We start from the raw sequence: 139,618 nt of genomic DNA, 5'->3' as shown, positions 1-139,618 counted from the left end.
CAGTGATCACGGAGCCGGGGAGCGGGATGGGCGGCAAGATGTTTGACGCAGCCGCAGCTGTGACCGCGCTTCTAGGCAGGAACCCAAAGTCACCTCGACAAGGTGTCAAACACGTTTGTCCACGTCCTCATCACCTGACATGTATTAACGAGAAATGGAAACCCATAAAATGCCAATATCCTTGGTGGATACACCGTCCAAATTGCAAAGTCACAGTTTGACAACTGGCCATCCCGGTTCCCTGGGATTCATTCTTGGAGAAACTTAAAAACCACTCCTCTGTCCTCAAGAAGTGCTTTCTACTTTTCCGATCTTTGGCTCAGGGATACAGCATGTTCAAGTGAACTTCAATGTCTGCACAGATTTGACTGTCTTTCTCCAGGTTCGCTTGTCCATTCTAAAGAGGCCTGAGCTAAGTCCATCCTCCGTAAGATCTATTCCCTCCAGTGACTACTCATTGAGCCTGCAATTAAAAGTCAACTGAACAAGGCTGTCTGTCCTCAGCTAAAAAGTTCACCCACCCTTCACTGCTTTCTTAATCTCCTCTCCTGGCTAATTGCAACAGACTAACACCTCCCTCTACCAAACTCCCCGACTATGTCAGTTTGTATCCCCAAAGAGAAAGTAAGGTCCATAAAATAGGAGACAACTCCATAGTTGTTGCCGACGAAATGAATCACAGAGCTGCTGTGGTGCAAAATGTCTCCCGAGATTCGGGTTCCTTTATTTTTTATACCATCTACACAAAGGAGTAACTCTTGCCAAGCACAGAGATTAAACATTTTTTAGGTTGACGCATGTGCACTACATCTAATGCTTCCTTATCTTAATTACATTCAGACTCTCCTGTTCCCAGGCCTGTTCTTTTTGAGGAACTAATAAACATTCTTGTCTGCAAGCAATGTTTCCCCTGGGAACGGGCAGAGTTCCTTGGCAGGAATTTCTGTTTGAAGACAAGTCCGGCCACTTCTGTGAAATGTCCCGCGTGCAGGCACATCCACAGCTTCTATGCTAAGTTTCCTTCACATAGTTACCTCTGAATTCCTAGCATATAGTAATGTCAATAAATAGAAATATGATTGTGGCTTCTTTCCTTTAAAACATTTCTGGTTATTTAAATGACCCTTGGAAGAGAGGTGTTTGCGGTCCAGTATCTTGATCCACAATACTCTGGAGGCCTTTTTCGGAATGGCTGTTCACTGATCCATTCAAAACACAACTTCTCATTCCAGGAGTAGCTGTGATTCTCTGCCAGGAGTTTGTGGTCACTCTCATGCCAGAACAGCTTTAAACTAATCCTTACTTTGGATTTGTTATTTTTCCCCTCTTCCAAAAATATTGACATTCCTTACTTTCTTGCCTTGAGGATTTTTTTTCCTAGTTCAACCTTTAGTAAACCAGGCTTCTCGGGATGGGCTTGGTCTTACATATGATCAGCCATCCAACTCCCAGTGTGAGAGGAATCGGGCTCACCTCCTGCCCTCCTGTCAGGGCAACTAAAACTCAGTTCAGGAGCCAACAGGCACCCTAGGGCTTCTAAGGCTCGCTTATCTCGCAGAATCCCTGCTTTCTGCTTTGTCTTGGCTTCTGAGGATTTCCCCTCACTTTCTTGACAATTAGCTGCATTGCTTGAAAGATGAGGAAGGAAGGTTTTATTTCTTAATCAGCATTTCAAGGAACTTGTGTAATGAAGGTTTTCACGAGATTCTAGAACACTCCATTGCCGAGACAGAAAACACACTAGATATTTTCTAAATTTAGATATCATGTACATTTTTCTTTGTTTTTGTTTTCTTAACTGCTAACATACATTTTTTAATTAAAAAAAATAACGCCCCAAATAGGATAGAACATTGAAGGGGCATACAAAATTAAAGGACAAAGACAGAAAAATGATAAATACTGTACAAAATTAATATAATACATACACTATGGATCAGATCAGCAATTCTCAGTAAGAGCTAATTGAAACAAGATCATGAGGTAAAACGTCTCTCCTGTCAGGAGATGGCCAACAGAAAATAGAATAAATACAACAAACAAAAATTCTAAGTCTGGTGAGGTACAGAAGGCTACCAGCTAAATGTGTCTTCTTCTGGAAAAGAGGGAGGCTCACCAGCTCTTTACTGTGGAGCCTGAACCCAAGTGAGGGTGGTAAAGTGAGCTCTGTAAGTACCCAATTAACAAAGTGAGTGATGAATAAAGAGACGTGAGCTTTGATGACAGAGATGATACTACTATTCACTTGTCCTGTAAAGTATGTCTTCACGTTCAGTGATCAAACCTCAGCATCCTCAGGGATTGAGATTATAGGAAAATGCACAGCCCTGGCCCAGACCTCCTCTTTGAGCTCGTGACATTGCACTTAGATGTCTCAAGGGCACCTCAAACTCCACCTGCAAAGAGCTGACTTCACGGTTCTCCTCCAATAGCAGTCTTGCCCAGGGCCCCTGGTCGGGGGACAAGGTCTCCCTCCCTATCCCAGCTCAGGCCCATCACTCACAGATGTGACTGGACCCCTCGTTCAGGGCCCAGATTTCCTCAGTCATGGAGTCCCACAACCCAAACCTGTCCTACCAGGTACTCAATGGCACTCACTCAGCACTGACACTGTGTTGGGGACCACGCTGCACACTGCACACACGTAATCTCACTGGATCTCCACAGCAGTCTTGGGAAGTCGGTACATCACTGCTTTAATTGATTAGATAAGTTGTTTCACTTCCTTGAGTGCATCATCCAAAGTGACACGGCTACTGAGCCACAAACCTGAGACTGAAAACCACTTGAAAACTGAATACTGCTACACCTCGCAGCCACCCTACTCTGACTCATCACATCACCTCCTGCCGAGACTTCTAAGTGTTTCTAAGCATTCTACAAGACAAAAGTGATCTACGAGAGCACCCCACTCCCCTACTTAAAATCTGTCAATGACGGTCCACTGCCCTTAGGAGAAAGTCCCACCGGCCTGAGCACAGCCCAACGGCCCGGCATCCGCGTTCCCTGCGCGGCCTCACCGCCTCACACACCACGCAGCCCTACACGTGCCGTGTCCAGGACAGGGATGCTGACTCTGTACAACCCGGGGCTCATCTCAATCGAACAATGATCACCCTCTTCAGTGGTCACCCTCTTCATTGCTGACTCTCAGAAAAATATTTTCTCAGTATGAATCAATATCTTTTTCCTTACAACTTCCCATCAGTGATAATGAGCTCCCCCCAAAAGAGAGAAGACCTAATCCTCAGACTCCTTGTCTGTAGTGTGAATAACAAGGAAATATGTGATGTTTTAAGAGAAATAATATTCATGTGAGGCTGAGGGACAATTCCCAACATACAGTAAGCACTCAGTATGTGCTTACTTAATATTAATAAGAATATATTGCATTCCAGCAACCTTAAATCAATGTTTTATGGCTTTCTCCAACAGACTGACAAACTGTTGGACGAACCCCTTTGAGCAGATCAGCACAAGTGTACTGGGAGAGGTAAGTGCTGACTCCAGTTACAGCTGCAGCCAACCAGCACTACGGGACGGGGGCAGTTTGCTCAAACTCTTACATGTTGCTTGAGCATTTAGTTGTCGTTATTGAATAAAGACAGGTGTTCTTTAGTCAAAGCTCCTGAAACATAAATCTTCAAAGACTGATGCAAATTAGGTTTAAAGAACAACACTCTCACTCGAAATTATTTGAAAATTATAGTCTTAGCGCCTCTGCACATCAAAAGGCCATGTTCTTAATGTATCTTACTAAATACACCAAAAGGTATGTTTAAAAGAAATTAAGATAAAGCCATCCTGAATAAGCTCTCAGTATCAACTGCACAAAGCCTCAACCAAGGGTCTCATTTCTCACTTCCAGATAGGTGTTCAGGTAGCTTAACGTGAGTCTTGGTTTCTTATAACATGGGGGTCAGAAGAGTTGTGGATAGATTTATGTAGCAAATATAAACCTAGAGTATTTGCTGTGTGGGAATCCTAGAAATAAATTGATATATAGTCCCACCCTTAAGAAGCTCAGCCTTTCCATTTACAACAGCATTAAAAATTAAATGAGAGATACATTTAACAAAAATTTACAAGATTTGTACATTGAATATTTTCAAGTATCTCTGAAATAAAATTTACAAGATCTACATATATGGAAGACATCTCATGTTCATGGAATGGTAGACAATATTGTTAAAAATGTTAAGACTCCCCAAAGTGATCTACAAATTCTGTGGAATCCCTATCAAAATTCCAGCGGACTTCTTTGCAAAAATTGAAAAACTTATCCCAAAATTCATATGGAAGTGCAAGGGGACCAGGACAGCCAAAACAATCTTGAAAAAGTAGAGCAAAGATGGAGGACTCACTTTAAAGGGTACTAAAATCTATAGTACTCAAGTCAGTATGGTACTGACATATTTTGGATTAATAAATCTATGAGAGACTAAAAAAACCCAGGGGGAAAAAACTTACATTTACATTCAGTTTTCCACAAGGGTGCCAACAAGACTTCATTGAAAGTATAGTCTATTCAACAAATGGTGCAGTGACACCTGGGTATCTGCAGGGAAAAGAATGAATCTGGAATCTGGACCCCCATATTTTATATAACAAATAAATTTAATTCAAAATGGATCACAGACAGAAACGTAAAAACTAAATGTATAAACTTTTTTAAAGAAGACACAGTATAAATCTTTGAGGTCCTAGGATAGGCTTTGGTTTCCTAGATACAATACCAAGAGCACAAGTGATAGAAGAAAAAAGCAGATAAACTGGACTTCACCTAAATTAAACCTTTTTCTTACAAAGGACATCATCAAGAAAGTGAAATGACAGTGGTAGGGGGTATCTCAAGTGATTGAGTGCGTGCTTAACAAAAAAAATAAAATAAATCAATACATCTAATTACCTCCCCTATAAAGAATTTTTTTTTTAATGTTTAAAAATCTAAAGTGAAAGGACAATCTGCAGAATAGGAGAAAAATTTTGCAAAGCATGTATCTAATAAGAGAGTTGTATCCAGGTTATATAACAAATGCTTACAACTGATCAATACAAGAAAATAGACCCAATTTTTAAATTTGCCAAGGATTTAAATAGATATAGAAATGGCCAATAATCATATGAAAAGATGCTCATCATCACTAGCCAAATCAAAATGAAAATGAGATCTCTTTTTACACCCACAAGGATGGTTATAATCAAAACATGGACAATAATAAGTGTCGTTCAGGAGGCAGAGAAACCTCATATGCAGCCAGTGGAAAGGGACAATGGTGTAGCTTCTTTGGAGAATTATGGTGTTTCCTCAAAAGGTTAGCGTTATATGGTTCAGCAATTCCACTCCTACATATAGATTTATCCCTCAGTATCCTCGGGGGTTGGTTCAGGAAAACCCCACCCTGGATAACATAATCCAAGGAAGTTCGAGTCCCTTTACAGCCATCTGGATCCATGAAGTGGAAACTACAGATATGGCGGGCCAACTGTACAGCCAACAGAATGAAAATATATTCTCACAAAAACTTGCACATCAACATTCAAGGCAGTATCATTCAGAGTAGCCAAAGGTTACAAACAATATCCATCCATCAATGAACGGATAAACAAAATTACCAAGAATATTCCCACAAACATTTGATCATTGAATATTTGACAAAGGAGGTGAGAACATACAATGGAGTAAAGACAGCCTCTTCAGCAAATGGTGTAGGGAAAACTGGACAGCTGCATGTACATCAATGAAGTTAGACTACTCCCTCACAGCATACACAAAAATAAATTCAAAATGGCTTAAAGACTTAAACATGTTGACAAGATAGTATAAAACCCTTAGAAGAAAACATAGGCAAAACATCTGGCATACATCTCAGCAATGTTCTCCTAGAGCAGTCTACTCAAGCAATAGAAATACAAGCAAAAATATACAAGTGGGAAATAATTAAACTTACAAGCTTTTTCACAGCAAAGGAAACAGTAAGCAAAACAAAAAGAAAACCTATGGAATGGGAGAAAATATTTGCAATAAATGAGACTGACAAGGGCTTAATTCGCAGAATATGTAAACAGGTTTACACGTAATAAGAAAGAAAAACAAACAATTCAATTCAAAAATGGGCAGAAGTCCTAAAGAAACATTTCTCCAATGAAGACATACAATTGGCCAATAGGCACATGAAAAAGTGCTGAATATAATTATCAGAGAAATGCAAATCAAAACTGCAATCAAGTATCACCTCTCACCAGTCAGAATAGCCACCATTCAGAAGTTCACAAACAATAAATGCTGGAGAGGCTGTGGAGAATATGGAACCCTCCTACACTGTAGTGGGAATGCAGTTTGGTGGAGCCATTGTGGAAAACAGTTTAGAGGTTCCTCAAAAGACAAAAAATTGACCTCCCATATGACCCAGCAATCCCACTCCTAGGCACATATCCAGAAGGAACCCTAATTCAAAAAGACACCTACACCCCAATGTTCACAGCAGCACTATTTACAATAGCAAGACATGGAAACAACCTAAATGTCCACTGACAGATGAATGGATAAAGAGGTTTTAGTATAATTGTAAAATAGACTACTATTCACCCATAAAAATATAATAAAATAATGCCATTTGCAGCAACATGAATGGACCTGGAGAATGTCATTCTAATTGAAGTAAGCCAGAAAGAGAAAGAAAAATATCATATGAGATCGCTCACATGTGGAATCTAAAAAAAACCAAAAACCAAAAAACAAAAAAGAAAGAAACAAAAAGATAAAGTTATATACAGAACCGAAACAGACACAGAGACATAGAAACCAAACTATGGTTACCAGAGGGGAGAGGGTGTGGGAAGGAATAATTTGGGATTTCAAGATTTGCAGATACTGACTATGTATAGAATAAACAGCAAGTTTATTCTGTATAGCACAGGAGAATATATTTAATATCTTATAGTAACTTATGTTTAAAAAGAATATGAAAATGAATACAGGTATGTTCCTATTTAACTGAATTGTTGTGCTGTACCCAAGAAACTGACACAACATTATAAACTGACTAGACTTCAATCAAAATACTTTTAAATAGACCAATAAGGAAAAAAAAGAAAAAGGATATTATCAAACCAAAAGAATAAAGTACTGATTCAGGCTACAATATGGATGAACCTTGAAACTTTATGCTAAAATAAGCCAGACACAAAAGGACAAATAGTGCCCTTTTAGATGAACTGTATCTAAGCGTTTACTGTACTACTCCTGTAAATTTTCCGGAGGTTTGAAGTCTATCAATATCAAAATAAAATGTATTATTCATTAAAAACATAAAAGGATTCTTTAAAGGAGGGCTTTAATTATTAAAGGCAGAAGTGCAAGTAAAGCTCCTGGAACAACACTTTGCACGTCCACCGACAGTCACTGCTTTCACTGCCACTCAGAGGGTGGTGCCAGCGCTGATGAAGGCTGCCTCCACTCGCTCCCCTGCAGAGAGGTGTGAGAGCCTGGGCTCTGACAGGCAGGGCGACGGTGACCCTGGGTCAGACACAGCCATGCCCCAGACTCTGCGATAACCAACTTTCTTATACAAACTGCTCCATGTAACATAAACACGCTACAGAGATGTAACTTACAACACAGGGAATATAGCCAATATTTTACAATAACTATAAATGGAGCATAACATTAAAAATTGTGCATCTATTGTACACCAGAAACTTATATCATATTGTAAATCAGCTATACCTTTATAAAAAAATTAAAAAATAATTTAAAAATGTTATCTCTTTAGTAGGCAATTTGGTTTTTAAGTAAATACTAAACAGCTTAGAATGTATAAAAGCATTAAAGTGTGATGTATGTTTACATATTTATTTACTTTCAGCCTCCTGCTAAAAGAGAAATTAAACAATTTTTTTAAACACAGCTTAAAAACCATAACAACAAATAGACAAAGTGAGAGTGAAGAGAAAATTGAGATTCAATAATTAAATGAAACCAGGGGGAGGTAAAGTCATAAAAATGGATGCCATTAAGCCAGGGTAAGTGTTAAAGTCCTACTAGAAATTCAGCTGTAAGATTCTTGGCAGCTGATGTGAAGGAAAAGCTCAGCTGGGCTAACGAGCTAAGTCATAAATCTAAGTGTGATAAGTGTCGCTTTAGTGATCTAAGTTCTGCCGGGCTAAATCTGAAGTTTAGTGTTAGTTTACTGGGCTAACAAGCTAACTCGTAAATCCAATCTCAACAAGTGTCAGTAACGTGATCTGTTCCAAATTGATAAGCTCCAGTGTACTGATTCCTTGCTTTTTGTTGTTTAAGCCTTATTAGCTAATAGCCCCATACTTGTAATTAAACCTATAAAACCTCATGTGCACATCTTGGAGGTGCTCAGAGCTTCGGAGCAGAAGCCCCTCTGTGCCCGCCGGCATAATAAATCTGAGTACTCCAACCCTCCGAGTGGTGCTTGTTTCTTGGCTGGCCTGTGGTTTCTGTAACATTAAAGCAAAAAGAAAAAGATGATGGGGCGGGCGGGAGAGCTCAGCGTGTTCTTAGCGTGCACGGGGTGCCGGATTCAAGCCCCAGGGCATCCACTAACAGATAAATATACCTAATTACCTACCCCCCCCAAAAGAGATCCAAAGAAAATAAAAAGAGAAATTTCTTTCCTAAAAAAACCTGATATTAAATTTAGATTAAATATTTTAAGAAAAATAGAAAAAGATGAGTGACACAAGCGATAATGCCCGAGAGATAAATCCGCGGTGGCTGCTGGAAGGTCCCCATATCCCACGTGCAAAAATCTGAAACAAACTTCTCACCACTCAGAGTCATCCTCAGCCCACCCCACCCCTCCCCCTGTTAAATGCAGGAGCACAGGCAGGGCCCTGCCTTTGCTCTCTCTGTGTCATCACAGTGAGACAGGATGGAAGGGGGCAGAGCACAGCCATTCAAGGAAGGCCACAGCAATTAACATCAAAATGGTGAAGGATTCAACCTCCAATAGGCCTTGAGGCTCAGGATGAACAGTTTTAACTTCTAGCAGAGCTTGAGCTTCATTATACACCCATTGTAATAGTAACATGGTGAATAACACGCCCCCAGGCACCATGGCAATCCCAAGGCTAGCCACAAAAGGTCAAAGGGTGGGAAATGGCCAACTCCCTGGGAATCCCAGCCCCTTACCCTTAGGCTGGTCCTTCTACTTATTAGCATATGAAACCACCAAGCCCAAGAAAACAAGCAACACAGCGCCGCCTCGCGGTCAACCCTCTCTCTCCCTCTTCGGAGAAAGCCCACACTCTGTGGAGTGTGTACCTACTTTTAATCTGAGCAACCAACCCCCACACCTCGTGGCGATTCTCTTGCCTTTCAATGTACCTCTCTGAGTAAATCTACCTTTACTCAACAGTTGTTTGCTCTTGAATCATTTCTTACACGAAGCCAAAGACCAACATCTGGAGGGACAAATCCCAGGGGCTCAACTAATGCGTGGGACACAGCCCTTCTCATGCCCCACATCTGTTTTCTTGTATCAACAGGACTGGGTTGTGAAGGGAGTTCTTAGGCCCCAGCTAAGGGACAGAAGCAGCCCTGGCATCGGCCCGGTTCTCTGTGGTTCTCTGTTGTGCTGACTCCCCAGCCACAGAGCGTTCTCCCTAGGCCTGTCCCCACAAAACCCTTCTCTCCAAAATACAAGAACATCATGTCACATTCCTCTTGTCCAACCAGGAAATGTTCAGCCCACTTTTTCCTTCCCCAGTAAAAACCTAACTGTTCTCCCTCCCATCCCACCTCTTCTTTCTTTGTGAGAACTCTGCTCTCCACACAGACCATCCTGAACGCAGGTGCCTTGCTGGCTGGGACCGAGATGTTTCAGTCTCACAGCCTGCATCCTTTCACTTTACCCTTGCTACCTTAAGCCTTTCCTGAATCTCCCACCACTCTGATTCTGAACTTCACAAAGTGCTGAGGTTACAGTCACTATGTTCATACCTCCCAGGTTTTAGCTAGTTTTCCTTCACAATATCTTCACTAAGGAGCTGCATCAAGAAGTTTAAAGAGGCTATTCTTACATCTGAGCTGAGGAGCCTGCATAAAATTTAAATGGCTTTGAAGAGAGAGTTAACCAAGGACAGAGTTGTCGCAGGTCCTAGTCAAAAGTGTCATGAGGCAAAATGTTCTTCAAAGGCTCAGAGTGGCTTCTGAACAAGGAGTCGGCAGGGAGGAGATGCCAGGCAGTGTGTGGAGTGAGTGACACTGGGTACACATCCCCAGCTGGGGAAGAATTGGATTTTGTTCTAGTTTTCCAAAAAATTTCTTACTACCATTTTCCCTTATTGTCACATACCATTTCCTACGAATTAAGAAAATCAATGTCAGTCATTTGGGTCACTTGGGAGAAGCTACGCGATGCCATTCACAGGGCTGGGACATGACAGCCACACCAGTCTAGGTTTAAAGGCCAGTGGGGGTAATTTCCGAGGTATACAAGGGCATGCAGCAAACTCCCCAGCTTCAATGACCTCATCTCAAAGGTGGGGCCAATACAACTACCAAGCAATGCACGTGATGATTATGGCCAACATCTGTCTACAAGGTTATGTGCCCGTGACAGCTGTCGCTTAATGGTGAATGAGTACGATCAGCGAGGCTCAGTCTTCCTGGCCACACGCGCCCTGCCTTCCTGCCTTGGTGCAGCAGCAGGGCTTGTTTAGCTGAGATGAACGCCCCCAGAGCAGCCCCGACGGGAAAGCTCCCATCTCTGCACAGCGAGGTGTGTTCCTTTCCTTCTCAAAGCTGATCACAGTTTGCTGTCGTCTGTTTTTATGTTTATCCCTTTAGTACCTGCCTCCCCTCCTGGGTTTTGCTCAAAAAGCACAGGGCCAGGTATGTCTTGCTGCCTGCTGGATATTCTGGGCTGGGAGACAGGTGAGCCCACACCTGCTGAACGGAGAGGCCAGAAGGCCCAGGGGCCCATGCTGAACCGAGGACCCTGCACCCAAAATTATGGTCTGAGTTTGGGCAAATTACACAGTCTTATTTACCCTGTGATTCCTCATCTGTCCAAGAAAATAACTGCCCATGGCACATACAGTTACAAGGATTAAAGGAAATCACCAAATTCACAACATATTCAAGGGGCTACCAGTGCGTCCTCAACAGACACATGCTGCCTTTACGGCTCTGACACACGCTAAGTGGGGCGGACGGACGCAGTGAACACTGCTAAGTGCCAGTGTGTTAAGTGCTTCATGTGTGTTATAATATTGTTTACAGCTTGCAAGAAACTCAGGAAGAAATGAATATTATCATGCCCATTTCACAGATTCACCAACAGGTTAAGGGAAGTTACACTCTAGTCCAAGGCCCTTTGGTGAGGAAATGGCTATTTAAGCCTGAATCTGAGCCCAGGCCTAGGCTACGTCTCTCTCCAATCCACCTGACCACTTGCCTATGAAAGCCACCTGTCCAAAACACAAGTTTGCACAGGCCAGCTCTTAAATGCAATGTGTGCCACTGTTTGTCACTGTTGGTTAATTACCATAAACTGCTCTCCGAAACCGCTACAGAAAAGACAGGTAAACCCACATCCCTGCCCACAAAGAAAAGGAGTTCTGTCTTGCCTTCTCCTGTAGTGTGCAGAACACCTTCCCTACACCACCAAATCTTTTTTATATGCTTCATCCGTGTTTATGTTTGCACACGGCATATTAAACTAGAAGGTAACTGCAGTAATTCCATCTCGGTTGCTTTCCAAGGTTGCAGATTATCCTTAATCAGTCCGTGAACGAAAATACTACAATGTGTATGAAAATACTGCAACCATGTCAGTAAACAAAGAATGCTGAAACCAAGTCAACAGCGGCTGCCGCCACCCCCCAGCGAGGACAGGCCTGCAGCCCAGCCTCTGCAGCCACTCACAATGGTGCCCTCTGAGGGGACTCAGAATAAGAAAGGACAGGATACTGGCCCTAGATAGCTAGGTGCTTGTCAAATGAATGAATTCAGTGAGCCCAAATGTTTGCTTCCTCCCATAAATATAAAAGCACTAAATTCTTTAACTTGAGATATCTGGTTTTCTTTAGATAACAAGCAATCTTTTATTGTTCCAACTACCTGGTCTTTGTTGTAAAGCTCCTATATATCTTAGCTCCTCCCCTAAGTCTTTGGAACAGTCCCTCAGAGAAATCTGAGAGGCTGTCATCCCCGCTGGAGTCCTCTCACCGAATAAAACTTAACTCTTAACTTTTATGCTGAAAATTTATTTCAGTCGACACAACTTACAACAAACCCAGGAAGAAGTGAATTTTATCATGCCCATTTTACTGATTCACCAACAGGCTAAGTGAGGTTGCATTCTATTCCAAATTCCTATGGTGTGGAAATGTCGATTTACACCTGAAGCTGGGGTGCCCATGCCTGTGCTCCTTCTCTCTCCCATCTACCTCATCACTTCTCTGTGAAATCCACCTGTCCAATACACAAGTTTGCAGCCGGCCAGCTCTTAAATGCAATGTGTGCCACCATTTGTCAATGCTGGTTAATTACTATAAACTGCTCTCAGAAGCCGTTACAGAAAAAACAGGTGGACCCAATTCCCTGCCCACAAAGAAGAGGAATTCTGCCTTGCCTTCACCTGTAATGTGCAGAAACCCTTCCCTACACCACTAAATTCAAACGTATGCTTATCCGTGTTTATGTTTGCACAGGACTCATTAAAGAACAAGGTGTCTGCAATAATTCCATCTCGGTTCCTTTCCAAATATACAGATTAGCCCAAATCAGATCCAGAACAGACACAACTCATCAAATGCGCAATGAAACACACTGGATTAAGAACAAAATGCTTGTCCTAGTCCAGAAAACTACAGGTCCCTCTTTCTTCCTGTCATTATACAAACCCACCAGAACTCAATAATTTGCTGTCTGCTCATCTGGCAACCAAACTCAGAGAAGAGTCAACTCAGCAGAGCGCCCTACTGGGGAGAACACCCCGCAGCAGCACTGCGAGCTTCTTGCCCTCCCGCATGCTCTGCTGACCCTTAGTGTCCTCCGTGACCAGGCCAAAAGAGCTGTTCCCAACAGCTGCAAAGTCCCACACATTAAATAAAAGCATTTTATTTTAGACGATATGTTACATATATACCCATCTCTGAAAGCAGCTTTTCCAGAAGCTCAAATCTTCAACATTAATCTGCAAAGGCAATCCGGGTCCCCAAGGGAAAGCAAGTCTTAAGACGATGCTAAGGCCTCCAAAGTCCTCTCCAGAACCATCAATCAAACTGCCTGCATGTCTGCAGCTGCAGGCGGCTACATGTCTGTTTTTAAAGCACCCCCCTCCTGCCTTCGTTTGCTACAATGTCCCTCTACGCCCTCCCATCTCAGGGTAAGAGCAGCCGCTGCAGAACCTTGCAGGGCAGCACTGACAGTACTGGACGCAGAGGATTAGAGCTAAACTAAGCCTTCTGATGACACGAGCTTGTCACTCTGTCACTTTACAAATGAAGATATATATAGAGAGGTGGGGTGATCTTGCTCAAAGTCACACAGCTAATAATTGGCAAAGTGTATAACTCTGCTCCTCCCTTCAGCGTGACGCCCCATCTGGGATGCTCACAGGGTTCTCTCGTGCCTGCCTGACCAGTCCTTTCCGGTCACTGATAACCCACCACAGGGTCTGTCCGCAGGCTGCCTTTTCAACATCTTTTCCCTCCAGTTTCTCAGGAAAAAGGCTGCTCCGGCCACTGTATGACTTCCGGCTCACCGAACCCTCCGTGCTCAGGCCAGTCATGCCTGTGTATCCGGCACCCTGCTCAGAGGCTCTTCCGTCCCTGCAGGTGGATTTTTCCACTCTCTGCAGGACACCCCCTCAAGGGAGCCTTCCTCTCGCCCTCAGCATGGCAGGTGTCCCAGGCCACATCCCGAGCTGCCCCATTAAGAATGCTTGTGCCCAGTTCTGCTAGTCAGACCAGCAGCTTCAGAGCCCAGGTTTATGCCCGGGTCACCAGGCAGAACTACTGCCCATCTCCCAGCCCCTACCCAGCAGGTCACCAGGAAGTCACAGTAGGTGCCCCACCCAATCCAGAAGGCTGTTCACTTGCCAGCACTGATGATGACTGCTTTCCAACCTTTGGTCAGTTTCACACAAAATAGCAGCTTTCACTTTAGAAGCGGGGGGGTTTCCCTTCTGCTGTCCATCCTTACCGGAAACATCAAGGGAAACCAAATCGCCTTTTCTCAAATCTATTCTGATGACACATTTCCACCCACAATACTCACATACTCAAGAAGTTTGGGTCCACGTGGTTTTGTTTCCCTTACGCTAAGTGGCTCAAAAGACTTTGGGATTCTTTCTCTTTGGAGGGTATTTGTTTCTACTCAGTTTATCGGCTTTAATCTGTTTTTGTCTCTCTCGTCAGGGTCCGTGGCAGTTGCCACTTCTCTCTCCCTACAGCAGCCTCCCTCCCAACTTCTAATCTAGGAAATCAGCTGTGATGAGGGGCCCGGGGGAAGTCACAGAAGATGGATCTAAGGCACAGAGAGGCGACATAATTTGCCAGAGAAGATCAGTTTCAACCCCCAACAGTGTCACGTCCCTCTGTTTAACTCTTATGCTAAACTACTTAACTTTTAATAGATTATGGTTATAAACAGATGAGGTATCAAAATACATACAAGGACACACGTCAACTCTAAGATTTTCATTAACTCCACTATTTTGCTTCTATTTATTTTATTTGTATTAAAAGAATTAAGAACCTCTGCAGTCAATATAGCAAAATGTTAATGGGTTTTAAATCCAGAATATAGAGGCATAAGTGTATTACTCACACTTTTTTGTATATTCACAAGGTAAAATGATTTGAAGGTCTCTCTCCCCTGCCCCCTACCCACTACTGGCTCTCACCTGAACTCCCAGACCACACATCTAACAGCCTTTCATTTTACCCACAGCTGAACTCATCAGTTTTCCCGCAGAACTCCCTCTGCAGCTTCCCCTCCTCAGAGCACAGCAGGACCATCATTTACCATACTAATCCACCCAAAAACCCTGGCCTTACTCCATCCTACCCACACAGACATCATTCATCCTTTCATTTTACCATCTAACATGACTTCAATCTGTTGGCTTTTTCCCACTGACCGTCCCACTTCTCAGGTGGAAGCCACAAATACTTCCCACATGGAATCATGAGTCTCCCAGTGGCCCCCCAGCCACTTTTCCCTACTTGACACAAATGGGATTCTGTCACTCCCATGCTTTTAAGACTCTTTTCAAACCCACTGTTCTTAGAAGAAACTCCAAGTTCTTCACCTGGTGAAGGTCTTTGCCATGAAACTATCAGCTCAGGGAGGGGAGGACCCGCCCTCTCCCCTCAGCCCCACCCTCTGGCAGAGCATCACCTCTGGAGGACCTGCTGAGCTACACAAGCCTGTATTCTAACCCTGGTCTTGAGTTCTTAGCAAACTGCTTCACTTATCCGTACAAATCCAAGGTAGATTAGAAAGATGTTAGATATTTAACTAGACTTTTGATTTGGGGATTTTGCACTAGCAACCTGCAAGTACATGTTCTAATACTTCTGTCTTCTTAAAACCACACCCAGATTTCAGTGGTATCTGTGGAATGCTTTCAGAATAAAAGGAACTGTACTTTCACAGACTTTATGTTTTATAATATGAACAACCTGGACAGGGTCACGAATAGAACCGCCTAAAAAGTGACAGAAGACGGGTTAGAGGCATAAAGCAACAGGTCTCAAGGACAGTAAGAGCAAAGTTGTTTCTCCAAATCCACCCTAAAAAGTGAAAGAACAGAAAATTCTGAATTTTGAAAGTAAAAGACTATCATATAAAAAATAAAATAATCCTCTTCATCAGGGTTTCAAGATCTGACTGCAGAATTTTTAGCAGGCCATACTGAATCCTAGCACAGAAAAATCAGATGGACTAGTGGTGAGTAAGTTCCAGGAAAATGGCAGTAAACCTCCACTTGTAAGAGGACACACAACCACTTGTCGAAGGTGATTGTCAACCACATTCTGGAGAAATTCAGAAGATTCAGGTTCCACTTCCAGATGGTGATGACAAGGAAGAACCGCTTGGATGCACGCTTCTAACTGAGTCACCGGCATTCTAACACTGCAGGGGGAAAAGGAGGCCCTCAGTCAAGAGCAGAGGTGTTCCTATCGTGTTTCGCAGGGCGCGCCTCGGGCACTCAGCGCCCTGCAGCAGCCCGGCCCCAGGCGAGGACACGCAGCGTGGCCCACCAAAGCAGGAAGGGCACTGTGCTTGAGAAAACCCACCCCTGATGTGGGCAAGAGGGGCTGGTGGGGTTGAGTGAACCTATAAATGCCCACAGAAACACACCTGCATTCATTCAAGTGATACAACCAAAAGTAGCAGGCTATTTTGCAAAATTTCAATTGTCAGTGGAAATTTTACCATTCCTTTCTGCTTGTCCCCTGCACTCTGAGACAGGCTCAGGCTCTCTCACACCTGCAGGTCTGATGCAATAGTTGTGAAGTCATTTTACTTTGCTGCGATTGTCCTCGCTTCCCGTATCACTCTGTCTGTCCTCTCTTAACACAGTCAGATGTCTCTCCCTGAGTTCCTTGCTCCTGCTCCTCAGATCCTGAGATAAAGGACAAGTGAAGACACATGACCAGAAAAGGCACTGTGGACTTGAACAAAGTCCTCAGTGACCCCCTAGGGGAGTGCTGCCTACCTGTCAACTTCAGTTCTCAAGGTTCTGCCCAGGGTGACATCCAGCCAGGAGAGTGGCCCAGGCCAATTAAAAGCTGTGTGGCTTGGGTGCGGGGACAGGTGCAGGAGCTGTTTCTGGAGCCGGGCCCCTCCACACCTCTGCTCCCCTCTCTCCCTAGGCCCAGCTGCCAAGCCCCCAGCCTCCCTGATCTTCTGCATTTCTCTTCTACTCTACTCCAAACAATTTTCCTCTTCCTTTTTTCCCAAATTATCCCCAGCTGGAGTGATTTTTCAATCACAGTATCTGAAAAAATTTCCTGCAGCCGAAAAAGAGGTCTCCAGAGGGCAATGCCCATACGCTGTTTCCTGAATAGAGCCCCAGGCTGGGGGGACCCTCACCAACACTCCTGGGGGCATTAGGCATGTTGCGGGGTCAACCACCCTCAACAAGAGTTTGCTGAGACCCCAAGGCCCGCACAGCATCCCTGCTCACAAAAATGTAGTCAGCCCACTTATCAGTTATTAAGAAGCAAAAATACAAAATTGCTTATGTTTCTTACTAAAATTATTTATGAGATGGAAAAAGAAATTGCAATAGGAAAGAAGAAATCTGACTCCGTGTTGGATCTGTTCCTTTGGCTTTAATCCTTTGCCCTGTTTTCTAGGCTCAGACTAGTTAGCTCTACACCTTTTTTGAAAGAATGTTGACTTTAGCCTGAAATATACAGGAGAGCCTATTCTCTGGGCTCTGATCTTTAAGGATGTTAGCTCTTCTGCACTTATGTAGAGAGTTTCAAGTTGCAAAATAAAGAATAACCTAATTTTTGTTGAAGGTTTTAAAGGGGCACCATGATTTCACCCACATGGACAGCTGCAAGGACAAAGGACACCAAGGACAAACAATTCGTACAGCAAGAAGTTTGCAACAACCAACCACACCCCCTCCCCTTTGCAGTATAAAAGGAGCACGAATTCTGACTTGGGGAAGAGGGTTCTCCAGGAAATCAGTCTGACATCTTCTGGGTCTGCCAGCTTTTCAGATAAAGTCACTATTCCTTGCCCCAACACCTCATCTCCCAGTTTATTGGCCTGTCATGTGGCAAGTAGAATGAGTTTGGACTCGGTAACAAAATACATTGGAGTTAGTATGTCTCCACTTCTTCCTCATTTCCAATATGTAGCATGCACATCATTTATGATCTAGTGAAAATAATTCATCAAAGACAACAATAACAAGAAACTCACCTAGCTATCAACACTGAAGTCACAACCTATTAATTTTACATGCCATTTAACAACAAAACCAAAAAACTTAATATAAAGCCTTGATTCCATGGAAATAAAATTATTTCTAGTCCTACAAAACTTTTTCTTTTCTATTTTCTTTTGTTTTCATTATTGAAAGGAAAATAAAAATCAAATCATTTTATTTCACGTATTTTTGTTATAGCTACATATTTTAAATACTACAAAGAGATTTAAATTGCAACAAAAAAAGTTCACATATTAGTATAAATATATATATACAATCAATGGGGATTAGGAAAAGAATAGACATTTACTAAAAACCCACTGCACATCCAGTCTTTTACAAGCATATCCTGGAATATAAGCTCTATGATCCAGGGGTCCCCCACCCCCATTCTCATTGCCAACTCCCTTAGTAATCAACTACCAAGGCACCAGCATAGAACCACGCAATCAGTATTTTAGGTATAAGTGAGGCAATTAGCTCATTCAATTCTAAAACAAAAACCCTAAAATAAACACTGAACTTATTTACAGATAAAGAAATTTGGACATAAAAAGTAAACTTTCTTCCTCAACGTCACGAAGCTATTAACTGGTAAAGGCAAGATTTGAACTCGTCTGCCTGATTCTAAAAACTAAGGTGGAAATCCCATTCCACTTGTGATGGTCCAGCAGCACAAACTATCACCCTATCTTTGTTCAGATCAAGCCTTAGACAGCCTGAGACAGCACCCCTTTCCTATGGAATTCGAGGGCAAATGATAAAAATAAGGGTTTTATATCCAGCAGTTTTCTTAGGTCTCATTTACATAAAGTGTCAGCAGGTCAGCAGAAAAACTCTGGGCAATGTGAGTGGGTCCAGAGCTTTTTGCTGATAAGAAACTCAATCTATCAGGATAGAGTGACATTCCCATGAGAGGCCACATGGACATAAACTAAAGGCAGCTGAGCAATGAAAAATAGCAAGACCCTGGAACTCAAGCAAGAAGGATACCTGCCATCCCACACCCATTTACCTCTTCATCCATGTGGACACAATGTCAGGAGACCCAGGTTCTTGTCCAAGTTACACCATCATGGATTCTCACCCATAAAAAGTTACGACTCTATGCTGTCTTAAGTCCTTTCCAACTCAAATATGATGACACCAATATCTAAGCAGAATCTCTATGTCTCCACTTCCTCTCTTCTAGTAGGAGAATAATTCTATGGCCACAGAGAAATCCAATAAAAAACAATGCATGAAGCCAGGAGAAAGTCTGCTTAAGAGACTTTGCTCTCACGCTCAGTGAATGAAAACTCAGAAAAAGTGGTCCTTCTCCCTCAGGAATTGAGAGGTAGCCAGATGTGTGTGTGTGTGTGTAAATCAAATACAGTCAAGTCTGGGATGTGAACAGATTTTTTTTATGTCACTGTCATTTCTAGGGAATGAGCCAACTTTTAAAGTAATTTGAATCTAGTGTTCTGAGAGAGTCTCAGGATCTTTTGGTGGAGGAAGGGAAAGGAAAGGAGGAGAGGTAATGAAGCAAAGGAGTAAGTATACTGCTAGGGAAAGGCAAAACATTAATTTTGTTCCTACTGGCATAACATACAAATTAGGAACTGTCTTTCTCCCGATGTCTTGTCGAGCACTGAGTTGCAGAAGAAGAGACAGCCTATTTCTCACTGAGCTTGTGACTATACGTGACATCTTGTAGACACAGATAATTTACCCTGAACAAATGCTAGCAGCAGGTTGTAATTCTCCTGTTTTGAGAGACAAGAAAACAGGAGTTCAAAGAGGGTAGATAACTTGACAAAAGTCAGAGGACCAGTAAACAAGAGAGGATGAATTCAAACTCAGATCTGAATGCAGAGTCTCATCTTCCCACTCCCAAGACTGGAAAATCCTTAACACACAGGCTCCCCAGCTCCCCTGCATTGTTCCTGGCACCAAGCATTTCCCATGGCAGAGGTCTCCAGTTCTCACAGACACAGCGCTCTGTGCAGCCAATGACCTTCATCGGATCTTGATCACCTACCTGCCACGCCCACCAGGCTTCACCATACAGGCAGGAAAGCTGGCTTTCAAGTGCATATGAAGCCACCCCCTGTCTAACCTGGGTTCTTCTGGGGCTTCTCAAGCCTAAAGGCAGCCATGAAACTGCTCACAGTTTGTACATGAGCCACACTACCTCTCTCCATCTGTCTCCCCACCTATACTAGTTAGCTATGACCATTTTGAGAATCTTGGAAACAAATTTTTAAAAACACAAAAGAAAGGATTCTGTAACAAGGACTTAATACTTACAATTTTAAATGACAAGTTACAAAGTGAGTATTTACAAACCGAATCTGCCTTCCTACGTGTCAGTTTGAACAGTTAAAATATATAATAGCAAAAAATTTTCACTTACAAAATTAACAAAAACATCAACAATAATCTGGAATAAACTCTAAAACAATGCCCATGTTTTACATGGAGAAAGTACAGGACTGTACAGAGTGGTAAAGTAAGAGGTGTGAATATAGAGACATCAACATATTGTATGGAGGAAAGTAGTTTTGTAAAGATGTACGTTCTCCGAAATATAATTCAAAACTTACTAAAAAATCCCATAACAACTCTTATCTGTTTTTTTTTAACTTGAAAAAAATATTTTAGAATTCTTCAGGAATAATAAAGTCATAATACTAGCCAAGAAAATTAGGGATGGAAAAAAGAATAAAAAAAAATCGCATTGTCAGATATTAAATAAATTTTTACAATATGTTAGATATAGCACTGGAATAAGAAAGTATGATTGACAGAAATAAATCATGAGCTCAAAAAGAGACTCTAGTATACATAAGTATTTTTTACAGGTGGGATTTCAAATCAAAGAGCCAAGTATGAATTCAATAATTGTCTTGGGACAATCAGAGAATCACCTGGAAAAAACAAATTCTATTCCAGTCATAATGACCACAAGAAAAATTAGAGATAGTGATGTAAATATTAGAAAGTACTAATAACAGCAAATATAACTCTTTGCTCATATTAATTCAACTTCTCCTCTCTATAACAAGTACTATTATCATCTCCATCTTAGAGATTAGAAAAACCTACAGAAGAGATATATACCATTATAAGAAAGTATTTCTAAGAATAAAATCAAGGATAAAACCCAAAGAGAAGACATTTACTATCTTAAGATTATTTTGGGCCACAACAAAAATAAACCTACTGAACAAAATGAAAGGCAAGATATGACAAGTAAAAGCTCTGTGATACATGTTGATGAAGACAAGGGGTTAATGTTCATAACTTACAAAGAGCTGTCACAAAGCAACAAGAAGCTCCCTCACTTAAATGTGTGCAAAGGACAAAAGGGATCATTCACTTTTTAAAAGTCAGATGGCTAATGAGTGAAAAATGCTCAATACCTCTCTGGTCATCAAGTGCAAACTAAAACAAAGAAAAAGCACTTTTGCTCATCATATTGGCAAATGTTTTTAAAAGATATTCTAGCTAGTGTCCATCTTTGAGAGAACAAACTGTTAGCGAACTTTTTGGAGGACGACATATCAATGGATATGTAAACTCTGAAAAACGTGTGTACACACACACTGAACTCCACTTTTAGGAATCGTTTCACTTAGAAAAAAAAATCAGTTCAAAAACATGTACTCATCAGAGCATTTACACAGCACTTTTTACAATGGTGGGAAGAAAAGCTGAAGTGAAATCATATCCAGCGATAGAGAATTGGTTACATAAGTTATTCTACATCTTTTCATTCCCCACAGGAGAAGGAATTTCTAGAGTCACTTGAAAGCAGCCTGTGATGTATGTAATTGTCACATCCAGGGACTGAATTTCCAGAAACCTTAACTAAAGGAATACTCATTCAAGGTCACAGGAATGTTTGTAAAAGAAGGATGCCAGTCAAACACCATTTCTGACAGTGGAAAATGGAGAAAACTTAAGTATCCACCATGAAGACAATGATGCCGTAAATCAAGGTGAGCTGTAGGCACTAAGGGGCCAGCGTTTCGGCGTGGTCCAAGGCCTTGTCCACAGTACTCTCCCACCAAATGTGTCCTTGCACAAGAGACCATCCTACATATCAGGAGACCCCACTACTCTATCTGAAAGGACCGGGTGAGTCTGGAGTGGGAGGAAGTCTATGATATACCCCTGAGTGAATAAACTGAGCTGCAGAAAACATATAGTATGGCCTTATTTTTCAATAAAGCATATATACACACACATATAGATAGATTTCTGATATACTTGTATGTATGAATGTGTATATATATATGACATAGGCATAAAGGTCATGACATATATACACCACATTGTCAGCAGTTTTTACTCTCAGGAAAAAAGGGGAATGGATGTAGGGGCTTTTTGGTACCACCACAGTTCTCTTTTCAGTACTTCAGTTAAGTATACTTGGAATTTCAAAGTTTATTTAAGTCCGAACTAAAATGGAAGATGCCTCCACAAGACAGAATGCTATACTGGTCATTAAAAATCATGCTAGGGGCCATAGAATATTGTAGAAAAACGTGAAATAAGCACAATGGAAAATGGAGGTCTCCACACAGAAAAAGGCACAGAGTGCTCACTGGTTTTTATGACAGAGGAGATACACAATGATGAAAAGAACAGAAAATAGATGTTAAAGTGTTAATTATTATCTCTGAGTAGTGGGATCAGGATAGAAACTTTTGCCCCTTTTTTCAGACTTCTATATTAAATACACATTATTTTTCATCTAAAAAAAGCATTTTTAGATGTCTAGTACCACACATTGAAAAAAATACACGAGTACTTACAGAAACAATAACTAGGAGACACTGCAGCAGCACCACACAATGTAGAACGGGTGATCCTGATTAAAACCACGCAGTTACATAAGGACCCACAAAGTGAGAGCACCTGCTGTAACAGGGCGTGGCCGCCTTCTATTTGCCAGTTGTGTCTTCAAGGCTGAGGCAGTTCTGAGCACGGCCAGTGTCAGTGCTGGTGTCTGGATGGATGCCACTGGAGGTGAGGGCAACTGCAAGCCGAGAGGAAGAACAGAAATCATCCTCTGCTTTTTCTGTCTTGTTTCTCTGTTACTTTTAAAGAGAGGCATAAATAAGATAAACTAAATCTTCCCTACTGAAATTTCAGTAATGAAACCATTTTCAAAGTGTTCACAACTTATATTCTGACTATAACTGTCTTTTCAACAAAGCATCATATTTATTAAATGTTAATTAACACAGTTAATTAACTACCTGTTAAAACCTATTAAAGAACATGAAATGCACTACGTGAAAGCACCACGCCTGCAGTAACTACATTAGCTGTCTTCACGGCAGTGCAGTCAGCCCCCACCATCCCGTAGCCCTGAGCTCCTGATGCTGGTAAGAGAACACGCTGCCGCCTCAGATGGAGAGAAACGGTGAAAGTGTTTTCTGAAATCTACAGCACTGAGAAAACATAACTGACAAATCCCAGGCTCCTTTGAGGCTGTCATTTTATGTTTCTGACCAACACCCGTCAATGAGCAGAACCACCCCATTTCCGAGCCATGGGACTCACGTGGGAAGCAGTTTTGGAGAAATTTCCAGGTATAGAATGTAACCAACTATACATAGAACTCTGAAAAAATAAAAGATACAATACCCTGATTTTGGAAGACACTCAAAATATTCTCCTAAGCCTTAGTAGCTGGAAAGGCTGGGCTTAACCTAAGCCACTTATTTATTTCACAGCCTGTGAGCATCTCCCACCAACCCTATTTCCCTGTGTCTGCTGGGAGCCTCAGGCACACTCTTGCTGTCGATCATATAAGTCACAGGGCAGACGCGTGTGTCTCACGCCTGCAACCCTAACACAGGCCCACCTCCTAGCCTCACAGTTTGAACTTAGCCCCATTTTCTAACCTGTTTATTTGGTATCTGTTCTTCTGTAAGCTGCCTGAAATGTTTTTTGGAACAAGTCAGAAGAATGAGTGGGTAGAGAAATGGACAGTTGGACAAGTGAGAGGTGGGCAGACAGACAGAGAGACTCCAAGAAAAGGGGAACAAAGAAAATTCCCTATGCAGAACCCTCTTCTAGTCAGGGAAGAAAACCGCCACGGAGACGTGTGAAGAGGCAGGTGGCTTAGGGCTGTTTCCTGGATTCCATGAAAAGTCACACCAAGAGATGAGAGGGTAGAACTATAAATAATAAAAGAAAAAAGCATGCATGATTGAAAAATATATCTACAATATGTACTTTCTAAAGAATAGATTCAAATCAGCAGGGCCCAATAACACAATCCTTGGGTATTTACAGAAATGAGAATCCCATCTCCAAACCACAAGGCATCCATTAGGAGCACTGAGAGTCTTCACGGGGCGGTCATAAAGCCGTAACCGCAAAAGCTATGCTCTCCTGCACTTACGAGGAACGAGCAGCTGTGCTAGGGCTGCCCACGTGCGTCACTTACACCCCCCAGCACCTCTATGGGGGGGACGCCTAGCGAGCCCCGTCTCTGCAGGACAGAAAACTAGTCCGAGAGACGCTAAGCCGGCCTACCAGTTCTCCATCTCACAGGACTGGTCATTCCAGACTAGGACTCGAACTCGGACCCACGTTTGTTATCACGGTTCTACCGTGCTTTGTGTGCTTATTTTGTGTATAATACATTTGTTTCTGGCATGAAAGGACATTTAATAAATGATCGGTTGTCTTGCCTATCTCTTTAGCTCACAATCTTTATATTTTTGAATTGTACTCTTTTCCCCTGGAGAAAGGAATGGAAAGAGCAGTGGTCAAGAATGAGCTGGGGCTCCATTCTTTATCTGTTACCTCATCTCATCCAAGTCCCCAACCAGGGAGAAAAATCAAATGTCCTCTTCATCTTTTAAAGAGAGGTCTCCAGTGATGGTGACTTACTCAACTCCAAAACCAAGTCTGGGGGAAGGGCACATGCAGCAACCAGAGCAGTATCATGTATAGGAAGGTGAAAAGAGCTCAGGGGGTCAGCCTGATTTAATTTCAATCGATAAAAGAATACCACACACTAAAAAAAATAGCATGCAATGGATTGGCTCTTTCTTGACATCTAGCAAGTTTCCACAGCCCATATGTAACATTATCGTGAACTAGTGAAAGGAAGAGTCCACAGATAGGGAAAATCAATGCCACAGGCAGGCTGAAACCCAGGCTGGAGGAAAGGAAGGGAAAGGGCATAGTTAAGAAAAGGGGAAAGTCTGGGAAAAAGATATCATCACAAGGATTCTCAAGCATCATTCAGCAATCATAAAATCATTCATTCAAGAAAGAGTTACTTAGGTCCTATTTTGTGCAAGATTTTAGAGGGCAAAGAAAGACCGCAGGGTCCATGGTAGCAGCAAGTGGTGGGGCTATAATACAGTTCTCATTCTGGTACCTTGCACATTTTTACTCAGTATAAAGGGAAAAAATAAAGTAAAATAATACTATGTAAACTCTACACATTGTTGAAATAAAATTAAAGAAGACCTAAATACCTGGACAGACACACCACGCACATTCCTGGATCAGATGACAGTGCTCTTGGAATGTCAGTGCTCCACAGAGCGATCCATATATTCAACGTGGTCTCGATCACAATCCCAGTGGGCTCCTCTGCAGTAACTGACTAGCTGCTGCTACAATTCATATGGGAATTCGAGTGTCTCAGTAACCAAAACGTACTTGAAAAAGAGGAACAACGTGAGAGGACTTGTAATTCTCAATTTCAAACCTTACAACTGTATCTCCAGGTGAGATTAGAGGCCATTTTAACTTATTACTGTGTTTATCCTTATTTTCTAAATTCTCTACAACGAATATACCTGTTAGAATAAGAAAAATAAAAAGTAAGGTATCTTTTAAAACATGCACAACGATTCATTCTTTGGGAAAAAAATTATTTTAACTATAAAGAGATAAACAAATATCTAGTGAAAAAAGACTACTAAAAAAAAGGGTGCATTTACATTTTTCATAAATTGAAAACTGAAAAACACAAACACATCAAGTTTCTAGGGAGACAAATACAAAATATCAACACTTATTTTCAAAAATTCTAATTGAACATTGAAAACTCAAGAAAGGGAATATCGTGATTGACAGCCAACTGCAAACACATGGAGAGCAAAGGCCTAGAAATCACAGTTCCTTTAAATCTGCTATTAACTCAATAGGAGAGGAAATTCCTCCCTGAGGGGACAGTGGAATCCCATGCATAAGACAGGATACACAGTACAAACTGCACTAGAATCTGGGGTGATTTTCTTAGAACAATTCTGAAGTTACAACATTGCTGAAAAACTATAAAAACACTGACAGACAGATTAAAACACACGGTCATATATATTATATAGAAACATATGAAGTCTGCTCCCATATTACATAGAAATATAAACATATTTGTGCATTTATAGGCACTGATTACTTTATCTCAGATAGAATATTTCAACTAAAACAAAAAATCAATTATACACACCTCTTGTCAAATCTACTTGATAAGTTACTCTGCTATGTAACCATAATGTGTCTAAGATAGATCTAAAATTAGTGAAAAAGATCTTTGTATGGTTTCTTGAATTCTTCTCAAAATTCCAAGCTTAATTTTAAAATAGATCTGAGCAGTATTTCTATATTATCTTTTCCCTTGTGAAATGAACAACATAGTCTGTTGTCAAAATTCTGTCCTTACAATGATTCACGAGCACCGTATCCTCACAAAACTGCTGGACAGCAAGGCGCTATCCAGACACTGTGACCAAACAAATGAAACACAAGGAAGACAGTGACACTATTCTGGAGGGCATATAATCTGTGTCAACACCGGGTTTTTATTTGATTAGTTTGATTGGGTAGCAAGATGAAATCAATCAAGTACTTTCTTCTTTGAGCATGTTGTAAGTCATGACTCTTTTCAGTGTCATGAGCAGGAAAGAGTTAAGCATGACTTGATTAGGTCAAATAGCAACAATCATAACCGGAGAGTGAGTAATAAAGAAGTTAACTGATAGCAATACTTCTGCCTACATGAGACCTAAAATAAATCTACACTGATATCTGAAAGGAAAATGAGGAGATGTGGTCCCCAAAGAGAAAACAAACTAACAAGAAATCAAAAACGGTAACAGTTTTTCATTAAAGATTCCAGGAAGGAGTGGAGCATGTTGGTGAAAAGCACAGATGTTGGGGACAAACATTAGGGTCTGAACTCCCACAGCACTGGGTAGCTGTGACACTGATATGTCAGTGAAATTTTCTGCATCTCAGTCTCCTATCCATAGACTGGGGACAACAACCGCACCCATCTCCTAGAACGGTCCTACGAATTAAGTTATTTTATATATAAAATTTTAAATAAAATACCTCAGATTTTATATAATACCCCAAAAGCACAAGGAACAAAGAAAACAGAGATAAACTGGAGTTCATCAAAATTTGAAACTTTGCTTCAAAGGGCACCATCCAGAGAGTGAAAAACCAATACACAGGAGAAAATTTTTTCAAATCATTTATCTGATTAGGAATTTGTATCTCCAAGTGAAAAAAAAAAAAAACCCTACAACTCAACAATAAAAAGGCAACTCAATTAAAAGGTCAATAAAGGATCTGAAAAGGTATTTTTCAAGGAAAATATACAAATGGCCAATAAGGACAATGAAACGATGTTCAATATCATTAGCTCTAAGGGAAATCAAGTCAAAACCACTAGAAGAAACCGCTTCACACCCACAACAATAGGTTATAATAAAAAAAAAAATAACAAGCACTAATGAGGACACAGAGGAAGCGGAGCAGGCAGCAGTTGCTGGTGAGGACGTAACACAGTGTGGCCACTTTGGTAAACAGCCTGGCAGGTCCTCAGGGAGTTGAACATTTGGTTTCTGAATGACCCAGCAATTCTGCTGTCTGGGCACACGTAAGAGAACTGAAAACAAATGTCCACATAAAAAATCCTAAAGGAATTTTTGCGGCGACACTACTCATCACAGCCAAAAAGCAGAAACAACACAAATGCCTATCACCTGATGAATGGGTAAACAGTGGGGCCCAGCCATACAGTGGAATATTATTCAGCAATAGCAAAGCATAGAGTACTGACCCAGGCCACAACGTGGACAAACATTGAAAACGTTACTCAGTATGAAAGAAGTCAGTCACAATAGACGGTTCCACTTACATGAAGTGACTAGATTTAAATGAAATGTCGAGTACAGGCAAATCCACAGAGAGAGAAGAGTGGCTCATTGGGGCTGGGGGAGGATGGGGAAGATGGAAATATCTGCTTATGCATACGGGGATTCCTGTTGGGGGGAAGAAAATGTTCTAAGATTGAATGGGATGCACAATTCTGGGCATAGAGTAAAAACCGCTGTACATTTTAATGGGTGAATTGTAATAAAACTGTTAAGAAAAAAAGCACCTCGGGCCAGTACCTTCACATAGTAAATGCAAATTGCTAAATCTTATTACAGGAAGAAGAAACTGCCCTCAGCATGAAAGCAGGAGATCAGCAAATGTGAGTTAACCGTAATTGGACAAGAGCATTTCACTTGAAACAGTTGCTGAGTGTACACGAAATATTCAGAATCAGGAAAATTAGTTTCACATCACGAAGAAGCATTCTGCTTCAAATGCAGATCAAGGATTCGGCAAGCCAAGCTGCTAGAAATGACCAGAGAAGATACCTGGTCTGTAAAACAAGCACCAGAGCCAGCAAGGAAGTGGTGATGAGGAAAGCAGGCGGCCGAAAATCTGTAACAGTTTGCTACAAATAATTTCTCCACTGAAAATTCAAAAATAAAATGAATGTGATGTAATGCTCTGTTGACCTCACGTGAATGGCCTTCCTTCGGTTCTCGACTGTTCTGTAACCCCGATTGAGAGACTCAGGAGAATCAGCATGGCTCCTGGGAGTCCCCAAATGACTGCCCACCAGCACGTTGACCACCATCACATCTGCCAGGGTGGAATTGCAGAGAAGAGACCACCTTCTGAAAGGAAATGTTGACAAGGGAAGAAAAGGCTGCAGTCAGTCCTGGGACAGAGGCCCTCTGAGCAGAGGCCAGAAGGCTTCAGGTGAACTGCAGTGGCTCTGGGGCAAGAAGGGACCACGGGGGAGCATATCTCAATTCTCTCCTCTCTCTCTCTCTCGGGTAGGAGAGATAAAGCCTGCATACTTCTCACCTGGAACTGTGGCATCTGGCTGGCAGAAGTCTTACCAGCACGGAATGATTATTCAAGACTCTGTGTAAAAAGTCAAGAAATCGAGAGGGAGTAGGGAGCCAACTCCACGAGCCTCTCAAATGCTCCCATATTTATTGTGTATAATCAAAGGAAAAATTCATCAACAGTTGTGAGATAGTAAGGAGGAACTTCGGGAAAGACGGGATGAGGCAGAGATTGTAAAATCCACAATGAGTACAAAGGATTAGTGTATCTTTAGGGAAGTCATGGGGAGAGGGGAACAAGATACATTTTTAGATATGTGAATTACAAAGCAGACCACCAGACCAGCCAGGTCCTTGTTTTGGGGATAATAGACTATCTAACAGCACACAAGCCCAGCGTTTATTGCTGAGGGCCACGGTCCTTGCTTTTCAACCAGCAGAGTGCTATCTAAAACCTCAACTATGCAAGCAAAGCATTGTCTCTGCTTTTTAAGGCAAGGAGACTGGTGTGAGGATGCACAGGCACTTGTTTGCAAAGCAGTTTCTAAGCATATTTTTTTTCTTATCAAAGTTCACAGGCGGCTGGGGTGTGTTACAGTTTGTTAAACCAGTCATGGGCTTTCACATGGAACCATTACAGAGGACACCCTAGGATGACAAATCCTGCCTCTGGGTCTTTTCCTGCCATCTTCAGCCACTCTAGCAGGGTCTAGGCACATCCGTGAATAACGATCCTACAGAACCACCCACACTTTTAAATCCTGGTGCTTGAAACTTAATTTTAGCTCTATACAACTTACCGTAGAAAAGTTTCAGAAATAAAAGATATGATATCCCTTTTATATCTCATCATATTACTGATTTTTCTGATTGCTCTAAGCTGCTTCTACTTGGTAAAGCACATAATTCTACAGGTGAACTCAGTAATTTCCATTGGGCATATCTATCCATTTTGGGCTCGCTAACTAATATTGGTCAAATATCGATACACTTAATTGATTTATTTGTTTATCAATTTCAGCCGGGAGGATAGGGATTGTCACTCTTTTCCTCAGCCCACCCTCAAACCTTTTCTCATCAACTCAGGACTCCTGAAAACAAAACAAAGTATTTGTTTCCCTTCTACTCTTTCCACAAACACAACAGGAAACATCAGCCTGGAGAAAGAATTAAACACAAATGTTAAAACAAAAATCTACAAACCTGAAGCAACTCCATCTACGAATCATGATACACAATGAAATGAGAGTAAGTGTGTCAGGCACAAAGCATGCGTGAGCCTGACCACCTCATTTCTATTCTTCAAAGGAAGGAAGGATTTTGTATTTTTTTATCATTCTTTGTCATTGTTTCTGATTATGCCAAAAAATAGTTTATGAAATAATTATGCACTGCAATAACAGATTTTTATTGTATCAAGTATAGATGGCATTCAGAGGGGATAGGAAAACCCAGCTCTGTAAAAAATGCAAAATTTCTTCCCCTGTTAATAACACGTATACAAAATGCAACAGAGAATTCAAATTTTTGTGGAGAGGAGCAAAAGCCACAGAACAAAAGCAAAGTCATTACAATGAGTCAATTCAAAATTCACTGGACAATAATGCTCAATGCATTCAAAGAATTTTAAAGGCACACTGCAAACCATTCACTTAATGATCTACAGGCTAGAGGAAGCATTTCCCTCTTTAAAAGACAACAGAAATCAATAGGGTGCCCCAACTAACAAGGACCAAAGAACAATCAGGTTTTTAACGGTTCTCATAAATCAGCATGTTCTAAACATCAAAATCCAGAAATTTTAAACATTCATTCAAACCACAATGAAACAAGCATTTCAAAAAAAAAATAAATAAAACAAAGAAACTAAGCACACAGATCATGTACATAGATTAATAAGCATGTCTTGTACCGCTGGAAGAAAGAACAGGCTATAGCCTTTTACTTGAAAAATAAAACTACTTTTAAAGATAACTGCTAAAACACATTTCACCATTCATGTTGCTTTCAAAAATCTGAGGCACTTGTATCTGATCAGAAAAGCAATTCTGAGTAATAGTATGTTACAATTCAGCGCCAGATTGCTTTAGAATAAAAAAGAAAAGCTACTGTTCCTCAAATCCTGCACAGAGTGTGAAGTGCCTCCCGGCCTCTTTCTCCTCCCGTTTTCTATGCTTATGCTCCCCAACCCTTCTGAAACAAGTATGAAAACCTCTTATTCCCAATATGCCAAATGACAAAAGAATATCAATTTATTTGTGTAAATATATGCCTACACCTTGAACTTGAGGAGAAATGTATCAGAAGTCTATATGGAACTTATTTCTACCTTCCTGAAATCACACACACAAACGTTCACACAGACACAGACACATACCCCCTGGATTAATGGACACTTCAAAAGCTTACGAATTCCAACTTCTAGAAGATAAATTTGTAGTTAGTTTAAAATACAATTTTGTCAGCTTTTGAAAGCCTTGATCATCTGCTAAACCATCCAAATATCAAAGAGACCCAATTAGCCTTCTCTGTATAATGTAATTTCCATTGATGGCAAAACAGACCCTAAGAAGTACTGGATCAAAGACTCGTGTTTATCACTACCTATGATCGTTTTTAAGCACATTAACAGATTCAGAAATGTATGTCTCAACAACATTTATTCTTATTGAAATAGCATACGTGTTCAATTGTCTATACAGAGACTAGGTCCCATGATGGTGTTTAAGATCTATTTTGTGTATTGCAATATTTATTTTCAAGTGCAGACAAGGAGGGTGTGTATTACTCAGTTGTAGATCACCTACTTAGCATGCACAATGTCCTGGCTTCAATCCCCAGTACCTCGAAAAAAATAAATAAAAATAAGTGCATATTTAAAAATAAGAATAAAGTTATAAAAAAATACAGACTAAAAACCACTGCAATCTAGCTGCTACAATTATACTAAAAAAACAAGGGTTTCTATCAAACACTGACTATATGCCAATCACAGAGACAATCACAAATCACACCTGACAACCATCACGTGTGATTCTCAGCAAACCTACTAAGTAGACACGGATGAGCAACCCGGCACTGCGGATGAGGAGACGGATCTCGGAGGAGCCGTGGACGCTGACCGTCCTGCTCCCCGCGACACCACGTCAGCCCAGGATGAGCGCTGACAGAGCTGCTCTGAGTGGACACCCAGCTGCCTGGAGCCTTGGGGCACTGGGGAGTCCCAGAAAACACTAAAAATTGTTCAGTGAAAAACCAGCTCAAATATATTACATTGTGCCACATCCTTTAAACAGGGAACATGACTGAGACTTTTTGATGCCTCCGTGTCCTTTCCGCCATCATCAATTATTTGCCCTCTCAGCGTGACCATTGATGAACTGGACCCCATATGAAGTGCACTCAGATGGCAGAGCTTTTAAAGCTGTTTTATGAAGTTTGTAAGACTCTGTCTATGCCTCACCCAGGCGGTCATCCATCACTTCTCACCGATGTGGACGTACCACCTGAAATCACTCCTTTCTCCTTTTTAAAATCCCTTCATCTAATCCAGACTTTTCAACAGCAAAGCAGCAGCTCAACCACAGACAGTGGACAGCTTCTCACCAAATGGACTCGAACAGCCCATCGGAATACCTGGAAGCCCTTTTCTTCTATTAAACCCACTTCCGGGTACTTCATCATTTTCTGATTGGTGGACTTGGCCACCGACTGGCCAACTCATAGAGCTCCCAGCCTCACATCCGGGGGTGGGAGAGGACCCTGCTGTTTGGAGAAATCAGTGAGGAAGGCGGACATCCTCCAGCCAGGTCTGCACGGGTAGAAGTGCAACAGTGTGCTCAGAAATTATACCTTTAGCTTCCCTGGGCTCCCATGGACTGGTTTCACATTAACCAAACTCATGACACACTGATGCAAGAAAACCAGAAACTTATTAATGTAACAGAAGAAGTGAAACTATAAACCAGACTGAAATATCAGAGTTCAACCATGAGTACATTTTCTCCTCCACAGCCCAATCACGGGCAGGCAGTCACATGGCAACCATGGACAGAAGCAGAGCAGGAAGGGTTTCTAGATTAACTCAATGGACTAAATTTCTGTTATACGAACAGATCTGCTGCCCAGAAGACATTTAACGCCAATCACGGTGCACTGTCCGTGGACAGTGGCCGAGACATGACAGTGAGCACCTGTGTAACTCTTCTTTCCCTGTCCTTTCTGGGCTAACTGATGCAAAGTGGTACAAAGATTCAGGGATGCAGATACCTCTAAACACCCAAAGCCCATCTCTGGGAGCCTCAAAACCAGACAGCCAGGGTTTAAATACCAGCTCTGCCACTTATTAGCTCTGTGACCTTGGCCAACTTACTTACCCTCTCCGTGCCGAAATTTCCACACTGTAAAACTGGGATAACATTCAATCCTTCCTTACTCATTTGTTGAGAAGTTTGAAGGATTCATTTCTGTAAAACTCTCAGAAAAGTATGTAGCACATATTTGTTGTTCAACAAATGTCAACTTAATATAAAAGTGATTTACAAGTCTCCCTTCTAATAATATTATGTGTTTCCTGGCTAGAATAAGTCCCAAAGAAAATCCTTATTTCTCCTTTTATAAACTCTTGGGGAGCACCCTCCCATTCCATCCCACCACCTGTTTAAACTAGGTACGTGATGCCTCCTCCCAAATCCTCTGGGCCATGGAGAGTGCTTCTCCCTTCATACCCCTGGCCGCTGGATCACAGCTAGCCCTCGTCACACTAACAGGGTGAGGTGTGAGTCCGGGGAGACAAGCAGGGATTGTGAAACCCTACTTTCCCTCCAGTGTTGGTCACCATTGGGAAGCACCTGGGATGCTCAGCTCCATGTCAGGACAGCCCTGTGCATGAAGGGGCAGGTCCTCTCAAGGGAAGGCTCGCTGTGGCCCAGAGTTACCTGGGACAGGGTGAGTCTCTAATTCTGGGACACAGTATCATGACACACATTTTCCCACAGCCCTGAAGTTCATGGAGAACGTGGCTTCATCAGTAACAAAGAAGACATTTATCGCCTGCCTACTCTTTTGTGTCATCTCTCAGTTGGCTGCTGGAGACAACATGCATATAAGTATTGGATCCCCTTAGGCCCCAACATATATGAAGTAACAAAAAATTCTGTGGCTTAACGTTGGTTCAGGGTGACTGTGCAACAGTTCTGACTCTGCTGATGCTTAATTATGGGTGTAGGAAGTATGGAACCTCCTCAAATATCTTTCATCATAAAGCCAGCTTTTCTTGTTTTCCTGTTTCTTAGTAATTGACAAAGACTATAAAATGATGGCTTCACACCAAACAGCAGCTAAAGATTATGAGCCCTCTTGAAATACCCACTGTGGTAAACACTTTACATAATTTCTAATTCTCACAATTCTACAAACAGGTACCAACGTCCCAATCTCTCAGACGAGGGAAAATCTCAGAACGAACTGACTCAGGCTCACTTGGCTCAGTGGCAGCGCGTGCACGCAAACCCAAGTCAAAAAACTACACCCCTTCCTATATGTACCAAATCTCCTACCACTAATTAACACACAGCAGCGGGGTCAATACTCAGGGAACCCAGCACACTTTTCAGATTTAAGGTGCTCCAGAGGCCGCTACTAGCTGTTTTATAAATTCCCGGCTCACTGGTTTCTAACACTGGAAGAAAAGTCCGATTTTGCCATTGTTTACACAGCAAGTCTGAGATGTTCACAGCGAGATGACAGAATAAAACTAAAATATAAGCAGAACAATTTTTCCAGGTAGACAGACATAATGGACATTGTGCTATTCTGAAGCATCAAGCAAAGAAATCAAAACAAAATAACGTTGTTTAAGCCTTCTTTAACAAACATGAAAATTAAGACGGTAAGAAGGTGCAACAAGCGCCACCTATGGCTAAAAAGACCTTCCAGGTTGCCAGGAAGCATGCAACACAAAATTGCCTGTAGGATCAGAAACGAGAATCAGATAACTAAAAGCTTCTGTAGCACATATTGCACTTTGCTTCGGGGGAAGCGAGGGTAACTCAGTATTTAATCTGATATTGCTAATACTCCTGAATATAAACAAAAGACACAGGCTCATGGAAACTCATCTTAGAAGAGGAAAGAATCCAGTCCAGCCACTTCATTTTACAGGAGGGGAGACTGAGACATGGGATCTGTCCTCCTTGCAATCGGCAGCAAATCTCTCCTAGGCCTCATGTCTTGCACTGTAGCAAAAACGAACAGATTTGTACTAGGCCTATATTCATAAAAGCCGCGTCTGTATTTTTCCGAAAGTAGGTTACCTAAGTATCTTGCAACATACTTCTCAAAATCCAGGAAATCATACGTTTGTTGAAATACAAAAACATTTATTTACATAATAAAACAGCATGAGCTTTATTGTCTCTATTAAAAAAGTTACATATCAAATCAATGTTTTGATATTTTAAACCTGTTAAGAGTGCAGGAAAAAAGATCAAAATTTTCTTTAATCACAAAAGAGAGAAGCTTATTCCCTGAAAATGATCAATGTGGATGTCAGAATCCAACGAATTTAAATGTCTGAGTGGATGGTTACACGGCAACATGACATCTGAGTTCTAACAATACACATTCTGTGTAAATAATCTTCAAGGTCGTCTGCTTAAGGCAATTTAACTAGTCCCTGTCTCACTAGAATGATACAGATTTCATTAAAACTTCATAGTGCACTAAAAAATAAATGAATCCTTGTTACTTTAAGCCATATTCATATATATCATATATATACATATTAAATATACATCAGTAATAAGCCACCCTCTTTAGTATTCAGAGTTGATCCTTCTAAAATATCTGTCATTGTGACAGCACATTTTTACTAAGCACCTCTTGAGTTCTTTGTATACAAGGCTACTAACTCTCACAGTCAGACAAGTTAAACGATATTACTCAAATTTCACAAATGAGGAAATGTACTTTAGCCATGAAAACAACTTATATATACATCATCAGGAAAGAAAAGAATAAAGATTTTCTTAAAATATTCACTGACAATCTTTTCTTCCATATTAAGACTACATAAAACCAATTCAGTCTTTGTAAGTATTTCTGTCAATAAGGGCCACTAGAGAAAAACAAGTAATATCATCAGCAGTGGTTGGACTTTCAAAGCCCCCTTCTCATTTGCACTATAATTATTTTTAATGTTTTGTTTTTAGTGCTTACAGAGCACTAAAATACATAAAAATTAACTTTTTATGCCACTACCTGAGAATTAAACATCTGTGAAAATGTACAATTTTAATTTATGCCACTCTGTCTCACATTCTCACTGGTGTCTCCCCTTTGAAGGCCTCATCAGGCTGAGATCACTAAAATCGGCCATTTATGGAGTCACAGGGGTTCGGGTAACCACTCAACGGGAGGCTGATTAGAGAAGCAATTAAGAATGCATCCTGTGCAGCCTGGGTTCCAGCACCGAGCTAGCCACCGCCAGCTGCATGTGATTTGGGACAAGCTGCTCCATCTCTCAATCCCTCAGCTGCAAAAAAGGAGACACTGATACCTACCCTCAAACACATGCTATGAAGTAAAACATGAGGAAAGTATTTTAGCCTTAGGGAGGTGTCCACTCAGAGCGAGTTTGGTCATTATGATGATGAGGATATCTGTTAATAAATTGAGCTAGACCAAAAAGGAGAAATCACCTTAAAGGAGAAACATTTTAAGTCAATGAACATTTCCTTTTGGATGGATTGCAGAATATTCTATTCATTTTTTTAATAAACCAAGTTTTGTCCATTAATAATAGATTTACAGGTTCATGGACAAGTCTCCAGAAAAAGAATTAGAGGCCTTTAACCTCTGAATACTAAGAAAGTAAATTTAAAAAAAAATCAGGGTGGAGATTATACCTCATTTGGGAGAGTATGTGCTTAGCATGCATGAGGCCCTCAGTTCAGTCCCCACTAACTCAATTTAAAAACTTTTTTTTTTAAGAAATGGAGAATTAAAGCAAAAAGATGGAGGAATATAGAAATTTTTTAGAGACTCATCTCAGATTTAAGATGGGGAAAAAACCATCCATTTCTCAGAGGAAATCTTGAGAACTATGTAAACTGAATCTGAGATGTCTAGTCTTCTAACATTATTCATGAATTCATATTACCAAGTCTTAAAACTACCTGATAATCCACAGTTGTGATACTGATCACAACAGCTGCCAACACGGATCTAGCTCTGGCTAGGAATGCTCTGTTCTGACATCTCTGCCCCTGAGGCCTCACCAGGCTTAGAGCACTAAATTCAGTCATTAATGAGCATCTCCTGTAAGTCCTCCCTTTGTGCTCCTCACTCTCCCCTCACCAGCCCCTCTGAGTTAAACACTGTTATCATCATCCCCACCCGCATATAAGGCCACTGAGGCACAGAGACTAAACCCTTTCCAGGTCATATTGGCATTAAAGGACGTCTGTATTTCTGCTGTTTTGCTTTTGACAAAGGAATCTGAGATATCAATTCAAGGGAGACTGTTAAATAATAAAATCTGTCAGGTCTTCACCTCAAAGAGCAGATACTATAAATTCCTGATGTAGGATGAGGCTGCCGCCACAAACTGACTCAGCTTGAAATTAATATCCAAGATGAAGCAGCGGATACACGTAAATATTCACGATTGTCAACTCCGCTCACGGGTCTGGGCCCTTCACTGCTTGAACTGGGGTGAATAGTCCACCCGTGTCAGGGAGGGAAGCGCGGCTTTTCCAGGTCTCCCCAAGGCTTCACGGGCTATTTCCCCCCACAGACTGTCCTCAACAATTAAAAAGCTCTCAAGATTTTTACACCATGCAAAACTGAAATACATTTCTTCAGATGGAGCACTTTCTCAGGCTTAAATTTATTTTGCCTACACTCAGCAGGGGGGGTAAAAGAAACAAGACTCTGCAAAGTCTCTGATTCTCACCATTCACACTAGTAGAAAGGCCACTGCACAAGATGTCTCTTCAGAGTGCATGGTGAGAAGAAAATAAAGCCGCCCCCAACCACAGGCACTCCCAGAGACAGCGCTCAGCAGTCTTCTGCACACTCACGGTTGTGCAGCCCTCATCACCATCTTTTTCCAGAACACTTCATCACCCCAAAAGAATCCCCCTGTCACTAGCAGTCACTCCCTAACCCCCCTCCACCTAGCCCTTTGCAACCATCACCTGCTCTCCGCCTCTGCATGTGCCTATTCTGGGCATTTCAGATCACTGAAGTCAACAATATGTGGCCGTGTGTGTCTGCTCCCTTTCACTTAACATGCTCTTGTGAAGGCTCTTCCATGTTGAAGTGGTATCAGCATCTCTTTTTTTTTTTTTGAAAACGTTAAAGTTTATTAGAGGGTTGTAAGTACTATCAAAAAAGTAGAGTGGAGCATAAGTGATTGTGTTTCAAAGAGAAAAGTGCGGGTTGAGCAGTCAGAGTGGACTTCCCAGAAGAGGTGGCCTTTTTCATTTTCCTCTTTTCCTTTTTTATTCACTCTTACGTCTGAATAATGTTTCACTAAATGGAGATTCTACATTCTGTTCATCCATTCAGCAGCTATGTATGGACGAGGTCCAGAAGGATGAGTGTATGAGGCGACTTGCAGGGATGGCATTTAAGCAAAGGGCAAGATGTGCTTTCAAAAAAAAGCCCACAAACAGAGGCGCAAGGAAATTCAGTGCGTTTCTGAGCAAAGTGCATGCTTGCTTCGGCAGGACAACCGTGCAGGGCTGGGGCGGATATTGGCAGGAATCACGGCGTGGGAGTCACCTGAGAAGACTCCCCACTGCACGCAGCTCAGCCAATTCTCCTCCCTCATCCTGTATTGTTAGAGCCATATTTCTAGGTTTCTCTTATTTCAAGTAATAGCACTTTAACTACATATCTGATCATTTGCATCAGACCACTTTACCTCCAAGGCACAGAAAATTATTCACTAACCGGAGCAGCTACAGGACATAACGGTGATGGATTAGGGAGTCCTGCAGCATCCCAGCCTACATGCACAAACCCCACATGTGCCCTGGTGATGTCCGGAAAATTAAACGCATGGAAATATCTCACTGCTGGTACACGACATCTGCCCTCAAATTGCCCCAAACTCATGCTGGCAAAGCACTACTCAGCCCTCTCACTACAAAGAAAAAAAAAATGCTAAGAAGGCAAATTTAGGCTCTTCCATTGAAAACCAGCAACCATCAATGCCAGTATCTGAGTTGGAATGCTCCTGAATTCTAAAACCACTGCGCCGTTACTTTTCAAATGTGGAAGTCATATATGAATTCCACGTAGATGATATTACAGTAGGATTTTTCTTTTCAAAATTTCCAGTTGCAACATTAGCACAAGAAAGTTTATGTTTCAGCTTTAAAAAAAATCAATTATCTTCCACTTTCTTAATTTTGAACCTATTATTATTTTATAAATGGAGCTATGCTGCATAATATAAACAAACTGAATTCTGCAAACAAGACCTTTATGACCTCACTATTTCAGAGCAAACTTTAATGGTGTTTTGAGAGGTGGGGCCTGGGGTGTTCAGTAACAGCTCACTAAGGATGTGCTATTAAGTAATGCAAAGGCTCTAACTCCACATTAGCTCAGAAACCAAAGCCTTACTTTATCATTTTTAAATTTTGCTATTCTTTGGAATATTAAATTTCTTTAAAGATATGATTTTTTTGAGAAAGACAACAGCTGTATTAAATTTCCTCTCACCAAGAAAGCAATATTTATCAAGAATAAATACCCCATGGAAATCGAAATGACGGGAGGTTTCTAGCTAAGTGAACATGCAGATCTGAACAGAAATCTAAATCCTATCAGATCTCACTCGAACCAGCTCAACAAAGTCCTGGGCTACCCTGGAACTTAGCTCTCCTGTTCCAAAAGTTGGCTAAGCTAAGATCATCACACAAGGCATGGAAGGAGAGAAGAGGAAAGTACACCTGGCAGCCTCCATCTCTTTCCTTCCAGCCAAAAGTCGCCTCTCGGGCGACCCAGATAACAAGCCCTCCCCATAAGGAAATCCGGCATCCACACTGCCCCAGCCGTCCCCAAGCAGCCCTGACGCCCCTCTCCCAGCCTGTGAATGGTGTTTTAGTGGCCCCCCCCAGTTGGTGGCACCCTCCCCCTCTTCCCCGCTACACACACACACACACACAGAGCAACGGCAGCCTTCCCAAATCACAAAGTTGATTACATCACCCCACTTCAAACACTTCAGAGGCTCCCTGGTGGAATTCTAGCCCCGCCCCCGACACTGCTTACCCAGCCTCAACCCAGTTTCCAGGTCCCCAGTGACCTCAGGGACCCCCTGTCCTGCTCCTACTTCCCACTTACCTCCAGGCTCATTTTGATTGTTTCCCAAGGAAGACTTCCCTCCCTCCAACCTCCGCAATTTGTTCCTCTGTTCCTAGAACATTCTAGGCTAAGTCAACTTCTGACACTGCTAAGCTCACAAGAAGCAAATACATTTGGCTTACTAATGTGGGTCCACCCACTCTCCCCTAGACACACAGAAGTGCGCGTGTTATGAATAAATGAATGACGGGGTGGGTCTCAAAGGGACAGACAGACCTGCTCTCGCCCGTCCCGACCCTTCTGTCTGTAGAATATCAGAAGCAAAACCAGAAGTACCTTTCCTGAGGGTCACTTCCTGCTGACACCCTTCACTGCCTCCAGTGTCTGTTCAAATAAAACCCAACGTCTTCCAAAGCCCTTCACCCCAGGCTCTCTCCAGGGTCCTCCCAAGCAGGGGAACACTCCACCCTGGACCACACAGGACACTCTCCTCAGGTCCCCACCCCACAAGCCTCCAGGCCTCTGCCCGGTCTGCACCTGCCACCTGAGCCACACTCTTGACTCCTTCTCCTGGCTGACACTTACTCTGTCCTCACGAATGAATGTAGAGCCCATTTCTTCAAGGAAGTCCTCTCTGATAATGTCCTTTAGGTCTTGGCAGGGCTCCATCTATAGCAACAGTACATGGTGACCAACTGGGTGTTTGCCCACTCCTTTGAAACCACGAACTCTTGGGGGCCACGTGGGAAGGAGTGAGAGATTACAAGAGGGGTGGGGGAAGCAAAAAGCAAAAATCACAGCCCAAGTCCCAAATTCAAGGATTCTTTCTCAGAAAAAAGTATAAACTATTTCACACCTGTGCAATTTGGCTACTATTTTTGTGGCTTGTGAACAGCAAGAGATTGGTGTTCTAGTCCAAAACCCGGGTTACATGCAAAGAAATGTATATATTCATATCCAAAGGAAACCAGAGCTGTTCAACAACAGTTTGCAGTTAGAATAGAAAGGAACTTTGATAAAGGCAATCTCTCTCTCCCTCTTCTTTCTTTTCTGGCATCATATAATTTTAGAAGTATTTGCGTGACTAAGAGATGGCTACAGCCCGTGATTCTGCACTGGAGTGTTTGGGGCTGAGGAAGCCCAGATTACATTCACTGCGTAAATGCAATCACACCAACACACTGATAGGTGCCGTGGTGGTGGAGCTGATGTTCCAAAGCAGGCAACCTTACTCTGTAAGAGAACTCTAAATAGAAAGTAAGAATTGCAATGTTCTGTACTCAATTTCATTCGATATATGGGTCATTAACTGATAGAATATCTTCACTAATGTAACCCAAAAATAAATTGTCAACGTCGATTTTCTTCATCTGACCGTTTTATGCTCTTTGGTTATCAAACCCTCACTCCATATGGAAAGCTCAGGCCTATGCTGCAGCAGTTACATCCCGTGGAAGAAAGCCGATCAAGGGAGAACTGGAGAGTTTCCCTTCAGAAGCTCCTAAGTCTGGTTTTGCAATTGTAAGTCATTTGCAACCATGTCATCGTCAAAGGAGTAAGACCTTACCTCTGTGGGGCGAAAAGCACTGCGGTGCTTCTGAACCATCAAAGAACACTGAGCTTTGTGAAACTGTCCTGAGACACTTACGTTGTATTTTTTGTGAAAGGCTCCAAAACTGACCCAATTCACCAATCCAGGTACAACAGAGAGGTACCGGAATTAGTAGAGAAAACATGTCCTTGAAGTCTGACAAGGCCCTGCTTGAATCCTGCTACAGCATTGACTAGCCGCTAAACGGACCAATTCCTTAACCCCTCTGAGAAGGCTTCCCAATCCGCAAAAGGGAGCTGCCATCGCCCACCTGGGAGGCATGGATGAGAATGCAACACGCAAGTAGGGCTGCCGACAGGTACCTGACACGGGGACTGACTAGCTTCCCTCCGCTGCCCTTCTCCCCTTTAAACTTGCACTGTTCCCCCTGGTAAGAATCAAACCCCTGGAAAAGACTGCCCGAATCTTCTGTGTATCCCTGAATACATGCATTACCCTTAGGAGGCCAGAAAAACAACTGCCTCCTCCCCAGTCACTATCAATGTTCTTAAGAGTCTGGGTATTATCAACTCAAATTTTCAGGGAGAGTATTCCAGAACTTTGCACGCACCATTCTCCAGGTTGGCTCCCCTCCCATTGCCAACTATTCTCACCTCAGATCCTCTGTCTGATTGTCTTCTGTTCATTGGAAAGCGAGTCCAGTAGGGTGGCGACTCCCAAGGACGCCCTCCCTCCCTCACAGGTGAGTGTGACTACTTTCTCCCCACTCCAAATCCAGCTTCTTAGAAGTCTACCCTCCCGGACCCTGCAGACTCTGCATCTTCCCAAGACACACACGTGGCCACGACCCTCCTTTCAGATTTCTTCCAGGCTGGCCCTGCCCAACCCCCGGCCCCTTAAGGATAAATGGCATTAGTCTGAAAATCGCAAACGCCGCAGACTGACACACGAAAGCTGCATGGTCTGGGCTTTCCTCCAACCCAGGCACAGCTCTGCCCCGCCTCAGCCTCAGTCTGCAGCTCTCAAGATGATCTAATTCACATGCGCGTCTGTGAAGGCCAGCTAAGAATGACGACTCCCAACGTGTATCTCTAGTCTGGCTCCTTCACCTGAGCCCCAGGGCCATAGACCCGAGTGCCTCTTTGAAGTCCTAACTTGGATGACAAATGGCATCTTAAAAATGCCTCATGTCCGCCATTTACTCTGGAATTCGATTCCTGGCAGGTACCTCCCAGACACCCCATTTTAGTAACAGCCCCAGCACCCACCTATGTGTTTGAGGTCACATTCAATTTCCACTGTCCCCTCCCCCAAACCCTGCCCTGGAATCAGTCCTGTTATATCCGTCACTAAGCCCATCTCAAGTCTGGTTCTGCAGGGACCACGGCCGGAACCCCACAAGCTCACAGCATGGTGCACTGAGTCACAGTCCTCCAAAGGGTGCTCCCTGGAGGGGGAGGCATCTCCTGCCACTGGTCACCTCAGAAGGCACTGTATTCTCACAAAGGAGGCCCAGGAGAAGGGACTCAAGGTTCTCCCGTGGTCTGAGATTTGAAGGGCCCGAGGTGTGGGGGAGCTCCTAATTAGCAGACACAGTTGTCAGTAAGCAGACGAGGATGGAGGAACCCAGGCAAGGCTGTTCTCACTCCGACCCCTGGGCTCTCGGGAGCCACGGGAAAGGCCTGTGTCCAGGGCATAGCCCGGCCATCACAGATCCCAGCCTGCATTTGCCAACCCGGACAGACTAGACTCCTTCTACTTGCGACATTTACTTCTGATCTGTTCCCCACCCACAATGTGATGGACTCCTTCAGATATTCTCTCCTGTCTGAAGCGAGACAAATTCAGTGAAAAATGAAGTGTCCACATTTGGACCAGAGCATGAAAGGAGAAACAAGGCCTCATGGTCAGCATGATGGTGGCGGCCGAACACTTTCACCGGGTGAGATGAACCATGGTGGGGGTGAGAATCCAAGGTCCTAGGTCGGCCAACGCATCTTCCTTCACAGTTGACTGGGGTGTTGGAGACTCACTCCCGCAAACTAACGACAAGGCCGACAGAGGTGGACGTCAGCTGCAACAGACCCGGAGTCAGCTATTTACTGCCAACATGGGTTAAAAGTAAAGGCCGGTGCAGGGAGGCCTGCACGGCTGCTGAGGCAAACCACAGACCCGGATCTGAATGCCCACTGGCTGGAGCAGGGTGGAAGCTACGGTCCCCATTAACAGTCCCTATGTCCACCAGATCCAGGTGAGCCAGCTACTTAGGAGAAGGACATGTTGTCCTGATACTCAGATAAACCAGCCTCGTAAAGGGAACAAAAGAGTGGCATGGATTTTAGACCAACTTCTGCCTCTTTGTGAAGGCAAAGTAAAGTAAATGGCACGGGAAGTAAAATGCAAAAAAAAAAAAAAAATTAAATAACAAAACGGTGACTGCTTCCTCCAACAGCTGCTCACCCCCGAGCCTGCCACTTCCTCACCAGTGACCGCCGGCCAGGCAGCGCCGTCACGCGCGTCACACAGCGACAGCCAGGAACCGAGTGCCAAGCACGTTTGTGTAAAAGAAAGAATGTAGCAAGATGCTGCAGAATTTGACTTTACAAGTTTAAATACTCCATGAAAAACATCCCTCAGCAGCCGCCTAAATGAATTCGCATCTCACTTCTTCAAAACAATCAAATTTAATAAGGGCGCATTTGTCACCAAATATAAGGAGGACCAAACTGGTTCCTTAAAGCAAGGATTTTAAGAGGTATCAAACACCAGTGGGTGATGTGCTAAAAAAATTAGAAAATAAAAACATGACAAGGATAATACATGGATTAAGGCAGCTGTTAAGTTTTTGCTTTTTAAAGCGATGGAGACAGCACGGAGGGCGATCTAGCTATTTCCAATGCAGGGTGTGCACAGCCCACATTTTCAGACGCAACAACATGCTCACAGGGCAGTACAAGAGAAAAAGGAATAAAGAAAAAGGAAAAGAGGAACAAGAGAAAATTAGAAACACACAAGAACAAAAATGACTTTGACAGCACGTACAAGAATTTACGTGAGTGTGTGAGGCCAGGGACGCGGGGATGGTGAGACCCACCCTCACCTCCTTCTCCAGGGAGAGCAGGGGCCTGAGGGGAGCGGCGCTGCCGGGGGACCTCAACGTGGTCAGCGCCCCTAACCAAAACTCCACATACATGGGTCTAGGCAGGTCTTAAGCTACAAATTGTGGTCACATTTCAGGCTGGACAGTTTTATGCACTTCCACCAAGAGTAGCAGGAGAGAATTAGGCTCTGTTCCTGCACCAAAGCATTGTTTAAAAAATTAATGTCTGTGGAATAGTAAAAGCAACAATGGAGTAAAAGTGATTGGAGGAGAACGTGCTTGACCCTAGCTCAGTGGCCGCCTTATCTCACTGACGTTAAGATGCTGGCTGAGACCTTACGGTACCAAAACAGACAGACGCACCAGGAGGGAGGTTTAATGCGCTGCTATATTTTGATGCCGGGAGCCATGCCTGGTACACGAGGTTCTGGGTAAACAATGGTGACTGTGTCAACCACTATGGGCTAAGCACATATCCAGCTACTCCTCCAAATCCCAAGGGCAGACTTCAAAAGGCAAAAACAAGCAGGAATTCTCTGGTGGGTCCGCAGACCCAGAGCCAAGCAGTTGCTGAGCAAAAATGTCACCAGTGCCTCCTGTGACAAGAGGAGGCACTGGCCTGGGGGCTGGGGCAGGGCTCCAGGCTTCCACTGCTCACCCACCAGTCTGTCCAGGGGGAGAAGGTGGTCCCTGCTTACTTTGCACCGATGCACCTACCTTGACTGACGCCTGGAGGATCAGCAGAATGTGACATGTGAGGTGAACGGACCCAGCCTCGGTGTAGCCCGGTGCTGGCAGCTGTGCCCTCAGCAGTGCCCAGGCTCCTAAACCTGACACTTCATCTCCAAGGAGCAGATGGGGAGCGCGCACATGTAGATCACAGGGACCTGTGAGGACAAAACAGATCATGGCCACGACATGCCTTGCCCCTTCCTTAAGCATGTTCCGGAGGAACAGGAAATTCATCCAGAGCTCGCTAGGCACCTCACGCAGGTGGGACTCGGGTCTTCTTGCCTATCACTCACAGGGCTGATCTGGATATTCTTTTTATCAATTCTCTGGCATCTTCTCCTCCAACTTCCCAACAACCAGAAAGTAGAATCTGATCTTAGTTAATTTCAAGAATCACAGAGCACCGCCTCCACAGCGGGCCCGGCAGCACGTGCCAGGTCGTCCGACCATCACCTGTGGGACCGCCATGAGCCCTCTCCAGACTCAAGGACCGAGGCCGTAGGCCGGGTGTACACAGATTCCCTCACTCTCCCCAGCAAAGGGGGACCACCTCTCGGCAAAGGCATCTCACCCTCTTCTGTCCGAGGGACAGCACAATAGATACACGGGGAAACAGAGCAGAAGTTGGGGGGTTAGGCAGCCCAGAAGAGCTCGTCTGTAATTCCGAGGCAAAGTGGGGCCGTTGACTTAATCACAGGGAAAAAGTGAGGATGAACATTTCTCTGCTCTTTCCCATACTCCGTGATACGCCTTTCCCTGCATAAGGAGTTCATTCGGAGGTCCCTGGCGGTGTTTCTGATGTCCTAACATGGCATGCTGCCTGTCGGGCAGGAAGAGAGGGCCTGAGCCGAACAGGTGCTGAGCCTGGGAGGCAGGAGACACTGGCTCCAAGCCAGCTCAACCAGCGCCTCATTCTGCCTCTCGGGATTCAGCATCTCATCTATAAGCAAAGGGATGAGACTGTCCCAGGAAACGCTGCCCAACAGAAATGAAATGAGAGCCATGTAAAGAAAGTTTCCCAGTTGCCACATTTAAAACGGTAAACAAAGAAACAAACCAACAAACAAAAAACAAGTGCTAGAAACTGATTTTAAGAACATATCTTACATAATCTACTGTATGTAAAATACTAACATTTTGACATGTAATCAATAGAGGAAGTAACAAGATAGTTTATATGCTTTTAGTAGACAAGCCTCAGCGTCTCATGTGCATTTGAACTACAGCACATCTCAGCTCAGACCAGCCTCCTCCCCAGTGCTCCTAGCATCAGTGGCTGTGGCTACTCTATTGAACAGCAACTCCAGGGGTCCCACCAGGGTCCTGGCTGAAAAGCAGGAGTAAGTGCTCTAACACTATCACTAAAAGGATCTCTCTGAAACAAAGGCGGATTCACTTTTAAATGTCTGTAAACCGGCGGGCTGCACCTCCCTCACCCCTTGGATACAAAAGAGACCTATTCCTTGCTGATCTCTTTCTGGATGGAGAGAAGAAACCCGGCACACAGCCAGGGTGGACTGGCCTCCAGGTAAACTTACCTGCTGTCTGTGTCCAGTCCCATGAAGTCCTCCTTCTCAAACGGCATGCAGAGGAGTGGGATCTTATCCCCAGGCTTGTCAGGGGCCCCATCCAGCCACTTGGACTTGAGCAAGATGAAGAGTGACTCAGTGAAGTCCTCGATCCTCTTCTCCACCACCCTGCAGTCCTCGTAAATTGAAGGCCACGTCGGTGCGCGGCTGCTTGGCTTACCTCCCCATGCAGCACAAAGACAAAGAGCTGAGAGTCATTAAGCGTGATGCCATACAGCTCCTCTGCACGTGGAGCTTCTCGAAGGCCTTGGCCGAGAGGCAGTCGGTAATGGTGACAAGGCCCACAACCATGCGGTGGGTCTGGAAGACGCTCCATCCATTCTTGGGCGCATAGTGGTGCCTGTAGTGCGTACAGAGTGCGCCCTGGGAGCTGCACGGGCTGATCTGGCTCACCAAGGAGATTCGCTTATAGATGCAAAAGAAATTCTCCTCTGAGATGATCCCCACTGGTTTGACCACCACGGGAAGAGTCTCATAGTCCTCAGCACACTGCACGTAGTCAGGAATGCTCATGTTGCAGGCCCTGCCAAGAGGGGAGAGGAGATCGAGGTAAATATTGTGCTGTGTGCTGTGGGCGCCTCTGGGTTGCGGTGACCTGGTGTGTACCAGCCAGAAGGCAGGGGAAGCCCAAGCAAATCCAGGGGTACAGTTTGTCCTTCAGAGCCTGCACATGGCTACCGTAGCTTGGATCACTTTACCCAGCTTTTGGTCTAGGCTTCCTGCCCCTGCAGAGAAGGGTCATTTCTTGTTTTCTGTTTCAAAGCACCTAGCAAGGCCCTGATGCAAAGTCACTGCTCAAAAATGCGGAATAAAGAAATGAAAAAAGGAACTGCTTTCCGCAACCCCCTTCAGCAGAATATAAAGAAAAGGACAAAAGTAGGAGCAAAAGATGTGGATTTCAATTCCAATTTAATTGAACCCCTAAGCTGCAGAATAATGGATAAGAAAACTTGCCTTGGGGAGGAGGGTACAGTTCAGTGGTAGAGCACATGCTTATCATGTACGAGGTCCCAGTACCTCATTTTAATAAATGACACAAATAAATAAACCTAATTACCCTCCTCAAAAAATACTTTTTAATTCAAAATTCGAAAAACACCTTGCAATTGACACAACATTGTAAACTTGACTATATTTCAATTAAAAAAAAAATCCTTGCCTTACAAGAATATATCTGGATTACGGAAGTTTGCAAATGTAAAATGCCTAGGGTACCAACTGCATAAAAAGGGGTGATTACAAATTTACTATCCCTCCTTTATGAGCTATATTTCCTTCGGGGGGGTAATAACCTCTCAGAGCTAATTTTCTCAGATTTAAAAAAAAGTAAATATTACCTGATTCTCAGTACTGCTGAAGAATCAGATAACCCTATGAAAGCATCTGACCCACAGAGGTTACTCAATAAATGTTTGTTGAATGAATGAATAAACAAGCAAAATGAATGCTGCTCCCTGCCACAGACCATCATAATGGTACTGCTTGGAAATCTCAAGCCCACGTTCCACCCGTCTCTACACTAACCATGTGGGTGACCTGGGCAGGCGTGTGTGCTTCTCTAAGCCCCAGTTTAATCGTGAATAGAAATGATGGCAATAACACAAACCTCAAATTGTTAGTGAGTCAGTAATTAATCGTACCCCAACTTTGCAAGATGGAACCATTAAGGAAAACTGGGAAAAGGGTCCATAGGCCCTCTCCATATTATCTCTTACAACTACATGGGAATCTACATTATATCTCAAAATAAAATTTCTACTTTTTTAAAGAAGCTATTGAGGTTAAATGTGCTCACTGTCTCAAAAAAGGAACACACAGAAAAAATAGGACAATGCCCAGCACATGAGATACACTCAGTTAACATTCCCACTGAACCCACAGGTCCCTCCAAATTCAGAGCAAGAGGATGGGTCCTCGTGGCAAGAGGCCACTGCACCTGAAGCTAACAAAGCTAATGGTGCTCACTTCCAAGAGTCCCTGTCACCACCCTTGTTCTAATTTTCTATTTGTAATTTTTTTCCTTTTTATTACATAGAAACTCCCAATTGCATAGCCTTCACCTGACTAGACATCAAGACGGCAGCCCTTCAAAACCTGACCACAGAGATCATGATGGCAGCCCTTCTTGGTGAAACAATAAAATGAAAAGCCATTTCCACAAGACCTCTGTGTAAATCTACTAGGGAACTTCATCCTGGACTGAGGAAGAGGACTGGGGAGAAGGGGTAATCTGGGGCATAGAGAACTATGGGCCACCTGTCCCACGATGGACTTTAGACTCAACCATCACCCTCCAGGAAATTTAAAATACACAGCGACATAGTGCTATGGGCAAGATTTTTTTCTAAAGTCCCTGAATCCCTTGCAGGTCTTGTTTCTACTGAGACACAAATAGATTATGTGTATATTGTTTCACAAAAGCCTTAAAATATTATCACCCCAACTTGACACATCAAGAAACTGAGGTAGAGAGGTTTGTCACATTGTGCAAGATTAAAGAGAGGCCACGACAGACACCATATTTAAATCCAAGCCCCTGCTCCAGTGCTCACACTAGAAAGTGTGACATACTGCCCCTTTTCTGCCCTCTCCCTGCAATAAATCTCTGAAGAGTATTTTCTGTGCAACCTGGAATCACAATCACATCAATTTTCCACAAAGAGCTATGTGACTCCTTGCAGGAAGTAACAAAATCTAAAGTGTTGGGATGGGAGGAGAGATTTGCATTTTCTGTTTCTCAAAGGAAACATGGCTTTAAAAGAAACTGAAAAGCACTTATCTAGTCTAAGCCCTCATTGTGCAGAGAAAGAAACGGAGGGTCAGAAGAGATGAGGAAAGGGCCTTATTAACAAATATTTCCTCAGCACAACACCAAGCCAGCCCTGGGAACTACTGGGGGAGGATCTGGGAGGCCCAGGAGAATGAGTGTTAGAAAACGGAAAGAGAAGAAGCATACAAGGCCCTGTCTCTACACCACCATACCATGAAATTCCACCAAATTACCCAGTATGGGGGCAGCCAATAATAAGGAGGGTTAAACAGGTTACAGAAACCTGGAAGTCTCAACCATAGTGGAAATTCCAACATTTACTATGTTTTTTTTCCCAATTCAAGCATCAACTCAGTGGGCACTCTGTACCAGGGACTACACGAGGCCTGGAGTTCTCCCAAATACAGATCTCTATTACCACGTGTGCAAAGCATATAAAGGCCACCAGAAGGAAAGCGCTCACAGATAACATGGAATTACTGAAACTGAAAGCAGCCAAAGAGCATATATTAATAGGAAAAATGGTGCTGCTACAAATGGACTCATGGACATAGAAAGCAAACTGTGCTTAGCAGGCAGGAAAGGGGAGATTAACAGATACACGTTAATAAATATAAAATAAATGACAAGAGCCTACTATATAGCACAGGGAACTATATTCAATTTCTTGTAATGAGTTCTACTAAAAACAATATAATACATATGTATATACATATGCATATGTTTATAACTGAATCTCTGCTGTACACCTGAAACTAACGTTGTAAATTGACTACACTTCAATAAAAAATAAATTAAAAAAATAATTAAAAATAAAAGCAACGCCATTAAGAAAAAAAAAAGAATACTGTAATCCCCTTAGCTGTAGGTGCTGGAGAATCCTGGTTGCAAGCACCAAGTCCACTGGATCACTCCAGCACTGGCTGTCACTCTTTCTGACCATTAGAGAGTCACTTGGCTTCACTGAGGTTACTTTTCTCTTCTGTGAAAGGCTACAGTAGCAACTAACGATGTATAGAATCTCATCATTCACAAGCCCAACAATTAGTGAGGACTTCCCATGGGCCAGGCTCTGGAGAGATGAAAAGATACAGTCCCAGATATATTCATGGGTAGAAGAAATTTATGCCATAAAGACATTAATTCTTCCTGTTTTGATACACAGATTCATTGCAATTCTGATTAGAATTCCTACCAGATATTTCATGGAATGTAACAAGTTATTTTATGGTCAGGAATAGGCATGAAACTTCTTTAGAAACACCACTGAGGAGGGGTGGGTATGTCACTCATTTTCACTGGTCTTTGTGATGTGATGAAAACGTTCTGGAATAATAATTGTTGCACCACTGTGAATATGCTAAAAGTTGCTGAATTGTACCATTTAAATGGATGGACTTCATGGTGTGTGAACAATATCACAATAAAGCTGTTATATGAAAAAATATTTCTTGACAATTATTTTTCCCTTTATACTACTAGTCTGCCCCACGATTTAAGAAAAACAAAAAACCAAAACAAACCAAACTGTGCCAGGAGCTCTTTAGGACTGCAATGTCCCTGGGTCTCCAACGCCTCTGGTGGTGCTCTTCCTGTTAACGCACCCTAGCTGGGCTGGGCTAGTTAGGGACTGTAACTAGCTTTTTATAATCGACGGTTACACGTTTCACACTGGGAGTGGGAAGGAAGGAGCATGTCACAGCCTCATGCCTTCAGCTCATTTTTAACTGAACCAAGCCCTGCTTTCAACACTGTAATCCCTGGCACTATAAAAACACGTGACATCAACAAGCACCGGCATCATTACACCTGAAAGTGTTCAAGGTACTTACCTGGGGCAGAAACACTGAGGGAGGAGACAGAAGCTCGCTCAGCACTGAGGATCCACTTTCCCGACTCCACCAGAAGCTGCGCTTTACAGCTGGAGGCTCTCAGCCCAGGGAGCAGAACCCACGCCGCTGAGCTTGTCCTCAGGGTGCAGGAAAGGAAGAGCAGGGCAGCCCCGGGGTCGCGGGGAAGGGAAAGCGGGGGGGGGGGGTTGGTGGAAACGCGGGCTGCATCCCCGCTCGGATGCCAGCCCCTGCCCCAGCCGCCTGCCCCCGTTCGGGTCCGCAGACCCCACCCGCCCGGGACACAGCCCGCCCAGGGGCGGGGACGGGCCGGCGGCCGAGGAGAGGCAGCCCGGGAGAAGAGGACTCACGGGCGGGAGAGGGGAAGGGGACGCCAGCCACGGACTGAGGGGTGCCCGGCTGGGTGAGATGCTGCAGGTGCACACCTGGCCATGGACAGGTGTGGCCGGGGCGCCGGGGTAGGTGGCGCGGGCAGAGGGGTCTGGCCAGAGCAATTCAGCTGAACACAGGCTGACTGGCGCCCTGGGGGGCTGTGACATGCCGACCGCCCTCCGGCAGCCGCCTGACCCCTTTCCCGGGAGCCCCCCACCTTGCACTTCCACAGCCAGAGGCCCCGGCCCCGGGCAGGAGCTAAAGGCCTACCGGTCGACAGAGCTGAGAAACCTTTGGGGCCGATCCCCGGCTCGGAGCTGGAGCTTCCAACCCGCGGTCCAGCTGGCACCGACTGCCCATGAGCAAGAGGGCCAGCGATCCACTCTGGGTTCTGCGAGAGAAGGTGGGGCAGCGAGGGAGGAAGAAGATGGGAGGGGGAGGAGAGGAGGGGAAAAGTGGAGGGAGACAGATGGACCGGAAGAGCAGAGAAAAGGGATGGATCTGGAGAGGGGAGGGTCGTAGCGGAGATGGAGAGAAAAAGATTTACCTCTGGGGGAACCCCGAAGGAGGCGGCAGTCCTGCCTCTGTACCATTCTGTTACCCTTCAAGGCCCGCAGCTCATGTTTTACCTCTCTGATCCAGCCCTCCATCCGATGCTTCTGCAGAAACCCTATGGGTATCACACCCGTTGCCCCCACGCGGAGCTGGGTTTTCTGTTGCTCTGGGAACCAAGCACCCGCAGGTGTTGTCGCTCAGAACTACCTTGGGAAGAGTACCTATTCCCCTTTTACACGCTGGGAAACAGGCAGGCATGATCTCTGCCTTAGTTCCACTCTCCCAGGTGTTGGGATGGCGGGGAGCGGGGTGGTACAAGATCAGAGCCCCAGACAGAGCAGTCTGCCTGAGTGTTGATGCACAGTCCCCATCCCTCCTGGGTAAACCACACCCCACCCTAGTGGAACCATCAAGGGCTCACAGTAGTTCCCTGGGTGTGGGAGAGCTATCCTCATGTAAAGGAAAAGCCCAGCTGGGCTAACAAGCTAAGTCACAAATCTAAGTGTGATAAGTGTCGGTTTACTGATCTAAATTCTGCTGGGCTAACTCGTAAATCTGAAGTTTAGTGTCAGTTTACTGGGCTAACAAGCTAACTCGTAAATCCAACCTCAACAGGTGTCATTAACGTGATCTATTACAAGTTGATAAGCTCCAGTGTACTGATTCCTTGCTTTTTGTTGTTTGAGCCTTATAGGCTAATACCCCTTACTTGTAATTAACCCTTTAAAACCTCATGTGCATGTCTTGGAGTTGCTGAGAACTTCAGAGCAGAAGCCCCTCTGAGCCCGCCGGCATAATAAATCTGAGTACTCCAACCCTCCCAGTGGTGCTTGTTTCTTGGCTGGCCTGTTGTTTCCATAACACTCAGTTCCAGTGCCCTGCTTGCTAGGTAGATAGGAGTGTTACCGAGTCCAAATTAATTCTTCTCAGTGCAGGACAGGCCAATAAGTTGGGAGACCAGGTGTTGGGGCAAGGAATAGCAAGTCTCTGTAGACCTAGATGGCAAACTAATGTCCTGGAAAACCATCTCCCCAAGTCAGAATTCAGGCTCCTTTCCTACGTGCTTGGTTGTTGCAATCTTCCTGGTGTAGGAATTTCTTGTTGTTAGAATCCTTTGTTCTTGCAGCTATCTGCCTGGGTCAAATCTCTGTAAACCTCCAACAAACAAACGTTATTTTCTATTCTGTAATTTGTTATCTTTTTATGAATGAAAAAGTGTTAAATATCCTTAAAGGTCAGAGCCTTCAGAATAGGCTCTCCTGTATATTTCAGGCTCTAAGCAACATTGTTTTACAAGCAAGATGAAGCCTAGGAGACAGAGCATAGGGTTTAAGTCAAATGAAAAGATCTAATATGGAGTCAGATTTGTTCTGTTCTATTACCCGGGCAGAAGCCACTTGAGGATTTAAATCCCTTTAAGTTAAAAATAACTAAAACTTTAAAGGAATTTACATACATATTTGGGAATGTGCATAGCATATCTGGAAAAGCATCCAAAGGATAGTAAACAGTGGCATCTCCAGGGAGGGCTGGAAGAACAGAGGATGAGGGAAAACTTCTTTCACTTGTGTAGTTTTGTGCTCTGTTTGAATTTTTTTTAACCATTTGCATGTATTTCTTTTTCAGTTAAAAAAAAATGTGTAATGGAGCAAAGGAGTAATTAGCTCAGCAAATACAGCAGCCATGGAATCACTGAGTCATCACTTTTGACTTAAGCCAGGAAGCATTTATTGACTCTCTCCAATGTGCCCAGTGCTGTTTTAAGAATTCTTTTATTAATATTATTTATTATTATTATTACTATTATTATTATTATTGTTATTTTTATTTTATGAAATAATAACAAGGTATCCCCCACCCCTGCCCATGGCTGGTGGAAAACCAACTGAGTTTTAATTGAGTTGTTTTCCAAGGAGTAGATATGAGTTATAAACTGAACACATCTTCAGGGCAAAACAGGCGGAGTGGTTTTACAGCACTCCAGACAGCTATGAAGGGTTTTCAATAAAGGTGCCCAGAGGCTGAGAGAGAAAGCCTCTAGGGCCCTAGAAAAAGCTGCCCAAACTGCCTTCTCCATGGCACTACTGAAGTAGGAAAAAACAAATCTGACTCCATATTTGATCTGTTCCTTTGAATTTAAGAAAACCACGTTAATATGCTCCGGTATTTTCATGGGTAATGATGTCACAGAGGAGACGGACAGGTAAACAAGGGACCACTCTGCCGTGATCACTGAGCCGGGGAACGGGATGGGCGGCAAGATATATGACGCAGCCATAGTAGTGCCCGTGCTTCTAGGCAGGTAACCAAAGTCGCCTCGACAAGGTGTCAAATACTTGTGCCCACGTCCTAATCACCTGACGTGTATTAAAGAGAAATGGAAACTTATAAAAGTCCAATACCCTTGGTGGATGCACCGTCCAAAGAGCAAAGTCACAGTTTGACAACTGGCCATCCTGGTTCCCTGGGATTCATTCTTGGAGAATCTTAGAAACCACTCCTCTGTCCTTAAGAAGTGCTGCATATTTGTCCTATCTTTGGCTCAGTGATGGAGCATGTTCAAGTGAACTTTAATGTCTGCACAGATTTGACTGTCTTTCTCCAGTTTCACGTGTCCATTCTAAAGAGGCCTGAGCTATGTCCATCCTCTGAAATATCTATTCCCTCCAGTGACAGCTCATTGAGCCTGCAATTAAAAGCCAACTGAACAAGACTGTCTGTCCTCAGCTAAAAAGTTCACCCACCCTTCACTGCTTTCTTAATCTCCTCTCCTGGCTAATTGCAACAGACTAACACCTCCCTCTACCAAGCTCCCCAACTATGTCAGTTTTTCTCCCCAAAGAGAAAGTAAGGTCCACAAATGAGGAGTCAACTCCATAGTCACCTCTGAATTCCTAGCATATAGTAATGTTAATAAATAGAACTATGATTATGGCTTCTTTCCTTTAAAACATTTCTGGTTATTTGAATGAGACCTTGGAAGAGAGGTGTTTGCCGTCCAGTATCTTGATCCACAAGACTCTGGAGGCCTTTTTCGGAATGGCTGCTCACTGATTCATTCAAACCACAGCTTCTCATTCCAGGAGTAGCTGTGCTTCTCTGCCAGGAGTTTGTGGTCACTCTCATGCCAGAAGAGCTTTAAACTATATCCTTACTTTGGATTTGTAATTTTTCCCCTCTTCCAACAAAATTGACTTTCCTTACTGTCTTGCCTTGAGGAATTTTTTTTTCCTAGTTCACCCTTAAGTAAACCATGCTTCTCGGAATGGGCTTGGCCTTACATATGATCAGTCATCCAACTCCCAGTGTGAGAGGATTCGGGCTCACTTCCTGCCCTACTGTCAAGGCAACTGAAACTCAGTACAGGAGCCAACAGACACCCCAGGGCTTCTAAGGCTCATGTATCACCCAGAATCCCTGCTTTCTGGTTTGTCTTGGCTTCTGAGGATTTCCCCTCAGTTTCTTGACAATTAGCTGTGCAGCTTGAAAGATGAGGAAGGAAGGTTTTATTTCTTAATCCGCATTTTAAGAAACTTGTGTAATGAAGGTTTTCACAAGTTTCTACAACCCTCCATTGCTGAGACAGAAAACACACTAGATATTTTCTATGTTTAGCTATCATGTGTATTTTTTCTTTTGTTTTCTTAACTGCAAACAGACATCTTTTAATTAAAAAAAATTAAGGCCCCAAATAGGATAGAGAAAGGGCATACAAAATTAAAGGGCAAAGACAGAAAAATGATAAGTACTCTACAAGGTTAATATAATACTTACTCTATGGATCAGATCAGCAATTCTCAGTAACAGCTATTTGAATTATGACCATGAGGTAAAAGGTCTCCCTTGTCAGGAGATGGCTAATAGAAAATAGAATTAAATCAACAAACTAAAATTCTAAGTCTGGCGAGGTACAGAAGGCTACCAGCAAAATGTGTCGTCTTCTGGAAAGGAGGGAGGCTCACCAGCTCTTTACTGTGGAGCCTGAGCCCATGGGAGGATGGTGAAGTGAGCTCTGTAAGTACTCAATTAGCAAAGTGGGTGATGAATAAAGAGACGTGAGCTTTGATGACAGAGATGATACTACTATTCACTTGTCCTGTAAAGTATGTCTTCACGTTCAGTGATCACTACCTCAGCGTCCTCAGGGATTAAGTTTATAGGAAAATTCACAGCCTGGGCCCAGACCTCCTCTTTGAGCTCGTGACGCTGCACTTAGATGTCGCAAAGGCAACTCCAACTCCACCTGCAAAGAGCTGACTCATGATGCTCCTCCCATAGCCATCCTGCCCCCAGGGGGCAAGGTCTCTCTGCCTCTCCGAGCTCAGGCCCATCACTCACAGATGTGACTGGACCCCTCCTTCAGGGCCCAGATTTCCTGAGTCACCGAGTCCAACCACCCACACCTGTCCTACCAGATACTCACTGGCACTCACTCAGCACTGACTCTGTGCTGGGTACCATGCTGCACACTGTGCACACGTTATCTCACTGGATCTCCACAGCAGTCCTGGGAGGTCAGTACATCACTGCATTTATTGATTAGATAAATTGTTTCTCTTCCTTGAGTGCATCATCCAAAGTGACACGGCTACTGAGCCACAAAACTGGGACTGAAAACCACTTGAAAATTCTACACTCCTACACCTGGCAGCCACCCTAATCTGACTCATCACATCACCTCCAGCTGAGCCTTCTAAATGTTTCTAAGCATTCTACAAGACAAAAGTGATCTACGAGAGCACCCCACTCCCCTACTTAAAATCTGTCAATGACTGTCCACTGCCCTTAGGAGAAAGCCCCACCGGGCCTGAGCACAGCCCAATGGCCCGGCATCTGCGTTCCCTGCGCGGCATCGCCGCCTCACCCACCACACAGCTCTACACTGGCTGTGTCCAGGACAGGGATGCTGACTCCGTACAACCCGGGGCTCGTCTCAATCGAACAATGATCACCTTCTTCAGTGTCCACCTTCTTCACTGCTGACTCACAGAAAAATGTTTTCTCAGGATGAATCAATATCATTTTCCTTACAACTTCCCGTCATTGATAATGAGCTCCACCCAAAGAGAGAAGACTTAATTCTCAGTCTCCTTATCTGTAAAGTGAGAATAACAAGAAAATATGTGAGGTTTTAAGAGAAATAATATTCATGTGAGGCTGAGGGACAATTCCCAACATACAGTAAGCACTCAATATGTGCTTACTTATTATTAATAAGAATATAATGCATTCCAGCAACTTTAACTCAATGTTTTATGGCTATGTCCAACAGACTACAGACACACTGTTGGACGAACCGCTTTGAGCAGATCAGCACAAGCATACTGGGAAAGGTAAGCGCTGACTCCGGTTACAGCTGCAGCCACCCAGCACTACGGGGCGGGGGCAGTTTCTCAGACTATTACATGTTGCTTGAGCATTTAATTGTCACTAATGAATAAAGACAGGTGTTCTTTAGTCAAAGCTCCTGAAACATAAATCTTCAAAGACTGATGCAAGTTAGATTTCAAGTACAACACTCTCTCTAGAAATTATTTGATAATAGTCTTAGCTCCTCTGCACATCAAAAGGGCATGTTCTTAATGTATCTGACTACACCGAAAGTGTTGTTTAAAAGAAATTAAGATGAAGCCATCCTATATAAACTCTCAGTATCATCTTCACAAAGCCCCACCCAAGGGTCTCATTTCTCACTTCCACATAGATGTTCAGGTAGCTTAACCTGGGTCTTGTTTCCTTATGACACGAGGGTGGGAAGAGTTGTGGATATATTTATGTTGCAAATATAAACCTAGTGTAGTTGCTGCGTAGAAATCCTAGAAATAAACAAATTGATATATAGTCCTACCCTCAAGAAGCTCAGACTTTCCATTTACAACAGCATTAAGAATAAAATGAGAGATACATTTAACAAAAATTTACAAGATTTGTACATTGAATATTTTGAAGTATCACCAAAAAATTTTAAAAGATCTACATATATGGAAGACATCTCATGTTGATAGAATGGTAGACAATATTGTTAAAAATGTTAAGACTCCCCAAAGTGTTTTACAAATTCAGTGGAATCCCTATCAAAATTCCAGCTGACTTCTTTGCAAAAATTAAAAAACTTATCCCAAAATTCATATGGAAGTGCAAGGGGCCCAGGACAGCCAAAACAATCTTGAAGAAGCAGAGCAAAGTGGGAGGACTCACTTTAAAGGGTACTAAAAAGCTATAGTACTAAGTCAGTATGGTACTGGCATAAGTTTGGATAAATAAATCTATGAGACACAATAAAATCCCAGGGGAAAAACTTACATTTACAGTCAGTTTTCCACAAGGCTGCGAACAACACTCCATGGAAAGAATAGTCTATTCAACAAATGGTGCAGGGAAAGCTGGGTATCTGCAGGCAAAAGAATGAATCTGGAATCTGGACCCCCATATTTTATATAACAATTAAAAATTAATTCAAAATGGATCAGAGACAGAAACGTAAAAACTAAACCTATAAACTTTCTAAAAGAAGACACAGTATAAATCTTTGAGGTCCTAGGATAGGCTTTGGTTTCCTAGATACAATACGAAGAGCACAAGTGATAGAAGAAAAAAGCAGATAAACTGGACTTCATCAAAATTAAAACCTTTGTGTTACAGAGGACATCATCAAGAAAGGGAAATGACAGGGGAAGGGGGTATCTCAACTGATAGAGGGCGTGCTTAGCGAGAAAAATAAAATAAATCAATACATCTAATTACCTCACCTGTAAAGAAATTGTTTTAATGTTTAAAAGAACTAAAGTGAAAGCACAATCTGCAGAATAGGAGAAAAATTTTACAAAGCATGTATCTAATAAGAGATTAGTATTCAGGATATATAACAAATGCTTACACCTGAACAATACAAAGAAAATCGACCCAATTTTTAAATTTTCCAAGGATTTAAAAAAATACACAAATGGCCAATAAGCATATGAAAAGAAGCTCAGCATCACTAGCCAAATCAAAATGAAAATGAGATCTTATTTTACAACCACCAGGATGGTTATAATCAAAACATGCACAATAACAAGTGTTGTTCAGGAGGCAGAGATACCTCATATGCGGCCTGTGGAAAGGGACAATGGTGCAGCTTCTTTGGAGAAGTCTGTTGTTTCCTCAAAAGGTTAGAGTTATATGGCTCAGCAATTTCACTCCTACATGTAGAGTCATCCCTTAGTATCCTCGGGGGGTTGGTTTCAGGAACAACCCATCCTGGATTCCATAATCCAAGGATGTTCGAGTCCCTTTACAATCAGCCATCTGGATCTATGAAGTGGAAACTACAGATATGGCTGGCCAACTGTACAGCCAACAGAATGAAAACATATTCTCACAAAAACTTGCACATCAATATTCATGGCAGTATCATTCAGAGTAGCCAAAGGTTACAAACAATATCCATCCATCAATGAACGGATAAACAAAATTACCAAGAATAGGCCCACAAATTTTTGGTCATTGAATCTTTGACAAAGGAGTTGAGAACATACAATGGAGTAAAGAGAGCCTCTTCAGAAAATGGTGTAGGGAAAACTGGACAGCTGCATGTAAATCAATGAAGTTAGACTACTCCCTCACAGCATACAAAAAAATAAATTCAAAATGGCTTAAAGACTTAAACATGTAGACAAGACACTATAAACCTCGTAGAAGAAAACATAGGGAAAACATCTGGCATACATCTCAGCAATGTTCTCCCAGAGCAGTCTACTCAAGCAATAGAAATACAAGCAAAAATATACAAGTGGGATGTAATTAAACTTACAAGCTTCTTCACAGCAAAGGAAACAGTAAGCAAAACAAAAAGACAACCTATGGAATGGGAGAAAATATTTGCAATAAATAAGACTGACGAGGGCTTAATTCCCAGAATATATAAACAGCTTTTACACTTCATAAGAAAGAAAAACAAACAACTGAATCCAAAAATGGGCAGAAGACCTAAAGAAACTTTTCTCCAATGAAGACATACAAATGGCCGATAGGCACATGAAAAAATGCTCAATATCGTTATCAGAGAAATGCAAATCAAAACTGCAATCAAATATCACATCTCGCCAGTCCGAATAGCCATCATTCAGAAGTTCACAAACAATAAATCCTGGAGAGGCTGTGGAGAACATGGAACCCTCCTACACTGTGGTGGGAATGCAGTTTGGTGGAGCCATTGTGGAAATCATTATAGAGGTTCCTCAAAAAACAAAAAATTGACCTCCCATATGACTCAGCAATCCCACTCCTAGGCACATATCCAGAAGGAACCCTAATTCAAAAAGACACCTACACCCCAATGTTCACAGCAGCACTATTTACAATAGCAAGACATGGAAACAACCTAAATGTCCACTGACAGATGACTGGATAAAGAGGTTGTAGTATATTTGTATAATAGACTACTATTCACCCATAAAAAATAATAAAATAATGCCATTTGTAGCAACATGTTTGGACCTGGAGAATGTCATTCTAAGTGAAGTAACCCAGAAAGAGAGAGGAAAATACCATATGAGATCGCTCACATGTGGAATCTAAAAAAAAACAAAAAATGAAAAAACAACCAAACAAAAAGATAAACTTATCTACAGAACAGAAACAGACACAGAGACATCGAAACCAAACTATGGTTACCAGAGGGGAGAGGGTGTGGGAAGGAATAAATTGGGAGTTCAAGATTTGCAGATAGTATGTATAGAGTAAACAGCAAGTTTATACTGTATAGCACAGGAGAATATATTTAGTATCTTATAGTAACTTATGCTGAAAAAGAATATGAAAATGAATACAGGTATGTTTCTATATAAATGAAGTGTTGTGCTGTACACAAGAAACTGATGCAACATTATAAACTGACTAGAATTCAATGAAAATATTTTTAAATAGACAAAAACGAGAAAAAGAAAAAAGATATTATCAAATCAAAAGAATAAATTACTGATTGAGGCTACAACATGGATGGACCTTGAAAGTTTATACTAAAATAAGCCACACACAAAAGGGCAAATAGTGCCCTTTTAGGTGAAATGCTCTAAGCGTTTGTTGTACTATTCCAGTACATTTTCTGGAGGTTTGAAGTCTATCAAAATCAAAATAAAATGTATTATTCATTAAAAACATAAAATGATTCCTCACAGGAGGGCTTTAATTAATAAATGCAGAAATGCATGTAAAGATCCTGGAACAACAATTTGCATGTCCACACAGTGTCACTGTTGTCACTGCCACTCAGAGGGTGGTGCCAGCGCTGATGAGGGCTGCCTCCACTCACTCCCCTGCAGAGAGGAGTGAGGGCCTGGGCTCTGACAGGAAGGGTGACCATGAACATGGGTTAGACAGAGCCACTCCCCAGACTCTGCGTTACCCAGCTTTCTTATACAAACTGCTCCATCTAACATAAACACGCTACAGGGATGGATCTTACAACACAGGGAATATAGCCAATGTTTTACAATAACTATAAATGGAACATAAAAATAAAAATTGTGCAACTATTGTACACCTGAAACTTATATCATATTGTAAATCAGCTATACCTTTATAAAAAATTAAAAAATAAATTAAAAATTTTATCACTTTAGTATTCAATTCGGTTTTTAAGTAACTACTAAACAGCTTAGAAAGTATAAAATATTTAAGTGTGATAAGTTTGTTTACATATTTATTTACTTTCAGCCTCCTGCTAAAAGAGAAATTAAACAATTTTTTTAAACACAGCTTAACAACCATTCCAACAAAAAGACAAAAGTGAGAGTGAAGACAAAATGGAGATTGAATACTTAAATGAAACCAGGGGAAGGTAAAGTCATAAAAATGAATGCCATGAAGTTAGGGTAAGTGTTAAAGGCCGACTAGAAATTCAGCTGTAAGATTCTTGGCATCTAAAGCAAAAAGTAAAAGATGATGTGATGGGTGGTAGAGCTCAGTGGTAGAGCGTGGGCTTAGCGTGCACGGGGTCCTGGGTTCAAGTGCCAGGGCCTCCACGAACAGATAAATACACCTAATTACCTACCCCCTAAAGAGCCCCAAAGAAAAGAAAAAGAGAAATTTGTTTCCTAAAAAAACCTGATATTAAATTTAGATTAAATACTTGAAAACAAAAAAGTAAAATAGAAAAGATGAGTGACACAAGCGATAATGCCCGTGAGATCAATCTGCAGTGGCTGCTGGCACGTCCCCATGTCCCACGTGGGAAAATCTGAAACATCCTTCTCACCACTTAGAGTCATCCTCAGCCCACACCAACCCTCCCCCTGTTAAATGCAGGAGCACGGGTAGGGCCCGGCCTTGGCTCTCTCTGTGTCATCACAGTGAGACAGGATGGAAGGGGGCAGAGCACAGCCATTCAAGGAAGGCCACAACAATTAACATCAAAATGGTGAAGGATTCAATCCCCAATAGGCCTTGAGGCTCAAGATGAAGAGATATAACTTCTAGCAGAGCTTGAGCTTCATTATACACCCATTGTAATAGTAACATGGTGAATAACATGCCCCAAGGCACCATGGCAATCCCAAGGCTAGCCACAAAAGGTCACAGGGTGGGAAATGGCCAACTCCCTGGGAATCCCAGCCCCTTGCCCTTAGGCTGCTCAGTCTACTTATTAGCATATGAAACAACCAAGCCCAAGAAAACGAGCAACACAGCGCCACCTCGCGGTCACCACTCTCTCTCCCTCTTTCGAGAAGGCCCACACTGTCTGTGGAGTGTGTACCTACTTTTAATCTGAGCACCCGAACCCCACAACTCGTGGCCTTTCTCTTGCCTTTCAATGTGTCTCTGTGAATAAATCTACCATTACTCAACAGTGGCTTGCTTTTGAAATCTTTCCTGCATGAAGCCAAGGACCCACGTCTGGTGGGGCACATTCCAGGGGCTCAACCAAAGCCTGGGACACAGCCCTTCCCATGCCCCACATCTGTTTTCTTGTATCAACAGGACTGGGATATGAAGGGAGTTCTGAGGCCCCAGCTAAGGGACAGAAGCAGCCCCCAGGGCTCAAAATGGCGGGCAGCCCCTCCCCCAGCAGGGGCCCTGAGGTCGGCCCTGTTCTCTGTGTTTCCATGTTGTGCTGACCCCCTAGCCAGACAGCGTTCTCCTAGGCCTGTCCCCACAAAACCCTTCTCTCCAAAATACAAGCACATCATGTCACAGTCCTCTTATTCAACCAGGAAGTTTTCAGCGCACTTTTTCCTTCCCTAGTAAAGAATCTATCTGTCCTCCCTCCCATCCCACCCCTTCTTTCTTTGTGAGAACTCTGTACTCCTCACATACCATCCTGAACGCAGCTGCCTTGCTAGCTGGAACCGAGATGCTTCAGTCTCACACAGCTTGCGTCCTTTCACTTTCCCCTTTCTACCTTAAAAAGCCTTTCCTGAGTCTCCCACCCCTCTGATTCTGAACTTCACAAAGTGCTGAGGTTGCAGTCACTGTGTGCATACCTCCCAGGTTTTGGCTAGATTTCCTTCGAAAGATCTTCACTAAGGAGCTGCATCAAGAAGTATAAAGAGGCTATACTTACATCTGAGCTGAGGAGCCTGCATAAAATTTAAATGGCTTTGAAGAGAGAGTTAACCAGGGACAGAGAGGCCGCAGGTCCTAGTCAACAGTGTCATGAGGCAAAATGTTCTTCAAAGGCTCAGAGTGGCTTCTGAACACGGAGTCGGCAGGGAGGAGATGCCAGGCAGTGAGTGGGGTGAGTGACACTGGGTACGCTTCCCCAGCTGGGGAAGATTTGGATTTTGTTCTAGTTTTCCAAACAATTTCTGACTACCTTTTTCTCTTATTGTCACATACCATTTCCTACGAATTAAGAAAAATCAATGTCAGTCATTTGCACCACTTGGTAGAAGCTACACGATATCATTCACAGGGCTGGGATATAACAGCCACACCGGTCTAGGTTGAAAGACCAGTGGGGGTATTTCCAAAGTAATCACGGGCATGCAACAAACTCCCCAGCTTCAATTACCTCATCTCAAATGTGAGGCCAATAAAACTACAAAGCAAAGTGCGTTATGCTTATGGCCAAAATCTGTTTACTAGGTAAGTGCCCGTAAGAGCTGCCGCTGAATGGGGAATGAGTATGATCAACGAGGCCAAGTCAACCTGGTCACACGCGCCCTGCCTTCCTGCGTTGGTGCAGGACCGGAGTTTGTTTAGCTGAGATGAACGCCCCCAGAGCAGCCCCGAAGGGAAAGCTCCCAGCTCTGCTTGGCGAGGCGTGTTCCTTTCCTTCTCAGAGCTGATCACAATTTGCAGTTGTCTGTTTTTACATTTATCCCCTTAGTACCTGCCTCCCCTCCGGAGTTTTGCTTAAGCAGCACAGGTCCAGGTTTGTGTTGCTGCCTACTGGATATTCTGGGCTGGGAGACAGGCGACCCCACGTCTGTCTCTGGGGCTGAACGGAGAGGGCAGAAGGCCCAGGGGCCCATGCTGAACCGAGGCCCCAGCACCCAAAATTATGGTCTGACTTTGGGCAAATTACACAGTCTTCTTTACCCTGAGATTCCTCATCTGTCCATGAAAATAACTGCCCATGGCATATAGAGTTTCAAGGATTAAAGGAAATCACCAAATTCACAACCTATTCAAGGGGCTACCAGTGCATCCTCAACAGGCACATGCTACCTTTACGGCTGTGACACACGCTAAGCGGGGCGGACAGACACAGTGAACACTGCTAAGTGCCTGTTTGTTAAGTGTTTCATGAGTGTTATAATACTGTTTACAACTTACAACAAACCCAGGAAGAAACGAATATTATAATGCACATTTCACAGATTCACCAACAGATTAAGGGAGGTTACACTCTAGTCCAAGGCCCTTTGGTGAGGAAATGGCGATTTAAACCTGTATCTGAGCCCAGGCCTGGGCTACTTCTCTCTCCAATCCACCTGCCCAATACACAAGTTTGCACAGGCCAGCTCTTAAATGCAATGTGTGCCACCGTTTGTCAATGTTTGTTAGTTACCATAAACTGCTCTCAGAAACCGCTACAAAAAAGACAGGTGGACCCAAATCCCTGCCAACAAAGTAGAGGAATTCTGCCTTGCCTTCTCCTGTAATGTGCAGAAACCATTCCCTACACCACTAAATTCAAATGTATGCTTCATCCGTGTTTATGTTTGCACACGGAATATTAAAGTAGAAGGTACCTGCAGTAATTCTATCTCGGTTCCTTTCCAAGTTTCCAGGTTATCCACAATCAGTCTGTGAATGAAAATACTACAATGTGAATGAAAATACTGCAACCATGTCAGTAAACAAATAATGCTGAAACCAAGTCATCAGCGGCTGCCGCCATCCCCCAGCGAGGACAGGCCTGAAGACCAGCCTCTACAGCCACTCACAACAGTGCCCTCTGAACAGAATGAGAATAAGAAAAGACAGAATACTTGCCCTAGATAGCTAGGTGCTTGTCTAAAGAATGAATCCAGTGAGCCCAAATGATACATAGAAAATCACTAAACTCTTTAACTTGACATACCTGGCTTTCTTTAGATAACAAACAATGTTTTATTGTTCCAACTACCTGGTCTTTGTTGTAAAGTTCCTATATATCCTGGCTCCTCCCCAACCTCTTGGGAGCAGTCCCTCAGAGTGATCTCAGAGGCTGTCATCCCGGCTTGAGTCCTCCCGCCAAATAAATCATAACTCTAAACTTTCAGGCTACACATTTCTTTCAGTCGACAAGTCCCAGAATAGACACAACTCATCAATTCTGTAATGGAACACACTGGATCAGGAACCAAAAGCATGTTCTAGTCCAGAAAATCTACGGGACCCTCTTTTTTCCTGTCATTATACAATCCCACCAGAACTCATTAATTTGATGTCTGCTCATCTGGCAACCAAACTCAGAGAAGAGTCAACTCAGCAGAGTGCCGTGCTGGGGAGAACACCCCACAGCAGCATGGCGAGCTGCCTGCCCTCCCGCAAGCTCTGCTGACGCCTAGTGTCCTCCGTGGAGACCAGGCCAACAGAGCTATTCCCAACAGCTGCAAAGTCCCACACATTAAATAAAAGCGTTTTATTTTATACGATATGTTACGTATATAACCATCTCTGAAGACAGCTTTGCAAGAAGCCCAAATCTTCAACATTAATCTGCAAAGGCAAATGCTGCCCCCAAGGGAAAACAAGTCTTAAAACGATGCTAAGGCCTCCAATGTCCTCTCCAGGACCATCAATCAAACTGCCTGCAGGCCTGCAGCTGCAGGCAGCTACATGTCTGTTTTTAAAGCAACCCCTTCCTGCCGTCAGGTGCTACAATATCCTTCTACGCCCTCCCATCTGAGGGTAAGAGCAGCCAATGCAGAACCTTGCAGGGAAGCACTGACAAGACTGGACACAGAGGATCAGAGCTAAACTAAGCCTTCTGATGACACGAGCTTGTCACTGTGTCATTTTACAGATGAAGATAGATAGAGGTGGGGTGATCTTGCTCAAAGTCACACAGCTAATAAGTGGCAAAGTCTGTAACCCAGCTACACCCTCCAGTGTGACGCCCCCGCTGGGACTCCCACAGGGTTCTCTCGTGCCTGCCGGACCACTCCTTTACTGTCACTCATAACCCACCACAGTGTCTGAAACTAGCCTGCATTTTCAGCCTCTTCTCCCTCTAATTTCTCAGAAACAACGCTGCTCGGGACACTGTGTGACTTCCAGCTCCCCAAATCCTCCGTGCTCAGGGTGGTCTTGCCTGTGCATCCAGCACCCTGCTCAGAGGCTCTTCCTCCCCTGCAGGAGGACGTTTCCACTCTCCTCAGGGACACCCCCTCAGGGAAGCCCTCTTTTCGCCCTCAGCACAGAAGGTGTCCCAGGCCACATCCCAAGGTGTCCCAGGCCACATCCCGAGCTGCCCCATTAGGACTGCGTGTGCCCAGGTTTGCTAGTCAGACCAGCAGCCTCAGAGCCAGGGTTTATGCCCGGGTCACCCAGCAAACCTACTGCCCGCCACACAGCCCCCAGCCAGCAGGTCACCTGGAAGTCGCAGCAAGTGCCCCACCCAATCCCGAAGTCTCTTCATTTGCCAGCACCGCTGATGACTGGTCTCCAACCTTTGGTCAGTTTTGCACAAAACAGCAGCTTCCACTTTGAAGCAGGGGGTTTTCTCTTCTGCTCCCCATCCTTACTGGAAACGTCAAGGGAAACCAAAAGGCCTTTTCTCAACCCTTTACTGATGACACCCTCCCAACCACAATATTCACATGCTCAAGAGCTTTGGGTCCACGTGGTTTTGTTTCCCATACGCTAAGTGGCTCAAAACACTGCGGAATTCTTTCTCTTTTGAGAGTATTTGTTTGTACTGAGTTTATCGGCTTTAATCACTTTTTGTGTCTCCCTTCAGTGTCCCTAGCAGTTGCCACTTCTTATTCCCTTCAGCAGCCTCCCTCCCAACATCTAGTCTAGGAAATCAGCTGTGATGAGGAGCCCGGGGGCAGTCACAGAAGATGGAACTAAGGCACAGAGAGGCGACATAATTTGCCTGAGAAGATCAGCTTCAAGCCCCAACACTGTGTGTCACGTCCCTCTGTTTAACTCTTATGCTAAACTAGTTAAATTTTTATAGATTATGGTTATAAACAGATGAGGTATCAAAATACATACAAGGACACACATCAACTCTATGATGTTCATTAACTCCACTATTTTGTTTCTATTTTTTTTATTTCTGTTAAAAAAAATTAGGAACCTCTGCAGTCAATATAGCAAAATGTTAATGGGTTTTAAATCCAGAATGTAGAGACGTAAGGGTATCATTAATCATAATTATTTGTATGCTCACAAAATGATTTGACAGTCTCTCTCCCCTCCCGCTACTCGCTACTGGCTCTCACCTGAGCTCCCAGACCACACATCGAACAGCCTTTCACTTTACCCACAGCTGAACTCATCAGTTTTCCCCCAGAGCTCCCTCTGCAGCTTTCCCTCCTCAGAGCACAGCAGGACCATCACTTACCTCATTAATCCACCCAGAAACCTGGGCCTAACTCCATCCTACCTTCACAGACATCATTCATCCTTTCCTTTTTACCATCTAAACATGCCTAAAGTCTGTTCATTTTTTCCCAGTGACTGTCCCACCGCTCAGGTGGAAGCCACCAACACTGCACACCTGGACTCACGAGTCTCACATGTGGCCCCACAGCCGCTCTCCAATACTAGACACAAAAGGGATATTGTCACTCCCGTGCTTTTATGACTCTTTTCAAACCTACTGTTCTTAGAAGAAACTCCAAGTTTTTCACCTGGTGAAGGTGTTTGCCATGAAACTTTGAGCTCAGGAACGGCAGGACACCCCTCCTTCTTGGCCCTCCCCTTTCCCCAAGGCCCAGCCCTCTCCCCCTCAACCCCACCCTCTGGCACGGAGCTGGATCAGGAGGACCTGCTGAGCTACACCAGCCTGTATTCTAACCCTGGTCTTGAGTTCTTACCAAACTGCATCACTTATCCATACAAATCCAAGGTAGATTAGAAAGATTTTAGATGTTGAGCTAGACTATTGATTTGGGGACTTTGCACTAGCAACCTGCAAGTACATGTTCTAATGATTCTGTCTTCTTAAAACCACACCCAGGTTTTAGTAGTATTTGTGGAATGTCTTCGGAGTAAAAGGGACTGTACTTTAACAGACTATATGTTTTATAACATGAACAACACGGAGAGGGTCACAAATGGAATCGCCTCACAAGTGACAGAAGACAGGTGAGAGGCACAAAGCAACAGTTCTCAAAGATGGTAAGAGCAAAGTTGTTTCGCCAACCCCCCAAAAATTCCTGAAAGAACCAAAAATTCTGAATTTTGAAAGTAAAAGGCTATCATATATAGAAATAAAATAAATGATCCTCTTCATCGGTGTTTCAAGATCTGACTCCAGATATTTTAGCAGGCCATACTGAATCCTAGCACAGAAAAATCAGATGGACTAGTGGTGAGTAAGTTCCAGGAAAACGGCAGTAATTCCTCCACTTGTGTAAAGACATACCGTCACCTGCCGAAGGTGAATGTAGAACGCATTCTGGAGAAATTTGGAAGCTTCCAGGGTCCGCTTCTTAATGGCAAGGACACGGACAGCTTGGGAGCATGCTTCTAACTCAGTCACTGGCATTCTTACACTGCAGGGGGAAAAGGAGGCCCTCAGTCGAGAGCAGAGATATTCCTGACGTGTCTCCCAGGCCGCGCCTCGGGGACTCAGTGCCCTGCAGCAGCCCGGCCCCAGGCGAGGACACGCAGCGTGGCCCACCCAAGCAGGAGGGGCACTGTGCTTGAGAAATCCCATCCCCGATGGGGGCAAGAGGGGCTGGTGGGGTTGAGTGAACCTATAAATGCCCACAGAAATATGCCTGCATTCATTCAAGTGATACAAGCAACAGTAGCAGGCTATTTAACAAAATTTCAATTTTCAGCGGAAATTTTGCCATTCCTTTCCACTTGTCCCCTGCACTCTGAGACAGGCTTAGGCTTTCTCACACCTGCAACTCTGAAGCAATAGTTGTGAAGTCATTTTAATTTGCTGCAAGTGTCCTCGCTCCTCGTGTCACTGTGTCTGTCCTCTCTTAACACAGTCGGATATCTTCCTGGATCTCTACCTGAGTTCCTTTCTCCTCCTCCTCAGATCCTGAGATAAAGGACAAGTGAAGACACATGACCAGGAAAGGCACTGTGGACTTGACCGAAATCCACAGTGACCCCCTAGGTGAGTGCTGCCCACCCCTTACCTTCGATTCTCAAGGTTCTGCCCAGGGTGACATCCAGCCCAGAGAGGTGGCCCAATTAAAAGCTATGTGGCTTGGGCACGGGGACAGGTGCAGGAGCTGGTTCCGGGGCCAGGCCCCTCCCCACGTCTGCTCCCCTCTCCACCGAAGCCACGCTGCCAAGCACTCAGGCTCCGTGATCTGATGTCCTTCTCTTCTACTCTACTCCAAACCCTTTTCCTTTCCCTTTTTTCCCTAATTATCCCCAGCTGGAGTGATTTATCAATCGCAGTATCTAAAAAATTTCCTGCAGCCGAAAATGAGGTCTCCAGATATCAATGCCCATATGCTGGCTCCTGAAGAGAGCCGCTGGCTAGGGGGACCCTCACCAACACTCACGGGGCATCAGACATGTTCCAGGGTCGGCCACCCCAACAAGAGTTTGCTGTGACCCCTATGCCCGCACAGCATCCCTGCTCACAAAAATATAGTTGGCCCACTTATCGGTTATTAAGGAGCAAAAATACAAAATTGCTCATGTTTCTTACTAAAATTATCTATGAAGCGGAAAAGGGAATTGTAATAGAAAAGAACAATTTTGACCCCATGTTAGGTCTGTTCTTTTGGCTTTAACCCTGTGCCCTGTTTTCTAGGCTCAGACTTGTTATCTCTGCACCATTTGTAAAAGAAAGTTGCCTTTAGACTGAAATATCCAGGACAGCCTCTACTCCTGGCCGTGATCTTGAAGGATGCTAACTAATCTGCACTTATGTAGAGATGGCAAGTTGCAAAATAGAGAATAACTTTGTTTTATTTTTGGAGGTTTTACAGGGGCAACATGATTTGATCCACATGGACAGCTGCAAGAACAGCGGATTCAAAGGACAAGCAATTCATACAACAAGAAGTTTCCAACAACCAACTGCAGCCCCACCCCTTTTTAGTATAAAAGGAGACTCAATTCTGACTTGGGGAAGATGGTTCTCCAGGACATCAGTCTGCCATCTTTTGGGTCTGCCAGCTTTGCAAGTAAAGTCACTATTCCTTGCTCCAACACCTCATCTCCCAGTTTATTGGCCTGTCATTTGGTGAGCAGAATGTGTTTGGACTCGGTAACAAAATGACTGCATTGGAGGTAGTATGTCTCCACTCTTTCCTCGTTTCCAATATGTAACATGCACATTATTTATGATCTAGTGCAAATAATTCATCAAAGACAACCACAAAAAGAAACTATACTCACCCAGCTATCAACACTGAAGTCAAAACCTGTCAATTTTATATGCTGTTTAAGAACACAACGGAAAAACCTAACATAGAGAGTCGATTCCACGGAAATATAATTATTTCTACTCCTTCAAAACTTTTTCTTTTCTTTTCTATTTTATTTTGTTTTGCTTATTGAAAAGAAAATAAAAGTCAAATCATTTTATTTCACGTATTTTTGTTATAGCTACATACTTTAAATACTACAAAAAGACTTAAATTGCAATAAAAAATTGTTCATATATTAGTATAAAGATATATACACAATCAATGGGGATTAGGAAAGGAATGGACATTTACTAAAAATCCACTGCAATCCAGTCTTTTACAAGCATATCATGGAATATAAGCTCTTTTATCCAGGGAGCCTCACCCACATTCTCACTACTGAGTCCCTTAGTAATCAACCACTAAGTCACCAGCATAGAACCATGTGATCAGTATTTTAGGAATAAATGAGGGAATTAGCTCATTCAATTCTAAAACAAAAACCCTAAAATAAATACTGAACTTATTTACAGATAAAGAAAATTTGTCCCCAAAAAAGTAAAGTTTCTTCCTCAAGGTCACAAAGCTAATAACTGGTAAAGGTAAGATTTGAACTCATCTGCCTGATTCTAAAAACTAAGGTGGAAATCCCATTCGACTGGGGAGTGTCCAGCTGCACAGCCTATCACCCTATCTTTGTTCAGAGCTGGCCTTAGACAGCCTGAGACAGTACCCCATTCCTGTGGAACTCGAGGGCAAATGATAACAATAAGGATTTTATATCCAGCAGTTTCTTAGATCTCATGTATATAAAGTGTCAGCAGGTCAGCAGAAAATCTCTGGGAAACATGAGTGGGTCCAGACCTTTTTGCTGATTAGAAACTCAATCTATCAGGATAGAGTGACCTTCCCATGAGAGGCCACATGGACATAAATTAAAGGCAGCTGAACAATGGAAACTAGCAAGACCCCGGAACTCAAGCAAGGATCCCTGCCATCCCCCACCCAGTTACCTCTTCATCCGCGTGGACATGAAGACAGAAGACCCGGGTTCTTGTCCAAGTTACACTATCATGGATTCTCACCCATAAAAAGGTACGACTCTATGCTGTCGTAAGTCCTTTCCAACTCAAATATGATGACACCAATATCTCAGCAGAATATCTATGTCTCCACTTCCCCTCTTCTAATAGGAGTCTATTTCTGTGGACACAAAGCAGAAATCCAATTTAAAAAACCATGCAAGAAGCCAGGCGAATTTCTGCTTAAGAGACTTTGCTCTCACGCTCAGTGAATGAAAACTCAGAAAAAGTGGTCCTTCTCCCTCAGCAAATGGGAGGTAGCCTGATTGTGTGTGTGTGTGTGTGTGTGTGTGTGAGTGTGTAAATCAAATATAATCATGTCTGGGACGTGTACAGATTATTTTTAATTTCACTGTAATTTCATGGGGATGAGCCAACATTTAAAGTAATTTGAATGTAGTGTCCTGAGACAGACTCAGTCTCTTTTGGTGGAGGAGGTGAAAGGGGAGAGTAAAGGAGGAAAGAGGTAAATGAAGCAAAGAAATAAGAATACTGCTAGGGAAAGGCAAGACGTTAATTTTGTTCCTCATTGCATCACATACAAATTAGGGACTGGCTTTCCCCCGATGTCTTATCGAGCACTGAGTTGCAGAAGAAGAGGCGACAGCCCATTTCTCACTGAGATTGTGACTGTACGTGGCATCTTATAGACACAAATCATTTACCCTGATCAAACACTCTAGCAGCAGGCTGTAATTCTCCTGTTTTGAGAGACAAGAAAACAGGAGTTCAAAGCGGGTAGATAACTTGACAAAAGTCAGAGGACCAGTAAACAAGAGAGGATGCATTCAAACTCAGATCTGAATGCAGAGTCTCATCTTCCCACTCCCAGGGCTGGAAAATCCTTAACACACAGGCTCCCCAGCTCCCCTGCAGTGTTCCTGGCGCCAAGCATTTCCCATGGTAATGGTCTCCAGTTCTCACAGACACAGTGCTCTGTGCAGCCAATGACCTTGATCAGACCTTGATCATCTACCTGCCACGCCCACCAGGCTTCACCATACAGGCAGGAAAGCTGGCTTTCAAGTGCATACAAAGCCACCCTTGGTCTAACCTGGGCTCTTCTGTGGCTTCTCCAGCCTATAGGCAGCCATGAAAGTGCTCACAGTTTGTTCGTGAGCCACACTTCCTCTCTCCATCTGTGTCCCCACCTATACTACTTAGCTATGAACATTTTGAGAATCTTGGAAACAAATTTTAAAAAACAGAAAAGAAAGGATTCTGGAACAAGTACTTAATACTTACAATTTTAAATGACAAGTTACAAAGTGAGTATTGACAAACCGAATCTTCCTTTCTAAATGTCAGTTTTAAACATTTAAAAATATAATAGCAAAAAATTCTCACTTACAAAATTAACAAAAACATAAACAATAATCTGGAATAAATTCAAAAATAATGCCCATATTCTAAATGGAGAAACTTCAGGACTGTACTGAGGGTTAAAGTAAGAGGTATGAATGTAGAGACATAAACATATTGCATGGAGAAAAGCAGTTTTGTAAAGATGTAAGTTCTCCTAAGAATAATTCAAAACTTACTAAAAAATCCCATGAAAATTCCAATCTGATTTTTTATAACTTGAACAAAATATTTTGGAATTCTTCAGGAATAATAAAGTCATAATACTTGACAAGAAAATTTGGGATGGAAGAAAAGAATCAAAAAAAATCAGACTGCCAGTTATTAAATAAATTTTTACAACATGTAAGATATGGTGCTGGAGTAAGGAAAGGAGATTGACAGAAGGGAACCATGAGCTCAAAAAAGACTCTAGTGTATGTAAGTATTTTGTACAGGTGGGATTTCAAATCAAAGAGAAAATTATGAATTCGATAATTGTCCTGGGACAGAGAATCACCTGGAAAGAATAAATTCTACTCCTGTCATAATGACCACAAGATAAATTGCAGATAGCGATGTAAATATTAAAAAGTACTAGTAACAGCAAATACAACTCTTTGCTCTTATTAACTCAACTTCTCCTCACTATAACATGTACTATTATAATCTCCATCTTAGAGATTAAAAAAAAACTACAGAAGAGATTTATTCCATTATAAGAGAGTATTTCTAAGAATAATGTCAAAGATAATACCCATAAGGAAGACATTTACTATCCTAAGAATAGTTTGAGTCACAACAAAAATCAAAAAACTTCCTGAACAAAATGAAAGGAAAGAAATGACAAGAAAAAGCTCTGTGATACATGTTGATGAATTCACGAAGTTAATTTTCATAACATACAAAAAGCTGTCACAAAGCAACAAGAAGCTCCCTCACTTAAATGTGGGAAAGGATAAAAAAGAATCATTCATTTTAAAAAAGTCAAATGGCTAATGAGTGAAAAATGCTCAAAACTTCACTGGTCATCAAATGCAAACAAAAACAATGAAAAAGCACTTTTGCTTATCATATTGGCAAATATTTTTAAGATATTCTAGCTAGTGTCCATCTGTGGGAGAACAAATCATGAGCGACTTTTTCAGAGGATGACATATCAATGGATTTGTAAGCTCTGAAAAACGTACATACACACTGACTCAACTCCACTTCTAGGAATCGTTTCCTTTAGGAAAAAAAAAATCAGTCCAAAAAGATGTACCCATCAGGGCATTTACACAGCACTGTTTACAAAGGTGGGAAGAAAAACTGAAGTGAAATCATATCCAGCGATAGAGAATTGGTTACATAAGTAATTGTGCATTTTTTCTTTCCCCAATGGAGAAGGAATTTCTAGTCACTTGAAAGGAGTCTGTGATGAATGTAAATGTCACATCCAGGGACTAAATTTCCAGAAGCCTTAACTAAAGGAATACACATACAAGATCACAGGAAGTTCTGTACAAGAAGGATGCAACTCAAACATTCTTTCTGACAGTGGAAAATGGAGAAAACTTAACTGTCCACCATCAAGACAATGATGCGGTAAATCAAGGCGAGCTGCGGGCGCTGAGGGAGCCGGCGTTTCGCCGTGGTCCAGGGCCTTGTCCACAGCACTCTCCCACCAAATGTGTCCGTGGGCAAGAGACGACACCCACACATCAGGAGACCCCTCCAATCTATCTGAAAGGGCCGGGTGAGTCTGGAGTGGGAGGATGTCCATGATATACCCCTGAGTGAATAAAGCGAGCTGCAGAAAAACATATAGTATGGTCTCATTTTTAAATAAAGCATATATACACACACCTATACATTGATTTCTCATATGTGTATATATATGTATCTCATAGGCATAAAGGTCATGAAATATATATACCAAATTTTCAAAAGCTTTTACTCTCAGGAATTAATGGGAAGGGAGTTAGGGGCCTTCCTGTACCACCACAGTTCTCTTTTCAGTATTTCAGTTAAGTATACTTGGAATTTAAAAGTTTATTTAAGTCCGAAGTAAAATGGACCATGCCTCCATAAGACAGAATGCTACACTGGTCTTTAAAAATCATGCCAGGGGAGATAGAATATTGTAGAAAATCATGTAATAAGCCGAATGGAAAATGGAGGTCTCCGAACAGTAAACAGGGACGGAGTGCTCACTGGTTTTTATGACAGAGATGCTACACACTGACGAAAAGAACAGAAAATAAATGTTAAATTGTTAATTATTATCTCTGAGTAGCGGGACCAGGATAGAATCTTTTGCCCCTTTTTTCAGACATATTATATTAAATGCACGTTATTTTTCATCTGAAAAAAGCATTTTTAGACGTGTAGTACCACGCATTGGGGAATAATACATGAATACTTACAGAAACAAATAACTAGGAGACACCGCAGCAGCGCCACACAATGTAAAACGGGCAATCCTGATTGACACCGCTCAGTTACATAAGGATCCAGAAAGTGAGAGCACCTGCTGTAACAGGGCGTGGTCCCCTTCTATTTGTCAGTTGTGTCTTCAGGGCTGAGGCAGTTCTGAGCACGGCCAGTGTCAGTTCCGGTGTCTGGATGGATGCTACTGGAGGTGAGGGCACCTGCAAGCAGAAAGGAAGAACAGAAACCATCCTCTGCCTTTTCTGTCTTGTTTCTTTGTTACTTTAAAAGAGAGGCATAAATAAGATAAACTGTGTATCTCCCCTAGTGAAATTTCAGTAATGAAACCGTTTTTAAAGGCTTCAGAGCTTATATTCTGTCTATAACTGTCTTTACAACAAAGCATCATATTCATTAAATGTTAATTGACTCAGTGAATTAACTCCCTGTTGAAACATTCAAGTAAAGAACATGAAAGGCCTTACGTAAAAGAACCACACCTGCAGTGACTAGCTCAGCTGTCTTGACTGCAAAGCAGTCAGCCCCCACCATCCCGTGGCCCTGAGCTCCTGATGCTGCTAAGAGAGCACGCTGCCGCCTCAGATGGAGAGATACTGTGAAAGCATTTTTTGAACTCTACAGTACTGACAAAACATAACTGACAAATCCCAGGCTCCTTTGAAGCTGTCATTTTCGGTTTCTGGCCATCCCCAGTCAATGAGCAGAACCACCCCATTCCCGAGTCATTGGACTCACGTGGGAAGAAATTTTGTAGAAATTTCAAGGTACAGAATGTAACCAACTATATGTAGAACTCTGACAAAAGAAAAGATGAAATAATCTGATGTTGAAGACACTCAAATTATTCTCCTAAGCCTTAGTAGCTGGAAAGGCTGGGCTTCTCCTCAGCCACTTATTTATTTCACAGCCAGTGAGCATCTCCCACACACTCAGTTTCCCTGTGTCTGCTGGGAGCCTCAGGCACACTCTTGCTGTCGATCTTATAAGTCACAGGGCAGACGCGTGTCTCTCATGCCTGCCACCCTCACACAGGCTCGCCTCCTAGCCTCACTGTCTGAACTTGGCCCCACTTTCTCACCTGTTTATTTGGTATCTGTTCTTCTGTAAGCTGCCTGAAATGCTTTTTGGAACAAGTCAGAAGAATGAGTGGGTAGAGAAATGGACAGTTGGACAGGTGGGAGGTGGGCAGACAGACAGAGAGACTCCAAGAAAAGGGGAACAAAGAAAATTTCCTATGCAGAACCCTCTTCTAGTCAGGGAAGAAAACCGCCACGGAGACGTGTGAAGAGGCAGGTGGCTTAGGGCTTTTTCCTGGATTCCATGAAAAGTCCCACCAAGGGAGAGGGTTGAACTATAAATAATAAAAGAAAAAAGCATGCATGCTTGAAAAATATATCTACAATATGTACTTTCTAAAGAATAGATTCAAATCAGCAGGGCCCAATTACACAATCCTTGGGTATTTACAGAAATGAGAATCCCATCTCCAAACCACAGGGCATCCCTTCGGAGCACTGAGAGTCTACACGGGGCTGTTATAAAGCCTTCACCACAAAAGCTATGCTCTCCTGCACTTACGAGGAACGAGCAGCTGTGCTCGGGCTGCCCACGCGCATTATTTGCACCCTACAGCACCTCTACGGGGGAGGGACGCCTAGCGAGCCCCATCTCTGCAGGACAGAAAACAAGCCCGAGAGAGGCTAAGCCGACCTACCAGTTCTCCATCTCACAGGATTGGTCACTCCAGAGCAGGACTCGAACTCGGACCCACGTTTGTAATCACGGTACTACCGTGCTTTGTGTGCTTTTTGTGTGTATAATACACTTGTTTCTGGCATGAAAGTATATTTAATAAATGATCGGTTGTCCTGTCTATCTCATTTGGTCACAATCAATCTTTATAGTGTTGAATTGTACTCTTTTTCCGTGGAGAAAGGAAAGGAACGAGCGGGTGTTAGAATGAGGTGGGGCTCCATTCTTTATCTGGTACCTCATCTCATCCAAGTCCCCAACCAGGGAGAAGGAGCAAATGTTTTCTTCATCTTTTAAAGAGAGGGCTCCACTGATGGTGACTTAACTCCAAAACCAAGTCTGGGGAAAGGGCACATTCAGCAACCAGAGCTTTATCACATGTAGGAAGGCAAAAACAGCTCACGGGAGGGCTCAGGGGGTCACCCTGATTTAATTTCAATCGATAAAACAATAATGCACTCTAAAATTACTAGCATGCAATGGATTGGCTCTTTCTTGACATCTAGCAAGTTTCCACAGCCCACATGTAAAATTATCGTGAACCAGTGAAAGGAAGTGTCTACAGACAAGAAAAATCAATGCCACAGGTAAACTGAAACCCAGGCTGGAGGAAAGGAAGAGAAAGGGCATAGTAAAGAAGTGGGGAAAGGCTGGGAAAAAAAATCATCACACGGACTCTCAAGCATCATCCAACAAGCATATAATCATTCGAGAGAGAGAGTTACTGAGGTCCTATTCTGTGCAAGATTGTAGAGCGGGTGAAGCAAGAGCGCAGCGACCATGGTGGCAGCAAGTGGCGGGGCTCAAATACACTTCTGATCCCGGTACCTGGCACACTTGTCCTCAGTATAAAGGCAAAAAAAAAAAAAAAAGTAAAATAACTCTGTAAACTCAAAGCATTGTTAAAAAATAATATGAACAAAACCTAAATACCTGGACAGACAAACCAAGCACATTGCTGGATCAGAAGACAGCGCTCTTGGAATGGCAGTGCTCCCCAGAACGATCCGTATATTCAACGTGGTCTCGATCACAATCCCTGCGGGCTCCTCTGCAGAAACTGACTAGCTGCTGCTACAATTCATATGGGAATTCGAGGGTCTCAGTAACCAAAACGTACTTGAAAAAGAAGAACAATGTGAGAGGACCTGTAATTCTCAATTTCAAACCTTACAACTGTATGTCTAGGTGAGATTAGAGGCCATTTTAAGTTATTAATGTGTTTATCCGTATTTTCTAAATTCTCTACAATGAATATAACTGTTACAATAAGAAAAATAAAAAGTAAGGTATCTTTTAAATCATGCACACCGATTCATTCATTGGGAAAAAAATATTTTAACTATAAAGAGGTAACCAAATATCTAGTGAAAAAGGACTACTTAAAAACAAGTGTGTATTTACATTTTTCATAAATTGAAAACTGAAAAGCACAAACACATCAAGTTTCTAGGGAGATCGATGCAACATATTAATAGTTATTTTCAAAAATTCTAATTGAACAATGAAAACTCAAGAAAGGGAAAATCGCGATTGACAGCCAACTGCAAACACATGGAGAGCAAAGGCCTAGAAATCACAGTTCCTTTAACTCTGATACTAACTCAATAGAAGAGGAAATTCCTCCCTGTGGGGACAGTGGAATCCCATGCATAAGACAGGATACACAGTACAAACTGCACTAGAATCTGGGGTGATTTTCTTAGAAGAATTCTAAAGTTACAACATTGCTGAAAAACTATAAAAACACTGAAAGACAGATTAAAACACACAGTCATATATATTATATAGAAACATATGAAGTCTGCTCCCTTGTTGCATAGAAATACAAACATATTTGTTCATTTATGGGCACTGAATATTTTATCCCAGGTAGAATATTTCAACTAAAACAAATAATCAATAATACACACCTCTTGTCAAATCTACTTGATAAGGTACTCTGCTATGTAACCATAATGTGTCTAAGATAGATCTAAAATTAGTGAAAAAGATCTTTGTATGGTTTCTTGAATTCTTCTCAAAATTCCAAGCTTAATTTTAAAATAGATCTGAGCAGTATTTCTATATTAACTTTTCCCTCGTGAAATGAACAGCACAGTCTGTTGTCAAAATTCTGTCCTTACAATGATTCACGAGCACTGTATCCTAACAAAACTGCTGGACAGCAAGGCACTATCCAGACACTGTGACGAAACAAATGGAACACAAGGAAGACAGTGACCCTATTCTGGAGGTCTTACCGTCTGTGTCAACTCTGGGGTTTTTATTTGATTGGTTTGATTGGGTAGCAAAATAAAATCAATCAAGTACTTTCTTCTTTAAGCATTCTGTAAGTCATGACTCTGTTGTTAGTGTCATGAGAAGGAAAGACTAAAGCAAGACTTCATTAGGTCAATTAGCAACAGCCATCACTGGGGAGTGAGTAATAAAGAAGTTAACTGATAGCAATGCTTCTGCCTACATGAGACCTAAAATAAACCTACACTGATCTCTTAAAGGAAAATGAGGAGATGAGGCCCCAATGAGAAAAACAAAAACTGACAAGAAATCAAAAAAGTAAAGACTTTTTCATTAACGATTCCAGGAAGGAGTGGAGCATGGTGGTGAAGAGCACAGATGCTGGGGACAAACATGAGGGTCTGAACTCCCACAGCACTGGGTAGCTTTGACACTGATAAGTCAGTGAAATTTTCTGCATCCCAGTCTCCTATCCATAGACTGGGGACAACAACAGCACCCGTCTCCTAGAACGGTCCCAATAATTAAGTTATTTTATATATAAAAGTTTAAATAAAATACCTCAGATATTAAATATTACCCCAAAAGGACAAGGAAAAAGAAAACAGAGATAAATTGGAGTTCATCAAATTTCAAAACTTTGCTTCAAAGACACCATCCAGAAAGTGAAAAAACAACACACAGCAGAAATTTTTTCAAATCATTTATCTGATAAGGAATTTGTATCTACCAAAAAACAAAAACAAAAACAAAACAAAAACAAAAAGAACCTCCTACAACTCAACAATAAAAAGGCAACTCAATTAAAAAATGAATAGAGGATCTGAAAAACATTTATCAAGGAAAATATACAAATGACCAATAAGCACAACGAAACGATGTTCAATATCATTAGCTGTAAGGGAAATCAAGTCAAAACCACTAGGAGAAACTGCTTCACACTCACTACAATAGGTTATAATCAAAAAAAGAGTAACAAGCACTAATGAGGACACAGAAGATGCAGAGGTCGCAGCCGTTGCTGGTGAGGATGTAACACAGCCTGGCCACTTTGGAAAAACGCCTGGCAGGTCCTTAGAGAGTTGAACATTTGGTTTCTGAATAACCAGGCAATTTTGCTTCCTGGGCACACACGTAAGAGAACTGAAAACAAATGTTCACATAAAAACTCCTACAGGAATATTCACGGTGCCATTACTCATCACAGCCAAAAAGCAGAAACAACACAAATGCCTATCACGTGATGAATGGGTAAACAGAGGGGCCCAGCCATACAGAGGAATATTATTCAGCAATAGCAAAGCATAGAGTACTGACCCAGGCCACAACGTGGACAAATATTGAAAACGTTACTCAGTGTGAAAGAAGTCAGTCACAATAGATGCTTCCACTTACATGAAGTAACTCGATTTACATGAAATTTCCAGCAGAGGCAAACCCACAGAGAGAGAAAAGTGGCTCCCTGGGGCTGTGGGAGGATGGGGAAGATGGGGATGTCTGCTTATGCGTAAGGAGCTTCCTGTTGGGGGGATGAAAATGTTCTAAGATTGAATGGGATGCACAATTCTGGGCATAGAGTAAAAACCACTGTACATTTTAATGGGTGAATTGTTATTAAAACTGTTAAGAACGAGAGCACCTCGGGCCAGTACCTTCCCATAGTAAATGCAAATTGCTAAATTTTATTACAGGAAGAAGAAACTGCCCTCAGCATGAAAGCAGGAGTTCAGCAAATGTGAGTTAACCGAAATTGGACAAGAGCATTTCACTTGAAACAGTTGCTGAGTGTACACAAAATATTAAGACATGACAAGGAAAATCAGTTTGACATCACGAAGAAGCATTCTGCTTCAAATGCAGATCAAGGATTCGGCAAGCCCAGCTGCTAGAAATGACCAGAGAAGAAACCTGGCTCTTTAAACAAGCACCAGAGCCAACAAGGAAATAGTGGTGAGGAAAGCAGGCGGCCGAAAATCTGGAAAAGTTTGTTACAAATAATTTCTCCAATGAAAATTCAAAAATAAAATGAAAGTGATGTAATACTGTGTTGACCTCACGTGAATGGGCTTCCTCCGGTTCTCAACAGTTTTGTAACCCCGAATGAGAGACTCAGGAGAATCAGAATGGCTCCTGGGAGTCCCCAAATGACGGCCCACCAGCACGCTGACCACCATCACATCTGCCAGGGTGGAATTGCAGAGAAGAGACCAACTCCTGAAAGGCACAGGAAATATTGACAAGGGAAAAAAAGGCTGATGTCAGTCTTGGGACAGAGGCCCTGAGAGCAGAGGCCAGAAGGCTGCAGGTGAACTGGAGTGGCCCTGGGGCAGGAAGGGACCACGGGGGAGCAGATCTCAATTCTCTTCTCTCTCTCCCTCGGGTAGGAGAGATAAAGTCTGCATCCTTCTCACCTGGAACTGTGGGTTCTGGCTGGCAGAAGTCTTACCGACATGGAATGAATGACTCAAGACTGTGGAAAAAGGAAAGAAAGCGAGAGGGAGTAGGGAGCCAACTCCAAGAGCCTCTCAAATGCTCCCATATTTATTGTGTATAATCAAAGAAAATAGTCTTTAACAGTTGTGTGATAGTAAACAGGAACTTGGGGAAAGACAGGATGAGACAGAGATTGTAGAATCCACAATGAGTAAAAAGGCTTAGTTTACCTTTAGGGGAGTCATGGGGAGAGGGGAACAAGATAAATTCTTTAGATATTCATTACAAAGCAGACCACCAGTCCAGCCAGGTCCGTGTTTTGGGGATAATAGACTATCTAACAGCACGCACGCCCAGCATTTATAGCTGAGGGCCTGGGTCATTGCTGTGCAATGAACAGAGTGCTATCTAAAACCTCAAATATGCAAGCAAGGCATTGTCTCTGCTTTTTATGGCAAGGAGACAGGAGTGAGGATGCACAGGTGCTTGCTTGAAAGCAGTTACTAAGCACACTTTTTCTTCTTAAGGTTCACATGCGTCTGGAGTCTGTTAAATTTGTTAACCCAATCATGGGCTATCACATGGAACCATTATGGAGGACACCCTAGGATGACAAATCCTGGCTCTGGGTCTTTTCCTGCCAGCTTCGGCCATTCCAGCAGGGTCTAGACACATCCCTGAATAACGATCCCACAGAACCACCCAGACTCATAACTCCTGGTGCTTGGAACTTAATTTTAGCTCTACACAACTTAACATAGAAAAGTTTCAGAAATAATAGATATTATATTCTTTTTATATCTCATCATAGAACTGATTTTTCTGATTGCTCTAAGCTGCTTCTACTTGGTAAATCACCTAATTCTGCAGGTGAATTCAGTACTTTCCATTGCGCATAACTAGACAGTCTGGGCCCTCTGACTTCTATTGGTCAAATAAATACCGATACACCTAATTGATTTCATTGTTCATCAATTTCAGCCTGGAGGTGAGGGAGTGTCACTCTGTTCCTCAGCCCACCCTCTACTCTATTCTCTTCAGCAACTCAGGCCTCCTGAATACAAAACATAGCATCTGTTTCCCTTCACCTACACTTTCCACAAACGCAACAGGAAACATCAGCCTAGAGAATGAATTCAACACAAATGTTAAAACAAAAATCTACAAACCTGAAGCAACTCCATCTCCGAATCATGATACACAATGACATGAAAGTAAGGGTGTCAGGTACAAAGCACGCGTGAGCCTGACCACCTCATTTCTATTCTTCAAAGGAAGGAAGTTTTTCATGTTTTTTATTATCATTCTTTGTCATTGTATCTGATTAAGCCAAAAAATAGTTTATGAAATAATTAAGCACTGCAATAACAGATTTTCGCTGTATCAATTACAGAAGGCATTCAGAGGGGATAGGAAAACCCACCAATGTAAAAAATGCAAAATTTCTTCCCCTGTTAAGAACACGTATACAAAATGCAACAGAGAATTCAAATTCATGTGGAGACGAGCAAAAGCCACAGAATCAAAGTCATTACTATGAGTCAATTCAAAATTCACTGGACAAACATGCTCAATGCATTCAAAGAATTTTAAAGGCACACTGCAAACCATTCACTTAATGATCTACAGGCTAGAGGAAGAATTTCCCTTTTTAACAGACAACAGAAATCAATAGGTTGCCCCACCAAACGAGGACCAAACAGCAATCAGGTTTTTAACAGTTCTGATAAATCAGCATGTTCTAAACATCAAAATCCAGAAATTTTAAACATTCATTCACACCACAATGAAACAAGCACTTAAAAAAAAAAACAAAACAATAACCCGAAGAAACTAAGCACAATTATCATGTACCTGGATCAATGGGAACTTCTTGTAACGCTGGAAGAAAGAACAGGCTATAGCCTTTTAATTAAAAAATAAAACTACATTTAAAGATAATTGCTAAAACACATTTCATCATTCATGTTGCCTTGAAAAATCTGAGGCACTCGTATCTGATCAGAAAAGCAATTCTGAGTAATAGTATGTTACAATTCAGTGCCAGTTTGCTTTAGTAGAAAAAAGAAAAGCTACTGTTTCTCATCCTGCACAAAGTGTAAAGAACCTTCCTGCCTCTATCTCCTCCTATTTTCTAAGCTCATTCTCCCCAACCCTTCTGAAACAAGTATGAGAAACTTTTATACCCACCAATATGCCAAATGACAAAAGAGTATCAATTTATTTGTATAAATATATGCCTACACCTTGAACTGGAAGAGAGAGGTATCAGAGGGCTATATGGAACTTATTTCTACCTTCCTGAAATCACACACACACACACACACACGTTCACAGAGACACAGACATGTACACACTGAATTACTGGGCAATTCACAAGCTGAGGACTTCCAATTTATAGAAGATAACTTTGTAGTTAGTTTAAAATACAAAACTGTCAGCTTTTGAAAGCCTTCATCATCTGCTAAATCATCCAAATATCAACGAGACCCAATTAGCCTTCTCTATAGAATATAATTTCCCATGATGGCAAAACAGACCCTAAGTAGTGGATCTAAGACTCGTGTTTATCACTACCTATGATCGTTTTTAAACACATAAACAGATTCAGAAAGTATGTCCCAACAACATTTATTCTTATTGAAATAGCATATGTATTCAATTGTCTATACAGAAAATAGGTCCCATGATGGTGTTTAAGAGCTATTTTGTGTATTGAAATATTTATTTTTAAGTTCAGACAAGGAGGGTCTGTATTACTCAGTTGTAGAACACCTGCTTAGCATGCACAATGTGCTGGCTTCAGTCCCCAGTACCTTCATAAAAATAAATAAAAATAAGTGCTTATTTAAAAATAAGAATAAATTTATAAAAAGAGTAAATGCAGACTAAAAACCACTGCAATCTAGGAGCCATAATTTTAATAAAAAACAAGAGTTTCTATCAAATATTCACTATATGACTATCACAGGGACAACCACAAATCGCCCCTGACAACCATCACGTGTGATTCTCAGCAACCCTACTAAGTAGACAGCGAAGAGAAACCCAGCATTGCGGATGAAGAAACGGAGCTCGGAGGAGCCGGGGACGCTGACCGTCCTGCTCCCCGTGACACCACGTCAGCCCAGGATGAGCGCTGACAGAGCTGCACTGTGGGGACACCCAGCTGTAAGGAACCTTGGTGCACTGGGGAGTCCCAGAAAACACTCGAAACTGTTCAGTGAAGAACCAGCTCAAATAAATTACATTGTGCCACATCCTTTAAACAGGGAACATGACTGAGATCTCTTTGATGCCTCCGTGTCCTTTCTGCCATTATCAATTATTTGCCCTCTCAGCATGCCCAGTCATGAATTGGACCCCATATGAAGTGCACTCAGATGGCAGAGCTTTTAAAGCTGTTTTATGAAGTTTGTAAGACTCTGTCTATGCCTCACACAGGCGGTCATCCATCACTTCTCACCTGTGTGGATGTACCACATGAAATCACACCTTTCTGCTTTTTAAAATCCCTCTATGTAATCCAGACTTTTCAACAGCAAAGAAGCAGCTCAACCAGAAACAGTGGATAGCTTTTCACCAAATGGACTCGAACAGCCCATCGGACTACCTGGAAGCCCTTTTTTTCTATTAAACCCACTTCCAAGGACTTCATCATTTTCTGATTGGTGGACTTGGCCTCTGACTGGCCTACTCTGAGAGCTCCCAGCCTCACATTCGGGGGTGGGAGAGGACCCTGCTGTTCGGGGAAATCAGTGTGGAAGGCGGAAATCTTCCACCCAGGTCCACACGGGTAGAAGTGCCACAACATGCTCAGAAAATATACCGTCAGCAACCCTGGGCTCCCATGGACTGATGTCACATTAACCAAACTCATGAGAGACTGATGCAAAGAAACCAGAAATTGAATTTATTAATGTAACAGGAGATGTGAAACTACGAACCAGACTGAAATATCAGAGTTCAACTATGAGTACAGATTCTCCTCAACGGCCCAATCACGGGCAGGCAGTCACATGGCAACCATGGACAGAAGCAGAGCAGGAAGGGTTTCTAGATTAACTCAATGGACTAAATTTCTGTTATACGAACAGATCTGCTGCCCAGAAGACATTTAACGCCAATCACGGTGCACTGTCCTTTGACAGTGGCTGAGACACGACTGTGAGCACCTGTGTAACTCTCTTTCCCTGTACTTTCTGGGCTAAGTGATGCACAGAGGTACAGAGATCCAGGGATGCAGATACCTCTAAACACCCAAAGCCCATCCCTGGGAGCCTGGAAACCAGACAGCCAGGGTTTAAATACCAGCTCTGCCACTTACTAGCTCTGTGACCTTGGCCAACTTACTTACTCTCTCCGTGCCTCAATTTCCACATTGTAAACCTGGGATGACAATCAAATCTCCCTTACTCACTTGTTGTGAAGATTGAAGGATTCATTTCTGTAAAACGCTCAGAAAAGAATGTAGCACATTTTTGGTGCTCAACAAATGTGAATTTAATAAGAAAGTGATTTACAAGTCTCCCTACTAATCATCTTCTGTGTTTCATGGCTAGTCTGAGTCCCAAATGAAATCCTTATTTCCCCTCTTATAAACTCTTGGAGAGCACCCTTCTCTTGCATCTCACCACCTGTTTAAACTGAGAGAAGGGATGCCTCATCCACACTCCTCTGGTACATGGAGAGTGCTTCCCCCTTCACACCCCTGACCCCTGGCCAACGGCTAGCACTCTTCACAATAACAGATTGAGGTGTGAGTCCGGAGAGACAAGCAGGGCATATGAAACCTTTCCTTTCCCTCCAGTGTTGGCCACCCTTGGGAAGCACCCGGGATGCTCAGCTCCATGGCAGGGCAGCCCTGTGCAGGATGGGGCAGATCATCTTAAGGGAAGGCTCGCTGTGGCCCAGAGTTACCTGGGACTGCGTGAGTCTCTAATTCTGGGACACAGTATCATGACACGCATTTTCCCACAGCCCTGAATTTCATGGAGAACGTGGCTTCATCAGTAATAAAGGAGACATTTATCGCCTGTCTGTTCTTCTGTGTCATCTCTCAGTTGGCTGCTGGAGAAAACATGTGTATAAGTATTGGGTCCACTTAAGCCCCAATATATATGAAGTACCAAAAAATTCTGTGGCTTAACATTGGTTCAGGGCGACTGTGTAACGGTCCTGACTTTGCTGATGCTAAATTATGGGTATAGGAACTATGGAACCTCCTCAAATATCTTTCATCATAAAACCAGCTTTTCTTATTTTCCTGTTTCTTAGTAATTGCCAAAGACTCTAAAATGATGGCTTCATACAAAACAGGAGCTAAACTTTATGAGCCCTTTGACATTCCCACTGTGCTAAACAATTTACATAATTTCTAATTCTCACAATTCTGCAAAGCATATACGAGCATCCCCATCTCACAGACGAGGGAGAAACTCAGAACAAACTGACTCAGGCTCACGTGGCTCAGTGGCAGCGCGTGCACGCAAACCCAAGTCAAATCACTACACCCCTTCTTCTATGTACAAAATCACCTCCCACCAAATGACACACAGCGGCTGGGTCAATACTCAGGGAACTCAGTACACTTTTCAGCTTTAAGGTGCTCAAGAGGCCGCTTCTAGCTGCTTTATAAAATCCCGGCTCACTGGTTGCTAACACTGGAATAAAAGACCGATTTTGCCATTGTTTGCACAGCAAGTCTGAAATGTTCACAGCGAGATGACAGAATAAAACAAAGACATAAGCAGAATAATTTTTCCAGGTAGACAGACATAATGGACATTGTGCTATTCTGAAGCACTAAGCAAAGGAATCAAAGCAAAAAAATATTTGTTAAGCCTTCTTTTACAAACAGGAAAATTAAGACTGTATGAAGGTGCAACAGCGCCTCCTATGGCTAAAAAGACCTTCCAGGTTGCCGGGAAAGATGCAACAAAAAAATTGCCTGTTGAATCAGAAACAAGAATCAGATAACTAAAAGCTTATGTACCACATACTGCAGTTTGCTTCGGGGAAGGGAGGGGTATTCAGTATTTAATCTGACATTGCTAATACTCTTGAATATAAACAAAAGACACAGGCTCATGGAAACTCATCTTAGAAGAGGAAAGAATCCAGTCCAGCCACTTCATTTTACAGGAGAGGAGACTGAGATCTGGGATCTGTCCTTCCGGCAATCAGCAGCAAAGTTCTCTCTCCTAGGCCTCATGTCATTCACTGTAGCAAAAACCAACAGATCTGTACTAGACCTCTATTCATAAAAGTCACGTCTGTATTTTTCCAACAGTAGGTAATCTAAGTATCTTGCAAAATACTTCTCAAAGAGCCAGGAAATCATACAAGTGTATTGAAATACAAAAACTTTTATTTGCACATTAAAACAGCATGAGCTTTATTCTATTAAAAAAAGTGACATGTCAAATCAATGTTTTGATATTTTAAAACCTATTAAGCATGCAGAAAAATAAATCAAAATTTCTTTAATCACAAAAGAAAGAAGCTTATTCCCTTAAAATGATCAATGTGGATTTTTCTAAACTTAATAGTTCTGGTCAGATTTCTACGAATTTAAATGTCTGAGTGGATGGTTACACGGCAACATGAATTTTGAGTTGTAACAACACACATTCTGTGTAAATAATCTTCAAGGCCGTCTGCTTAAGGTGATTTAACTAGTCCCTGTCTCACTAGAATGATACAGATTTCATTAAACCTTCATACTGCACACACACACAAAACCCTGAATCCTTGTTACTTTAAGCCATATTCATATATTCATATATATGCATATTGAATATGCATCAGAAACAAGCCACTCTCTTTAGTATTCAGAGTTGATCCTTCTAAACTATCTGTCCTTGTGACAGCATATTTTTACTAAGCAGCTCTTGGGTGCTTCGTATACAAGGCGTCTACTTCTCACAGTCAAACAAGGTAAACGGCATCACTCAAATTTCACAAATGAGGAAATGTACTTAAGCCATGAAAACAACTTACATATTCATCATCAGGAAAGAAAAGAGTAAAGATTTTACTTACTATATTCACTGACAAAACTTTCCTCCATACTAAGACTACATAGAACCAATTCAGTCTTTGTAAATTTTTCTGTCAATAAGCACCACTAGAGAAAAACAAGCAACATCATTAGCAATGGTTGGACTTTCAAAGCCCACTCCTATTTTGCACTATAATCATTTTTAATGTTTTGTTTTTAGTGTTTACAGAGCACTAAAATAAAAAAATATAAACTTTTTAAGTCATTGCCTGAGAATGCAACATTTGTGAAAATGTACAATTTCAATTTATGCCACTCTGTCTCACATTCTCACTGGTGTGTCTCCTTTGAAGGCTTCATCAAACTGAGACCGCTAAAATCGTTCATTTATGGACTCACAGGAGTTCGGGAAACCACTCAACACGGGGCTGATCAGAGGAGCCATTGAGAAAGCATCCTGTGCAGCCTGGGTTCCAGCCCTGAGTCTGCCAGCGCCAGCTGTGTGAGATTTTGGACAAGCTGCCCCACCTCTCAATCCCTCAGCTGCAAAAAAGGAGACACTGATACCTACCCTTAAACACCTGCTATGAGGTAAAACATGAGGAAAGCATTTTAGCCTTAGGGAGGTGTCCACTCAGAGCAAGCTTGGTCATTATGATGATGAGGATTACTTTTAATAAGTTAAGGCAGACAAAAAATTAGAAATCACCATAAAGGAGAAACATTTTATGTCAATGAGCATTTCCTTTTGAATGGATTGCAGAAAGTTTTATAGAATTTTTTCATAAACCAAATTTTGTCCACTAATTATAGATTTACAGGTTCATGGACATGTCTCCAGAAAAAGAATTAGAGGCCTCTAACCTCTGAATACTAAGAAAGAAAAGTTTAAAAAAAATCACGGGGGAGATTATACCTCACTTCAGAGAGTATGTGCTCAGCATGCATGAGACCCTCAGTTCAGACACCAGTAACTCCATTTAAAGACTTTTATTTTCAAGAAATGGAGAATTAAATAAAAAAGATGGAGGAATACAGAAGTTTTTTAGAGACTCAACTCAGATTAAAGATGGGGGAAAAATATCCATTTCTCATAGGAAATCTTGAGAACTATGTAAACCGGATCTGAGTTGTCTAATCTTTTAACATTATTCATGAATTCCTATTACCAAGTCTTAAAACTGCCTGATAACCCACAGTGGTGATACTGATCATAACAGCTGCCAACACGGATCGAGCTCCGGCTAGGACTGCTCTGTTCGGCCATCTCGGCCCCTGAGGCCTCACCAGGCTGAGAGCACTAAATTTTGTCATTCATGAGCATCTCGTGTAAGTCCTCCCTTTGTGCTCCTCACTCTCCCCTCACCAGCCCCTCTGAGGGAAGCACTGTTATCATCTTCCCCACCCGCAGATAAGGCCACTGAGGCAAAGAGACTAAACCTGCTCCAGGTCACATCGGCATTAAAGGACGTCTATATTTCTGCTGTTTTACTATTGACAAAGGAATCTGAGATATCAATTCAAGGGAGACTGTTAAATAATCAAGTCTGTCAGGTCTTCACCTCAAAGAGCATATAGTATAGATTCCTGATGTAGGATGAGGCTGCCGCCACAAACTGACTCAGCTTGAAATTAATATCCAAGATGAAGCAGCGGATACACGTAAATATTCACGATTGTCAACTCCGCTCACGGGTCTGGGCCCTTCACTGCCTGAACGGGGGTGAAATCCCCACCCCTGTCAGGGATGGAAGCGCGGCTCTTCCCAGTGTCACCCAGGCTTCACGGGCTGTTTCCCCCCACAGGCTGTCCTCAACGATTAAAAAGCTCTCAAGATTTTTACACCATGCAAAACTGAAAGACATTTCTGCAGATGGAGCACTTTCTCAGGCTTAAAAATTTTTTGCTTACACTCCGCAAGGGGGAAAATAATACATGACTCTGCAAAGTCTAAGAGCCTCACCACTCACAGGAGTAGAATGGCCTCAGCACAAGATGACTCTTCACGGATGAGAACAAAATAAATCCGCCCCCAACCACAGGCACTCCCAGAGACAGCGCTCAGCAGTCTTCTGCACACTCACGTTTGTGCAGCCCTCACCACCATCTATTTCCAGAACACTTCATCACCCCAGAAGAACACCCCTGTCACTAGCAGTCAATCCCCAACCCCCCTCCACCCAGCCCCTTGCAACCATCACCTGCTCCCTGCCTCTGCATGTGCCTATTCTGAGCATTTCAGATCACTGAAGTCAACAATATGTGGCCGTTTGTGTCTGCTTCCTTTCACTTAACGTGCTGTTATGAAGGCTCGTCCATGTTGAAGTGGTATCAGCATCTCTTTTTTTTTTTTTGAAAGTGTTAAAGTTTATTAGAAGTTGGTAAGTACTATGAAAAATAGTAGAGAGGAGCATAAGTGATTGGGTTTCAAAGGGAAAAGGGCGGGTTGAGCAGTCAGGGTGGACTTCCCAGAGCAGGTGGCCTTTTTCATATTCCCCTTTATTTATTTTTTCTTTTTTATTCACTCTTACATCTGAATAATGTTCCACTACATGGAGATACTACATTCTATTCATCCATTCAGCAGCTATGTACGGACGAGGTCTAGAAGAATGAGTGTAAGAGGTGACTAGGCAGGGATGGCATTTAAGCAAAGGGCAAGATGTGCTTTGAAAAAAAAAAAGCCAACAAACAGAGGCACAAGGAAGTTCAGCGTGTTTCTGAGAAAGTGCATGCTTGCTTCAGCATGACTGCCGTGCAGGGCTGGGGGGGGTGGGGAGTGACAGGAGTCACAATGAGGGAGTCACCTGAGAATATTCCCCATGCAAGCAGCTCAGCCATTTCTCCTCCTTCATCCTGTATTTTAGAGCCATTTTTGATAGGTTTTCTATTTCAAGTAACAGTATTTTGTTACACATCTGATCATCTGCATCAGATCACCTTACCTCCAAGGCACAGAAAGTCATTCACTGACTGGAGCAGCTCCAAGACATAATGGTGATGGACCAGGGAGTCCTGCAGCATCCCGGCCTGCAGGCACAAACCCCCACATGTTCCATGGTGATGTCCGGAAAGTAAAATGCATGGAAATATCTCACTGCTTGTGCACGATATCTGCCCCCAAATTGCCCCAAAATCATGCTGGCAAAGCACTACTGAGCCATCTCACTACAAAAAAAAAAAAAAAAAAAAAAAAGAAAAAAGATAGAGAGAGAGAGAACAGAAAAGAAAAGAATAAAGATAAGTAGGCAAATTTAGGGTCTTCCATTGAAAACCAGCAAGCATCACTGCCAGTATCTCAGCTGGAATGGTCCTGTCTTCAAAAACCACTGCGCAGTTACATTGCAAACGTGATAGACATATATGTATTCCACGTAGATGATATTACAGTAGGATTTTTCTTTTCGAAATTTCCAGTTGCAACATTAACACAAGAGAGTTTATGTTTCAGCTATAAAAATATAAATTATCTTCCACTTTCTTAATTTTGAACCTATTATTATTTTATAAAGGGTGCTATGCTGCAAATTATAAACCAACTGTTTGGCTTCTGCCAACAAGAACTTTATGACTTCACTATTTCAGAGCAAGATTTAATGATGCTTTGAGAAGTGGGGCCTGGGGCGCTCACTAACAGCTCTTTAAATACTGACAAGGATGTGCTATTTAAGTAATGCAAAGGCTCTAACTCTACATTAACTCAGAATCCAAAGAAACTACACCAAAGCCTTACTTTATCATTTTTAAATTTTGCTATTGTTTTGAATATTAAATTTCTTAAAAGATAAGATTTTTTTTTGAGAAAGACAGCAGCTGTATTAAATTTCCTCTCACCAAGAAAGCAATCTTTATCAAGAATAAATACCCCTATGGAAATCCAAAAGACGGGACGTTTCTAGCTAAGTGAACATGCAGATCTCAACACAAGCCTAAATCCTATCAGATCTCACTCGAACGAGCTCAACAAAGTCCTGGACTACCCTGAAACTTAGCTCTTCTGTTCCAAATGTTGGCTGAGCTAAGATCATCACACAAGGCATGGAAGAAGAGAAAAGTCCACCTGGCTGCATCCGTTTTCTTCCAGCCACAAGGTGCCGCTAGGGGGTCCCCGTTAATAAGCCCTCCCCATGAGGAAATCCGGCATCCACACTGCCCCTGCCGTCCCCAAGCATCCCCGACGCCCCTCTCCCACTGGTGGCCCCCCAGCCTGTCAATGGTCTTCTAATGACCCTCCCAGTTGGTGGCACTCTCCCCCTCTTCCCCGCTTCACACACACACACACACACACACACACACAGCCAGGACAGCCTTCCCAAAGCACAAATTTGATTACGTCACCCCCACTTCAAACCCTTCAGAGGTTCCCTGGTAGAGTTCTAGCCCCACCCCCGACCCTGCTCGCCCAGCCTCACCTCAGTACCCAGGTCCCCAATGACCTCAGGTGCCCCCTGACCTGCTGCTACTTCCCACTTGCCTCCAGGCTCATTTTGACGGTTTGTCAAGGAAGCCTTCCTTCCCTCGAACCTCTGCACTTTGGGTTAGGTGCCCCTGCTGTGTTCCTAGAACATTCTACGCTAAGACAACTTCTGACACTGCTAAGCTCTCAAGAAGCAATACATTTTGCTTACTACTGTGAGTCCACCCTCTCTCCCCTGGACACTCAGAATTGCATGTGTTATGAATAAATGAATGAAGGGGTGGGTCTCAAAGGGACGGGCAGAGCTGCTCTCGCCCACCCCGACCCCTTTTTTCTGTAGAACATCAGAAGCAAAACCAGGAGTACCTCTCCTGAGGGTCACTTTCTGCTGACACCCTTCACTGCCTCTTCTGTGTCAGTTCTAGTAAAAAACCAAGCTCCTCCAAAGCCCTCCATCCCTAGGCCCACTGCAGGGTCCTTCCAAGCAGGGGCACCCTCCACCCTGGACCACACAGTGCACTCTCCCCGAGTCCCCACCCCACAAGCCTCCAGGCCTCTACCCGGGCTGCTCCTGCCACCTGAGTCACCCTCTTGATTCCTCATCATGGCTGACTCTTACTCTGTCCTCATAACTGAATGTAGAGCCCATTTCTTCAAGGAAGCCCTCTCTGATGATGTCCTTTAGCTCTTGGCTGGGCTCCCTCTACAGCAGGACTGCTTGGCGACCAACTGGTGTTTGTCCACCTGCTCCTCGGAGACCATGACCTCTTGGAGGCCACGTGAGAAAAAGGAGTGAGACAACAAGAGGGGTGGGAAGAGCAAAAAGCAAAATCACAGCCCAAGTCCCAGATTCAAGGATTCTGTCTCAGAAGAAAAGAATAAAATGTTTCATACGTATGTCATTTGGCTATGAGTTTTGTGGCTCATGGAAAGCAAGAGGTTGGTGTTCTAGTCTAAAATCCAAGTTACATGCAAAGAAATGTACATATTCATATCCAAAGGAAACCAGAGGTGCTCAACAACAGTTTGCAGTTAAAATCAAAGGAACTTTGATAAAGGCAATCTCTCTCTCTCTTTTTTTTTTTTTTTGTATCATATAGTTGTAGAAGTATTTGTGTAACTAAGTGATGGCTACAGCCTATGATTCTGCACTGGAGTGTTTGGGGCTGAGGAAGCCCAGATTACATGCACTGTGTAAATACAATCACACCAACACACTGACAGGCGCCCTAGTGGCTGAGCTGAAGTTCCAAAGCAGACAACCTTACGTTGCAAGACATCTCTCATTAGAAAGTAAGGAATGCAATATTCTGTATTCAATTACATACGTTATATGGGCCATTAAGCGATAGTGCATCTTGTCTAATGAAACCCCAAAATAAATTGTTAACGTCGATTTTCTCCATCTGACCCTTCTTTGCTAACTTTGGATATCAAACCCTCACTCCATACGGAAAGCTCAGATCTACGCTGCAGCAGGTTACATCCCGTGGAAGAAAGCCTATCAAGGGAGAACTGGAGAGTTTCCCTTCAGAAGCTGCTAAGTCTGGTTTTGCACCTGTACGTCATTTGCAACCACGTCAGCGTCAAAGGAGTAAGACCTTACCTCTGTGGGGCGAAAAGCACTGCGGTGCTTCTGAACCATCAAAGAACACTGAGCTTTGTGAAACAGTCCTGAGGCACTTAAATCGTACTTTTTGAGAAAGGCTCCAAAACTGACCCAATTCACGAATCCAGGTACAACAGGGAGGTACCGGAATTAGTAGATAGAACATGCCCTTGAAGTCTGACAAGGCCCTGCTTGAATCCTGCTACAGCATTGACTAGCCGCTAAACGGACCAATCCCTTAACCCCTCTGAGAAGGCTTCCCAATCTGCAAAAGGGGGCTGCCACCGCCCACCTGGGAGACATGGATGTGAATGCAACACGCAAGTAGTGCGGCCGACTGGTACCTGACACGAGGCCTGGCTAGTTTCCCTCCGCTGCCCTTCTCCCCCTTTAAACTTGCATTGTTCCCCCTGGTAAGGGTCAAGCCCCCGGACCAGACTGCCCGATTCTTCTGTGTATCCCCGGATACATGCCTTAACTTGAGGAGGCCAGAAAAAGAACTATCTCCTCCAACGTCACTATCAATGTTCTTAAGAGTCTGGGTTTTTTTAACTCTATTTTGCAGGGAGACTATTCCAGAACTGTCCAACCACCATTCTCCACTTTGGCTCCTCTCCCAGCGCCCGTCCCTTCTCACCTCAAATCTTCTGCCTGCTGGCCTTTTGTTCGTGGGAAAGAGAGTCCGCTAGGGTGGAGACTCCCTAGGCCTCTGTCCCTCCCTCACAGGTGAGTGTGACTACCTTCTCCCCACTCCGACTCCAGCTTCCGAGGAGGTTCCCCTCCCGGACCATGCAGCCTCTGCATCATCCCAAGACGCGCACGCGTGGCCACAACCCTCCCTTCAGATTTCTTCCTGGGTGGCCCTGCCCACCCCCAGGACCCTTAAGGATAAATGCCATTGCTCTGAAAATCCCAAACGCCACTGACTGACACACCAAAGCTGCATGGTCTGGGCTTTCCTCCAACCCAGGCACAGCCCTGCCCCGCCTCAGCCTCAGTCTGCACCTCTCGAGATGAGCTCATCCACCTGCACGGCTGTGAACACCAGCTAAGAATGACGACTCCCAACGTGTATCTGTGGTCCGGCTCCTTCACCTGAGCCCCAGGGCCATAGACCAGAGTGCCTCTTTGAAGTCCTAACTTGGATGACAAATGGAATCTTAAAAATGCCTCATGTCCACCATTTACTCTAGAGTTCGATTCCTGGCAGGTACCTCCCAGGCTCCCGATTTTAGTAACAGACCCAGAACCCACCTAGGTGTTTGAGGTCACATTCAATTTCCCCTATTCCTCCCCCCGGCCCTGCCCTGGAATCAGTCCTGTCATTTCTATCGCTAAGCCAGTCTCAAGTCTGGTTCTGCAAGGACCACGGATGGAACCCCACAAGCTCATAGCAAGGTACAGTGCGTCACAGTCCTCCGAAGAGAGCTCCCTGGAGGGGGAGGTATCTCCTGCCGCTGGTCACCTCAGAAGGCACTGGATTCTCACAAAGGAGGCCCAGGAGAAGGGACTCAAGGTTCTCCTGTGGTCTGAACTTTGAAAGGCCCGAGGTTTGGGGCAGTTCCGAGTTAGCAGACACACCTGCCAGTGAGCAGATGAGGATGGGGGAACCCAGGCAAGGCTGTTCTCACTCCGACCCCTGGGCTATCAGGAACCACGGAAAAGGCCTGTGTCCAAGGCACAGCCCAGCCTTCACAGATCCCAGCCTGCATTTGCCAACCCAGATAGCCTAGACACCTACTTGCTACTCTTACTTCTGTTCTGTTCCCCCCCAGAATGTGATGGACTCTTTCAGAAAGTCTGGCCTGTCTCAAGAGAGACCAAGTCAGTGAAGGATGAAGTGTCCACAATTGGACCAGGGCATGAAAGGAGAAACAAGGTCTCATGGCCAGCATGACGGTGGTGGCCAAACCCTTTCCCCGGGTGAGATGAACCAGGGTGTGGGTGAGAATGCAAGGTCACTTCACGGCTGACTGGGGTGTTGGAGACTCACTACCGCAAACTAACGACACGGCCGTCAGTGGTGGACGTCAGCTGCAAAAGACACGGAGTCAGCTATTTACTGCCAACATGGGTTAATAGTAAAGGCTGGTACAGGGAGGCCTGCATGGCTGCTGAGGCAAACCACAGACCCGGCTCTGAATGCCCACTGGCTGGAGCAGAGAGGAAGCTACGGTCCCCTTTAGCGGTCCCTGTGTCCACCAGATCCAAGTGAGCCAGCTACTTAGGAGAAGGCCATGTTGTTCTGATACTCAGAAAAACCAGCCTCGTAAAGGGAAAATAAGAGTGGCATGGAGTTTAGACCCGCTCCTGCCTCTCTATGAAGGCAAAGTAAAGTAAATGGCACGGGGAAGGTGAATGCAAAAACAAAAAACAAAAAAACATAAAACCGGTGACTGCTTCCTCCAACAGCATCCCCTGCAGCTGCTCATCTCCGAGCCTGCCACTTTCTCACCAGTGACCACCGGCCTGGAAGCTCCGTCACGCACGTCACACAGCAACAGCCCGGAACCGCGTGCAAAGCACGTTTGTGTGAAAGCCAGAATCAAGGAAGATGCTGTAGATTTTGACTTTCCAAGTTTAAATACTCCATGAAAAAAATCCCTCAGCAGCCACCTAAATCAATTCGCATCTCACTTCTTCAAAACAATCAAACAAATTTAATAAGGGCGCATTTGTCACCAAACATAAGGAGGACCAAACTGGTTCCTCAAAGCAAGGATTTTAACAGGTATCAAACACCAGTGGGTGATGTGCTAACAAAAACAAAAATTCCAAAAAACTAGAAAATAAAAAGATGACTAGGATAATATATGGATCAAGGCAACTGTTAAGGTTTTTGCTTTTTAAAGCGATGGGGACAGCACGGAGGACAATCTGGCTATTTCCAATGCAGGGTGTGCACAGTCCACTTTTCAGACGCAACAACATGCTCACAGGGCGGTACAAGATAGAAAGGGAAATAGAAAAAGGAAAAGAGGAACAGCGAAAATTAGAAACACATGAGAACAAAAATAACTGACAGCAATTACAAGAATTTAGGTGAGTTTGGTGAGGACAGGGACGAGGGGACGGTGAGACCCACCCTCACCTATTGTTCCAGGGAAGGCAGGGGCCTGAGGCGAGCGGCGCTGCCGGGGGACCCCAACGTGGTCAGCGCCCCAAACCTAAACTTCACCTAGATGCGTGTAGACAGCTTTTGAGCTGCAAAATGTGGTCGCATTTCAAGCTGGACAATTTTACTCACTCCCACCAAGAGTAACAGGAGAGAATTAGGCTCTGTTCCTGCACCAAAGCATTGTTTAAAAAAGTAATGACTGTGGAATAGTAAAAGCAACAATGGAGTAAAAGTGACTGGAGGAGAACGTGCTTGACCCGAGCTCACTGGCCGCGTTATCTCACTGACGTTCAGATGCTGGCTGAGCCCTTATGGTACCAAAACAGACAGACCCACCAGGAGGGAGGTTTAATGCGCTGCTGTATTTTGATGCCGAGAGCCATGCCTGGTACACGAGGTTCTGGGTAAACAATGGTGACAGTGTCAACCACTATGGGCTAAGCACACAACCAGCTACTCCGCCAAATCCCAAGGACACACTTCAAAAGGCAAAAACAAGCTGGCATTCTCTGGTGGGTCTGCAGACTCAGAGCCAAGCAGTTGCTGAGCAAACATATCACCAGTGCCTCCTGTGACAAAAGAGGAGGCACTGGCCAGGGGGCTGGGGCAGGGCTCCAGGCTTCCACTGCTCACCCACCATTCTGTCCAGGGGGAGAAGGTGGTCCCTGCTTACGTTGCACCGATGCACCTACATTCACTGACGCCTGGGGACTGAGCAGGAGGTGACAGGTGACGGGAATGGAGCCAGCCTGGGAGTGGCACGGTGCTGGCATCTGTGCCCTCAGCTTTGCCCAGACCACTACATCTGCCAGCTCATCTACAAGAAGCAGAAGGGGAGAAAGCCGTGTAGATCACAGGGCCCTGCGAGGACAAGTACAGGTCATGGCCACGATATGCCTCGCCCCTTCCTTAAGCCATAGAGGTATGTCCGGGGAGGAAGTGAAAATTCATCCAGAGCCCGCCAGGCACCACAAGCAGGTGGGACTCGGGTCCCCTGTGCCTGTCACTCACAGGACTGGTCTGGACTATCTTTTTATCAATTCTCTGGCATCTTCTCCTCCAACTTACCAACAACCAGAAAGTAGAATCTGATTTTAGACTCACAGAGAATCGCAGAACACCTCCTCCACTTCGGGCCCGGCAGCACGTGCCAGGTCCTCCGACCGTCACCTGTGGGACCACCATGAGCCCTCTCCAGAGTCAAGGCCCGAGGCCGTAGGCCGGGGGGACACAGATTCCCACAATCTCCCCAGCAAAGGGGGACCACCTCTCGGCAAAGGCATCTCACCCTCTTCTTCTCGAGGGATATCTCAATAGATACACAGGGAAACAGAGCAGAAGGTGGGGGGGTAGGCAGCCCAGAAGAACTCGTCTGCACTTCCAAGGCAAAGTGGGTCCGTTGACCTAATCACAGGGACAAAGTGAGGACGAATCTTTCCCTGCTGTGCCCCATGCTCCGTGACACGCCTTTCCCTGCGTAAGGAGCTCATTTGGAAGCCCCTGGCAGTGTTTCTGTTGTCCTAAATTGGCATGGTGGTTGTCAGGCAGGGAGAGAGGGCCTGAGCCGTGCAGGTGCTGGACCTGGGAAGCAGGAGACACTGGCTCCACCCCCAGCTCAACCAGCGCCTCATTCTGCATCTCAGGATTCAGCATGACATCTATAAGCACAGGGATGAGACTGTCCCAGGAGAGGCTGTCCAACAGGAATGAAATGTGAGCCATGTAAAGAAAGTTTCCCAGTTGCCACATTTAAAGAGGTAACCCCCACCAAATAAAACCCCTAGAAACTGATTTTAAGAACATATCTTACTTATTCTACTGTATGTAAAATACTATCATTTTGACATGTAATCAATAAAGAAAGTAACAAGATAGTTTACATTCTTTTTACTAGACAAGTCTCAGCATCTGATGTGCATTTGACCTAGAGCACATCTCAGCTCAGAGCAGCCTCCTCCCCAGCTCTCCTAGCATCAGTGGCTTTGGCTACTCTATTGGACAGCAACTCCAGGGGTCACACCAGGGTAATTGGCTGAAAAGCGGGAGTAAGTGTCCATAATAACCCTAAAAGAATCTCTCCGAAACAAAGGCGGATTCACTTTTAAACGTCTGAAAACCGGCGGGTTGCTCCTCCCTCACGCCTTGGCTACAAGACAGCCCTCCTCCTTGCTGATCCCTTTCTGGATGTAGGGAAGCAACCCTTCACATAGCCAGGGTGGCCGGGCATCCAGGTAGACTTTCCTGCTCTCTGTGTCCAGTCCCACGAAGTCCTCATTCTCAAACAGGATGTAGAGCAGGAGGATCTTGTCCCCAGACTTGTCGGATGCACCGTCCAGCCACTTGGACTTGAGCATGATGAAGAGAGACTCAGTGAAGTCCTCGATCCTCTTCTCCACCACCCTGCAGTCCTCGTAAATTGAAGGCCACGTCGGTGCGCGGCTGCTCGGCCACCTCCCCATGCAGCACAAAGACAAAGAGCCGAGAGTCATAGAGCGTGGTGCCATACAGCTCCTCTGCACGTGGAGCTTCTCGAAGGTCTTGGCCAAGAGGCAGTCGGTAATGGTGACAAGGCCCACGACCTTGTGGTGGGTCTGGAAGTCGCTCCACCCATTCTCGGGCACATAGTGGTGACTTTAGTGGATACAGAGTGCCCACTGCGAGCCGCACGGGCTGATCTGCCTCACCAAGGAGATTCGCTTATAGATGCACAACAAATTCTGCTCTGAGATGATCCCCACGGGTTGGACCACCACGGGGAGAGTCTGGTGGTCCTCAGCACACTGCACGTAGTCAGGGATGTTCATGTTGCAGGCCCTGACGAGAGGGAAGAGGAGACCGTGGTACATACTGTGCTGCGGGCTGCGGGCCTCACTGGGTTGCGGTGACCTGGTGTGTACCAGTCAGAAGGCAGGGGAAGCCCAAGCAAAGCCGGGGGTACAGTTTGTCCTCAGCGTCTGCACATGGCTACCGCAGCTCAGATCACATTACGCAGCTTTTGGTCTAGGCCTCCGCCCTCTGCAGAAAAGGGTCATTTCTTGTTTTCTATTTCCAAGCACCTAGCCAGGCCCTGATGCAAAGTCAGTGCTCAAAATTGCTGAATAAAGGAATGAATAAAGGAACTGCTCTCACACCCCTCAGCAGGATATAATGCAAAGAAACACAGTAGGATCAAAAGACCTGGATTTCAACTCCAATTTATTTGAACTCCTAAGCTGCAGAATACTTGATAAGAAAACTTGCTTTGGGGAGGAGGGTACAGTTCAGTGGTAGAGCACATGCTTAGCATGTATGAGGTCCTGGGTTGAATCCTCAGTACCTCATTTTAAAAAAAAATGAAACAAATAAATAAACCTATTTACCCCCCTCAAAAAATATTTTTTGAATTCCAAATTCAAGAAAAAAAAAACACCTTGCAATTGACACAACATTGTAAACATGAGTATACTTCAATTAAAAAAAAATCCTTGCCTTACAAGAATATATCTGGATTATGGAAGTTTACAAATGTAAAATGCCTAGGGTCCCACCTGCATAAGAAGAAGGAACTGTACAAATTTACTATCCCTCATTTATGAGCTATATTTCCTTTGGGGGGTTTATAACCTCTCAGAGCTAATTTTCTCAGATTAAAAAAAAGAAGGAAACATTACTGGATTCTCCATACTGCTGAAGAATCAGATAAACCTATGATAGCATCTGACCCACAGAGTTTACTCAATAAATGCTTGTTGAATGAATGAATAAACAAGCAAAGTGAATGCTGCTCCCTGCCACAGAGCATCATGATGGTACTGCCTGGAAATCCCAAGCCCACGTTTCACCCGACTCTACACTAAACATGGGTGACCTGGGCAGGCCTGTGTGCTCCTCTTAACCCCAGTTTAATCATGAATAGAAATGAGGGCAATAACACAAACCTCAAAGTGTTAGTGAGTCATTACTGAATTGTATCCCAACTTTGCAAGATGGAACCTTTAAAGAAACTTGGGCAAAAAGTCCGTAGGCCCTCTCCATATTATCTCTTACAACTACATGGGAATCTACATTATATCTCAAAATAAAAAGTCTAATTTATTAAAGAGGCTATTGAGGTTAAATGAGCTCACTGTCTCAAATAAGGAACACACAGTACAAATAGGTCAATGCCCAGCCCATGAGATACACTCAGTAAACATTCCCACTGAGCCCACTGGTCCCTCCAACTTCAGAGCACGATGATGTGTCCTCATGGCCAGAGGCCCCTGCACCTGAAACTAACAAAGCTAATGGTCCCAACTTTCAAGAGCCCCTGCCACCACCGTAGGTCTAATTTTGTACTTGTAATTATTTTTTCTTTTTATTAAATAGAAAAACGTAATTGCATAGCCTTCAGGTCACCAAAAGCTGACTACAGAGATCATGATGGCAGCCCTTCTTCGTGAAACAATAAAATGAAAAGCCATTTCCACAAGATCTCTGTGTAAATCTACTAGGGAACTTCATCCAGGACTGAGAGGAAGAGGACTGGGGAGGAGGGGGCAATCTGCGGCACACAGACCCATGGGCCACCTGTCTCACGATGGACTTTAGACCCAACACTCACCCTCAAGGAACTTCAAAATAGACACAGACAGAGTGCTGTGGACAAGATTTTTTTTTTTAAAGAAATCCCAGATTCTCTCGCAGGTTTTGTTTCTACCGAGAAACAAATGTCTTATGTGTATAATGTTTCACAAAAGACTTAAATTATTATCACCCCAACTTGACGCATTAAGAAACTGAGGGAGAGAGGTTTATCACATTGTGCATGATTAGAGAGAGGCAAAAAAAAAAAAAAGATTAGAGAGAGGCCACGTCGGACACTGTATTTAAACCCAAGCCCCTGTTCCAGTGCTCACACTAGAAAGTGGGATATACTGCCCCTTTCCTGCCCTCTCCCTGCAATAAATGTCTGAAGAGTCTTTTCTGTGCCACCTGGAATCACAATCACTTCAATTTTCCACAAAGAGCTATGTCACTCCTTGGAGGATGTGTCAAAATCTGTATGTTGAATGGGAGGAGAGATTTGTATATTCGGTTTCTCAAAGGAAACATGGCTTAAAAGAAACTGAAAAGCACTTTTCTAGTCTAAGTCTTCATTGTGCAGAGAAGGAAACGGAGGCTCAGAAGAGATGAGGAAAGGGCCTTATTAACAAATATTGCCTCAGCGCAGCACCAAGCCAGCCTTGGGCACTTCTGGGGGAGGATCTGGAAGGCCCAGGAGAATGAGTCTTAGAAAATGGAAAGAGAAGAAGCATACAAGGCCCCGTCTCTACACCACCATACCATGAAGTTCCACCAAATTACCCAGTATGGGTGCAGCCAACATTAAGGTGGGCTAAACAGGTTATGGAAACCTGGAAGTCTCAACCATAGTGGAAATTCCAACGTTTACTATGTTTTTTTTCCCAGTTCAAGCATCAGCTCAGTGGGCACTCTGTACCAGGCACTACATGAGGCCTGGAGTTCTCCCAAATACACAACTCTTATATCACGTGTGCAAACCACATACAGGCCCACCAGAAGTAAAATGCCCACAGATAAGGTGGAATTACTGAAACTGAAAGCAGCCAACCAGCATATATTACTAGCAAATACGGTGCTGCTAGAAATAGACTCATGGACATAGAAAGCAAACTGTGGTTAGCAGGCAGGAAAAGGGGGATTAACAGATACACATTAATAAATATAAAATAAATGACAAGGACCTACTATATAGCACAGGGAACTATATTCAATTTCTTGTAATGAGTTGTACTAAAAACAATCTAAAACATATGTAGATACATATGCATATGTTTATAACTGAATCTCTGCTGTACATCTGAAACTAACATTCTAAATTGACTACACTTCAATAAAAAATATTTTTAAAAAATAAGTAAAAATAAAAGCAACGCCATTTAGAAAAAATAAAAGAATACTCTGATCCCCTTAGCTGTAGGTGCTGGAGAATTCTGGTTACAAACACCAAGTCCACTGGATCACTCCAGCACTGGCTGTCACTCTTTCTGACCATCAGAGAGTCACTTGGCTTCAGTGAGTTTACTTTTCTCTTCTGTGAAAGGCTACAGTTGCAACTAACGATGTATAGAATCTCATCATTCACAAACCCAACAATTAAAGAGGACTTCCCATGGACCAGGCTCTGGAAATATGAAAATATAGGGTCCGAGATATATTCATGGGTAGAAGAAATTTATGCCATAAAGACATTAATTCTTCTTGCTTTGATAGACAGATTCAATACAATTCTGTTTAGATTTCCTACCAGATTTTTTATGGGTAACAAGATAATTTATGGTCAGGAACAACCAAGAAACTTCTTTAGAACCAGCACTGGGAAGGGGTGGATAGGTCATTCATTTCCACTGGTCTTTCTGAAGTGATGAAAACGTTCTGGAATATTAATGGTTGCACCACTGTGAATATGCTAAAGCTGCTGAATTGTAGCATTTAAGTGGGTGGACTTCATGGTGTGTGAACAATATCACAATAAAGATGTTAAATGAAAAAATATTTCTTGACAATTATTTTTCCCTCTATACTACTAGTCTGCCCCACAATTTAAGAAGAACAAAAAAACCAAAACAAACCAAATTTTGCCAGGAGCTCTTTAGGACTGCAAAGTCCCTGAGTCTCCAACGCCTCTGGTGGTGCTGTTCCTGTTAACACACCCTAGCTGGGCTGGGCTAGTTAGGGACTGTAACTATGTTTTTAAGATCGACGGCCACACGTTTCACCCTGGGAGAGGGAAGGATGGAGGATGTCACAGCCTCATGCCTTCAGCTCATTTTTAACTGAACCAAGCCTTGCTTTCAACACTGTAATCCCTCTCACTATAAAAACAGTGACATCATCAAGCACCGCCATCAAAACACGTGAAAGTGTTCAAGGTACTTACCTGGGGCAGAAACACTGAGGGAGGAGACGGAAGCTCGCTCAGCACTGACGCTCCATTTTCCCGACTCCACCAGGAGAAGCTGGGGTTCACAGCCGGAGGCTCTCAGCCCGGGGAGCAGCGCACACACCACTGAGCTGGTCCCCAGGGAGCGGGAAAGGGAGAGGAGGGCAGCCCCGGGGTCGCGGGGCAGGGAAAGAGGGGGGGGTGACGCGGTCTGTAGCCCCGCTCGGAGGCCAGCCCCAGCCCCAGCCGCCCGCCCCCGTCCGGGTCCGCAGGACCCGCCCGCCCGGGACACAGCCCGCCCAGGGGCGGGGACGGGCCGGCGGCCGAGGAGAGGCAGCCCGGGAGGAGAGGACTCGCGGGCGGGAGAGGGGAAGGGGACGCCAGCCGCGGACTGAGGGGAGCCCGGCTGGGGCGAGAGGCGGCAAGTGCACACTTGGCCCTGGACAGCTGTGGCCGGGGCGCCAGGGAAGGAGCCAAAGTCCTACCGGGCGAAAGAGCTGAGAAGCCTTTGGGGCCGATCCCCGGCTCGGAGTTGCAGCTTCCAACCCTCGGTCCAGCTGGCACACACTGCGCATGCGCAGGAGGGCCAGCGATCCTCTCTGGGTTCTGCAAGAGAAGGTGGGGAAGCGAGGGACGGAGAAGATGGGAGGAGGAAGGGAGAAGGGGAAAAGTGGAGGAAGAGACATGGACAGGAGGAGCAGAGAGAAGGCAGGGATCTGGAGGGTGGAGGAGAGTAGCAGAGATGGAGAGAAATAGTTTTAACTCTGGGGGCATCCTGAAGGAGGCAGCAGTCCTGCCTCTGCACACTTCTCTAACCCTTCAAGGCCCGCAGCTCATATTTTACCTCCCTGGCCCAGCCCTCCACCCAAGGCCTCTGCAGGACCCCTACGGGGATCACACCCATTGCCCCCAAGCGGAGCTGGGTTTCCTTTTGCTCTGGGAACCAAGCACCCGCAGGTGTTTTCGCTCAGAACTACCTTGGAAAGAGTACATATTCCCCTTTTACACGCTGGGACACAGGCAGGCAAGATCTCTGCCTTACCTCCACTGTCCCAGGTGTTGTGCTGGCGGGGAGCGGGAGGTACAAGGTCAGATTCCAAAAGGAGCATACTGCCTGAGTTTTGGTGCATAGTCCCCATCCTTCCGGGGTAAACCACTCCCCACCCTCGGGGAACCATCAAGGGCACACAGTATGTCCCTGGGTGTGGGATAGCTGCCCTCAATTCCAGTGCCCAGCTTGCTAGGAAGATAGGAGTGTTACTGAGTCCAAATTCATTCTCCTTAATGCAGGACAGGCCAGTAAGTTGGGAGACCAGGTGTTGGGGCATGAAATAGCAACTTTCTGTAGACCTAGATGGCAAACTAATGTCCTGGAAAACCATCTCCCCAAGTCAGAATTCAGGCTCCTTTCCTACGAGCTTGGTTTTTGCAATCTTCTTGATGTAGTAATTCTTTGTTGTTAGAATCCTTTGTTCTTGCAGCTATCTGCCTGGGTCAGATCCCTGTAAACCTCCAACAAAACAAACGTTATTTTCTATTATGTAACTTGTTATCTTTATATGAATGGAAAAGTGTTAAATATCCTTAAAGGTCAGAGCATTCAAAATAGGCTCTCCTGTATATTTTAGGCTCTAGGCAACATTGTTTTACAAGCAAGATGAAGCCTAGGAAACAGAGCACAGGGTTTAGTCAAAGGAACAGATCTAATATGGAGTCAGATTTGTTCTTTTCTATTACCAGGGCAGAAGACACTTGAGGATTTAAATCCCTTTAAGTTAAAAATAAGTAATACTTTAACTTTAAAGGAATTTACATACATAGGTCGGAATGTGCATAGCATATCTGGAAAACACACAAAGGATTGTAAACAGTGGCATCTCCAGGGAGGGCTGAAAGAAGAGAGGATGAGGGAAAACTTCTTTCACTTGTGTATTTTTGTGCTCTGTTTGAAATTTTTTAACCACATGCATGTATTTCTTTTTCAGTTAAAAAAAATGTGTAATGGAGCAAAGGAGTAGGAAGCTCAGCAAATACAGCAGCCATGGAATCACTGAGCCATCACTTTTGATTTCAGCCAGGAAGCATTTATTGACTCTCTCCTATGTGCCCAGTGCTGTTTTAAGACTTCTTTTATTTTTTTTCATAAAATAATAAAGTGCTATTCCTCACCCCTGCCCATGGCTGGTGGAAAACCAACTGAGTTTTTATTGAGTTGTTTTCCAAGAAGTAGAGATCAGTTATAAACAGAACACATCTTCAGGGCAAAACAGGCGGAGTGGTTTTCCAGCAGGCCAGATAGCTATGAAGGGTTTTCAACAGAGGCACACAGAGGCTGAGAAAGCCTCCAGGACCCTACAAAAAGCTGCCCAAACTGCCTTCTCCATGGCACTACTGAAATAGGAAAGAAAAAATCTGACTCCATATTAGATCTGTTCCTTTGACTTTAACCCTGTGCCCTGTTTCCTAGGCTTAGTCTTGTTGGTTCTGCACCTTTTGTAAAACAATGTTGCCTAGAGCCTGAAATATACAGGAGACCCTAATCTCAAGGCTCTGACTTTGAAGGATATTAACACTTTTCTATTCACATAAAGATAACAAGTTACAGAATAGAAAACAACATTTGTTTGTTGGAGGTTTACACGGATGTGACCCAGGTGAAGAGCTGCAAGAACAAAGGATTCTAACAACAAAGAATTCATACACCAAGTTTGCAACAACCAAGCATTCCCACTTCCCATTTTTAATATAAGAAGAGCCTGAAATCTGACTTGGGGTGATGGTTCCCCAGGACATTATTCTACCATTTCTCAGCTGGCTTTCCAAATTAAAGTCGCTATTTCTTGCCCCCAAAACCTGGTCTCCTGATTTATTGGCCTGTAATGCACGAGCAGAACAAGCCTGGACTCGGAAACACAGACATTGAAAGTACCCATTTGGTATATTAAATGACCTGCTTCTACTCATCTTCCTGACGTTTTATTCTCTTGACCACTCCTGCTATGTTTATGAAAAACCTGTCATGTGGACACATTTCCACCTCTAGCCACTACCCTTCCAGGTAAGAACTGATGCCAAGAAGGCAATGGAAGTTGCTAGAAGGTATTACCTGGACAAAATAGAGCAGAAGTGGGTTCTGGCTGATGTTCAGGGGCAGGCTGGAACACCTGACAAGATGTTATAAGTACGGATAGACAGCTGGGCACCAAAGGAGAAGCTTCTAAACTTCCATGAGGGACTTGTTGGATAGGAAGGAAAAGTCCCAGACTATAGCTCGGACCCCACCACGAGCTTCCTGGGCGAGTCTGGGCAAGTAATTTAAAATCTCTAGGCCCGTGCTGTCCAACATGGGAGCCACCAGCAACATGCAGGATTATGAAGTTATTCTGTAGCCAGACAGAATTATAAAAAGACATTTTATTGCAAAGGCCCAGCAGGTATAATATTTAAAAACGTTATTGGTTATCTTGACCTAACGAGTTATTTTTGTATGTGTAGGTTTCTGTGGTTTGTAAGGCCTGTGACTAATGATTCCGTTACAGTGAAGTATTTTGAAATTATAAGTTACTGGACACAGTACCCTCATATCACAGTTGAAAAAAACTGATCCACATAAGCAAGGTGATCTGACTTATTAGTTATGAGCAGGGGCTCTGGGGCCAGCCTGCCTGAGTATAAATTCTCACTCTGCCTCCAGGGGGTTCTGTGTGAATCTTGGACAAATTATTGTTGTTTCTGTTGTCGTTGTTATTATTTGTGCCTCTTTTTCCTTACCTTTTAAGTAGCGAGGAATATGTAGACTCTATCTCCTACTGTGTTGGCAGGATTAAATGAGTAAACGTCTGTGCTGCCCACTTCCCTGGGTTTCAGCATTCTCCAGGCAATCAGTGCCAAACTCAGAGGCATTCTCCACTGTCTTCGTCAGTCTGGGATGCTGTAACAAATTACCGTGGGTCGGGTGGCTTAAACAACCAGCATATTCCTTATGGTTTGGAGGCTGAGACTTTCAAGGTCAATGTATCCTTGAGAGGATTGCCAGCTCGAAGATGGCTGTCTTCCCAATATCTTCATATCCCAGAGAGCAGAGAGAAGCAAGCACTCTGGGGGCTTGTAATCCCATTCATGAGGGCTCTACTCTCATGACCTCATTTTATCCTACTAATCACCTCCCAAAGGCCCCACCTCCCAATACCATCACCCTGGGAGATGGGGTTTCGACATATGGATTTTGAGGGGATGCAAACATTCAGTCCACACATCGGCTAAGTCTCCCCAACATGCAGTCATCAAACCTGTAGCTAATTTCAAAGTAATATTTATGTCTCTCTGCCCATTTCCATTCCTACATCCACTATCACTGAAGCCCTGTTACATTTTATTCCTTATTTTTCTGGTAGAGATTTAATTGATTCCTCTAACTCCAATGATCCCCTCGCTCCAGTCTGCTTAACAGCCCTGCCAGGTAGGTCTTCCTTAAAACACCTTCCCACTTCACCTGGTTGTTTTTTAGTTGTAAATGTCAGAATCCTCTCCACACCCCATCCTATACCTTTAATCCGTTACACTACGGCTCACTATGTTATTTTCCTCTTACCAATGTAAGAAATTTCCATAAGCTTAAGAGCTTAAACCAGCACGGATTTATCAGCTTATGGCTGTGGAGGTCAGAGATCCAACACAGTTCTCATTGGGCTAAATTCAAGGTAGCAGCAGGGTTCCTTCCTTCTAGAGGGTCTAGAAGAGAATGTTTCCTTGTTGTTGTTGTTTTTTTCAAGTTTCCAGAGGTCACCCACCTTCCTTAGCTTGTGCCCCACGACTTCCTCCATTTTCATGGTCAGCAGCCTTTCTGAACATTGCTCTATGGCTACACCTCCCTCTGATTTTAAACTCAGCTGGGAAATGTCCTCCATTTCAAGGACCCCTGTGATTACATTCGGCCCACCTGGACAATCCAGGCTACTCACCCTATTGTCTCATCTCAGGATCCCCTTGTCCCATCCCATTCAGGCATTATGAATGTGGCTGTGACACTCACCTTGTGTAACATTTCCTCTCATGAGCATTTTATGGTTCAAGGCACATATGAATGACTTTTTGTTTTTCTTCCTTAGCCTTTCTACATTCAGTATGTCTGGTGAGATTATATGAATCCTTTTTATTTGTCCCCCTGCACTAATCTTTAATAATGTATCATGGGTTTAAAATGCTAACTGATAGACAATTTAGAAGACAGAAATCCTCTAAGATTTTTGTCCTAAAATATCTGTCATGCATTTTGCCATGTACAGTAACATGTCACAGGTGGCTACCCTGTGGCCGGGGAGGGACATGATTCTGCCATCACACTCCCCTCATTCTCACCAATGTGCTGATCACCTAACCAAGGACCTATGCTCCCCGCTTCGCTCACTTCCTCCTCCTTTCCATTGACTACCCTGTTCCCATCACTTACTTCATTCAGCACATCAGGATTTCATGACCACATTCTTCTCTAAATGGAATGGGTATCTTGAATCTAATGTCTGACAACTGTTCTTACTGTATATGCACACACTGACCTGCACATAACCCCGTCCAGCTCTTTATTTTCCTAGAATCTCCCAGAGGAATCAGTTCCATGATGATGGTGATGATGATGATGATACTGACAATGATGACAGGGACCTCTCAAGGATTCTGATAAAGAGGGAATCAATAAAGGGTGGGAATCATTGCAAAATTGCCCCAGAGACAGGCTTAAAAGTAAATAACTGCTATAGTGTTTAATGAAATTGACTAATATTTAACTATTTTTAAAACTTTATATCACTGAATTTAAAATTTTAACGGGAATTCTCATTCACCAGTAACCAAGATTCAACTCTAGGACCAAAGTCTAAGGATTTCAATCTTCTAACAAATTGTCCACTAGCCTTTTAAACACGTGATCCTTTTAAAAAGCTTAGTGCTGGGCTGAAAATAAGCAGGATTCATATAATCTCACCAGACACAGTGAATGTGGAAAGACTAAGGAAGAAAAACAAAAAGCCATTCATAACGTCTTGAACTTCACGTTGCTCACAGGAGAAAATGTTAGCCAAGGTGAGCGTCACATCAACATGACGCCTGAGTGGGATGGGGAAGCTGATCTTCCTCATCAGACATTTATCCTGATTTGTTAGATGCCAACACAGTTTCCTCATTGGATTTACTTCTAACAAGTATGGAAGAATTTACCAAAAGCAGTCTAAACATTTTCCCCTGCTGTCAGGTCTCTGGACTGAATGTCCCCTCAAGAAGGACATGAATATGTTTCATAGGGAATTCTTCCTGAGAAGCAACAGGGTTTTCGAGGGAAGAACTGCAGGCCCCCCCATGGAGGGCTGGAGGAGGGCTAGAGGGGGCACTGGAAAAACAGCAGGAGTGAGTTCAGATACTACCGCTCAGGTTGCCAAAGACAGCATTGCTATCTCTGAGGATATGACATTCTCCCAAAAGTTCCATGAGTGAAGGTACCTGTGAACACTAAGCAGGTTGTTAAGAAACAGCAGCACATAATTTGCGTCACAGCTCAATTACAGTATGTTTTGATATTTGGAAAATAATTAGCCCATTTTCCTTTGAAACTGCAGCAGTAGCAATAGAAATAAAAAAGGCTGAGCCGTCTTGGAGACAACAATCAATAAACAATTCTAAATCTGCAGGATTCCTTGACGATATGCAAGCAATGAGCTAGATGTGTGCTGCAGATACCTCTTACTGCAGGGCTCACTCCTGCAAAGCATAGAATTAGTTTTCTCAGCAGACAGAGGGAACCAAGTCAAGATTCCAAATCTTGAGAGATTTACTATATGGCAGGAAAGATCACACAAGTACATCCAGCCAAATATGAATAAATGTAATCAAATATTATCAAATGTGATTGGAGCACAGATGAAACAGAAATTCCTTTCACCTGGGATCTAGAGAGACTTCTTCAGAAAATGTGGCTTTGGAGATGGCCAAAGACATGGGTGGAAATTTGGCATAACAGGATGTAAGGAATTTTAAAACTGATTCTAAAATTCATATAAAAATTCAAAGGATCCCAAATATCCAAAACAATTTTGAACAAGAAAAACAAAGTTGGAAGACTTGCACTATCTGATTTTCAGCCTTTTTTTTTTTTTTTTAAACTACAGTAATCAGAAAGTATGGTGTTGGTGTAAAACAGGAAAATAGAATAATGGAGCAGAATAGAATGTTCAGAACTAAACCAACACTTATATAGACAATTGATTCTCAAAAAGGATGCAGTGGAGAAAGGATCTTTTCAACAAGTAGTGCTGGAAGAATTAGATAGTGATATGCAAAAAAAAAAAATGAACTTTGATCCACACCTCACAATATATACAAAAATTAAGTCACAATGGATCATAGATCTTAATAGGAAATCTAAAACTCTAAAACAGCTAGGAGAAAAAGCATAGGCTTAAGCTTTATGACCTTGGGTTTGGCAAATATTTCTTTGCTATGACACCAAAAGTATAATCTATTTTAAAAAGAAACTGATAGAGTGAACTTTATCAAAATGAAGACTCTTCAAAGCTGTTCTAAACACTGCGAAGCAAATGAAAAGACAAGCCATAGACAGAAGCTATTTGCAGATCATATATCTGATAAAGGTCTCTCTTTGTATCTGATCCAGAATAAAGAGGTCTCAAAACTCAATAATAATGCAAACACCTGAATGAATGAATGAGGCCAGAAAACACACTTCAGTAAAGATATCCAGATGGATAATAAGCATATGAAAAGATGCTGATTAAAGATGCCATTAGTCATTAGAGAAATGCTTTTAAAAACCACAGTGAGATACTAGTACACATACATACAAGAATGAATACGATTAGAAAGACCGACCTTACAAAGTGCTGGTAAGGAAGTAGAGCAACCAGAGCTGATACACACCACAAGGAATTTACAATAGTACAACCATTTTGGAAAAGTCTTTAACAGTTTCTTTAAAAAAGGTAAATACCTATCTACCATATAACCCAGATATTCCTCATCTGGTTCTTTAGAAAAGAAAAGCATATGTCCATATAAAGACTTGTAACCAAATATTCACTGCAATTTTATTTATAATAGCTCAAGTTGTAAATAACCCATGCATCCATCAAGAAGTAAATGGAGAAACAAATGATGGTCTATCCAAACACTGCTCACAACAAACTCTTCAGTAAAAACTCAGCACTAAACAATACTCTGCTATAAGAAAAATAAGCTATTAATACAGCAACACAGATGACTCTCAAAATAATTACACTGAATGAAAGAAGTCAGACAACATAGAATAGATACTGCATTAATCCATTCATACAAGGATCTTGAAAATGCAGACCAATATGTTGTGATGGAAAGCAGATCAGTGGTTTCCAGGGGAAGAGATGGGGAGGGAGGGAGGGACAACAAATGGCAGGAGAGAAGCTTTGTGGGTGATGGGTATGTTCACTCTCTTGAATGTGGTCATGGTTTCTTGGGGATATACTTATGTCAAAACGTATTAGCTGTACACTTTATACGTGTGAAAATTACTTTGCCAAGTATACCTCAAAGCTGTTTTAAGAAAAAAGGCACTTCAGTCCTGATCCACCTCAGCGCCTGATTGGAGCGACATGATCAGTCCCTCACCCTGTTTGCCTAACAGGAAGGTAGAAAACCTCTCACGGAAAATAACATATGGATTTTTCATTTGCAATGTCTGCCATGTAATAAAGAATTTCAAGACATGCAACATGTCAAGACTATATAACGGATAATATGAGAATAAGAAACATTAGACAAAGGATGCAAACCCCCAGGTGATGTAGGCATCAGAGTTACCAATAAAGGCTATAAAATACTTTTAATATATTCAAGAAAATAAGGAAATTATGGGAGAATAGACAACAGGGTAAAGACTTTCACCAGAGAAATATACTGGAATGTATTTTTAAGAGAAATCAAACAGATACTCTAGAACTGAAGCTTTCAGCTCTGGAAACAGGTAAACAGAGCTAATTAGGATCCCTTTTAAGTAAAACTTTCAGTAATGCCGGGTAAAATACAACAACAAATGTAACACAGAGCTAACTATGGAAAGAGAAGTTCCCAGGTGACAATACAAAGAGGACACTTAAAGCCCAGAGTGGTAATCTTGTGAGCTGATGCCACCACACCCTGGAGGGAAGGGGTTTTAATCTGCACATAAATAGAGATACAATGTCCATTTAGGAAAAAGGGTCCATACCAGATGTAGAAGACTCTTCCTTTATATCTATATAGTCAGAGACAGAGATGTAAAGTGGCAGCAGAGGTCACAGTGACACAGGGCCCTGGGCCAAGGAGTGTGAACACCTCTGCAAGCTGGGAAAGGTAGGAAGACGAATCCCTCCCTAGAGCCTCGGTGTGGAACGTAGCCTTGGCCACACGTTGGTTTTAGCCCACTGACAATGACTTTGCACTTCTGCACAATAGAACAGTGAGATGATGAATGTGTATTGCTTTAAGCCACTGAGTCTGTGGTCCTTTGTTACAACAGCAAAAGGAAAGAAACTCAGGAACCAACATGAACATGAACCCCAAGCTGCCTGCTGTGCTGGCAAGAAGTTCTTTGTCTCTGAACCTGGGGGAGTCTCCTGTCTTCTGGCAGCATCCACAAACTACCTCATGCTAACTTGACAGCTTGCAGAGGGTTAAATCTTAACCCTGCACAGTTCTTGATATTTAGTTAATAAAAATGATGGTGTCATCATGGGTATTTTTCCATCTTTTAAATACCCTTCAGTCTTCTAATAAAGCTACCTCTAATTGAGAGACAGTGTAAATAGTTTTCAAACTTCATAATAAATAACTGTGGTTTTATTTGGTTACTTAAATTATGAGTAATAATATTCACATTAGTAAAAGTTATTAAAATCAACATTGTTTAATGAAAATATCATTTCTTTTTGCATGAACATGTATTAACTACAATAAATGTTCCATGCTTTGTTCTACGATTTACTGTTAGAGCCTTAAAGAATAATATTTTCCTCAAAAGATATTATGGCAAAGGGATTTCTTTTGGTGGAACAGCTCCTACATCAAATCTGGTGCATGGCTCAGGCCACTGGGAACCTAGAGATGATAGATATTAGTAGGCATTATAAACACAAAATGATTTTTAAAGGAATTAAACAACTGGATGTGTGAAAACAAAGAATCTGAGAATATTCTAGTGAAATAAATGTATTTTTCAGCTTAAGCAAGACACTGGGTGAATAAATCTAAAATGAAAAAACCACCCAGAGATCAGCAGTGAGTCATGCATGCAGTGTGACTGATCAAAACCAAGTTGTTTCCAAACCAGTGTGCAGGCTTGATGCCTTCATGAATCAAGTCTGTGTGGCACCAGGCCATCTCGAATACATGTTGATGAGGTATTTATAAGCCCTTCACCATCCCAGCACAAAGCCCACACATGAGCCACAAGATCATCACCTACACATCTGCAAAACACACAGCATGGTGAATAGCACTTTTCTTGTTCAGTAGCCGGTGGCAGGGCACTGTGAGCAGACAGAGATACAGGGACACAGAGAAACAGAGGCACTTCCCCTCACTCAGCTGATAACCTTCCGTGCATTCCTGGGGACAGGATTGTCATAAAATGCACCATGGGTTGATCCTCCTCCTAGGAAAGGAACGGTAGGTCTGTCCTCAGGTTGGAGCAAGGGTGGCCGGAGGATCTCAGAAGAGCTGTTTCAGCACAACCAATAGAAATGTCTGCCACCGTGACCACGAGAGACAGGTCTCCTGCCATCCCGGTAGGCACTTGGGCTCCTGACAAAAGCTGGGCTCAGTAAAGGCTTGAGTAGAAGGCACAGACCTGAGGGATGCCCCAGCAAGAGACAGGAGGTAGGGCCTGGTTTATACTGCTCTGGGTGTATCCCAGCCTCATCCGAATACGAAATCAGAAATTTGCAAAACAGCAGAGCTGGGATGGATCATCTACTCCAGACTCCTCACCTTACAGTTTAAAGGGTGGCAGCCCTGGGAGGCAAAGCAACGTGCTAAAGGCAGAGCGTGGAAGTGGCGGCGCCAGATGAAAAGCACCATGGCAACCCCCGTTCAAGGCCGCTGACACTGAGGACGGGGCCAAGGTTTCCAACGAGGAGAATGAGACAGTGTAAATACTTTGTTCCCCCCAAAACCCCAAATGTTTACTAAGGCACAAAAACTCACCTTAACTAGCTCTCTTCTGAGGGGGCTCTCTTCTGTCTCCGTCTTTCTGTCTGTCTCCATTTCTCTCTCTCAGACACAAACACATACAATTTTGTGAAAGGGGACTTCCTGCCATACAAAGACAGACTTCACATCTTCAGAGAAATACTTGACAAAGCACATTTCCAATTCAAGTCTTTGTGTGAGGTCTGGGCAACTGGCTTATTTTCTAGAACAATAGGTGGTTCCAAAATCAGGAGATCATCTTCCCCAAAGGAAGAGTTCTGGTCCGTGTTGATGAAGCTGGGGGTGTCACATTTCATGAGCCCGTTCGGCTCCTCCTCTGGCCACCTGCTGCATCTGATGGCTTCCTGGAGCCGAACATCACTGTCAAGGGCTATGGTTGGGATACCAGCTTTGGCCTTGTCCAAGCGGTCCACTTCATTGACGTAGCAGTGAAAGAGGGACCTAGATTCGTCATTGTGCTGCCAGAGAACCCCTTGGGCACCAGCGGTCTTCCAAAGTCCGACACAAAGCTGTTCAGTCTGAATCTCTTCTCGGGAGACTCCGCATTGCAATAAAGAAAACCAAAATAAAAGATCGCTCACACTCTAGCTCGGTGACCTGAAGACTTATAGTTTTTGATATCTGCTGAGAGCAAATCCCTGCACAGAGCATGCTGACAAGCACTGGAAGTGAGAGACATCACTTTCGAACACATACAATTACACCCAAGGCAAAAGTCTCGTGAGGGCCCTTGGACCATCCTGAAAAGACATCGCTCCCTGAGAATCCTCAATACTGGTGCATCGCACACCAGTGTTTCTCAGTGGGACACTCAGATCATCTTCATCAGAATTAGTTAAAGTGCTTCTTAAAATGCAGAATTCTGGGGTGCACACCCTCAGAGTCTCCAGAAGTAGGGACCGGCAGTCTGTATTTTCATAGCCACCAAGATCACTAAACATGCTCAGGTTTAGCACCGCGGTCTACATCGGGTCACCTGAGCATCGACAATGCTGTCTCATGGGGTGGGGGGGGTGCCATATGTGTCAGTGTGCTGTCCTACCCACGTGTCTCCCCTGATTCTGAGAACTGACAGTGCAGTCCCATTGGGCAAGAAATACCACCATTTCACAATGCATACGCAGGGCGCCTGACTGACAGATACAATCAGTGCTAGGAAAGGGGACAAAACTCAGGTTCCTCATCGCTTGTTTCACTTACTGTGGGACAAATGATCAATTCAAGGGTAATAAATCAGTGTATGAGTGAATAACATGACTCTCGTTTGTCCCACGAGTGCCTGGAAGAGCGAGCCTGGGCACACTGAGAATCATAACAGCCCATCTACTTAATTGTCATCCTCCCCAGATTTATGTAAAGGTTACTTCCACCCAGGCAGTGACCCCTGAAGGGCAAGAATGATGTCTGAACACACTCTCAAATCCAGAACAGAACCTGACAACAATTAGGCTCTGGGGTCTGTGTTTAGCGAGTGTGGAATCTCAGTGATGCCAGCTCTTAGACCTTGCCTTCCCATCCCACCCCTCACGATATGGCCCTTATGACCAGCTCTCCCGGGGCTGGGGCCACGGAACCCATTTACAGGACTGGAAGAATCTGATCATGTAAACCATCCCCCAGATTATCATCAAGAGTCACCTGCATTTCAGGGATCAGTAATCCCAGAAGCTTTGCAGTTCAGGCAGGTGAGGGATTTTTATATCAGCTCTGTCTTCTACTGTGACTGCCTGGGTGACATCAGACAAGGAATTCTCAAAAGCCTGAGCTTTTCCTTTCAGGAATAATCTAAATAACAAATCTCGTTGACCACTCAACAAGTGTGATGTGAAGATCAATGATTTACACAGGAGTACAACATTCACTAGGTCATGGATTTAGAATCAGAGAAAAATCATTTGAGAAAGATTGACAGAATGTAGCTTTAATGCAAATTTAATTATTCTTACCTTTCAGTAAATCATCTTCTTCCCCAACTTATCACTTCACCCAAGTTTAAAAGATGTTTGAGAACAGGGATGAGTGTGCCAGCAATCTGGGACCCAATAACCTAAAATGTCACCTAGGAAAAAGAGGGGAGTAACACATTTGTAAAAAGCATGGTGAGGATGGCGGGGCCATCCCCCAACTCCAGACTAAGAAGCTCTAAGCAATAGATTTCCTGCCTGCCTGGGGCATCAGCTGATGTGAAAACCCACCCAGAAACCTCACTGTCCAGCAGCTCCTCCGTAACACAGGCTACACTTTCTCAGAATTAAGAATTGGGGCCAGTAACCACTTTGCTGAAGAATAAAGACAAAGAAGAAGAAGAGAGTTCTGCCCCTCCCCAGGGGAGAGCCCAGACCTTGGGCTGCATGCACTGAGCCTACCTCCCAGGAGAAGGATAAACTGGAGAAGGGCGTCCTGCGAAACTGGGACAGCAAATGTTGAGGTGGGAACAAATTGACCGGCTGGCCAGGGACAGCCCCCTCCGTCGCTGCCTTGGCGGCTGCCTCCGCCCCCTCAGCACATCCTGCCCACTTCCGGTGGTTAAGCTGTCAGGGAAACAGTGCTTTGCGACCTGGGGCAACAGAGGCTGCCCCCAGGCCAAGCTGCGGGGGAAATGGGATCTAAACCACCAGCTCCCAAGCGGCAAGCTCCATACCCCCGCCAACAACCCGCCGCCCCCGCAGCCTACAGCACCCCCGGGGCAATATGTCCTGGAGAAGGGTGACCCGGGAATGAGGGGCAGCAGAGGCCACCCCCACGTCAGGCCTCCAGAGAGATGGGAGCTTATCCTCCAGCCCGCCAGGGGCAGAACCCCCTCCTCTCCAACCCCTGATGTCACCGCGCCCACCTCCCAGGAGCAACCTGACCGGGTGTGGGGTTTCAGGCTAATCTTGGGCGGGAGAGGCCGTCCCCAGGCCAGGTCAGGGGAGAGGAGAAGAAGTGGCCCCATTAGGCGGGGCAGCCGGCCGTCGCAGCTGCCTCTGCCCCTCGACAGCATCGCGCCCGCCTCCCAGGAGCAAGCTGACCTGGAGACGGGCATCCGGCTTCTTGGGCAGCAGAGTACGCCCCCAGGTTTGGCCGTGGGGAAGAGGAGAGCAAATTGACAGGCTCCGCGCTGCAGGTCCTCTACCCCTGCCGTCGCCTCCCCCACACTTTAAAGGCACTTCCCAGGGCGCCCCTCCCCCAGCAGGCTAAATGGGACAGGTGTGTCTGGTGATCTGAGGCAGGAGAGGCCACTCCCACACCAGGCCATCGGGGAGACGGGAGCCAATCCACCAGCTCCCCAAGGCAGCCCCCTACCCCCACAGCAGCCACCGCTCCTGAGCCCTGACCTAACGGTGGCCGCCTCTAGGGAGCAGGCTGACCTGGAGATGGACGTCCGGCGAACTAGGGACAACAGGGACCGCCCCCAGGGCAAAAAATGGGGAGAAATGGGAGCAAATGGACCGGCTCCATGGGAAAACCTGCCGCTGCTGCCACCACCCCCAACGTAACACGCCCGCCTCCTGGGGCCAGGCTGACTAGGATACACGTGTCTCTTAACCCAGGGCAAGAGACACCTCCCCCAGGACAAGCCGCGGGGAAGATGGGAGCAAATGTGCCCGCTCCCCCGCTGCAGGCCCCCGACCCCCGCCACCCGTGCACCCTGACTACCCTGCCTCCCGCCCCCAGCAGGCAAAGTGGGAAAGGGTTGTCCCGGGACCTGGCGCAGCAGAGGCCGCCTGCAGGCCACGCGGCACAGACATGGGAGCTAATCCTCAAGCTCCCCCGGGGCAGCCTCCCTATCCCCGCAGCCACCACCTTCCCAGCCCCCTGACTGCACCGCACCCATCTCCCAGGAGTAAGCTCACCTGGAGTCAGAACTCAGGCAAATCTCTGGCGGCAGAGGTCGCCCCCAGGCCAGGCCGCGGGGGAGAGAAGAAATGGAGCAGCTCCCTGGAACGGACCCCAACCCCAGCCGCCGCCGCCGCCGCCGCCGCCGCCTCCCAGGACCAAGCTCACCTGGAGACCGGCGTCCCGCCTCTACAGCAGCAGAAGCCGCCCCTGGCTCCGCCGCGGGGGAGAGCGGAGCGAATTGACAGGCTTCTGTGCGGCAGCCCCCCTATCCCCGTGGGCCCTGCACCTTAACGACACCGCCTCCACTCCCCACTCAGCTTGCTGAGTGGGACAGGTGTGTGCAGCGACCTGGGGCAGCAGAGGCCGCTCCCAGGCCCGGCAGCCGGGAGAAGGCAGCTATTCCAACAGTTCGCCAGGGGCAGCCCCGCTCCGCCCCCTTGCCGCTGCCACCGCCCCCTGACCTAACCGCCCCACCACCCAGGAGCAAGCTTACCTGGAGTCCAACATCTGGCGAATCTCCGGCGGCCAACGCCCCCCCAGGCCAGGCTGCAGGGAAGAGAAGAAATCGACCGGCTTGCCCGGGCAGCCTCCCACCCACCGCCGCCGCCGCCGCCGCCGCCGCCCCCTCCGCCACCCCAGACCATTGCACTAATCTCCCGGGGTCAGGCTGACTGCGAGGATGTGCACTTGCCTTCTGACCCTGGCCATGTGCCTGAGCACCTTCCTGCACCCCTACACTCCCTGTACCTCTGCACCCCTGCCACTCTCTGCCCTTCCGCACTGCCTGCACCCCCGCATCCCCTGAACTGCCTGCACCCTCCACAGCCCCTGCACCCCTGCCACCACTTACACCTTTGCACTGCGTACACTCCTGCACCCCTGCTTGTCCCACACACCACCTCTTGGGCCTGTGGCAGAGTCTCTGCTGTTAGACCAATGCACAGGAACTCACATCTTTGCCAGTATATGATGCATCAGTGGACGTCTGGGGTTGGCTGCAGGAAGGTACATGTTCCCGGTCACTAGCCTGGGCCACTAGGGTGATCTCTGTGAGGTCACCCAGGACGGGCTCAGAGATGCTGTTCTCTGGGAAGAGAGGAGTTGAAACCGGTCTTGAGGGCAGAGCTGTGCTCACCAGGTCGTCCACGCTTCATGTTTTACACAGGGTTTCGGAGAAGTGAAATTGATCCGGCCAAGAAAGACCGGCCTGCTGTGCTCCCACCTCAGTCCTGGGCTCTGAGGCAGACCGACTGGCTCCCACCATCAGGACACAGTTTGGGCACCTGAATGGTCCCTTGGAGGCATCCTATCACTTCTCAGGAAGAAGTCTGGCTGCTTCCACCCTATGGCCCTCCCTCCCACTGTGCTGGCCTCAGGAAGGTTCCTTATTTGGGGAAGAAGGCAGCCCACCCCCTACCCCACCCCTCACCTTTCTCTAACCCAGGCTGGTGCTTTCTCTGCCCTTCAGAGTCTGGAAAGCCATTTCTCTTCAGGTATGTCCCTTCTGAGATGGACTTGCTTCCACTCAATTCTAGGCGAGGATGCACCATGGAATGCACTGGCTAAGAGAACCAAAATAAATAGTTTCTTCTGTGAGGTTTTCTGTTTATCTACTGGGGCTGGGCTGTGTGTAGTTTGCTACAGCTATTCGTGCGAGAGGCTAAAGCCACCCGTGTGTCCTTGTTTTCATCTCCCCGCTGCCTTTGGGTTTTCCCTAGACACTCCTGAGACATTTACTTCTTTTAATTTTATTCCTGTTATTACACAGGGGCCCTACTGACATGGAGGTAAGGTGTTGGGGGAGCGGGACAGAGCAGGGCATCTGTAGTCCTGTGATTAGTTCTCATTGAGCCTGTGCCCTGAGCTGTGACCTCCACAAGTGTGTCTCTTTCCCCCACCCCAATTTGGGTGACACAGAAGGTATTTCCCTTCCCCCAGGTAGGTTAGGCTCTGGTAAAATAATTTCTCATAAAAAAAAAAAAAAAACACAACCCCCCACAATGGAAGAGAATGTTCTGGGTGTATTTCAATAGAGCTATTTTTTCCTTTCCTGGCAGGAACCATGAGGAGTTTTCCTATGATCTTCACTCTGAGAACAGGATACGGTCCTGGAGGTAAAATGCATGAAAAAGAGCAGGGGGCCCCTCTGACTGGCCCCCTGGAGTTGTCACACTCGGACTTCCCCACGCTGAGCCTCCAGCTGGCCTCAGGGACCTGTTAAATCTGCCTGCCCCCGGGGTTCTTACAAAAGCGGGTTCTGCCCTGGGAGCTGTGACTCTCCAAGCCTGCCCGGCTGCCTCTCTGTGTTGGGAGCAGCTTTCCCCCTCAGTTTTCTTGTGGATCTAAGAAGAGCAGTGGTTTTGCAGCTCCCTCAGCTCTGGTGTTGTTTTCAGGACAGAAGGAGCAACTTCTGAGCTCCACACGAGCTGGACCAGAGGCTGGAAGCCTCCCCTCCTCTGCCTCCATGCAGACAATCAGTGGCTGTGGTTCTGGCCGAGTTTCTGAAGATGTGGATTTAAACACACACATCCCAGCCCCCACAGGAGCACACAGTCCCATAAATCCCTACAACTTCCACTGGTAACTACGGAACTGATGAGGACACGGGTTTCGGGGCTGCAGAGGCCTGACTGCATGACTTTCTCCGTGGCCTATTAATGTGGTTGTTATGGGCCTTGTCTGAAGTGGCTTGCTTACCGCACCTGGTACATGGGAAATATAAAATAAGTACTAGAACCTCCACTTTTTCTCCCTCTTGGGCCTTCCAACCTAAAAAATAATACGTGAACTCAGACGGCCTAGTCACCACAATGAGGTCCGACCAGCCCGGCTCTCCTGAGTGATGGACACTGACTTGCGCATTAACTTGGAACAGTAGGGGAACCGCCTTCCTCTAACTGGGCCTCTCCCCACACCAGGCACGCCCTCAGCTGAGAAGGGGCCAACTCCCCCATTGAGGTGTGTGCTGGTGGCTTCAGTGTGAGCTGGCCCTGCCGGGACATGAACCTGCAGTGAGGTGGAGTGTCAGGAGGAGGGGGGGTCCCTGCTGGGGCAGCAGGGGGCCCGGTAGCACCCTGCGCAGCCTGGTGCCTGGGGCTCCCCAACATCTCCTACGGCCCCCGGGTCGGCTCTGGTCTGGGCCACTCCATGCACCCTCCCAGTATCTTTTCATTAAGTCCCTTTTTTGCTTTTATCAGCCAGAGGTGGCTTCTGTTGCTTGTTCAGTGAAACAGTGCATCAGGAAAGCAGACTATTTCTAAGATCAGTAAAATACGAACTTTGGTCAGCTCGCCGGGCAGACCGTGCAGCACGAATTCCCGCACAGGGCTGTGCAAATGCCTTACGTGAAGGGTCCTCATCATCTGTCTTCAGAGATACAGAAGCTCGTGGTTCAGGTAAAACCTCAGGGAGGGATTGAGGAATCCAAAGCTGGTTGGTTTCAAAGACTAACCGGTCAGACCAGACCCCTGAGCTGTGGTCAGAAGCCTGGCTCAATGTCACGCAGACTCAGCATCCTAAGTGTCCGGTGGGGCCGGTGCTGTTTCCTTTACAGGCTCTCGTTGGGGAGTCACTGTAGCCCCTTACACTCAGCAGGGAATCCAGCCCTCTTAGCCCCCACCCTGAGTGTTCCATGACACAAATCTCGGGAGTGTTTAATTTTCATCTTTGTTTAGGAGGATGAAGGTGGGGCAAGAGGAGAGATAAATTCACACTTAGTGACACCAAGTCACAGCCAGTACCTCCTCCTCGGAGAGCTATGTGCTCCCACAGTGGTGGCTGGGGGGCTGGGCAGAGCCCCTCCTCTGGTCACAGAGGGACTCACTCCTCTGACTGCAACTGATGGGTCGGACAACCAATCCAGAGGGGACAGAGCATCTTTCCCGGGAATTTGGAACTGACACACAGAAATTAATTTCACTCATCTGGGGATTGGGAGGAGGGTGGGAATCAAATGAAACCAGAGCAGGAGAGAAAGTTACAAGTGAATGAGAGAGAGACAGAGAGACTGAACTTGTGAGAGTAAATAGTGTGAAGGAAGGATTACAATCAGGGCACAGAGGAATTCCAGCTCCTGGCAGTCTAGTGTGTCCCAGCCCATCAACAAACCTGCGGGATGGTTAACATCATTCCAGTTTTGCAGATTAGGAAACAGGCTGAAAGAGACGGGGGTTGGCTTTGGGTGCACAGTTAATTTAATTGCCACTGGACCCCTCACTTCCCACTGCCTGAAGGCACCATGATCCTCACAGGGACCCTGCAGTGCTGACAGCCTAGCACCCTGATCAAAGGGACCCTGCGGGAGTGGGAACCTCTCTGAGTTTGGAGAGTTCCCTGCACCGAGATTCCATGCATCAGCCGGCTCCCGCTCACCCCAGGTTAACGTCTCCCCAGCTGTGTAGTCCCCCGACCCGCTTCCCTCCCTGCCAGGCACCCCCGTTCTTACCACCGAGTGTACTGCAGGAATTCAGGCACAGGGATGCCCAAAGAAACACGAGCCCACCGGCTGTACAAACAGCAGACTCCCAGCCCCACCTGGGCTCCATGGGGATAGTAGGTGTCCTCACCTTTCATGTACCTAAGGCAATCTGTTTCTTCAGCTGGAGGCTATAGAGAAAAATAAAAGGTCCAAAACATTGTTCAGTGAGGAATTCCTCCAAGGACCTGACTTCAGAGTCTACAAACAGTTGTGCTGGCCGCTCTTACCCCCGGACTTTGGGTGAGGTGGATTATTGATCAGCACAATCGCCGGTGGCCCAGCTCCTGGGCTTGGCTGCCCAGAGGGGGCTGGGGGAATGGGTAAGGCCAGGGCACTCAGGAAGAGCACAGAGGACCTGACATCTCGCCTCCGCAGTTGTAAACCCTTCCCCAAATCTCAAGGCATCGGACAGAGTGCAGCCACCACAATTATGAGATGTTCCCATCTCTTCACTCACTCCTGTTGGTTCACTTACGTGCTGAGCATCCACTGGGTCACAGGACATGACACACAGGATGGCCGATGGGACAGGCTTGGTACTTCCCCCTGGATCCTGTTCAATCTGATGGAAGGATGATCACTCATAAACGGTTTCTCAAAAGGATACATAGACAGGAGACAAACTGCAGAGTGAATCAAATTTTAAAATATAAATGAAGATCCCCCAGTCTCCCCGCCTAAGGTTAACAGCATAAAGAAAATAGATCTTGCCTTTGATCACCAAGGAAGTGGTCACCCTCTCTCAGGAGGAAAGGAGAGTTAATCTTTGAGCAGGACACAGAAGTGCTCCATCGAATTGGACCAGGACCTCTGCATTCATTCAGCAAATCTGTATAAGCTCCTACTACTTATGGGAATCTAGTAACTATACCCATTCCCAAGGCTCTTGGGCTTTATTAGTCAACAAAATAGACACGACTCCCCATCACTGGGGGCTCAGAGTTTTAGCAGAGAAAACAGGCAACATGATGGGGGTAGCAAGAGCTTGGGGAAAAATAAGAGCGATATGAGCAAACTCAGGTGATGGTGGTGGGGTGGGAGGCAGGCAGGAGGGAATAAGGCAATCCTGGCAGATCTCAAGGAGTAATGAACTTGAAGCAGAACAGATCCGGAGGAAGAAGGAAGAGCCGGAGCCAGAGGCCCCCAGAGTGATGGGGAGAGTGTGGGCGGAGAGCAGAGCAGGCCGTGTCCTCGAAGACTTTGGGACGACTTTGGCTCCTAATGGAATGGTGACCCTTTTAGTGAGTTTTGATGGGATGGGTGATGTCCAATTTATGCTTTTGTTTTGGGTTTTCTTGGGAGGAGGTTAATTTATTTATTTTAGTGAAGGTGCTGTAGTTTGAACCCAGGATCTCATGCATGCTAAGCATGCACTGTATCACTGAGCTACACCCACCCCCTCAATGTATGCTTTTATAGGCTCCCTCTGACTCTGTGTGGATGAGATTGTAGAAAAGCAAAGATGGAAGAAGTAGGCTAATTGGTGTCCAACAAGGGGTTGAAGGTGGCTCCTAGGAGGGTGGGGAACAGGGAGTACATGGTTAATGAATTCAGAGTAGCCAGAATTTTCTAACAAGCTGGATTTGCTGTCTGTGTGTGTGTAAGAGAAAGAGAGAGAGAGAACATGGTTCCAACATCTGGACCTGGAAAATGGGATGGATGTCCTCTCCATCCACAGGGGATGGGACAAGATGGGGCTGAGCAGGTGGAAAGGGGCTGGAATCAGCTCAGTTCTTCAATGTCATGATTAAGGAGTCTATTAGATATTGCCACAGAAATGCCTAATAGGTAGAGGAGTCTGGGGTTTATTTTCTTTCTTTTTAACATTAAAAAATATAATTTAAATGTATTAATTTTATTATGTGAGTGGATTTGGAATTTCATTTCATGCCAAGGTATATGTTATAATAGCCAAATGGAAAATATATCAGAAAAGGGGAGAAATGAGGGCTTTCACATAAACTGACTGTCCATAACGTAGGTAAAATTTCAATGAAACAGTCTTCAGTGCAAAAACCTCATCTTGGTGTTACATAAAATTAAATGAAAAAGGACTATGTTGATGTATCATTATTTCATGTTACATAGTAGCCCCAAACAAACACACTGTTTAACTATGAGGCTTGTAGAAATACTATTCACTTTATTGACATAAATACAGAAATGCAGAAAGGTTCTAAGGTAGAATAAGCATCTTAGTGGAAATAATAGAGATCTGAGCATTTCACATGATATGTATGGACTGATTCAAAATTTGGAAAAGTAATTTACACAGTAGAACATATGTATGAATGTGAAAGCAAGATGAATGAAAGAAAAAGAATATGAGTATCAGGGAGAGAGTTCCAAATGGAAAAGCCCAATCAGGGAGTTTTGGACAAATCGAGAAATTGATGGCATGTCAATTTCCAAGTCTGGTTGCTTCCACCAAAAGTATAGCAGTGAGATAGAGGAGAGACCCAGGACCCAACTCCGAGGCACATTCGCAGTAAATATTTGGAAAAAAGAGGAGACGTTGGCAAAAGACCAGCCAGTGGATCGAAAGCAGAGCGATGGGCTGGAGGCCAAGTGAAGCAGGAACACGGGGGAGGAGAAATGGAAGAGCTGGGTCAAATGCTGCCAAAGGGCCACGCATGATGAAGACTAAAAACTGACCACTATATTTAGCAACGTGGGGTCACTGATGGCCTTGACAGAGCAGTTTCCATAGAGCGAGGGATCAGGGGAAAAGCCAGAGTGGGTGCAAAAGGGAATGGCTCAAGAGAATATGCAGACAGTGAGTTTAAACGACTCATTAAAGATTTGCTGCAAAGACATGGGGTGGCAATTGGTGGGGGCCAATTAGAGTCAAGGAGTGCTGTTTGTTTCTTTTAAGAGGATGGACTTTTATATACTGATAGGAGCCAACTAGCAGGAGAACAAAATAGATGAGGTAGTGACAGAGAGGATGGATGTGGGAGTGACAGCCCGGAGAAGATTGTATGGATGGGCCCCCTGGTGACTTTTGGATGATCTGGCTTTCGATGTCACCTGTAATAAGAGGTGGGGCAGCGAGAGTGAGGTCACAGACATCAGAAGGCGAGCGGATGTGCTGGGAGTTGCTGGTGAAAGTTCTCTTCTGTTGGCTTCAGTTTGCTTGGTCAAAGTAGAAAAGTAAACTTACCAGCTGAGGGACGAGAAGGAAGAGTTACTGGAGTCATGAGCAGAAGATACAAAAGAGCCTTCAGGGACAATGGGACAGTGAAAAGAGCAGAGGGAGACGGGGGGAGTGTGCTCCCAGAAAGTTACGTTTTATCTTTGAGGTCCCCAAGTGTTGGATGTGTGATTGCCCTTCCTGCTGTCTACGAAATAAAAATTGAGTATGGTTCAGGGAAAATGCTATTTTATTCTAAGAGGCTGCCTGTTTCTCAGGAACGGTCATCTTAAACTGCAAACACTACAAAAATGTTGAAAAGAAGAACTTGTGTACCCAATGACCCACTATTTTCTATAAATTTGGTTGCTATTTAGTTCCCCTATCAATACCACAGAACCGATACTGCCTAGGATGGAGATACATCGATGCTTAAATGGAAATGAAATCTGTATCTTTTTCCTAAACTCCATGGCTTCCTTAACATCCCATTCCCCTTGGAATTTAGGGGTGTCCGGTATAAGAAATAAGAAACAGTTTGAGAAAATCCCGGCTCAGAATTACACAGCACAACCTCAGCTCAGAAGTATACAGCCATAAAAATGTTTAGAAGCAAAACTCCATAACTACTCTTAAAGAATTTTGCAAACCTGGGCCTGCCCAGATGTTTCCAAACTGGAAAGGTACTCCAATCAGTTGACCGGTACGGGAACCAGAGGCTGGTCAGCCTTTTCTGTAAAAGCCAGAGAGTAAATATTTTCAGTTTTGCAGATCATTTTGTTGTAACCATGCAGGTCTGCAATAAGAAAGCGAAGAGCACTGGGAGACACGAAACAAATGGGCATGCCCACACCCTCCCTTCCACTCAGGGCAGCTTCTCTGTGGTGGGGAGCTTTGCCACAATGACTTGTTTCTTTGTTTCCATTGGTTTCTTTGTTTCCACCTTACTGCTCAAACTCAGAACTTCAAGTGAGCCTGGTCCTTCAGCATCCATGCAGAAAGAAGGCTGAGCGGGGGTGGGGATCCCACCTGACAGAGAAGAGAGATGGCTTGTCACCATGACATGAGACAATCACACCTTCCGGGGTGAAAGGGAACAAAGATAAGGGAGGGGCACAGCAGTGGGACCCCTGGGTCACCTGCCAGGCTTGCTCTCCCTCCACGGCCACCCTGGGGGCCTGGGTGGTGTTGGAACTCAGCTACAGTGATTAGGCTGAGGGGACTCAGGATAAAGGACCCTCCGTCTCCACACCGGGTTCCAAACGCAGCCTCTCTAAGTCTACACTCTGAATTTCTGGAACTCAGCTGGAAGAATACATGATCAGGCCAGACCCAGAGCCCAAGCCAAACACGACAAGGGTCACGTGGGGTTGTAACCCGGTGCTCAGCGGTCGGGGTCTCCTTGCAAATCTGCAGAAATCCCTGTTCTGCCTCATTCCTGGGAGAAACCCCACATCTCTTCCTGCTCTGTCTGTTCTTCTCTTGAGGCTATTGTCCTGGAGGGATGCAGTGTCCTTGAACCTGGCCCTCCAAACGTACATAAGCAGCCTGTTCTATAAAACAAATTATGCACTTTTTCACATTTGCCAGTTTTTTGATTCCAGAAAGGCCGCGGGACTCTTTCTCACTGTCTCCTGTGCCCCCACCACTTGGTGGCCCTCTCCTCATGGAAACACGATTTCCCACAACTGCACCCTGCCTCCCAGCTTGTCAGAGGGGAGTGACCCACAAAGACACAGGTGTTTGTGAGGATCCTGTCCCCCAGCAGAAAGCCTACTCCTGGAGCCACGGACAGGGATCTGGCCTCCTGAGACGCTCAGCTCTAATTGAAAGCCTAAACTGGGGACCCCGAACATTGCTGACTGACTTTCTGAGTCACCTGGGCTGGAAGGGCCTGATTTTTCTTTCCAAGAATGGATGTAGCGCAGCCTCCATTTTCAGGGCTGACATTCATGACGTATCTAGTTCCCCCAAATGCACCCCAGGAAGGAAAGGCCCTTCCATCCCACTGGTTAGAAACCCAGCCCAGGGGAGTTCCGAAGCACTGCATTGCTGTCAGGTCCAGCATCCCTGCAGAGTGGCCCCTGCCCCTGAATGAGCCCCTTCCCTGGGCCTTCCCTGCCTCGACATGACCACACCCCAGGTGGTGCTGGGGAAGGCAGGGAGTGCAGTGAGGGGAGGGGGGAAGCAGAGCCCCTTGCTCTGGAGTGAGGAGACCACAGAGAAAGGCACACACCACCCCGACCCTATGCCCCAAACTCTTAGCCCCGCCAACACAGGGGCCGCTCTGCGCCCTCTCACCGTGGCTCTCCTGTGAGACTGCACCCAACCCGACATCTGGCACCCAAGCCCTACCTCCCCTCTTATGACAGATCCCGTCTTCTTGGAAACTGCCTAGCAGCGCGTATTCAAGGCCGGCAGTGGGCCTGGCGGATCTGAACTTCAGGTGCCCGACCTGGCCAGCCGTGCGTGCCTGGGCTCAGTCCTCTATCTTGCCCACCGATAGCCTGGGTCCACGTCCGGTGCAAGCGGAGGCCACGGAGCCCAGGCTGATCCCCACACACGGACAGGTGAGGGTGCCCCCGCCCCGCTGCCCCGCTGCCCCGCCCACTGGTGGCAGCAACGCCCCAGCCTCCGGCCGGCGCCACCTGCAGGTCAGGACTTCCGCGCGGCCCTGCCCTCCCCGGCCCCGCCCAGCTGTCCCATAAGCCTCCCCCCACCCCCGTCCTGGCTGCGCCCTGGCTCCCATTGGCTCCGCAAGTTCTGCCCTCGCACAACTAGACTCGGGAGGACGCACGACGCAAGCGCTAGGGGAGGGCCCCGCGGAGTTGCCATGGTTACAGGCGCCACGCTCTGCGCGGGCCGGCGTGCGCTTCTGGGGCGGGTAGCGGGCTCCGGAAGTGTGCAGCTGCCCGGGACCATGGCGGTGCTTGCTGCTGGGGATGGCGGCTTGCTCGGCCGGGCGACTAGTTCTGGCCTGGTCAGTCGGCGGCCGACATCCTGTCTGGGGCGGCGTCCCACAGACGGTAAACGTACGTCCGCGCCGTCGGCGGGGCCGGCGGACATGAACCGGGGTGGGATCGGGGTTGGGGCGGTGGCCGGGGAGGGCTGTGGTGCCGGGGAGCGTGTTGGGGCGGGGCGGGGCAGGGCTTGGGCACAGCCTCAAGCTTTCCTCCCCCTCAGGCCCTGGGGCTGGGGCCGCGAGTCTGGGTCGCCCTTGGTGGCCGCGGCCTCCCAGAACCCCCCGGGAAGGGCAGGCGGAGGACCCATCTTAGATGAAGCGGGGCCTTACCCGGGTTTTGAAGAGCCCCAGAATCAGATGTTGGAATGGGGTGGCTTATCAGCCTTGTTTATCTGCAGGGAAATTTCAGTTCCATCCAGATGTTGGTTCCTTCAGTCAACCTCAGGAAAAAGACACAAGGGTCAGTGCCGATAAGCAGTTATCTAGGGCTTGACTCAAAATAAACTATGCGGGGTGTAGGGATGGTAGATGGGACCCTCCCTCTTGAAGTTAGCAGTCTTCTGGGATTAGAGGCCCCAGTTGAGGATTACATCCTCATCTGCAGTAATGGAGCTTGTGAGAAACACACAGAGAAGGGAGGGGTGTGGTGGCGGTAACTCATTACAGAATCCAGGACCCTTGCCTGGCTCTTGTGTAGAAGAGTCTCGCCTTGGATAGGGCAACAGTTATCAAAGTGTATCCAAGGCCCCTGAGGTGCAAGAACATTTTCATAGAAACGCCGGGATGTCACCTGCCTTTTGCACACTCTTGCTCTCCCGAGTTCCTGCGGGGTTTTCCAGGGAAAACCTGGCCTGCGATATCACAAAACAGGGAATGCAGAGGCAGATAGGAGAATTCAGCTCTCACCAGTCCAAAAGAGATTTGCAGAAATTAAAATCACTGCTATTCTTCTCACTAATGATTTTTCTTTTGAAAAATAGAATTATATTTTGTTTAAGAGTATTAATGGTAACATACAGTAGATTGTTAATATTTTTAAGTGAATTCATACACTTTTTCTAACTTCTTATTTAACTTCTAACACAGGAAATAGTGATAGATTAAACTCACATAAATAGCAGCCTTTTGGAGTTCTCAGTAATTGTTAAGAGTGTATAGGGTTCTGTAGAACAAGAAGTTTGAGAGCCCCTGGAGAACGGGTGCTCAGATGCTAGTCGGGTGCTTAGTGGTGTTAGACGGATGCCAAGATGTCTTCCGCAACTGCTCCCGGACTTGAAGTAATTGGCCACATGGAGATGGGTGGGCAGTGCCTCCACTTTACAAACCAGAAGCTGCTGAATGTGTCTGGAGTCTAGGCCATGGGCTGTGCAGGGATTCCCGTTGTATCTGTTCTATCTAAGCCGGGATTCCTGTGCAGAGGCCTGGCCCTGAAGACCCGCTCTCCTTTGCTCCCAGCCAGGTACCTTCTGTGTGACTTCAACCCTCCAGAGGGCTTCAACCTCCGTAGGAACGTCTGCATCCACATTGCCTTCCTCCTGAAGACCCTGCTGAAGATGGAGGAGACGGTACTGGTGCTATTCCCTTGGGGCCACCTCTACCACTGGCAGAGCCCCGATCCCTGGTCCGACTCCTTTGACCTCCCAAGTCTCAACAGAAACATCCCTGACATTGAGTACGAGCAGTTCATTGCAGGTGAGGTGGTGGTCATTTAACTGGGGCCAGGTGGTCTTTGTTCTGGTTCCGATCTGAACATCGGGCCATCTTACTTTGGGCTTGTCGGTCTGCTTAGGGGCCCTGCTCATGTTTCCTACACTGCAGGTGAATTTGGTTTTTCCATAGTTTTTTCGGGAAGTCAATTTGAAGTGTATGAGCTCTATGTCCCCTCCCCTCTGAAAACCCTGGCCTCCTGGTGAGATGCAGCGGTGACAAGGAGGCCACTGCCACAGAGGCCCTTGTCCCAGAAAGAGTCGCTCGCTGTGCAGTCAGGGCTGTTCTTACCTGTAGGAAAACACGATGTGTGTGTAGCATGGGCCACGTGCTGGAGATGATATGTAACTGCCCATCCAGTAAAATTTGGCCCTGCTCAAGCTACCCATTTTAAATTTTGTAAGAGGGAAGAGTTCAAGATTTTCTTTGAATAAAGGTATTTAGAGCTTATCAATTTTTTTTAAATTGAAATGTGTTTGATTTACAATGTTTTGCTAGTTTCAGTTATACAGCTGTTTTGTTAGTTTCAGGTATGCAGCATAGTGATTCAGTTGTACATATACATAGTCTATTCTTTTTCAGGTTCTTTTCCATTATAGGTTGCAAGATACTGAATATTCTTCCCTGTGTTCTACAGTGAATCCTTGTCGTTTGTCTGTTTTACATATAGTAATTTGTATCTGTTAATCCCGAACTCCTAAGTTTGTTTTATAAGTCTGTGAGTCTGTTTTTTGTTTTATAGATAAGTCCATTTGTATCATTTTTTTAAAAATTCCACATATAAATGATATCATATGATACTTGTCTTTGTCTAACTTATTTCACTTAGTGAGATAATCTCCAGTTCCATCCATGTTGCTGTAAATGGCCTTATTTCCTTCTTTGTTATGACTGGGTAATATTCTGTTATATCTAAATACCGCATCTTTATCCAGTCATCTGTCAGTGAATGTTTAGGTTGCTTCTATGTCTTGGCCATTGTAAACAGTGCTCCTGTGAAAATTGGGGTGCAGGTATCTTTTGGAATGAAGGTTCCCTCTGGATATATGCCCAGGAGTGGGATTGCTGGATTAGGTGATAAGCCTTTTTTTTTTTTTTTTTTTTTTTTTTTTTGTCTTTTGAGGAATCTCCATACTGTTTTCCACAGTGGCTGCAACAAACTACATTCCCACCAACAATGTAGGAGGGTTTCCTTTTCTCCACAGCCTCTCCGGCATTTATGGTTTGTGGACTTTTGAATGATGGCCATTCTGACTGGTGTGAGATGATAACATTGTAGTTTTGAGTTGCATTTCTCTGATAATTGAACGATATTAAGCATTTTTTATATGCCTATTGGCCATCTGTGTGTCTTCATTGGAGAATTGCTTGTTTAGTTGTTCTGCCCATTTTTGGATTTGGTTGTTTATTTTTTTCTTATTAAGTTGTATGGACTATTTATATAGTCTAGAAATTAAGCCATGGTCAGTCTCATCTTTTGCAAATATTTTCTCCCATTCCATAGGTTGTCTTTTAGTTTTACTTATGGTTTCTATTGCTGTGCAAAAGTTTATAAGTTTAATTAGGTCTCATTTATTTATTTTGGCTTTTATTTCTGTTGCTTGGGTTGCTTAGATTGCCCTACGAAAACATTGCTGAGATGTATGTCAAATAATGTTTTGCCTATGTTTTCTTGTGAGAAGTTTATAGTGTCGTGTGTAATATTTAAGTCTTTAAGCCATTTTGAGTTTGTTTCTTTTTGGTTTTTTTGCGACTCTATTGTATGCTTTTGACTTGTGGTTACCTTATTCTTCAAATATATCAGCCCATTACTATATCTATTTCCTTTAGACTGATAATCACGTAGGCTCCAACACATCCTAAGAATAACGAAGAAAAAAAAGAAAGAAAAAAATCTACATTTTCTTGCTCCCCTCTCCCATTCCCAACTTTTTTTATTTTGATGTCCTTTTTCATTTTTACATCTTTATGTTTATTCTCTTGCAACTCGTTATTGCATTTCCAACTATGGTTTTCCTGTTTCTATAACATCCTGCTTCCTTTCTGTTTAGAATAGAACTTTTAATGTCTCTGTTAGGTTCAATATTGCTGAGTTCTCTCACCTCCCCCTCCCCCCTCCCCCCCAGGCCTCTGAATCCTCAGTCCAGGGAAGCTAAACCATTCTAGCCTTCATCGGTTCTGGGAAAGCAATCTTCAGAGTGGGAAAAGACATTGAAAAATAATATTCTGTGAGTTGCATTCTACCCTTGCCCAGAGATGAGAAACATCTGAAGGTGGAGGAAAACAGTTGGAGGTGGGGAACACAAAGTCTTTTCTCCTTTTGCTACTGAAGAAATGATTGCTTTTGTAATTAGTGATGATGCCCTTTAAATTGGTGAGATCGAGATTCCACAGCTTCAGCGCCTGTGAATAACCAGCTGGGAGAAAGCTCTCTAGGGCCCCTGCAGTGGGAAAGGCAGCCCCTCTGAGCACCTGTTGTTCTGTATTCTTCCTGCCTCCACACGGGTTCCCTAGGCACCGTGCAGGACGATGCAGTTACCCAAGGTGGAGGACGGGGAGACCCCTGCTGTGTGGCGAGCCACAGAAGCCCACACTTGAAGGACAAAATGTAGAGTAGTGGGGCGGTCATAGGAACAGGGGATGGTTGAGACCCAGGATGGTGTCCTGGAGTCCAGCAGCCAAGGCTGGTGGGGCAGATGGGGCCCTGGGGCATGGGCAGTCCTTGAGGGATCTGAAGCAAAGATAGGAACCAAGAGACTGGATTCGTGTGGGGGTACGGCACCCCTTGGAGGCTGCGGGGCAGCTCAGTGGGCCCAGGGGGAGCGGGCACTTCCCCAAAGCTGGGTTGACAGGTCACAACCAACTCACTGGGGACCGAGAGGCACTGAGTCATTTTTAACTTTTTGTCCCTCTTCCTGGAAAAGAAACTGCTGCCTGTTAAATAGCCTGTGTCGTTAGTGAGAATTAAAGACATGAAGCAAGATTGCCTCAAAAGTCATCCATTGTTTAGGTGTTAATAAGGGTCAAATGAAAACTTGAATAGATGAAATGAAGCATTCATCAGAGGATTTGAAACTCCTTTAAAATAAAAATTCTTGCTGCCTTTGTTCTTCATTTCAGGGTTCACTTGGTGATAATAATCATAACCAAAGCAACAGCAAACCCTTACAGAACTCTGTCCTGCTGTTCCAGGAACGCTGTGTTCATGACAACCCAATGAGTTGGCACCACTATGAGTTCCACTTTAAAGGTAAGGACATTCATTAATCACACGGCTAATAAATGGCAGAGCTGGGACTTGAACCCGAGCTCTCTGGCCCCAGAGACCCCTCTCAGCCCCTTCACTGCAGCTCATCACTTGGCATGCCCGACACAGGCCAGCATTTACGAGCAGCGTGACCTTGGCCAAGGCTGCTTCACTGCTTGGTCTCTGATTCCTCATCTGTAGAATGGGGGTGTGGGCAGTGAACTCTGTGAGCTCAGTGGTCACTTCCTCCAGCTCTGCAATTCTACTGCTTTGAGTTAGTATAGTAAGTATCCGAGCCCCTACATGGCCCACACATGGGCTGGCGCTTTTCTAGGCCCTGGGTTACGGAGCAAAGTAAGATCCGCCTGCTCCTCCGAGGAGCCTGTGTCCCTCCACGGCAAACAGCTGCGAGGCCCAGGCTCCCTCGCTGGCGGTCGGGGGCTGGGCAGGAAAGTCTGATAAGAGAAGATGGAGGCAGAGCCCCTCCGGGAACAGTGGTGGCCACACAGCTCTCAGGAGCGAGAGCCTCTGTCCAGGCTGCTGAGAGGGGGATCCTCATGAGGCCAGTAGTCCCCCCAACCTAAGCCCTCAGGACAAAGATCCAGCCATCCCTGCACTGTCACCATAGAGCCAGTCCATCCTCATCACTGTGCCTCTGTGCTCCTTTGTCCTGGGGCCTCTCTTCCCCCTACACCCAGAAGACTCTTCTCCCTCTCTTCTCTGAGTGCCCCCTCACTTCACCCGTGGTCCCTGCTTCCTGGGCCACCATCACTGGAGTTGACGCTTTGCACCTTCACAACCCCCGTTTGATCAGGTGCCTGGGTTGGCCTCCTTGTGCTCACTTTCCACCTTCAGATGATTGCTCCTCCCCTCGTGGGAGCACATGGAAAACCCAGATCCTTTCCTAGCAGTGCCTGCCACCCTGGCCTCCCTGCTCATCTGCCTCAGTCAGGAGCACCTGGACCACCAGCTCTGTATTGCCTCGCCTCCTACCATCAAGACGTCAAAGTTCATTCTCCTTCCACCACCCAGTATGGTCATTGTAGGGTCTTCTTCTCTGTCAGCCTGAGCCAGCCACCCCCCATTCACCCTACCCCCGGGCTCATACCCGGGCGTGTCTCCACCCCAGGTCCAGCCTCTCTCCTTTAAGTGCCCACCTCTAGCCGTCCAGCTTCTTCTCCACCAGCCTCCCTGGCCCTCCTTCACCCTCACTGGGGCATCATGTGCTGACTCCTCTGCTTTCCTGCCTGTCCACGTTCCTCTTACTTCCACTTCCCCACCTTCCAGCTCTGCATCCACAGTCAGCACTCTCTTTATGACAGACAAAACCCCCTTGAGCCTTGACCTTTTCAGTTCCTCACCAGGCCGACTTCCATCTCGGTTCACCCAGCTCTACTTGTTCTGAGCCTGCAGGCAGCAGGCTCTCCCAGCACAGATTTCCAAGACTACAAATCAATGCCCACCATGTTGCCGCTGCCAGGCAATCCTCCAGGATTTCTCTAGTGAGCACATTTCCCCACTTATCACTCAGTGGTGTCAACATTCTCTGCTCTCTGCACACCTCTAACCTTCCCTCTGTCTCTTCCCTGACTCCCAGCAGATGGCCTTGCCTCCTGCTTCAGAGAGAATGACATGTCACTGGAAAGGAACTCGCTCACCTGCAGCAAACCTGCTCACCTCACCTTTTATCTGTCCCTCTCCCACCTGGACTCTAGCTGTAGTTGTTCTTAATTCAGTGAGTTTAGTTGACATATATATACACAGTTAAAAGCATAGCACACTATCGGCTACCTTCTAGGGGTTACTTTTTCAATTTAACATGGAGTGTGCGATTCATCCACTTCATTGCATGTACCTGCAGTTCATTTGTTTTAACTGATCTTAAATGTTGTGTGTGTGAAAGTAACACAAGGCAAGGGTAAGCCAGGATTCAGGATGCTGGTTACTTCCTGTGAGAAAAGGCCAAGAGCAGGATAGGGAAAGAGGACACAGTATGTCACTGTCAATATTCCTGTTATGATGCTGGGTGATAGGTTCATAACTGTGTCTTATAATATTAATTTTAATACATAAATACCTCTGACAGGCACCTAAGATGAGAATGTGTCATGAACCAAGACATACAATGGGTAATATTACATCATTATTGTTATGTAATCTTGTTATATTATATATTAATCATAATCTTACATTATTTGTTATGGGTTATATATTATATAGATGCATGAATTATATATTATGTGTATAAACACCTACATATGTATTATATACTATCTGCTAATAAATAAACAGAAGATAATATGCTAGTATATCTTCTATTATATATTATTTAATAAATAATAACATACTCTATCCTGTTATATGACATGGAACATAATCTTTAATAAAATAAGAAATCTGTCAATATATATTGGTAATTAGTAAAATTTAAAAAAACAGCCCGCAGCTTTTAACGCCGACACCGCTCCAGCTGTCACTGTGATTTCTCTTCCCTTTCATGGCCGAGGCCCTCACAGTGCTGTCCGTTCCCCCTTTCATCTCCTTATCCTGAACCTTCTTCCTCCTCCCATCCCATGCTGCCTTCTGCCCCGTGGCCCCTCTAGTCACCAGCGGCCTCTGGGGCACTGACCTGCGGGCACGGTCTCAGGCCCCAGCTCACCTGCCTGTCCGCCGCCTCTGCCACCGCTGGTGGGGGCGGGGCGGGGGTCAGAGTGCACCCCTTGTCCTGGAAGAGAACACAGCACAGACTGTGACCAGCAGCAGGTGT

The 139,618-nt window shown here is 44.5% G+C and overlaps 3 protein-coding genes across 32 annotated transcripts; 1 reads left to right on the top strand and 2 right to left on the bottom strand.

The window, feature by feature from the left end:
• Nucleotides 1-24,985: 24,985 nt before the first annotated feature.
• On the bottom strand, nt 24,986-52,099 carry LOC135320838 (uncharacterized). The gene is made up of 5 exons (XM_064483892.1): nt 52,002-52,099; nt 47,560-47,922; nt 47,349-47,452; nt 45,796-45,965; nt 24,986-25,621 (listed from the first exon to the last, which is right to left on the bottom strand). The coding sequence occupies exons 2-5, from the start codon at nt 47,910-47,912 to the stop codon at nt 25,577-25,579; spliced, it is 672 nt and encodes a 223-aa protein (XP_064339962.1). The 5' UTR covers nt 47,913-47,922; nt 52,002-52,099; the 3' UTR covers nt 24,986-25,576.
• A 500-nt stretch (nt 52,100-52,599) lies between these two features.
• On the bottom strand, nt 52,600-131,629 carry LOC135320849 (uncharacterized). Of its 19 annotated transcripts, none has more exons than XM_064483961.1 (13): nt 131,391-131,629; nt 129,879-129,964; nt 129,586-129,668; nt 128,833-128,968; nt 126,278-126,364; nt 125,770-125,930; nt 125,433-125,479; nt 122,755-122,883; nt 122,278-122,411; nt 121,819-121,871; nt 119,870-120,034; nt 119,450-119,562; nt 117,659-118,041 (listed from the first exon to the last, which is right to left on the bottom strand). In XM_064483961.1, the coding sequence occupies exons 4-12, from the start codon at nt 128,872-128,874 to the stop codon at nt 119,559-119,561; spliced, it is 822 nt and encodes a 273-aa protein (XP_064340031.1). In that variant the 5' UTR covers nt 128,875-128,968; nt 129,586-129,668; nt 129,879-129,964; nt 131,391-131,629; the 3' UTR covers nt 117,659-118,041; nt 119,450-119,558. The 19 variants fall into 19 exon arrangements, 18 of the variants coding, with proteins under 18 accessions (XP_064340034.1, XP_064340036.1, XP_064340033.1 ...); XM_064483962.1 differs by having other exon boundaries at nt 129,884-129,964; XM_064483964.1 differs by lacking the exon at nt 131,391-131,629 and adding exons at nt 114,740-116,390; nt 116,758-117,011 and having other exon boundaries at nt 117,498-118,041; nt 128,833-130,207.
• An 86-nt stretch (nt 131,630-131,715) lies between these two features.
• On the top strand, nt 131,716-139,259 carry LOC135320850 (GDP-fucose protein O-fucosyltransferase 2-like). Of its 12 annotated transcripts, none has more exons than XM_064483987.1 (5): nt 131,716-131,967; nt 133,353-133,589; nt 135,731-135,832; nt 136,725-136,854; nt 137,763-139,259. In XM_064483987.1, the coding sequence occupies exons 1-3, from the start codon at nt 131,769-131,771 to the stop codon at nt 135,736-135,738; spliced, it is 444 nt and encodes a 147-aa protein (XP_064340057.1). In that variant the 5' UTR covers nt 131,716-131,768; the 3' UTR covers nt 135,739-135,832; nt 136,725-136,854; nt 137,763-139,259. The 12 variants fall into 12 exon arrangements, 11 of the variants coding, with proteins under 11 accessions (XP_064340057.1, XP_064340056.1, XP_064340055.1 ...); XM_064483986.1 differs by having other exon boundaries at nt 135,731-135,897; XR_010380197.1 differs by having other exon boundaries at nt 131,717-131,967; nt 133,357-133,589; nt 135,731-135,897.
• The last annotated feature ends 359 nt before the right edge of the window (nt 139,260-139,618 follow it).

This window comes from Camelus dromedarius, unplaced genomic scaffold (genome assembly GCF_036321535.1).
Source record: "Camelus dromedarius isolate mCamDro1 unplaced genomic scaffold, mCamDro1.pat HAP1_SCAFFOLD_185, whole genome shotgun sequence".
Lineage (NCBI taxonomy): Eukaryota > Metazoa > Chordata > Mammalia > Artiodactyla > Camelidae > Camelus > Camelus dromedarius.
This window is presented reverse-complemented; position numbering and strand designations above follow the sequence as displayed.

Excerpts from the sequence above, each read along its gene's own strand:
- LOC135320838 (XM_064483892.1), bottom strand. The coding sequence starts at position 47,912 with ATGAGCATTCCTGACTACGTGCAGTGTGCTGAGGACTATGAGACTCTT. Across the intron at positions 47,453-47,559 it reads TCTTTGTGCTGCATGGGGAG|TCCAAGTGGCTGGATGGGGC; the intron begins GTAAGCCAAGCA and ends ATCTTGCTCAAG. Across the intron at positions 45,966-47,348 it reads GGACTGGACACAGACAGCAG|GTCCCTGTGATCTACATGTG; the intron begins GTAAGTTTACCT and ends TTGTCCTCACAG.
- LOC135320849 (XM_064483961.1), bottom strand. The coding sequence starts at position 128,874 with ATGTCTGTGACCTCACTCTCGCTGCCCCACCTCTTATTACAG. Across the intron at positions 125,931-126,277 it reads ACCCAGTGGATGCTCAGCAC|CCTCCAGCTGAAGAAACAGA; the intron begins GTAAGTGAACCA and ends TTTTCTCTATAG. Across the intron at positions 125,480-125,769 it reads TTCCTGCAGTACACTCGGTG|CCTGTTTCCTAATCTGCAAA; the intron begins GTAAGAACGGGG and ends CGTCTCTTTCAG.
- LOC135320850 (XM_064483977.1), top strand. The coding sequence starts at position 131,769 with ATGGTTACAGGCGCCACGCTCTGCGCGGGCCGGCGTGCGCTTCTGGGG. Across the intron at positions 131,968-133,352 it reads GCGTCCCACAGACGGTAAAC|CCAGGTACCTTCTGTGTGAC; the intron begins GTACGTCCGCGC and ends CTTTGCTCCCAG.